Source organism: Alosa pseudoharengus, unplaced genomic scaffold (assembly GCF_046254945.1).
Source record: "Alosa pseudoharengus isolate Yale_2024_CS ecotype anadromous, Long Island Sound unplaced genomic scaffold, YU_APseudo_1.1 YU_APseudo_1.1_scf_6, whole genome shotgun sequence".
In the NCBI taxonomy this organism is placed as follows: Eukaryota; Metazoa; Chordata; class Actinopteri; order Clupeiformes; family Clupeidae; genus Alosa; species Alosa pseudoharengus.
Window position 1 is genome coordinate 28769478 of NW_027468848.1, and position 144179 is coordinate 28913656.

A 144179-nucleotide genomic window follows, 5' to 3' on the forward strand; every position below is an offset into this window, starting at 1 on the left:
TGACTCATACTGACTGAAAATTCTCTAGATCTCTTGTTTAGATCTCCCGCTATCAAACACTAAAGACTTCTCTGCACCTCCACAGGGTGAGTGTATCACATCCTCTAATCCACACTAAAAATACACATGCAGGACCAAGCTGACACATGGTTGCCACACGGGTCCAGGTGGTTCTGATTAGGGGAGCTTTGCTGCATTTAGATCATTTATTATTTCAGAGGAAGTGAAATTAAGTGAGCAGGCGACACTACTCAGACGGCTAAACACCCATTCATAATGACAGCATTCCACAGGCAGGCATGGCTGAAGGTATATTGAATAAGTCAGTTTAAATAATTTTAATTAGTTGCATACAATTTGGAAATAAATTACCTGTTGAACTTGTGCCAAAGAGTTCTGTTTCAAAATGGCTATGTAATGGCATACTTCATAAAAAACCTGAAGGGTTCAAAGTTTTTGATTTTCAATCAACCCAGAAGGTACAACCGCTGATTAGAATCTACCAAATTGACTCTCTTAATGTGTTTGAGTAAACTACCAGACCAGAAAAAAGATCTAAAGTAGGCTACAAAGCTTATTAATGTGCCACGATTCCACTGTCATAACAGAACAACCTTTCCCACACTGAACAGTAGGCCTACTGAAGACCACACATCTTTCTTAACCCCATTTTGCTTTTCTCATCCATTCATCTTACCTCTATGCTCAGCAAGCAAATCGAACGAATTCATATCATCTGAGGGCATGTTACCCACAGACAGAGCGTCAGAATAAAACGTTGACACATCTGTGCCCAGCGGCATCAAATGCCTCCCACGCGTTGTCAAAACAATCCAGCATAACACCAGGCAAACACTTCCTCCCCATGTTAGCTGGCTACTGTCACCCACACTGTGTCTGGTCTTGTCTACAAGAGACGCTGTGCCAGCAATCCAGTCTCACTCACCTGAACATTTCTCATACTGACTCACTATCAACATCCTCAACATAACGTGTCTTTGCAGGAGAATACTTTTTGTTCAGAACCATGAAACTTTGGCGAAAGTGCAGTAGACCCCTACTTTTTAAAACCAGTGTCCTTTCCAACACACCCAAAGCCATCTGTCTCGGTCAGAAGAAAATATGAACAATTATTAAAGTCTGAAACAAAGAAAATAGCTGCAGGCTGCATAGGAATTCTACTTTGAGAATTACACTGTTATAGGCTCTAACCTCCAATCTGTTTTCCCCTCATACACCACGTCGGGCTACTGTTGGACATCTATGCAGACACACATCTGTGGATAGTAAACAGTCTGCCACATGGGGGGATGTGTGCTTCCTCGGGACTCAGGACAGACAAAAGGAGAGCTATAATGAGAACTGTGGTGAAGTGGTATGATGTCATCACCTTCCACTTCTATGTTCTCACTTTAACAAACTTTACAAAGGGATGCCCCTGCCTGGAGTTTGTAGCCTATATGTGATCTGGTAGCTTCACTCTTTGGATACACAAAATAGCCTTGTGAGTGTTTATGGGATTTATTTTCTTTGAACAAATTATAAAATGTAAGTAAATTCACCAAACGCACCACACTGTGTGTTATTGAAGTCACAAACCTGGCAGGCTCAAGAGAAGACATCAGTAAATAGCACCCCTCCCTCTGCCAATGCCAATACACGGAACGTTCTAGCAAACATAATTCCTGTGGCTCTTATTTTCATATTCACTGGCAAGAGCAAACATGAGTGGGATTCCCAATCCACAAGAGCTTTGTGTGATTGTGAAATAATTTTAGGTTACATTCAAATTTACACTCAACCTTACTCAACAAAAGGGACTTCCATGCTCTGCTGAATTATCTTCCATGCTCTTTACAATCAGAAGTAACATACATTTGCATAACACTGTCATCCTCAAGGTAATATAACTGTATAACAACAATGTGAATAGCAAGACAGTAGAATTTATTCAGAAAGCTCAAAAACACTGCACAAGGGCAAGGCCCATTGAGCCATGCATCTTTGGGTGGATGTGAAACACAAGTAGGCCTACTGTAGATACATCCTTCCAAAAGTCACACATTCCATACTTATAAACTAATCTGCTGGCATGAAAACAACTTAAGTCTCAATGAACAAAAGCATTTAATTGTGTGAATGTCTTTTCTGTCAGCTGACTCCAGTCTCAGGAAACATGGATAGACATGGATAACGAGTGCATACCATTTATCAACAGCATGGCTCAGCTGTTAGGTACAGCTGTCCCTTCCCAAACCCAACAGTAGTCCTCATGATCGCTAGCACTTTTCTTTTGCCTGATGGAACTCATCCACTGCACTGAAAACACTTTCAAAGTGCACTAGATACAGACAACCAATACAAGGACCCGTGTATGTGGACAGTCATTTTAACAGTTTTGTGTGTGTGTGTGTGTGTGTGTGTGTGTGTGTGTGCGTGCGCTTGTGTGGGCCTGGTTCAGTGCACCGAGCCCATTTCTTCCAAAGAGCCTGGTGGCAAGTCACCTTGGGCAGTATGGTCGCCTGCTTACTGCTGTCTGCTCACATTTGCCAGCATTTGAACTGACAATAAACTCAAGCCACACAACAGGCAGTCTCAGAGTACAAGACACAACCTCTGCCTCCCCGGCCACCCCCTCCACACACACACACACACAATGTCAGAGGAACCCTTGGCAGGGGCTGTAACTGTTTCCAGGTGGAGGCCGGGCCGAAACCATCATTGACAGTCTATCCTAAAAGGCTGAGCACAGGAAGTCCTTCAGCGTCCGCTCCATGAAGGTGGATGAGGGACGGTGAGTGAGTTGGTCATGGCACAGCCAACCTGCCCTCCAGCCTGAGCACACCTTCAACGCAGAGAGTCATCAGTGGTGTGATGGACGGATGAGACACAAAGAAAACAGAAAGAGTGATTGACGGGGCGTAACGCAGCGAGCAGAGAGAAACAGAGAGAGTGATAGACAAGGCTTAAACAAACAGACATTTCTGGGCCTGAAGTTATCAGACATTTCCCAAGCTTGTCATTACATAAAATTATCCATTTTCAAATCTTAAAATGGTCTGAATTCCAACCCAAGAAGGCCTAAGAACTTTAAGTCCGGCATAGAAAATGTAACCAAGGGCGTTATTAATCAAAGGGATGGATTAAAAGCCACAGGTGAAAGGTGAAGATTAGGGGGGGGGGGGGGGGGGATACAAACATGCAGTTTTACAGACATGCCACAAGTACTTACACATAAAAAAAATACAAATAAAACATGACAGATGAATGGTACAATATGTTTAGAGGCACTTTCCAGAACAATGTTTATTTCATGGCAAAAACAAAGTGTACAGATTAAGGGTCCCTTTGCGATCATTCATTCATATTTTTCTCCAGAGGTTCTCTGAACACATACATACATGTATATAAAGAAATATATAATATATTTATATATAGCCTATCACAATATCCATCATCCCCTTTGCTGTAAGTGGATTAAATCAACAGAATCGTCAACCTGTCTATTGTCTCTGCTACATACAGTATATGCAAAAGCAGCTAGTAGGTAGGAGCCAAGCCTATAATACATCTATTACTGATTTAAATCAAATGAAGCAAACATAATCAAATGTAATATCAAGTGATTACATTTCAATTAACCAAAGAAATAAAAACAGTAACAAAGAGTGAGAAAAGACCGAAAAAAGTAATGCAACATGAAAATATTAGGGTATAGACTCTGCTTATAAATTCTTTATAAAAGATGCTTACAAGTCCAGAAACATTGGGATACACATCTGTAACTGAAACCATGCCGTGTGAGGCAGCTGGTTTGAAGAGGACAACCACACGACAGGTGAGAGGTTACCACGGAGATATTGGATGCTCCATTTGCAACGCTTAGCCTATTGAAATGCTATTCACAAAGCTGGGCTGAAATGCGGTTGACTCCCTTCAGTCGTCACCGTGCAGGTCATCCTATCAAAATAGAACGTCTACTGATTATCAGATTGCTGACAGGATACTTGTGTGGAGAGTTGGACACACCATAGAATTAACAATTAGAAAAATACCCATTTGAGCTGTTGTTTATTGTTGTTGTGTATGAACCAAGTTTAAGGACGAGTATACATACCATAGCAAAACATGAAAATGTAAAGGGAAACTATTAACAAAACAAACAAATAAACAAAAAGATCCAAATTTTGATTCTTGTGGTAAAACGATTCTATACGTATCCATGTTTTACGTACATAATAACCAAGCAGTCTGCGTTAGCCAAAGAATGAAATGATAGCTTGAGAGCATACTGATGACCATGTCAAGACCAACTCTACAGATTAGGATTAGAGTTTCAAAACAGATCTACATAACATGTGCATGAGGTCAGACAGGAGGGAGTTAATCATATCAGACACGTTCCTTCACCTCTTGCTACGTGGCATTAAGCTGGTACACCAATGACAAGTCTTTGATTAGTTGATTTTGGGTCAATTAAAAAACAGCAGAGGCAGTCTTGGAACAACTGGCCTACCAGAGACACACAGAATGAAATGAAAAATGTAAAAATTAAAAGAAAAGGAAATAAAAGTGTTCTGAGAGGTAGAGCATAGTGTAAGAGGCGTGTAATGATAGAGAAGAAAAACAAAAGGGCAATATTGTAACTGAAGCCATTGGGCTGACCGGCTGTTCACCACATGAACAGCAACAACACGATGACAGCTCAAGCACTGGAGAAAGGTATAAAGCCCTCAGTTATCACGTTCATCCAGAACATGGGCCCATCAGACCTGACAATGTTCCCCCTAAAACCTTATTTCATTCCTCCTCACCAATTCACTCACTCCTTCCTACTCGGTGTCTCCATCATGCTGAAGCACAGCAGAAGGCCAGGTGCCACCACACCCCAAACCCCTTCCAGTGTAGGGAGATTCAGACAGGGGGAACTCTAATTAAGAGAGGCCGTTTCAAGTGTAGAGGGTCACCTAGGGTTCCTCCCAGCAAAACATTGGATGTAGAGGGCTAAAACCTTGGTTACCACATGTCCTGGCCTTTCTGAGGCCCTACAACCATACTGAGTAACCTGGGAGATGACAGTTTGACCAAGCAACTCCTGTGCTTGGGTACCTTTCATCCACCTAGTTTAGAGTTCATCCACCTAGTTTAGTTTAATTATAGTGATGTTAAGATGGATAGAAGCCAAATTACTAGTTAGTTTTGGCTGATTGGTTCCGATTTGAATTGCCATTCAATTTGCACAATGCTACACACACAAATGCATTGCTGAATGGAACTATTCAACTTATCATTTTGAGATTTTTTTTTCCCATAATGAATTTACAGTTCACAAAGACACTTCCTTTATTGAAAGTTTTTAAATTAATTTTAATGCAGGTGAATTTCTTTCGAGTTGGGTTCATGATCAAAGTATTCCTTTAGAGGGGGCTGAAAACAGTCAGGATTACCACTGGCAATCCAACTAGATCAAGCAGGCTGTATTGTACACCCAAATCTCATCCCTACTTGTTTTTGTTGTTGTTATTTTTTTATTTTAAATCTTCTCTTACTTGGTGATGCTGCGATGTCAAACCCAAGCCTGTGGGGAACACAATTGAAGCACATGATTAGTCCCATGGACACTGTAGGGCCGAGCCTACACACGGCAAAGAGTTTACAGCTAGTTGGCTCCCAAACGTTCAGGCGTCCTGCACATTCTGATTCAACAGGAACTGGCATGCTTCTCTCTGTACCCCCACAGCCGGGGTAAAAGGAAGAGAAAGAAAAAAAAGAAAATAAATCAACTGTGATCGTTTCAGTGACATCTCATTGAGGACAGATGAGGAGGGGGACAAATGAGGGGGGGTTTGGGAGGGGGGGACTTATCTACAAAGGAGAGGGGGAGAAAACCAGAGAATGACAGCCAAGTCATCCACCCCTTCCGAATGTTTGGGGCGAGTGGCTGAGATGGGGCGGGGCGGGAAGGGGGGTGGGGAGGGGAGGACGCAAGAGCAAGAGTCTGAGTCAACTGTCCACCTCTCCCCTTCCCTCCCCTCCCCAAATAACGTCAGCCGGTTTTCCACTGTGGCCAATCCCAAGAGGGGGAAGTGGGTGGGTGGTTGGGTGGGGGCAGCAGAAGACACTACCACCCCCCCCCCCCCCGCCCCAACTTCTCATTTGGTGAAGGCGGCCACCACGGCCCAGAGCAGCTCGTTGGCGTTGGTCTTCATGCTCTCGCCCTCGGGCTCCAGGTCCAGCAGCTGCCGCACGCGCTTCATGGCCAGGTCGTACTGGTCGTCCAGGAGCGGCGCGAAGGCGTTCTCCAGCACGTCGGACGAGTGCGCCAGGAAGATGAGAGCCAGGATGCGCTTGTCCATGCGGTGCGGGTCATTCACCCACTTCTCCAGCACGGCCTCCTGCACCTTCTTGATGAGCCGCTGCTTGATGTTGCTGTTGGTGAGCGGGTGCGTGGTCATGTCGAACAGCAGGAAGTTCTGCTTCTCCGTGGTCAGCACGCCCTTCTCCACCAGGTTCTTGGCCAGACGCTCGCGCACGTTCCGCAGCTGATAGTGCAGCTTCAGCGGGTTCCAGGTTTCACCTGCCGGGAGGAAGAGAGAGAGACAAAAAGATGGAGGGAGACTAACAGACTGAAGTTTAGTGGCCCATAATTATTTCGGTCCTTAAATACTTTAAAGCTGATGCTAGCTTTTGCTAAACATAGCTTCTTGTGCTCACTCCCCGCATTCAACTTCAAATAATTGGGATAGCCATCTGCATTTCTTGACTGGACAACACCATTATATGGAAGTGTCAGTTCAGTAGTTACAAGCAAGCTTGGTTATCTAGGGGCTAGTGCTGGGCGGTATACCGGTGCACACCGTATACCGGTGTATATTTTCGTTATGATATGATTTTTTTAATATACCGCCATACCGGTGTATTTGATTACACAACGTTTGGAACGCTGTGCCGCGCGACAGTGTTTCAGAGGGGACTTTTTTCACACGCAGGCATGGTGCGACTGCAAGGCATAGTGAGGGTAAACACAAAACACCCTAAGTTTTTCCCCTGAAGTATGACCCTAAAGGCTTAATTTCTCCTTAGGTAAGGGGTTTATTTAAAGGGGTTGCACAGAATACCTTAAATTGTTTCTTTAGTTAAGGAAAAAAGTTAAGGGATACTGCATTGAAAGGGATTTACCGTCACGAAAATTCTATTGAGATTGTTCAACAGCTGTAACTAGCTGGCTAGTAGGTGATGTTGTTAGTTAGCAACCCACCGAACACAGTGAAGTTTAATGATCTTATCATTCATTTCACCTTAAGAATATTCGCTGAAATTATCCAGGTAGCAAGTAAAGCATATTATAGACATGAACTGAGCAATACTAGCTGGCTAGTTAGAAATGATCCTGACTGTCATCAAACAAACTTTTTTGTTAATGTTTTGCCTAGCGAACCGAACTGAAGCTCATGGCAGGCTGACAAGACATCCACATCCACATGAAGTTAACGTTAGCCTACCACTAACGTCATGTAAACCACACAATAACAATAAGGCATGTTTCTGATAGGTCTATTTGACAGAGTAAGCATATTAGCAGAGAGGTTTTATTTTAAATTGTATAATTTTCAAAAAAGTATAATTATTGCAAGTTGCACTACTTTTTGTATTGGTTTTATACAAGATGTTCATGAAATTAGCACAGTAAAAGTTCTGTATTTTGACTGCAATTGTCTTTGCATTCTGATTAGATTCTTCATTAGAATCATGAGTAAACAGCATCATTTTCTGGGGCCATGCAAAACTGCATTACCACTAGTGTGGAGTTTCTACATCATGACAGTAAAATAGAGCATCCTTAGTCAATGTACTGCAGCAATTCCCCTCTCAGCCTGTAGAAAATGCTGTGAACATCTGATTATGCATGAAAAAAAATACCGTCATATACCGTGAAACCGTAAGAATTTTGAAAAATACCGTGATATACATTTTTTGTCATACTGCCCAGCACTACTAGGGGCTAAGTATTTGAATAGTAGACACCACTCTGTAAAAATCTGCAAGCTACATCTTAAGTAATCTGATGAAAGTGTGAAGTAATCTGAAGTGTTTCCAGTAGCTTCAAAGCCACATGAAAAAAAATAAATACAAGTGTTTGGTCACAGGTTAGCCATATGTAAGCTCATCATATGAAGTGAACACACTGCTGACTTTGTTGGAGGCTCAAGTTCCCGTTCCTGAGTTTGCACTGGCTAATGCTTTGGGTGATCACAGGGTCTCTCCACTCCCAATACATTTACAGCCTGGGGTCTAATTCCCAGCAGATTTGCCCTTCATCCCCTGTCCTCTCTCCTTGCTTTGAAGTCACCTCTGACCCCACAGCTCCCTATGGAGAGCCACTTCCTGCTCAGCTCGTAAGCCCCGAGCGACTGGCCCTACCTCTCCAGATCAAAGGCTGGTCTGACACTAGCAAATTTCAACTTCAAGTTTACACACTCCTCAATATACTTCAGTGATAACAGGGAATAAAGCAAACCAATATGTCCCATATTATCAGTCTTTCACTATAAATTAAACATCTGATCAAATGACTTAGCAAAAATCTAAACAAGCTCTGTGTGTATAGTAGAGGCTGAAATACAAGCTTGAAGGGGAAGAGACAGAGAGGCAAGGAGAGCCAGACTGAGGAGAGAGGGAGAGAGAGAGAGAGAGAGAGAGAGAGAGAGAGAGAGAGAGAGAGAGAGAGAGATAGAGAGAGAGAGAGACACTAGAGCTGCTCTCAAAGCTAAAGAGCTAGATCTACCTCTGCACGGTTCCTGGAGGCTTGTTGTCCCTAGTGCATCTCAGGGGTTTGTGAGGTTGTATGTGCATGTCTGAATGGGTCTAGTGCTTCACTTACCACTGAGAAGCTCGATCCAGCTCTGCACAGTCTCGGGGGGCTGGGTGTCCTTAATGTGCTTCAGGGCCTCGTCCAGCAGCACGTCTCCTGTGGGGGCGTCCGACTTGCAGATGACCTGCACACAACACACAGCTCTCTTAGACCCAGTTCTCTGCTGAACTTGAGTCCTGACTGAATACTCAGCATTCACCTGTAGTTTCAACACAGAGGTAGTAACAGTGGCCAGTGTGGTAAAGAAACACATGAAAAACACTGGAGACTTACAATGCACTTGTATCTAGAGTAGACTATAGGCAAACCACCTGTCGGTATGCTACAATGAATCAGTATGGATGCATTTAAAGGAGAACTGATACTACCTAGCTTGAGTTGCTGCAGCCAACAGCTAGAGTAGCCAGGCAGCTACAGTGGTACACTCTGGGGGCATCTTTAAAATTATCTTTCCTATAGGTGTGTTTCTTGAAACTGGGGGAATTTTTGGATAATTGCACATTGACTAGAAGGGAGTAGGCCAATTTTGGGCAGCAGTATAGTTCAGATACTCACAATAAGAATGAACTGATTAGCCTGGAAAAATCCAGACTCATTCATGAAGTCAATAGAGTTTGGTGACTTAGTTTCCAACACTTTGCGACGGGAACTAACTTTGAAATCATTGGTCCAGCCTTACCAATCACACTGATCAGAGATTCCTAATGTTACATCCAACGTCGCCTAAACTTTACAAACCGACAGCATTAACAGCATTAACAGTCAGGAAACAATGTATGTAGGTCTACCTTTGCTGTAAATAAATGTCTGCATATTTCCAACTGCACTGCAAAAATTCGGTTTCGCTGATTGGCCTGAGATTTTTCTTGTCTGGGGGAAACGGTTATGAACTAAGGTGTTCCAGACTAGAGCTCCCTGAAAGATCTAGATGGGCAGGACCAGGCTATGAACTGATAAGTTACCATTTGCTTCAAACTGAGTATGAGTATTTACATTTGCATACTTGCTGATACCAAGCACCGATGCCAATATTTCTACTACAAAAATAACTATTAGGCTAGCATAAAAATGTAATGAATTGGGAGACAGGTGTACTTTTATCTACTCTGGTTGTTACAATAAGCCAAAAATGAAATAATTATTATTATTATATAATTAATAATAATGTGCATAAAACATATATTAGCAGGCTATTTCAAACCAAAAATTAAGAAAACTCTCAGTGAGAAACAAGTCTCCACACTGGCACAGTCTCCTCCTTTCACTTGAACACATTATCAATAAGACTATTTTGCACACTATCTTTCCCTAGTCACTAAATGATGGTGATGGGGCAACTAAAAAGGACAAGACATCCTAGACAATATACACTCTTATGGTGTTGCTCCATTCAGAACAACTTGGTGTAGACTGTGAGTGATCGAGCGAGAGAGAGAAACGCAGCTGAATAGCTAGAAGGTAGGAGAGGGAAGCTTGCAACCAAAGCAAAGTTAATGAAGGAGACTTATGCATAGCTTAAATTATTGGTCATTGACTAAAGCTGCAATCTCTCGCACTTAAGCCATGTCTTGAGTCTGCTTGTTGCTCTCGACCTGCAGTTGAAGTGACCTGGGTGCTGACTTCGGTCTAGAAGCATCCTATAATGATCTGACTACGGTCTGGAGCTGAGGCAGGAGAGGCTGTGTAACGAGTGTAAAGTGTAACCAAACATATCACTTTCCAAATTAGATTTATGAACTATGATAAATCTTTATCCATTTATCTACTCCATGGAGTTTGTTAATTTTCCCCAATTAGCACGGTGAAGTGCAGAGCTACACCAACACACCAGTCATGCACCAACATAAACACTCAAAGTGTATGACACTTGCATAGGTTTGGTGAGCTATTGATTCAATGGAGAACCATTTGTGTGAGGGGACTACGTTTTATGTTTTTGAGGTCAGCAGTGCAAGACTGAAATAAACTTAGCAGCAGCATATGAAAGTAAAACGGCAGTTTCTCAAGGGTAGTGGCTACACTACTATGCTTTGAGGGAAACTAAATAGTTTAAAACTAAATAGCAATAAAAGGTGCAATTAAATGATCTAAGAAAGAACGGAGTATATGAGCACAGTATTGACCCGATAACCCTAACTCACAAGGTGATATGAGCCATATTATCCATAGCACATGCAAAACAGAGAGGAATGAGCTTCCATCACATTTCATGTCAATACAGCTGAAATACTTCAAAAGACAGCTGAATAGAACAAGCCATTTTAAACTGGTCAATTTCCTTTTTTTCAAAAGCACATATTTAACAAGAGCCTCAAAAACACATAACATTCTAACATCCTGGCTAACAGCTAATAAACATCCTATAACTCACAGCTCATAAACGTTCTAGAAGTCGGGCATCTGATATTCTAGAATCACACCACAGACATTTTCTGACAGCATCCCCTTGCTCTCTGGAGCTAGCAGCTCACAGTAAGGCAGGTCTGCACAGCTGGCCAGCATTATACATGAGGGAGCCTGTGAGCAGACCATCCCTCACAGCTCAAGGGTGGCACGGCACAGAACATCCAGTACTATGGCCGAGACGCTTAAATAATGCACATACACCACGTACACACACACACACACACACACACGAGATGTGCATCCACCACAGCTAACATAAACATGCTTAGAATGAAATAAGAAACAAAAAACAAAAGCGAGTGAAAGAAAAAGGAAAGAACAAGAGCACCACAGATGGCTAATGACCACCACTTCATAAATTCAGCCCTAATGGAGAGGATAGGAGACTCGCTGGAGCCTGCCGGAGGCTACTTTACAGGGGAGGTTCACTGCTGGAGGTACTGCCTCTAAAACAGCTCTGCTTCACACTCCTAAAGGCCTACACACACGGCCGGCGACCAGACGGCGATTTATGGTAGGCAACTGGCAAAATTGAATAGAATCTATTGAAGTGAATGGGGCAACACACACGGCAAGTGGAACGACGGGGCGACCGTTGCATCGCTCTAATCGGCCCCTTTCTCTTTTTTAGGGCGATTGGTCAGTGTTTCTCCACTGAATCGATGGGTGACCGTGTCGCGTCGCCTGGGTGATTGCATCGCCAGTAGTGTGTGTAATAAAGCGACTAACAGAATCCCACCGTTGCGTTACACTATCGCATCGCCGGCTGTGTGTGACGGCCTTTAGGCTCACATCACTCAAAACTCGAAACAGAAGATGTGGACTGCGATCTTAGGGCTCACCTGACAAAGCAAGAGCAAGATGGAGCTAACCACATCCCATATGCTGGATACCCAGGGAGTGCACACACAAATGAAAATACATATCTCTACTCAAGATCATTTGTGACAAAAGCGTCTGTTCATGTGGACATTCACTGTTGTGGGACAGATGTATAGATTTCTTTGTGCATAATGGCATGGAGCAGGACTAACTGGCCTTGGAATAGCCTGCTGGGACCTTTCCACATGACCGATCCCAAGAGTGTGAAAGCTGGTTTGACCTGGAAGCTTTACCAGGATTCGACCAGCCGTTTCTGCTTGGCTTGTGCCAACCTTTTCCTTGACCTCCATCATTAGATGTTCAACAACTCCCCCTAGTGGCTCACGGTGCGCATAGATGAATTCTCCATATTTTCTAGTGGTGAGGCAGATGAACCTTCGGCCACCCAAACACATTTCAACTGCGATCTAAACACGAGTAAATATTGTCAGAAAGTACATTTTTTCAGTCGTCCTCTGCACTCCCTCATTCCAAAGCAAATATCCAAGCCTCCGCAAATACAGGAACCCGTCCACTGTCAAACAGTCTGCGCACTTTGTACCCCCTGAGCCTTGCAAATACAGTGCTCTTTGCTCCTCTGTGTACAGTCAACATTCCGCAGGAAAGAGTATCTCAGAACGTTCAGTGACACACATGTCCTCTGGTAGCCTGGATGCCAACCGAACTTAGTGCCGCCCACAACATTTGAGGTCGGGAAGTTCGGTCTGGACTTGTTCCGTTGTGGAGCAACTATGCCTGAACCAGAGCGATTCGGACCAGAAGAACGGTTTTGTTCAGAGCTGAAAATGCAACTGTGTTTGACAGAGGACAGATGTAGTTTGCTAGTGACAAAATATTAGCTTTCAGTATGGTACGATGTATTTGTAAATGACGTTTAATTACAAAGTGTTTCATTCATCCCTGTTCTCCCTAACAAAAACGCTGTTGCTAGAAGGTAGACATTTAGATTTCGCCATTGCGTCTGTTGTAGAAGATATTAACAGTGCAATAACGACCAGAAAACAATGTTAAGGCAATAGTGGAGAAGAAGGATGGTTCGGGTGTTCTTCCTACAGGATTCACCCCCATAATCCCCATAATCACATCCCAATGGAGCAGTATCAGACTCATATTCTGACTAGAATTTGAGTATGACGACATCAGGCTAGTCCTCTGGATTCTACATTCCAAAAATTAAGCCCCATTCAGATTGTAAGAGATTAGCAACAAGAGACCACTATTAATGTTACTTCACCGATTCACATGCAAACTAATAACTGTTGTCACAAAATGCCTCACAACAAAGTTGAAATAAATTCAACTTGAGTTACAGAAAGAACTAGTAAAGATTGCCGCCTTGTAAAGAAAAGAGATCTTTTTCTTAAACTCATCCAACTCATCCACTATATGACCAGAATTGAACCCCGACACACACACACACACAATCATCTTCCCTGTCCTAGTCTTCTCTACCTGTCACTTTGTCTGTTTGTTTGTATATATAAATAAATAAATAAATAAATGAACTCATCCATTCAAACTGAGAGTAAAAATTATCTGAAATGTGGTTTGTGTGAGAAAACCATTTCATTTACATTACAGTTCACAGTTACAACATCAACCATGAGTTGATCATGAAACATCAAATATCTGTGCATGCAATCTAGTAACCTTTTGATAACTGATGCTGTGATTTTCTAACCAGTATACAACTGCTAACTCTGGATCTTTCAAGAAATGAATTCTGGGCATATATTTAGATACAACACAGTGTTACATGAGATGTCAGCACTGACAAGACCAAGTCCAAAACCTGGAAGAGCGCTTTCTTTCCCCAAAGCCACACATTCCCAGATGTGCAGGAAATGACAACATTAGCAAAAGGAGAGACGCAAACACATAGCTGGGAGGGGGTTACATGCACTGGGCTTTACTGAGACAGAGGCACTGAAGGAGAGATTTGCAGGCAAGACAAGAAGAACAGCCTGGTAGGAAATATGCCCATACATGTCCAAAAAATTCAGAAAATTCCTTTATGTATTTCACACCCCTCGTCAGTCCAAAGACGGGATTTATCTGAATATTTCTCTAACTAACAATAAATTACACTTAACATAACATGAGATGAGTGTGAGAAAGTTCAATTACACTGATTTTATAAACATAACCTGATGTGAGTGTAGGTGTGCGAGTGTGAGAAGTGAATAGAGAAAAAGACAGACCGATAAGAGGAGGGAGGGAGAGGGATAGATTGGGGGGGGGGGGGGGTAGACGGTACAGCAACAGAAGCTTTGTACCTTGTGAGGCTTGTGAGTGAAACAGGGGGGTAAACAGAGATGGGTGGGGGCAAAAAAAACAAAGAAATGAATAGTCCGGCTGTGGCGTCTCACCTTGCGGGACAGCAGGCTTTTCCTCCTCATGCCACAGGCCTCCAGCTGCAGGCGGCCTCGGATCGCCAGCTCGATGAGCATGCAGCCGCGCAGGCCTGACGAGATGCAGTCGTTCCAGAACGATGTGTAGCCCTGAAGGCAACGCCAGCAGCAGCAACCACACCATGTGAAAAAGACACAAGACACACAAAAGAACAGGCGTTTGCATTGATTTCAAAAGAAAAGCATGATGGCTCAATGTTTTAGCATCTTAATGACCCTGCGACCCTATGCAAATCGTTGTGCTTCTGCTAACTTAAACTGGCACAAAAACAGACATTCTAGCATGCACACATCCAGTAATTGGTTGAAACAATGCCATGGTCATACATAGGTTTGAGCCCCTGGGAGAGCAGGGATGGACTTTCACGGCCCTGTAGGTTGCTATGGATGAGAGGGGTTTGTGCATGTAGATGAGGCTCCTCTCCGGTTTCTACAATGCGTCTAACAGGCGGATGAGGAGGGATCTAATGATGCCTCTCCTTGTAACAGATTAGTCCCTGGGGCCATAGAAGAGACATGCATCAGACAGCAGTTGTTCCCTGTTCTCTGTACAGAGTACACATACTAGCTACAATTTTACCTCTGAGCTGCCTGCTACTTTCTTGAGCTGTACATTGAACCGGACATCACAGGGTTTTACAGCCAGCTGGGGCACTTGTGTTAGGCCTCCGACTCAGACATGACTCAACTCAACTCAGAAAAAACTTGAAAGATCTTTAAGCGTGAGGTCAGACACATATGCTGCAAATGCTCTGATCCTGTCAGATCTTACGCTTTAGTTCTAGCACCGCTCGCTAAAGACCTAAACACTAAATGATGCATAAAAGTAAACTTGATAATGACACCTTTCCTTGTACACAGTGTAAGAAATACTATGATATAAATGACATAACATTTGCTGTGCAAAGGGAAAAAAAAAACAACATAAGGAGAAAAGAAAGTTTAGTATTAGGCCTATGGCGGCCTACAACGGCCCATTCAGACTCAGTACATTGAGTACAGTACATACTGTAAAACAGTGCACTGTAAAAGGAGCCCCTTCAGCAAAGCTGGGAGGCGGCTTGTGGGGAAACGCAGGCTTGGGGACGGCTCTTAATCTGTCTGCGCCGAGCTCGTCCAAATACAGCGTCATGCTCCCGGCGCGTTTTGCCTGCTAGGCCTAACCCTTTCCACCCTTCAGAGGGAGACAAGGCTGGCTTTGTAGAGCAGGGAAGGCTCCAAGAACAGAGAAAGCCCTATGCACAACACGGCCTTCATTCAAGGCCAGGGCTCAACAGCAGCACCGTGGCCTGCTCGCACATTCAGCCAAACACATGGACTGCACTCGGCGGTTTCGGGTTCGCAGCATGTTCATGAGCGATTGCCGTCGAATGTGTCACAGACACGGAAGCTCACTGTTCCTACTGGAAAGTGCCACCCACACATCCCACCGTTCTGTGCACTTCTTACACTAGGAGAGGGAAAAACTTTAATTTGCTAATTTGAAACCATTTGCGCTCGACTTGGATGCTTTTAAAGAAGTGTTTATTATGCTTATTTTACTTTGGTGGTGAATGTATATTTTCACTCAAAACTTCTACACCCCATCTCATGAACTCTAAAGGTGCTGATACATGGGGCAACTCTTTGAGCAATGTTGCTAGTCAACCACATAACCGGTTCCATGTGTTCTGACTGGATGATCATGACGATTATTCTCCAGAAAAAGACATTGTTGCCCTAATACTCATTGCTCAAAACGTTACCTTGACCAAATGGTCTCGGAGGCCAGGCGACATACTCATATGGTGTATTTAAATGATGCTGATCAGGCCTATGTCCACTCCATTTATTGGGAGTCTGTGTCTGTTTGGATAAAAGCTTTTGCTAAATACCAGGCATGTTACTTTACTCCGATTAAATTCAAATAAATCTGAGGAGCCATCTCAGCGTGGATCACCAAGATTCTTTTGGAACCCATTTGAAAAACAACTTCCTGTTTCAAAAGCTCACTAATCAATTCAACAATACAAAACAATATGCAACACATCAATAAGCTATTAAGTGAGAAACGCTGACCTGCATAAAAACACCGCAATATGACTACCTTCTCTTAATCCATCCATATCACCATTCTCTTCCATGATCATGTATACATTACCAAAACCAATCTGTAGTTTGGCATCATCTGGTTACTGGCATGGTCAGTTCAGCTGTACTGCTAGTTCAGACCACTAGCATTGATCTCAAAGAAAGGGTGCCTACTTTAATTCTCTATCTTGACCTGTATATAAAGCACAGGAGAGGACTGCTGTGCGCAGACTTTCCAGTGACAACTGTGTGTGTGTGTGTGTGTGTGTGTATTTAAGTATGTGAGTATGTGTGTGTGTGTGTGTGTGTGTTTGACAGAGCGAGACCAAGACAGAAAGTGTGTTCTCGTTTAGACCACTCTACTGACGTCATGCAGTCATCCAGACATCCCTTTTCAACCAGGGTGTTTGCTGAATAATCACACCTGACATAATTGCCCACATCATGTAGCATTAGGTCAGTGGCTACCATGTCTGCTTACACCTGCTAATCTTTGTTTACATTGAAGTCTGTTCAATCAGCAGAGGCTTTTGTCTAATGTGACTTACACCATACACACAAGACCCCTCCCCATCACAGGATCCAGAGTCCCTGCTCTTTCAGGGGTAAGTAATACAGTTGTACAGCAGTCTAATGAGGACTTCAACATTGTTGATATTAGAATATCTTTCCTTGCAGATAGAGATTTAGATTAGAATATCTTTCCTTGCAGATAGCAGATGTAGAATGCAGAAGCAGAAGCAGAACCATGTGCCAAACCCCCCTGGGGTCCCACAGAAGAAACCACTGGAAAGGCTACATCTGGCAAGGATGGGGACTCCTACTCAAACTGGGAAGCTACCCTGCAGATCTCGATGTGCTCATATTCCGAGTGTTAAATTGTGGGGGAGAAAGGATAAGATAACAAAGCTTCATCCCTCAACGGATGTTTGTTTGACAAGAGTCTGGGAGATGCCATGTTGAGAGTGGTTACATTGGGACTTATACAGAATGTTTCTGCTTTCTGAGGCGTTGTGCCCTCAATGTCTTTCCTGCTTGCATGTCCAGTCTCACATGTAATTCAGCATTCTGTTTGTGTATGTGGTCTCCTGTTTCATGCAGATCAAAATCTGTTTACTTAGGTTTCGGTGAACACTGCCATGATCTATGAGACTTCACAGCAGAAGAATCCTATTTTTAAGTTAGGAACAGTAAATCAATCTAGTGTGGAACAAACGTCGACTAGTTACAGAGTAGCAAGCTACTAATGACCATCACCGAAGAACTTATTCAGCAGCTTCTAAGCCACTTGCCTTCTCAAATGAAAAGGTTCCTTCAAAACCACTCATATGGCACTATCTTGTTTCCTCTTGAATGCGGAAACATGAAAAGACTCCTATAAGTTTGAGATAAAATCAACTATTGCAAAGGCCATGTCAAACAAAACAATAGATTAGAGAGGAGTATTTAAAGTAAACTAATTCAAGAGAAATGCAAACCTACACTCAGTACACTGGTGACCATGGGTGTGAGTCCTGCCTCTTAATAACAAAGTTAAGGTGAGATATGACACTACAGGTTACATGGTAGCTTTTGGCAGGGATTGTGTGATCAGGGTCAGATGACAATAAAGCAACTTCAAATATTAGACACAGTGACAATATGACCAAATAATGCAATGCATCAATTACTTTCGCTAAATTACACATATCTAACCTGTATTGGCTTGGAGCCTACCCAAGCGACCTGATACTAATGGCAACATGTGATATACGTTAATTCGAGTCCTGTAAATATGTCTTTGCGCATTTAATCTTATAAATTATGTAATGTCATGAACAGAATGTAGTGAGCTACAGTTTACAGTATAACTCCTAGTTTAAGTTACACAATGTACAATAACGTTACATCTTGCAAACACAGCTGAAATCGCAATATGAATGCATGTTAAATAGACTTGACATTGATCAGCATGGATTAACAGTTATTTGACGCACATTCACTTGTAATCTCTTATTTCGAGTATTGACATTGCTGTTACGAAATTTTACTATCGTTAACTTGCCACACGATAGTGAACTTTGTGTGTCTGGTTAGCTAATGATACGTTTCCCAGAGTGCTAACCAGCTAAGTTAGCGATCTTACTTGCAGGCAAAATTACATTTAGGCTGTCAAGATCACTGTTCATGTTAACTATTGGAGTTTGCCAGACATATACAGATCAGTGCTTTACTGTATGGTTACCTTTACTTAGCAATTAACAATACACGTCATGTCAGTGTGAATTTGCCAGGGTTTTGCTTAGGGGCAAAGCTTACTGAAAAGATTGTCGTCTCTGATATGGTATGTAGCATAGCATAGCCTAGCATGGCAACTGGCTAGGTAGCCTAACGGCGCTTGTTTACCATCTTGCTAGCTATCTGGCTAATGAAAGTAAGCCACTTATCATTACAGAGTCAGGAATTCTAAACCAAATATCTCGTTATCTACAAGTAATATAACGTAGTTTATGAAACCTCTCGGTCCTTCAGTCCCAGAAGCAATACTTCTTCCATAAGTGTGAGTCGAGTTTCTTTGGAATCTCCGCTGTCATCGTCGTCTTGTTCATCCCCGCGTCGAGCCTCGTAGTCCTCGTCCCCAGATCCCCTCTCCTTGTCGGCTGCAGCAGAACGCGAGGCTTCAGTCCGCCTTTGCACCAGGCCCGAGCTCCTTTGGGTCAGGGAAGTCATCATCTACCGAAGTCCTTTTAACGAGGAAGAAAATAACCCCCGAACCACGTCCTGCCTCAGATCTGGCACTTTATTAATTGGTCCAATGCATAGATATTTAACCCATATAAACTTTAATCAGCCACACGTACTCAGGTCCTTCCACCTATCCCCTCAGCAGCCAGTATTCCCGTCTTCGGTAGGTTTGTCCAATATGGCGGGGTGCGATGACGACAACAGTGGATGTGGCACCTCCACTTCTCAGGTAATATTAGTTGACATTTAGTTGGTCAACTCATTATGCAATCAATGCTAAGTCTACATGAATGCTGGATGTTTTATTTTATTTTGAAATATTATTGTTTTGCAGACTATTTGAGCTATAGGGTACTTAAAAAAACACTAGGAATTGTACTTTGGTCAGTGAAAGCTGTGTTTATGTTTATGAATACATTTGACTTACTTAGGCCTACTAGGCAAAATAAAATATTAGGCTGACATGGTAGCCCTTTGTTTTCACAATAATTGGCAAAATAAAATATTAGGCTGACATGGTAGCCCTTTGTTTTCACAGTAATTGGCAGTAGGCTTTCCAATGTAAACCTGACCTTAATTTGATAGCCTAGCCTACATTAAATCACAGTTTATGGAGTCATTGTACAGGATGGTGGCCTATTGCATGAAGCATGCCAAAAAATATGCAGAAATAGGCCTACTGGTGCATGTAATTAATATTTTTAAAATATTTTCTTTTAGATATTTTACTAAGTAGCCCTATGACTATTGAATTGAAATTCAAGACGAGCTAAAATCAGGTAAGAATTTAGTGCCCAAAAATGTTGGTGGTAATTGAAGTTGGTGGTGGTACAGCAAGGTAGCTAAGTACAGTGGGAGGGATTGTGAAAAAGTTATACATTACCGGTATTTGTTTATACAATACTATTCAAAACTTCAGAATAAACCACTTTTGTGGGCAGCCGTGGCCCACTGGTTAGCACTCTGGACTTGTAACCGGAGGGTTGCCGGTTCGAGCCCCGACCAGTGGGCCGCGGCTGAACTGCCCTTGAGCAAGGCACCCTACCCCTCACTGCTCCCTGAGCGCTGCCGTTGAAGCAGGCAGCTCACTGTGCCGGGATTAGTGTGTGCTTCACCTCACTGTGTGTTCACTGTGTGCTGTTTGTGTTTCACTAATTCACCAATTGGGTTAAATGCAGAAACCAAATTTCCCTCACGGGATAAAAAAAAGTATATACTTATACTTTTTGGTATTAAATAAGCGTAGAATGGCCTATGTTTCAGCAAATCTAAAGAGGCAGTCATGCAGCTGCCAACAATATCAGAATGACAAGGAAAAGACCTCAATCTTCCTTCTCAGATGTACCTTGAAAGCCAATAACAACAGTATGGGCATTAAGACAACAACATCACACTGTTGACTCCAAAGGTCACCTCATCCCCCCAGGACACAGTGCACGGGAAAATGCACATCAAATACTCAATAAGATTCACCACAACACAAACAGCACGGATAAATGCATGTGGCATATAAAAAAAAACACTCCCTTATACAATCCTACCTTGTGGCAACAAGGTGTCGTAATTGTTTAAAACTGACAAACCAAACAAGGCACACTAACTAACTTAACACAAACAAAAATAATGAAAACATTTCAAAGACCCAGACATTTCCCTGGGCTTGAGAGCTTCCACCAGTGTCTGAGCTTTAATGCTGGTCTCCTGTCCGCCTCTCTTCCTCAGTGTAGGAATAACCAGGAGCAGATGTCTTCAACCTCTCAGAATGTTTATGTTTATGTCATTTAGCAGATGCTTTTGTCCAAAGTGACTTACAAATATAACAATAGTTAAAATTAACAGTAAACAGTTATAGATTGGTAAGGCTACATTAAGGATAGAAATGACAACAGTAATGTCGATTCAATATCAACGATCAATAATGAAAATAAACAGAATGTGAAGGCCTAGGAGGCAGAACAGCCTCTCTACAACATCCCCTGCTTCTTCAACTGGTCTGGTCACTGGCACTTCTCCTTTTAAAGTATCTACCACTACGGATTATGTGACAACTAACCCAGACACACTATTCTACAACAGAGGAAAACTACGACCAATGTCCACCGGAAGAACTATCTGCCCCAAAACAGCTACAGTATGCGGTGTAAACCCAGGTACTCGAGTACCTGTAGGTCACCATCATCACTGTCTTGAATTTTAGAATTGGCCTCCATACAATTCATGGAAATTTTATTGAATTGTCTCCACTCCACAGGAAGTTAAATTTGAATTTGAAATGGAATGACAGGAAGTGGAATTAATTTCATGGTAATTCAATGAAATTCCACACAGTCACACAACAGAAATGATGTGTTGAATCTCACATACATTGAGTGTTGGGAAGTTTACTTTGGAAATGTAGGTTGTAAGAGACTTCAGAAGTCCAGTTGGACCATCATCATCATCATTAGTATTCTAAATTGTAACAGTGCTATGTGTGTCATTGACAGGGTAGGCTGTTGGTGGGTAGGCTACTTTTTCTGAACACTGGCCTACAATTACTTTACCATGTGTAAGCTCAGTTTCTATGCAGTTTTGCAAACATATGTTTTGGTGGTTGTGCTAAACGTTGAAACACGTCAATGATACTTTGAAAGTCTCTGGACAGTCACTGTCATGGTTTCTTTACTCAGAAACTATTGACAGATATAATAGTATGTTCAAAGAGCTATGTATCAGTGGAAGTGTCAGGCATCAGGTAAGGAAGCTTACAAGTGAAGAATAGTGGCCAGTGTGCAGGAACCCAGGATACATGTATGACAAGGGTTACAGGTCATTGGAGATTAATCTGTTAAATACTCATTTAGTATAATTGGTTGTTCATCAATCAGTGTCACTACAATTGTTTGTTTTCTATATTGCAAGTATAGTACAATATAGTCCATATTTATGCAGTAAACAGATTTGATAACCACATTTGTGACAGTCTGCATTTAAAAAGCAATTTTTCATATTTATTTATTTTGCCGATGAGCATGAAGTGAGAATAACATTTCAAGAGGCAGTCAAACATGATCTAAGTATATTTAGATGAGACATAAGGGGTGAAACAAAACATGATTTTAGTACATAAATTAAAAAAGTGACTTTAAAAATTTAAGTGACTAATTGATTTTACAGGCATTGTGAATACTGGCGTTACAGGTCAGTGAACAAAGTTGGTTTATTAAAGTGACTAATTCAGTGTCAGACAAACGATTAGCAATAGTGCAAAAGATTAAGACAAAGAGCAAGTTAGAATGACCTATCTATTATTAGTTTCATAACACTCCTGTTAATTAGATTTACTCAATCATAAATCAGTGCTGAAGGCAATACAGTAACATTTTACAGAAGGCAGCAGAACCATTGGTCTTACAGGCATCACTACTTCTACAAGCATGGCTTAAGATTGGTCGAAGGCATTCAGTGAGTAGTAAAAGGCAAACAGTAAATATTAAAAAGAGCTTTTTGGCATTGTAATGTTTAGTTGAGTAGTTTATATTTTTTACAGAGGTAAAAATATTATAAATACATGTGTGTGAAGGGCCTGTGCTGATTTGATATTTCAACAAATTCAACAAATTCACTAAAAAAAAACAGTCATATGTGTTAAGTGCATAGCCAGTCTGTAACAATTTGAGAAATTAAGACTATTGAAAATAATGTCTTCTTTTTTCAATCTAAAAAAATCTACTGACATTCAAACTGAATATTAATTGGTTCAATGAGTTCCTTCTTTGTACAATTTCAATACAACCTGACAAGCAAAATGTAAATATTCTAATGAATAAATACTCATTGGACAAACAGGAATCATTATCAACGTTTCTTTCTAAGGAATTTAGCCACTACACATACTTTCTAAAACTTGTTTTAGGTCCATGATTCACCTCTTCTCCAGTGGATGGCGCTAAAAATGAATTCAACAGACCCCAAAGAAAAACCTTACATACAGTGATATCTCAGAGGAAGATAAATGGTTGACATTGTGGACTTGTGGACAATTTCCAAAAAAAATTATAATAAAAGGTAATAGAAATTACGTTACAAGAGAATTCTCAATCAAGGTGAATATTTCAGACAAAACACTTCATGATATGGAAATGTCTCTTCATAAGGCATTCATTGTCTTCTGTCCTTAATTTAAGACACTGTATTTGGTTTCTGCTTTGCTGTTATGATGATGAGCATTACTGCATCTCACATAGATCCAAAATGATTCTTTGCATCAAGACTGCTTGAAACAAAGATGGCAAAACCTCAGTTTTTCCAATAACCAACACTGATTGCCAGTGTTTTCTGGTGTTAAAGAAATCAGATGTCAAAAATAAGTTTTTTGGAAGATCATGAGTTGTCACACAATTATTCACACAAATTGTGATGTTCCCATTAACAGTTCAAGAACAATATAACAAGTCATGTCTAAATCTTAGATGTCAATTGAACTACATTCTTTGTTGGTGAAACCAGCTATACTCAACAGCACAGTGACTTGGTAAAAAAAAAAACATGTGTTCCGAGTTCAGCTCTTTTACAGTAAGGGCACAAATAGCAGGGATTCGACACTCCCCCTTCCCTCGGGTCCCTTGGGTCAATGGTATACACTAGCATCCAAGTCACTTATAATTCTGCAGCTTCTAACAGGAAGTGGAGGCCTCCATTACCCTGTAATTAGCACCACAGCGCTCATACCCTGCGCGCGTTCACAGTGCATCCCTATACCAAACTGACGGTCTCCGTGTACTCGTCCTCCCTGTCCGCCATGTTGTCGGGGTCTGAGACGATCAGACCCTGCAGCATACCCGTGGGGATGGCCGGCTTGAAGGGCCAGTTCCGGATGGAGGCGAAGGGGAAGGACGAGGAGAGGCGCACCGAGGAGCGCAGCAGGTGTGGCGGCAGCGGAGCGACGTTGTCATAGAGGTGGTGGTGGTCGGCGTGGTAAGGCCCGCCGGCGTCGATGCCGCCGCACTGGCGCTCGAGCCGGCGCAGCAGCTCCCGCACCTCGCCCTGGAGCTCGGCCAGCCGGTTGGTGACCGCCACGGTGCCACCGCCGCAGATCTGCACCTCGGGGATCCAGCGCAGGTAGCGCTGCATCCAGACGCGCACAGCCGGCCCGTCCAGCAGCGGCAGCAGCACGCCGTGGTAATCTAGCGGCCGCCGCAGCCAGGCCTCGTAGAACTCGCTCGTGGACGCCTGCGGCGAGGCGTCCGGCGACAGCATCCAGCGGCTCAAGCGCTTGACGCGCAGCATCTTCTTCAAGCTGTCCGTCTCCTCCTTAAAGAAGCCCTTCTTTGAAGGCGTCTTGAATGCAGAACTGGGCAAGGAGAGCTGCCTCGTGTGCTGCAAGTAGGGTTACGTTTTTTTATTGTCTGTTTTTCATAAACATATTGTAATGTTTGTATGTGACAAAAAGCCAAAAACAGAAGTGGTGAAGTTGACTATAGTGTTCAAGGCTTTAAAATTATGAATCAAACATGTATTTCAACAGGGTGCAGATGCTTGAGTGCCACCCTGGGCAACTTGAGCCTTTCAGTTCTTCACTATGGATTTATATTTAGTTGTTCGTTTACCTTTGGTCGATGTGACTTCTTGGTCAACTTGTCCACCCTCAGCTTGTCAGTGTACAAAGGGTTAATGAAGAACTCCTGCGCTCTGCAGTCAAACTGCACCGACCAGTCCCATACCGTGGGACAGTTCAATGGGCCTCTTTGTGTTTGCGGCGACTCGGCCTGCCAAGACAATCAAGCCTAGGCAGTTAGCGGGAGGTACAGCGCATGTAAGAGTACACGTCAGAGGTGGTGGAGCTCATGTGGGCCGAGGCTTGCTCCACACACACCGCCACCCCCCCACCCCCCACCCCCACCCCCACCCCACACACCACACACACACACACACTCCACACACATGCACAAGACCACAGAGGAGAGCGCTCAGCCATGCTCAGCAGGGAAGCGTGACACTGAAAACAAAAGCAGCCTGCAGAATGTAAGAATGTATATATATGATGAGTGGGTGTGACAAGCCCCGACCCGGGCCGTCTGAGATGGAAACCAAAAGCAGCGCAACCACAGCATCCTCTTTCTTTGTACATGGATGACTTGCTGTGTGAATTCATTACAGTGCAAAAGATGTTTAATGCTAGCGACAGCTTTGTGTGCACATAATATTCCTTATGGGCAGAATTGTTTTTTTCCAAACTGGGGTACTTACTTTTATATTAACCTGAAATATAAACATATATGTAGTAGTGCTGCCACTAACGACTAATTTTCTAAAGACTAATCTTTTGACTAATTTTTCAATTATACCATATTAGTCAGTCTGGACTAGCCTACTATGCTTAGCTTAGCTCCCCCTCTTAGCTCTGCCTAATAATGAATTGTGCTGAAAGCAGGCAGGCACGCAGCTATGCTGCTCACTCGGATTTAAAATATTACTGCCAAAGTAGCCTGTTTAACATCCAAAGACAGTCATTGTACTGTCATTGTAATTTTCATGGTCGATTACGTTGACTAATAGTGGCAGCACTAATATGTAGTAGTAGTCAGGGTTGTGCACAATTCGAACTGCAATTCTGCTTCCTGTTTGCTACCTCAATTGAAATGCAAGTGAAATTCAAGAATTGAATTGGAATTTAAGAGCCAGTTACAATTCAATTCTGGAATTTTGCACAAGCCTGGTAGTAGTAGTAGTAGTATACAATTCAAATGCAGCAACAGATTTGGACTGTTAGAGGAGCGAAACTCCTACCGTCATCATGCTGACTTTCTGTTGGACGGAGTTGAAGAGGAACGTGGAGAAGACTGGAACATGGACGCTGTCGGACAGAACCGTCAGGTAGGTCTCAGAGAACTGGAAGGCGGGGCTGTGCTGCTGCAGGAGCTGCCACACACACTCCAGAAAGAGCAGGAACACGGGGGTCTGCAAGTGCTGTTTGAAAGCATGCACGCAAACACACACACACACACACACACACACACACACACTAAAATCTAAAAGAAACTGTACAGATATTCAGCATCAACTCAATATTTGACACAAATATCTGTTGCATCAACATCAATTATGATAGGCATTGTGAACTTCCAAACACTGCCATTTCAATATCCAATTCTTTACCCGAGTAGTTTATCAGCAGATGCATGCCCGAATAAACAAACCTCTTTATCTTTATGGTGCAGATGATTGCAGCGGTCCTGGAAGTTGTGGCCGCCAGCAACCCACTCCTTCTGGACCAGGCTCTGGAAGCCGGTGAGGGTCCTGTAGTAGGGGTCCAGCATGAGCTGAACCAGGCTGGAGATCACACAGCACAGGTCCGACCCCTCCTCCTCTAAAACAACAACGCTTACATTTATTCATTAGCTGACGCTTTTGTCCAAAGAGACTTCCAAAAAAAAAAAAGAGAACATTCAAGGTACAGTGCGAATAGGAGACAATTGTGTAACAATCTGAAATTTGAATTTGAATCAAAGTACTATCTTGCATAAGAAATAGAATGTCAGTTCAAGGGTCTAGTCAAGTGAAGAGATGTAGAGAAGAGGGATAGACTCGATAGAGAAGAAGTGCATGTTAAGTGCAAGTTAAGTGTGTCAGGTTGTTATTGTTGTTAGGAGAGTAGGTACTCTCGGCAGAGTTGGGTTTTCAAGAGGTTTTTTTTTTTAGATAGAGAGGGACACCCCTGCTCTGGTAGCGCTTTCCACCATCGGGGAACTACAGATGAGAATAGTTGGGATTGCTGTGAGCGTGCAGGTGGCAGTGCCATGCGACATTCTTTGGAGGAGCGCAGCAGTCAGATGATAGTGGTATACAGTGCCTATAAAAAGTATTCAACCCCATGCTAAAGGATCACAACCACGTCATAGCCTTATGAAAAGGGCAAACACAGTCGACTGAGTAACAGACAACAGAACGGAGTTGCCGTGACGCACCCATGATGAGGACATTCGTGTTTTCCTTCTCCAAGCATTCAACCACTTCCACAGCTTTCTGCAGACATTGCCTGCAAGGGATCACAAGAAGTTTACAGTGAATGAAATGAATGAAGAGAAGTGAAAATCTGGTTGATCTGACGTTGTTGACATGCAGTGGAATTTCAACTGACCGAATGATGTCAAGCCACCCAGCATTTTCAAGAGATGAAAACCACTTTACATCCGACATCCAGAATTCTGTTGAATTATCTGTTGAAGGAAAACATTTTGGTTTTAGATTGTGCCCATGTACAAAATATGGGATATACTTCCATGCAGCAGGGCTGTGTATGGACAAGAATCTGATGATGCAATTCCTTTCAATGAGTGTCTTTATTAAACACTTCTGTCAACACCAGCTGATTTTAGTCCAAAATGAAACCGTGATATGTTTGTTTGGAGAGTTGACATTTTGATCTGCGGTAATTATTTTAGTCTGGCACTGTTGTAGCTGCAGTAGTTCCTATGTGGTAAACCCACCACACGGAAGGCCACACATATTTGCTCACCAACAAAACAAATAAGCCTTGAAGCAGAGATCAACTAGGAACTGTTCTGGTCAAAAGCCAAAAAATGTGTAATATGGTGATCTACGATAAGGGTGACTCACCGATGAGGAAGAACTGTTTGAATTTCGTATACGAGAGCTGCACCTCCTGGAGAGAGGGGAGTGTGTCACTGAGGTCCTCCGTTTTCACAGAGTAAAGGTAATTCTGCGCCACGGCATTGAGCATTCTGAAACATACAATATCATAAAACTCAAGAGCATGCACTTGCATTGAGAAAAGACCAGCAGCACAGCTTGATTGCATTTAATATCAGTGCACAAAGCAATGAAATGCCAAGTTATTGCACTGCCCCCTGTCCCTCAAGGGTTTGAGTTCTTCCCCTCTCCAGGCTGGGTATTGCAAGTTTGAATGGCCTTAAAGAGTCACAGAGCATTACTAAAGACACAACAAATGTTCTCCTTTTCTTCAACTACTGGCTTGCAAAGTCATGTTTACTGGGGCTCTTTTAACGGAGATGAGATAGGCTCTCTGTTTTTTCCTATCTGGAGTCACAGCAGATGCCATAACACGCAGAGACAGTTTCCTACAGGAAGGAACTGGGGTTGAACAAAGCCTTTTTGGGGACTTTTTCTGCACGTCGCACACACCCTTTGGGTGCAGACCAAGATTAAGAGCCTTTAACACAGCACTTAACTGCCTTTAATTAAAACTCAATTAAACGCACAATCACAATCTCCTCAGAGGCCCTTCGATGGTACACAGATCTAAGTAAAGGCCTCATTACAGCACTCGTGTTTGCACTGCCGTGTAGCTCTGAATCTCGTCCAAACACAACCACTCAGCTTAAGTACACACACTTACACCCTTACACACACACACACACACTGCCGCTGTAGTGTCCCAAGAAGATTTGAAAGTTTCCTTACTTTTCCATATAGGCCTGGGGGATGGTGTCCTCCTGCATCAGAGGCAGAGCTGCTGTTTTGAACAAGGCACAGCCAGTATGATGGGACCAGCACCAAATCTACAACAGGAGGTCAAGAGTCAGGAACGTGAGCAGTTAAAACTAAATTCAAATCAAAACCATCTAAAACTGACTACATGATATACCAATCCCAACTTCATTTAACATGCCACACACTACCCGTCAATAGACTGTGGTCAGAGGTAGTTATTACGGAGTGTCTTCATGTTAGATATTAGAGAAAAGTAAACGTTTAAAAAAAAAAAAAATACCCAACTGGTAAACCCTTTCCATTGAATTTTCTGGCATTCTGGAAGTCCTCCTCGGTCACATTTGCAGGAACGAAAAAATACTGTGGCAATCTAGAAAATGCAAATTCATGTGTAAATGACGCTCAGAACAGGTCATGTTCTCTATGGTAATTTTCTGAAACACATTACATTAAAACTTTATTACAGTGTAGGTATGACATTAAATGCAGTTACAATTTAAGCAAAGCAAAGCAACAAGTAAATAAGCATACATTGGCATAATTTATTCCACACTTACATATTTGAATATTTTGTATATTCAGAGGGAAATGTTGGATGGATAAAAGTACCTTTGAGAGAGTTCAAATGACTGGTTTTCTGCTACCAATCTACAAACTCCTTTTGTCCTTTTCATCTCCTGGGTCCAGTCATCTATGGAGTCAAACATCACTGTTCTCCCTTTCCTCTGCATTTCTGTGAGGGAGATTTGGAGAGACCATGTTGTTTATTTTTCCCATAAGCTAGGAACAATCAGCCCACTTCTGTGATGGATACACCTTCGATAAACAATAACCTAATGCTTCCTTTGTCCATATGACACAGTCAGCTTCCTTACACAACGTGGGACTGTTTTTTCCAAGTCATGCTAGCCGGTGACATGAGACAGCTGGACAGAGGCACAGGTTCAGCAGGATCCTGATTTAACTTGACAGATAGAGTCCTGCTGTTAACGGAAGCTTTTTTTACTGTCAGATGTCCCCCCTACCCCCAACACACACAGGCTCACTTTTTTACTGTCAGATGCGACCCCCCCCCCTCCGCCCGCCCCTCTCTCTCACACACACACACACACACACAAACATTAGCACTGAATGTTGTCTTGCTAGACAAAGGGAGCTATTGAGCTCCAGCAAAGGGACTGTGACACAAGTCTCCAGTTGGAGCCATGACGCCTGTAGACACCATAGAACCCCATTTCCAGACAGCAGCTGGAACAAATTGAGCTGGCCCCAGGTCTGAGATCTCTTTACCCACTGGCTCTAACTTTATGTCAAGCCAACATCAGGCTCTAGTATTCCTTTAGATTTCAAACAGACATAGCAGACTATACGGTGCAGAGTGCAATGTGCAGAGAGACACATGTATGGAAGAACATAACTGTTTACATTTAATTTAAACACAGAACTTAAGTTAGGGTTATCTAGATTGTTAGGCTATCTTGTATTATTAAGGTCATCTAGATTTGTGTGAGACTATCTACATGTATCTACATTTCAGTAGAACTACTGAAGGTGTTTGGTGTAGTAAAACAGATTCCGGTACCTGCATTGTTGGCATTGTAAGAGAAGGCAAACACACACTTGAGAGACTTGGACTCCAGGCAGTGGTGCACAATCCCCTGGAAAATCTGCAGGATAGACGCAAGCTTAAGTGTACCCTTGACTCCAAAGAAACACTGCAACAATTTGCCACTCTTTGAGGTATGAATCATCTTCAAATTAATTTTGATGGTCTATTATAATGTAATATACAGATAATCACAAATACTGTTCCCCTAGTCATCCAGACTATGCAGTATATAGTTCCGGTCGGAGCTTTCACTCAAGTGGGGGAAAAAAATAGGAAAAGCCCTCACAGTCAGATATCAACAACAACTTCACTAGAGACAGCAATTAGCATGGTGGCAATGTCCTATCAGGCTGTTGGTAGTGTTGACAAGGTTTGAGCATTCTTTTTAGGTTGGTAGCTTGCTAGTTTTAGAACAAAACTCCATAATGCCAAACAATGTGCATTACTTTACTAGTAAAGACGGAAAAGGTTAGATATAATACCTTCCTAGCATCTTTTTCATCTGTGTAGGTTAAACAATACTGAAAAACACGAAGATCTTTGCAATGAATTATGATTTTCGAGGGACACTTGTTCTTCAACAGGGGACACGTTATCAGTTTCTTCTTGTCATCATATCCTGGAGGTTAAGTAAGAAATACAACAATTGTCAGCTTACATATGTGGGACACATATAGATTAAACTACTACTACAAAGGTCAACATGTAAAGAAGAACTTTGGTGATATACGTATTGTAAGTATGCCTTCTTGCCTCCATAAATGTTATCCACACACATCAAAGGAATGTCATTCTCCCCATACAGCTTATTCTTAAAGTGCTGGATCTGACAAAAAAAAAAAAAAACATCAGAACAAGAGAAGAGCATGATCATCATTCCTTGGTTAAAAGTACCATGTAACTGCAACTAATACAGCTATGATACACCTATAATTAATAATACATACATATATTCACACTAATAAGTAAAACTATTCACAAAATATCAGAACCAATAACTGCTCTTTGTTGTCTTTTCCGCTGCACTGTAATAGGCTTCTGCAAGATTACTGTTGTGATAAGACAAAGGTCCTACAATAATAGTGGTAGGCTTGCTAATATACAGTATTTAAATTACATAATAGTAGGGGAAAGGCTACTGTAGTCTACTTGTCTGCTACTTGAATCTTCAACCTAGTAATACCTTGTAAGTAATACACAAACTATGGCAGCTAGCTTACAACAAACCATGATGCACTTCCTGTATTTCACAGAGATATCTCTGAATCTGTTTTTAAGCATAGGCCAAACACTACCATTTGCTGCTGCTGACCGCACTGAAAATAGCACACGCATGCACTGGATGTATGTCTGCCTGAATGACTAAAAGTAAACTTCAGTGGTCCAGATAAGAATGTGGATGATAACATAACGATACTAGCACTGAGTGCACATTCCCCCTGAAACACACCACTGGAGCATTATGAAGTTCACTGCATAGCCAAAAGCTCTTCTGGGGAAAGGGTCAGACAGTCTGACAAAAAATGTTTAATGAGAGATTCTCTCTGAATAGACAGGGGGCAATCTAACTTGACAGGATGCACTTATTTAAGAGCTGGGCACCAACCCAAAAGCCTTAGAGTGGAGTTCCTCAAAAAAAAAAGGCTCTAAAGTGAGAGCACCACAGAGTCGTAGTTCCTCTTTCTGAGGTCAGCTACTGTGAGCTCCGGAGATAACCTCCTTGCAGTAAGGCAAGGCAATGAGATAGGAAGTCAGAAGCAACGAAGCAAAAACAAGCAGAGGGAGTCAGGGGAGGAGGACAGGGCTTAACAGTCAGCGTGTGAAGAGCCAGAGGGCTGCTAAGAAATTCCACCAGTGTGTGGCATGCCGGGAGTCCGTACCGTATCCTCCACTTGCACTTCATCACTGATGAAGGAGACGCGGAAGTTGGTGCAGACCAGTGTGCCGAAGACACCGCGCTGGGAGAGTTCATCCTGCGTGTACTTGAGGATGGGGCTGGCACTGCAGAACACCACCTCACCTGTAGAACACAGGGCCACTGTATCATCAACCACAAGTACATGAGATACTGATAAGAGTGACACACTAAACAACACTGTTGTGGGATCTAGTCTCCAAAGTTGACGCCAATGCCGATTCAAACAACCGCTCTTCGTTCGCCATAGCCACCTTCCTTGTTGTTCACCGTCGCAGGACTGTCGTTATCCTGTTAAGTCCGCCTTAAGACTCTCTAACAAAATAAAGCGCTGTGATTGGATGACGTCCACGGCGTCAGCCAATAGAAATCCCTATGGTTTGGTACTAGACGTACAGGCTGAGCAAATTAATTTGCCGCTGCTAGGGTGCGTCTAGATTTCTAGGCTAATAATATACTACACTTAAAAGAGATAATGGAGCTCAACAATTACCTGGCAGCAAATCAGGGTACCTCTCTTTTTTGGGAGGTTCTTTTTCTGGATTAATTTCCTGTTCAAAGGATAGAGAAGTCAAAATTAAGACAACAGCAGCAGAGATTTATGCAAATACAGCAAAACTCCTGCAAAGCATGTGCAAACATTTGTGCATACATGCAAACAACTTTTCTGAAAATGACATAAAAGTGAATAAAGAGAATCTCACACACACACATAAAAAACAACCACAAACCACTAAACTTCAAACATGAACCAGCAGTTTCAAGTTGTGTGACGAGTCTGAGACATTCAACTTCCTTCTGCTGATTTTCATGCAGCCCGTCAAAGGTATATTCTACACACAGAGACTAATGGAGCCAAATACTCAACAAAGGCAAAGCTATGAAATGAGACTGGACTAGAGTGTAGTGCCAGCACAGCATATTTGTCCCTCAATGGGTATACTGTGAGGTGGGCTAAGTCCTCTTAGTCATTTCTGTATAATTACCCCAAACATCAGACCAAAAGAACAGTTTGCATCTTATGAACTAATAAAATCACACAGTAAGTTTCCCACGGGCATTGCGACATCTACTTGCTTTCCAAAGGAATCCAAGAAAGATAGAGAGCAGGATTTAGCAAGATTTTAATCACCTCTTTCCGGTGTGCCTTAATATTAGGCACCCAGGGGGAGAGAGAAGGGAGGGAAAATATAAGAGCTGATTCATACAATTCACTGTCTTTGAAGGAGCACACCTGTGGTAGGCTTAGGCTATGTGAAATTGGGGTCATGAGCTACAATGTTACTTTAGTGTTGCTGAACTTTTGTCATGTGTACTTAAGTCAGCACTATCCAACAGTGTTTTCTGTATTCACCATCGCTTCACAAAAACTGTACGTGAAAAGATGCACTAACTCGGAGCTGGGTCTGTTATCTTTGTTAACGTTACAATCATTTCAATTTGATAGTTAACGTTACTACGTATGCTAGTGTGGTAACTTATAAGAAAACAGAGGTGCTGTTAATGCTACATTACTTGCATACTGTTTCTCAACTGCAACTGGCACTTGGGCTGATGAGGGCACGGAGTTTCACAGGTCGGTGTACAAAAATGACCGATACAAAACCGATACAAAAACTGTTCTCTGTGCTTTGTAACTTTACCGCGACCAATGGCAAACAAGGCAGAATTCCCACATGGCTATCAGCCCCCTCTACAAAGGCATGTCGACTGAATAGACTACTCCACGAAGAAGAAAGCCAATCTGTTGGCAAATTATATTTTACCATACAATCAGTATGTAGTCAAGATAGGTCCATTGTCGATTTTTTGACGTAATCTAAAATACGTATCTTTTCCAGCTAACGTAGTTTGTATGAGGCCCGCCTTAATCATGTTAAAGAGTAGCTATCTTACGTTTTAAGCGCCAAAGTGATAGAATAATTTGCATTCCTAAACAGCCTCATCAGCAACAACTGAGAATGAGACACAAAAGAAAATCACCAACCTCGGGCGTAACATATGACACAAACGACGCTTTGGGAGGTTGTTTCGCTCCGCCGCTCCCCAAATTCAACATTTCGCCAACTTCAGTCCACCTCTCTCTCCAACCAGGTGGAAATCCGGGCGAAACAGAGGATTAACCTGTTTTGACAGCTAACCGCGCCCATTCTAGACTATTGGTTAAATTTAATCAAGTCTTCTTTTTGTTGGATATCCGGTTATACTCTTCAACGCCATTGGACGACACACCAGTCGATCAAATACTAGTGAGAAAACTTCCTGATTGGGACGATAGGATGAGAAGAACCTATTTGATACATACAGTGAGTCTATGTATGATGAGAACCAAACCAACAGTTGGGACAACAAAAGAGGTTCAACTACATGGGCGTCAGTGGGAGGCCTCGGTATCTCCTAAGTTTTCAGCCAGTAAAATAATTGTATTCGAAGCGGTACCGGCAAGGACACGTTTTAACAAAAAAGTCAGGGATATTTCAAATAGGCCCTTCTACCCATAACTGGGTCAGTGGAGCTATCTACCATTAAAGGAGTACAGTCACACCGGTGTGACGGGAATGTTGGGAAATTAACATTCTAAAGAATATCTGGGTTCATTGAATTCAACATAGAATTTTAGAACCTTCAATTGTTGCGGAACTTAGAATGTTCAAAAACCTACACCTTTAAGGGTTAATGACTATGTAAGTGTGTCCATGGTATGTTAATAAAATAAAATCTGCTCACAAATGTGCTTACTTTGCCAGTTTACCCAGAGACTACAGAGATCACACAACTTCCTTTACACTGTGTATCAGGGAACAATCCCCACACTTCCTTTTCCCTTCTCATGGTGAACATTTCCAACATCCTGTGTTAGTGCAATTCCCAAAATCCCACAGGGAGGTCACAGGTCCTGTCCAGCTTCTGGAGGTCATTTGGTCCATTCAGTAGTTGTAAACTTAAAAAGACAACATATTGAACTCAAGCATCCGTCATTCTGGAAATGTCTTTATTTTTTAATTTTTTTTATTGTAATGCAGTAGCACTTTGACAGCAAGTTACAGGCATCAAAGGGGTGGTTTTACATCAAACTGCAAATTACAACACTGGTGTTACATGGTTCTCCCTCCAACTTATTTCCATTTCAAGAGATCTGAACAAACTACTTTTCAATTGAGATTGAGGGCAAGCAATTGTTCTATTAAACCAATAAAATCAAAACCAAAACCACAGTAACATAAAAACAAAGCCATAAGAACATAAAATGGGGGAAAATGACACAGCCATGCTTCAATAAAACATAAATGAACACTTTGAATATCCATTGTAAGATATAAGCTTATGCGTGATCACATATATTAGACATCATATATAGATATATATATATATGATCACATATATACAATAGAGATACATTTAGGGATAACACTATGAACACAAAAACTTAACCAGGGATCAGTGTCTTTTCAGAAATGCATCACGACTATCGTCACAGCCCCCCTGTGAACATTTAGAACACTTGTAGTCTACCATTTAGACAAAACCTCAACTTTGCACCATTGGCATGATACAGAAATGGTGTTCCGGTGACAACTTAAAAGAACAATAAAAAATAAGAATGTAAAAAATATACCATGAGCCAAATTATAATCATCATTATTATATGCCAACAGCCAACCCTCAATGTACTAGAACTAGAAAATACATGCTCATACGCATTAGCATTTTGTCCAGGTTGATCATAACATGACTACAAGACTAACATACACATCATTTCACTTTTAATTATATATATTTTTTTCTTAGAATTATAATGGGATCAGGAATGTCTCCGTTGAAATAAAACATAGGAATAAAAAGTAGGAAGCCAGTCATGAAGTAGTTCTAGTTTACATTTGGGGTAAGATGGCGTTAGCTAGATGAGTTTAGGTCCAAACCACAGTTAGATCAATCTACTGCAAGACTGTTTTATTTCAATGCCCTGTAAAGCTATGATCTGACGAGTTTGCTCAACATTAACAAGACCCGACTGCAGCAAACCAGAAAAAAGAAAATTACAACCATAGTGTGAAGTGTAGTGGAAGGAGGGGGGTCACACCATTCCTGAAGGGTCATGTCTACACCAGCACTCACTTGAAAACAAATGGCTTCTGCCCTGGCAGCTCTGCCATGTATTTTTCTATTTCTTTCTTTTTGATAACAGACTATAATCTGCAAACTGCTATTTTACTGTTTTCCACTGAAGAGCTAGTCACAGAAACTTTGTGGAATTAACATTGACATCAGAATTGAATCGGTTGTTCCCTTGGACCACTGAACTTGCCAATAGATGGTAGTGCAAATAACATAACTGGCACGCAAGCCAGGCGAACGCTAGCCTTCACGCGACACGACAGGAAAGGAAAGGACTGCCACCCTTGCAACAGACTACGGTACACAAGGAAGAGGGGGCATTATTACGGGGGGGGGGGGGGGTTCCATCGTTTTGTTTGTTTGAATTTGCTTTTTTTAGAAGCCTTCGTGGTCCTTCTTGTCCTTCTTCCCCTCTGCTTCGAAGCCGTCCGTCCCGTCGCTGTTGTCGCGTCGGCGCTTGCGGTTGTTGCGCACGTTGAAGCGGGCGTTCATCTGGGGCAGTGGGTCCATGCCCAAGACTTTGTAGATCTGGCGGAATGCAAGCAGCCTTAGGGCAAACTGGAAAAGAGGTTGAAAGCATGTTATGGACGTCATAACCGAGGACACAGATTACTCAGTGTGGACTTCTCCAACAGCCACAACATGACAAGTGTCAGGCAAAGCGTAGAGAATAAATATGTAGTCTACAGCAAAAGTAACAATTGCCTCCGTTGTCTTGACATAACAAATTTCAGTCAATAGTCTAGACAGATGAGAAATACGCTTGTTCTTGACTACCTAAAAAATTAAAAGCACCTGAAATGTACATTTTGGGCAAAGACAAAACCTTTGTGTATTTTAAAGTAAAACGCAAATTCACTGAAAGATACTTGGTGTCTATGAAACATGGGAGAAAAATGTTTTAGTCATCACAGACTGTCAGTGTATCAGCTGGGTTGCTTAATACTAAGCTTCACTAATATCCTGAAGATACCATTGGGCAGTGCCAGTTTTTTTTATTTTTTTTTTATGTGAAATCCAGTTAATAATACCTGGGCACTTGAGGTTATATCCTCTCTCTGCTGCTCCTCCATGGCTGCCAACGTGTCTGTGGGGTTCTTCTCGCATGGGTCAATCAACCCAGGACCACCTGAGCACAAAAGCACGCACACGCACACACACACACGCACACACAATGAGAGCATCCAATAACGTCATGCTTCTTAGGTTCCATACCACACTTCCCCCCCAATGAATTATCTATGACCTCAGACTGGGTGTTGGTTGCACACTGGTGTGACCAGGCCATGCCTTGCGCTGGCTGCAGTTCAGGTTTTCTTCATGCACTACCAGAATCACTTAAATCTTCCACGACAACAACAACATAAATCATGCCATTACAAGGTCATTGCAAATTCTTTCATTTAATGCCATCATATGATATGTCTATTTGAATGTCCAAGGGCATTACCATCGTTCGTTAGTAACATTCATGATCAGTTCCATGATACTGGCTGCCACGACAGCTGCTAATCAACTAACTGCTAATACATTAAATATGAACATCTTTCACCATACAACCCCCTCCAATACAAACAACAGAATAACCAACAGTATCAATGTATTCAGTCACAGTTTTTTAACATTTTGTTCTGCCTTCCAGCTAATCAGTTAGCACTGGCTAAGTGATCTGGTGAGACTGAACAGCTCAGCAAATTCTATGACAGAACAACCCTCATTCATCAAGGTTGCTTAATGGACGGATTAATATTTAAAAGAGCCCTGACAAAATTCTTGTTTAAAAAAAGATTAATTACACAACCCAAAATACATCAAATGTATTATCATGATGAACCGAGTTTCCATTTTTGACTCCAAGTCCTGGTCGACACTAGGGTGGATAAAAGCGTGTCAATCCAGCAGTCTTACCTGGGAGCAAGATGCCGGAGGAAATACATTCAAAGACTCGACGCAGGGCATCTCCGGGGCTCAAGGGGCCAGACGCGCTGCTGATGGCTTTCTCCACCAGGAGCTCCATGGCCTTCAGGGAACAGCAAGTCAGGGAGGCTAAGAACTTGATGCACTAACTGGGCTTTTCCATAGAAAAATGGAGTGTTTAATGTGCATTTTTGAGCCAGGGTTTGGCACAAGATGAGAGCCAGGGTTTGGCACATGATGAAATGTCATGTGTAATGTCTTGTGCAACATTGTGACAATTTACCTTGGTAATTTTGTTTGTTGCATAAGTTTTTGCGTATTGCACATTTTACATTAACATATCTTACATACTCTAAACAGCTGGGTTGCTGGAGGGGTCTGGGGTGGCTATTAAAGAGTTTTGTTTTTTTCCTCAGATGATACTCACCCAGCTTGGAAAGGCAGACCACGTGGGCACTCGCTGACACAGGTCCCGTAGAATGCGAATGATTATGACACAGGACTGGAGTCCGTTAGCTCTAGCCTTTGGTGTGAAAGTCACATTTGGTTAATCATTAGCACAAAGAGCAAACAGGTGTGGACGCGTACACACACACACACACACACACACACACACACACACACGTCTGCCAATGCGGTGTGCAACAGGGATCGGTTCTGGCCATGAGGTGTAACACTACTGTTCCCAATGGAAGCTTATGGATAATCTTTTTTTCAGTTTTGCTTGGTTTTTCAGTATCAAGAAGCCAATCCAGATCACTTTTTTCTTTTTAAGACAATCTTTTTTTTGGTGCAGCTGCCATTTTCAGCAGTATTTTACCTCTTCGTTAGTATGTCAGAGTTCAAAGTTTGCAAGATGCTTGAGGAAGATGCTCTCCAGGTCATCTTACAAACCTTGACCTCTGTTGTGGCAAGTACTTTCACAAACAAATACTTTCACTTATAAAATTACAAAAAAAAGAAGAAAACAAACAATTCAGATTGAAGGAAAAGCATAAGGACTGTCGAGTCAAGGACATCTGCTTGATTTAGCCTGTGTGTTGACAGGGGATAACCAACAGCACAGTAAACTAATCAGATACTCCTCTCCTCTCAATCCCTATTCTTATTAAGAAAAGAAAAAAATATATAAATATCTTTCCTTAGATCACAGAACAAACGCTCAACATGAAAGCACTTATTGATGACACTTTTATGCAAAGATACTCTGCAGCCTTATGGAATTTGCTTATGTACTAAAAATTAGAAAACCAACTTGTGATTTAGAAAAAATAGAATACAAGGATGCCAGATTATTTTTAAGAGACCAGATAACATTATTTAAATACAAAGAAAATCTAAAAAATATAAAATATATGTAGTTTTTTTTTAACTCTGGTCTTGCTTGTAGTTAGGACATCCTTGGATGTTTCTTTACGTTTCAAAATTGCTGTTTATATCATTTTAAAGTATTGTTATGGTGTTTTAAGTCATTTTCATTGAGTAAATAAACAAATATTAAATGAAAAAACACAAAATGCATCTCATAAGGCTACAACAAGAAAGTAAAATGATGTTCCGAACCTGGAACCACTTAGCGTGGCGTAGAGCAGCCAGAGCGTCAAGGCATTTTTGCCTGTCCAAGACGTCCGCTGGGTCTTTCACCATACCCGAGGTTACATCTAAAAATGGATCCAATTGTCAAATGATGCTGAGGAATGGGTGTTTGACCAGGTGTGTGAGAGGAGAAAGAGACAGAAAGAAAAGAAAGAAAGACAGACAGAGAGTGACAGAGAGAGAGAGACAGACAGAGAGAGAGAGAGAAAGAGAGAGAGAGAGAAAGAGAAAGAGAAAGAGAGAGAGAGAGAAAGAGAAAGATAGAGAGACTGACGAGAACAAGAAAGAACACATTGCCACACATACCAAGTGTTCCCCAGGTAACTGTTGTCTTGGTTACGGCATAAGAATGGAATGTGAGCATAGCCTGACACTCAAAGAGGGATGCGGAGGAGGTGGTTTTGTACGAGGGTGCAAGCTTTTCACGGCTTAAAAATAGTCTCAGCTCAAACCGCGTATTGATTTGGGTCGGGGAGGATGCCAAGAACAGAGCAAGAATGTACAGCTGAATACAAGAAACGCCCTGATGTAAGTAGACAGGCCCTTGGTATATACTAGAGATGGCAACTAAATTAAAACCATCCATCAAGGCAGCCTGTGTCTAATTATACTGTCCTGTGCATCAAGATTGCAATATATTAGGGCCTTGGTGTTATAACTACACAACTGATGAACTGCTTATTTCAACGAGAATTAAGTCTATGGCATGGTGCCCTTAATTGTGTGGCAGATAAGGGTTTTCTAAATGTCTATGTGGTTATTAAGAAATGACCATGGGACAGAACTCAGACAACTTAAAACCATGTGAGGAGGACCAGAGGCAAGGCAATGGGAAGTGCTTGGTGGTAACCCTCTAGAGCAGCATGGCAATGGCAGGTGTGGCAAAGTGTTTGAGGTGAGGGAGGGGTGGGATAAAAAGAGCCTGGTCAAAAATCCTTCCGGAGTCGTAGACGTAGCCTCAGATGGGACACAGGTTACTGAAAAATGTCATAAAAAGGAGGGAGGCTTTGGGCTGGACTTGTGAAGCTTTGGATACATGGAGGCAGCAGTGCGTGCTGGAGAGAAAAAATAAACATGGAAGCTCCCAGCAAAGAGGGGTTAGGACATAACTGCATGCATACCTGGTCAGCAGTGGGTCTTAAAAAAATAACCAAAAAAAAACAAAAAAAGACCAAACCCAGTCACTGTATACCGAAAGGCTGTCCACCCAGGTCCAACCAAAGATTCCCCTCATAGCTGCTCTCTAAGTCAGACTGATACTCCCCCAAGGATCCAAAAAAAATAATAACGTAAAATCTGAAAAGACGTAGAAGATATGGAACATAAAACAAGGGCCCATATAAATACAAAATGCTGTTACATATATAAAGGCTTTCAGGTTAACGCCTTTATTTATCATTTTTGGTAAGAGATGTAAGGGCCTTTTGCTTGTTATATAGACAAATGTTTGATATTCATTAAAGAGAATGAAGAGAGGGGAACAAAAAGAGACGGTTTCTCTTTAAAAGCAGTCTGGTGGAGGTCAGACCAGCACATAGACTGATGCACTTAGGGGAGCTCTTTCAATTCTACAAAGGGGTAGTCGGGGAGGAGGGGGTACCTCAGAATGGTGAAGTTCTCACCGCCAGACAAAAATATGATTTGTTTCCTGTGGGGACGGACATGACCAACTCTTCCCAGCGCTGCACATATCCTGATTGTGCAAACGTCCCAAATTCACTGCCCAAACCCTCAGGTTTTACTTTTTTTTTTTTTTTTTCTGTGTGCAACTTAAAATACATGAGTACACAGAATTACTTTCCAAGAGAATTGCAAAGGTATATTCACAGACATAACATCTAAAATTTAATGGAGGTAAATAAAAGGGAAAAAGGTGCGTGAAGGGGGGAGGTTCTTGGTTGTGCAAACTATCCCCTGGAACACAGGAAACAAAAACCAATCTTATCCATGACTAAAAACTAGACTGACACAATGCAAAAACACTTATCATGCGTTTGTGTGTGTGTGTGTGTGTGTGTGTGTGTGTGTGTACATATGTGTATGCGTGTGTTCAGGAGAGCTTCAAGAGCACTGGAGAAGTGTTACAAAGAGCGGGGAGGGGGCTTTCCCTGAGCAACACTGCTGACGGGAGACAGGAGAGCCTTTGCAAACCCATGGTAGTGCCCAGCTCAACATGAGTACAGGGCAGGAGCATCCGTGTACCGTAATCTGAGGCTAAACTTATCAATTAAGGACAAATTGTCATTCAATGTAGTGTATCTAAGAGAACAGAAAGGAATAACTACATGTATAATATGTTGTGTATATTTATGAATAGATACATATATCTAAGAATATTAATAACTCCTCTGCCTTCAAAATGGGTGCCTTGGACACAGAAGGGTTTTTCTGCTATTATGTGGATGGCATCTGAATATGATTAAGCAAATAATATATATATATTTTTTTTTTTTTTGTTTGTTTTTTTTACAGAGGATAGCTGGTTCAGCAATGTAGAAAGCATCAACAAAAATTTACAGAGGAAGATCTGAATGATGAAAACCTAATATTATATATTTAAAAACAATATCCCAAGGCTTTTGAAGGCAAATAAAGCAACAGATGTCTTTCAGAGACTCAAGCCTCTCATGAATAAGCCTGGGCACATACCAGGACCGGTTTGAAGGCTAAGGAATTTTGGAGATCAAAAGGACTCCTATTCCTGGCATCACTACAATAGCTTTCTGACTCCTTGTTGCCAGCAGACATGCTCAGTTGCGGACAAAATGAAAGGAATAAAAGAAAAAAAAAAAGAAACAGTAAAATTAATCTCATAGATGGGCGAAAAGAAAGAGGGGCGACAGCCTTCCCAACCTCCGTCCCGGGCGTTCTCCTCTCGGATGATGGGCGACGTCAGGGTGATGGTCACCTGCATCTTGGGCTCGGCGCCGGAGGTGAGGATGATGGCCGCCTCCTGGATAGAGCCCTTCACCTCGTACTTCTCAGGTGTCACCAACTGCAGAGGAGCACAAGTGCACGCTTGATATGGAGCAATGACACTAGTACACCACAGGTTTGAGATGGAGGAATAAGGCTAATACACTGAAGATTTATTATGCCGTTGCAACTATGGAGTTCTACTGATTAAAAGTCTCTAATGAACAATTCTTGGTTTCTGATGTAAACATTAAACCTCACCACTCCACTGCAGTCAACTACTCACAGACCTGTGTACCACAAGGACATGTCATGTCCACTTTGGTGGAGAACACAGTAACTTTTCAAAGCTGTTTGCAGTATTAAAGTTATGGGTGTACTGTGTGCAGTCATAATGCAGAGGTACTGTGCTGATGATTTCCTACCGCACTGAGCATTCTTCACACTCCTCCTGTTTTATCTCTTAATTTACAGCCTTTACTCGCAGTTCAATTTCTCCTTCTCTCTAAACACGTTTTCCCCTCTGTATAAATCCTGCTTCTGCCGGTATGTTTCTTGCCTGCTTTTGACATTGTTGATGCATGATCTTGTCCTATTGGCATTACTCAGTTCCTTCTGGACACTATTCCAATTAAATGCTCAAAACATCCAGAATTTCATTTGTATTTACATGTAAGAAAACCATTTCTAATTAATGAAATGAGATAAAAACCACGATTAAATGGTTTTCTATTAAATTTAAGAACACTTTAATCTCAGCCCAGAAGGCCTATTTTGTCAGGCAGGATCATTCACCAGATGAACACTACAAAACAGTTGCTTTGTTTAGTGATAAGTGAGTTTGCTGTGCTCTTTGAAGTTGATCATTAAGTCTAATATAGCCACGAACTGCAACCGCTACGCGGTCGAGACCGAACGCACACGCCACGCATCTGGTGTGAATGAGGGGTAAGCCAGAGGAGAGAGCAGCCAGAGCCTGACTGATGGCTTTAAACACCCGGCCTGCTTTTAAATTCACAACTTGGGCCTGAGTGTTTGGACACTAATGAAAAGGTTCTCTGCCGTCGCTGCCAAGTTATTGTGAAGTAAGCTCCAGCGCGCACGCTCCCGCTCCCCCCCCCGCCCCCACACACACACACTTTCAAGACAGCACAGAGACATTAAGTAGGGACAGCCTGCGGAAAAAACACTGCAACTAAGCCTTCAAAATACTGAAGGCTGTTGCCTGAGCCCTCCTACTGGGAGAGCATGTGATGGTGGATACCGTGAGCTGCTTGGGAAGGTGCTCCACGATGCGGGTCAGCAGGTTCTTGGTGGGCTTCTCGGAGCAGAGGAGAACCAGGTTCACATTCTTATCTCCACGCAGGAGCAGGCCTTTGGCCAACACGCCAACTCTCATTACACCCTTAAGAGCTCTGCAACACAAACACACACACACACACCGGACAATGCAGCAAAGTTATTACACTAAATAATCAACATTTATTAAATGATCATTTTGATGATTAGATGCTACTGCTATAAATTCGACACAGTACATGGATATGTTTTTTTTATAGAAATTAAAAACTCCACACCTTTACAATTTCTTTAATTCGCTCCGAAATGTCTATTTCTCTATTTCTATTCCTCATTTCTATTCTCACTCCAGACCTTGTTACTATAAACCCATCTATTCTCTCAGCAGATAAAAGGGTCAGCATTTTGTGCCGTAGTGGCGTACCGGTCCTTGGGGATCTCCTTCTTCTCTTTCTCTTTCTCCTTCTCCTTCTCCTTGTCCTTGTCCTCCTCTTTGCCCTTGTCTTGGTCCGTGATGATGTCGGACACAAGCTTGAGAGCCCGCTCAGTGATGGACACAATCTTCTGGATGGCCTGCAGCTCTTCCTCGGAGGGGTAGATGGCCGCGTGTTTGGTCATGACGTAACGGTCATCCGAGGTGTCGGGCCGGCGAAGGGGCTGGAGAGGGAGAGAGGAGGTCAAGATGCTCAGACCTAAATAGTTGTGTTTTTAGAGTTGGGCCATTTGAACAAATGAACATTCCTGACTTTAGATTTTAGATAAATGACACTGCATTGCAACATTTGCAATGCACTCTTCGAACAATTCATTTTGTTTAATTAAACACTCATGAAAGATGAAGGGGCTCATGATATTTCAAGTTTGACTGAAAACCCTCTGAGAAAGACCTATGGACCTAATTCAATCTATCTATCTCACTCACACACACACACTTCTTGAATATAAAAAGGCAGTGTGATGCCATGTCTCACCACTGGGCCCTGTGGCTGAGGGATGGGCATGCCGGGTCGCACGCCCAGGAGGCCCGGTGGGCCAGGCGGGCCCTGGGGGTAGCCTCCGTCGGGCATCCGGCGCCGGTCGTCCCAGTGGTGCTGCTCCTCTTCCATGCGTCGCCAGTACATATCCTCCTCGTACCGCCTGCGACAGAACAACGGGACCGGCTTTTAATGTTCACTCAATAAACACACACTGATTTAACTACCTCATTATTTTGCAAGCCATGAGAGTACATCACATCCAAATGAACTCCTGAGGACTTCATGCCTCACTGCATGGTGAAGTGCCTTTGAAGGGTGGACACTTTTCTGTCAATTGTATTTGATGCAAGTGAATTAAATTACTAGTCACAGATGTATTAATCTACACATCCACTAATTGCCCATAATATAGAGACCTGTGGAGTAGTTTTAACTACTCTCTTGAATACAGTGCTTTCTCCATCAAGCCCTTCAGTGCACACAGCCTGGAACTATAGAGGGAAGGTCCCAATTTCCACAAACGTTTTTAATTTGACTCTGGCCCCTGGATCCCACTTGTAACGTATGTTTTTCTCTTGCAAGACAAATAGTCCTCTTTTGTTTTCTACAAAGCAATTTTCCGTCCCATCTACTACTCCCCTGTTTACATGGTATACAGAACTTTTATTTTAGAAACAGAAACCGAAAATCCAGTTTTCCATGGTTTGGGACACTCTGATTGCCTACCATTTCACCCACCCAACCCCTTAAGCTCACACCCACCCCCATACAAAACACAGACCACAACACACACACACATAAACCAACACTAAACACATAACAATATCACACACACACAAACACACCCACCCACCCCATACATTTCCATTACACACACACACACATACACACAAACCCACCCACACCTCATCTCCATCCTCCAGCGCTCCTCCTCCTCTCTCCTCCTCCAGTACTCCTCCTTCTGCAGCTGCTTCCTCATCTTCTCCTCCTGGATTTTGCGTGCTCGGATACTGGGCTTCACCTCCACTTGGAGATCTGGATTGACCTTTTTCTGTTGGATAACGAAGCGGCAGCGATAAAGCTTAACGCCATGTTCAGACCATAACAATTCAAAAGAAGTTCTAAGTTACAATGGCCTGACCAAATGAAGGACGAATGAATCCACTAACCTTGTACTGAAGACGATGTCTTCGACCCTTTAAATGCATCTCCTTGGCGTTTGGATCGTTGAAACTACATTCACACAGCTTGCAATGAAAGCGAATCACCCTGCCTTCATCGTTACGTACCTAAGAGGGAGAAATGAATCAACTTGTTTATTACATAACAATGCACAATGTGCAAACAGCCATCTATTAATAGGCTTGCAACATATGGCCTGTCAAACGCATTGTAAGACCAAAAATAAGAAAGGTCACCTCTTCAACATAGTCGTGTCCGACTGGTTGGACATCGCTCTGCAGGGCAGCCAGGGCGGACTGTGCCGACAGCGAATCAGAGGACTCTATCTTCATGTCCGGAGACTGTGCAGCCAATGAGGCTGGGGCAGGTTTTGCAGTCTCTGCTTTGGAGTCATCGGCCTTGACACCTGTGGTCTGTAACTTACTTCCTCCTGCAACAGGAGAAAGAGATGTCACGTTACCTCTGCCAAGACGACTATTATCATTTATTCAACAAGCTCAAGTTTCTTATGCAAGTTTTATTCAGATAAAAGCAAAAGCCAAGTTCCAGTATGCAGAAAGCGGAAATATTGGGCAATGCCTTGTTCCAATTGTGATCTATATAAATACAAAGGTGAGTACAAGAGGACCGATATGAACAAATATAGTGGAACAAACTTCACTGGAAATTCAAATAAATGAATACCAAAAAACAGAGAAACATGGAGAAAACAGGAACACAGAGAAGAGAAGGGTAGAGAGTACACTACTATAAGCCAAGTGGATATAATTTGCCCTTCATCCATGGTGTTCCACCCCCATTGCTTTTGTTAGGAGTAAGAAAGCAGCCTTTGTAAATGTTCTCCTGTAATTAACATCAATGAGATTCCAGCAAGTATAAAAAGCTGGTCTGCCAATACTGAGCACCAAAAAAGAAGCCTTTGTTGTGTATTGAAAAAAGAAATAGCAAGTTTCAACCGAGTCTATCCAATTAGATCGCAAATGATTTACTGTTACTGTTTGAGTGATTCAATGTTGGCTCTGTTTAACAGTTTCGAGTTTAACTCCTCCAGCCAGACACCCATGGAGCTTATAGCTCTTTGGGCTGGGGGGGGGGGGGGTGGTCTGATGGCGCTACAAAACAAACATGCCATTCTAGCGTGGGACAGCAGGAGGGGCAACTAAGTCTCAGGCATGGAGGGACAGAGTAGGGCCATGGTAGTTGGACTAACACGGCCTGGAAAACAGGCCTCCCCTCCCTCTGTGTCGGAGAGGAGGAGCTGGCAGACACAGCCCAGAGCGCTGGCGCACACACAGAAGGCAAAGCTGGACACCATGCAAAGTGAGAGGGGGGTGGGGGGGGGCAGGCAGTGCCTTTCAAGTACAAAAATAAAAGGGAGAGAAAATTTGCAGGAATGCTGCTAAAGGGTGCCATGAACACGGTAGCATGAGCACGCCATCTTGGCCTAATCTGAGCCATCAAATCACATGAGCATAGAACGGATATCAAATGTGCAAAAGAGAACAGAGATTGCCTACGATTTTTCACAAACATCAACTTGTGATTTCAAATGGAAGAGAAAAGGCATATCATTTGCCCTCACGCTTACCAACGAAGTTGATCTTGGGAGTGTTGGCCTTCTTGACCACGCTGCCGTTGGTGGGCAGGCCACTGACCGCTGGGCTCTTGCCCTGCACCGCGGCGGCCGCCGTGCTGCCGCTGTTCACCATGCTGATGGGCTTCAGGTAGGACGAGTTGGCGGCGCCCGCCGCAGACGCTGGAGCGGGAGATTGCACGCTGGTACCCATGGCGCCGCCTCCGCCCGCACCGGAGCCGCCCGCCGACGCCGAGCCGCCCGCCGAGGCCTTGCTGGGCGCCGCTGTAGTGGCGCTGGAGGTCTGGGTGACCACGCTGGGCTCTGTGGAGGGGATGGGCTTGCCCAGTTTGGTGTGTAGCTTGACGACCTGAAGTAAAGACAAACACAAGAACAAAAAATATAGCAAAACGTAATGCACAATGTAATAACAAAAGTTATGTAAAATAGTTATGCAAAGGTCGGGTACAGATAGCCAGCCTCTACAAAAGGATTGGCTCCCCTCCAGCATTTTCATATGTTTGGTGCCTATTTGGTCATACGTCAGGTTACAAGGAAGTTCAGCAATCTGCAGTGGAGTGGCTATTCCTGGGTCAGTGAGACTGGCGGGGAAACAGGACGGTTCAGTGGTAATGGGCTGGAAAGATTGAGAAGCTTGGCCTCATGTGACTCTTGGGCAAGCTTCATCATGTTTACATGTAGACAAAGACGGTTACACTCTCTTGAAGACGGCTGCTAAGAAAATGACTCGCCAGAAACTAACTCCTAAAGATCGCCATCAGGAGAGTCAAGCATTTACTAGCTTCTAGATCAAGTTGCAGTTACTGTTTATAGTAGCAAGTTAAAAAAACTGGAAATTTTTTTTTTCTATTTTTGAGCCTGTACCACCCAAAATTCTCCTGACAGGAAGCACTATGCCTTTGGGAGGGCAATCATTTGGAGGACGGGGAGAGAGAAGAATGTTTTAAACTTTTTTTGGAGACAGAGGGAACTTTAGAATCAACCGGAAAAAAATAAGAACAAGGTTACACAGACATTATTTTTTAGTACAAAATATAGGTATTTTTATTAAGAATGTTTGGCATCTTTTAAAAAAAGAAAAAAGGAGATGCTTTGTCAATTATATCAATGAGAGAGGGATCAGAGAGGGCTGCCTAACTCTACAGAGCCACAGATTCTGAGAATCTAGAGAAAGTTTGGTCATACTGTTTTGTTAGAAGAATAAAATCTATTTTGTGCAGTCTAGTCACGGCTCATCAGAGCAAAAGCACGCATCAACATGCTGCTGACTACAGTCCCTGCACTGCACACGTGACGCCAGCCAACCTGGCACGGGGGAGGGGCGGTGGAGTGTAGGGTGCCAGACGGTACTGCGGTACCTTCTGGTGCTTGGCACCGCGGATGTGCGCGGCGTAGGCGTCGGCGCCGGTGCAGGAGACGTCACAGAGCTCGCAGCGCAGCTGGTTCTGTGTGCCGCGGGCCGAGCTGCCGGTGCCGCCCGCTCCGCTGCTGCTGCTGCTCTGGGAGACCTTGAGGGCTGCCTCCTTCTTCTTGTGCTTCTGGCCCTCCAGGTGCTCCTTATAGGTCTGCAGGAGAGATGGAGGACAGGTGGAGGTGGGTAAAAGGAAGAGTATTATGGACTATTAACTCGATAGGTGCACAGTGGCATGGAGGACGTATTACTTGACCAGACATCAATGGTGACAAGGACATAAAACAGTGATAAACACAGGCTAGAGACAGACCATCAGACTATCCCCTAACCTACTTGTGTGTACATTTCTCAACAAATAATTTACTGTTACGGACACCATTTCAACACCATCGCAACACTCGCACAGGAAGTGGTCAGGGGAGGCGTTTGCGTTTGCCTCACCTGCGGGCCGGCGCAACTGATCTTGCAAACGTCGCAGTAGTGGATCTGTGGCGGCTTGGGCGGCTGCTTGGGCTTCAGCTGCTTGTTCTGGAAGGGCGTCTTCTTGGTGAAGGTGCTGCCGGTCCAGGCGGCCGTCGCCGCGGCAGCCGCCACCGCCTGCTTCTGCTGCTGTTGCTGCTGCTGCTGCTGGTAGTAAGAGGAGGCGGCGGAGTACACGGCCGCCTCATAACCCGAGTATGACGTACCTGAGGAGGGGAAGGACCGTTACCTCTCCATTACCCAGCATAACCAGCTCAACCGGCTCTCTAATGCATCGCCATCAAAGCACAGTAGAACAGAACAGCCCAAAAATTCACAAAAATGGGCATAGTCTTGCACAACAAATTCCATTTCCAAACAACCACACAGTGTGCAATGCAATTCACACAAATTTGCAGTTTCCTCCTTGTGCATTTTCAGTAGATTAACATTTCCCCTACAGCTGGCTAAAATCCACATCAAAGGAATGCAATTTTCTGAATCAATAGCAGATCTGATCTCCTCAGCTGAACTGTGGCTGATAGCTGGTAGGTGCTAACTGCAAACCGCATGCCCTGGCATGCCAAAGAGGGTGGAGGTCGTTTATTTACTCACCTGAATAGGTGACTGCATTAGTACTGTAGGTGGGACTCTGGGAGTAGGACGGGACAACGGAGGCGGCGGCGACCGGCTGCACCGCCGAGGATACTGGGTAGATGGAGAAGGTGGAGGTGGCGGGGCTGGGGGTGGCTGGCTTGATGGCGGTCACCTGACGCGTCTGCTGGGTCTGGGTGTAGGGGGTGACTCCCTGCGTGTAACCGGTTTTGGGAGCTGGAGGAGGAGGAGAAGTAGGAAGAGGGGTGGTGGGTGGTTGTCACAGTAAACAGGAGAACGGTTATTGATTTTTCTCCTCCCTCACTGCTTTTTTCTAAGTAACAGTGCAGTGGTTCACCACCCAAGGACAGGGAGGGCATTAAATTACACTCAGAGGGAAACATTCAGCTGCCAGTGCTAGTGAAGATTTATACTAAGGACCGGAGCTCACGGGATCCTGTGGAACCAGTGAGGGATACGGGCTCAGTGCAAGCATTTACAAGAGCACTTTTTAAGAAATTAGGGTAACTACGTCGCAACACAAACAAAATACACTGTTGGACGTACCTGTCTGGTAGTAGGACTCGGCCACGCTGGGCTGTGGCTGGGCGGCAGCTGCCACTGCGGCGGTGGCTGTGGGCTGCTGGTAGTACTGCTTACTGTCGTAAGCCATGGTTGGAGCCGTGGAGCGCACATACGAATATGTGTCCTGGAACAGACATAGCACCACAATGCAGCAAAACAGAACAAGGTGTGTGTGTGTGAGTGTGTTGGGGGTGGGGGTTTGTAGACATAAGTCAGAAACTACTAAAGGGCCTATAGTCTTGAAAAAAAGCACAAATCAAATTAATATCACCAATTACTAGGTAAAACTAATAAGATAAACAATTCCAATTCTGTTTGCATGCAGGGGAATAAATAGTAGAAGTTCCTGTTGGACAGGGCTTCAAACACAGCCATCTGGAGACCAAGTGCAGCCCAGGGAGGGGAAAAAAAAATCTACAGAAATTAGAGCAGTGTAGTGAGCCTGCACGAACACATTCCTCTCACAAAAGCACTGACTGTGCATCTGGCCGCCTCTGTGACAGCTGAAGATACATAAGGGGGAGAGAGGGGGAGAGAGAGAGAGAGAGAGAGAGAGAAAGCAAGAAAGAGATTGAGAGAGATGGAGAGAGGGAGTGTGAAAGAGAGCGAGAGAGCGAGAGAGAGAGAGAGAGAGAGAGAGAGAGAGAGAGAGATGGAGAGAGGGAGTGTGAAAGAGAGCGAGAGAGAGCAATTGAGAGCGAGCGAGAGAGAGAGATAGGGAGAGATGAGAGATAGGGAGGGATGGAGAGAGATGAGAGGGAGTGTGAAAGAGAGAGCAAGAGAGGTATGAAGTGTGTGAGCATGTGGGGGTGGAAGGCTCGTTTCCCTGACAACAGCAATTGCAGTAGCACCCCTGCAGCTGCGCTGTGCTCCCGTAGCGGCCCTCTCTTACCTGGTAGTTCTGGGACGTGACCGGGGGAGGGGGCGGTGGGACCTCGGGCTGCCGCTGGGCAGCGTAGGCGTAATCGGTGGCCGCGTGCGCCGGCTGATACCCACCATACGCCGCTGCCGTAGCCGCGGCGGCTACGGCAACGGGCGCAGGTCTGGCTACGGCAACTGTGGCGGCCGTTGGGGCATATGCTGCCGCCACCGTGTGGGCCGCCACTGGTGCTTGGTGCACAGTATAGCTGGCCACTGTGGTGGGGTGGGTGTAGGCAACCCCAGCGGCCGGCTGCTGACTGGAATGGGGGAGGGGAGGGGTGGGGTGGGGTCAAGCATCAGAGAGGGGGGGGAGACAAACACGGGGGAAGGGCACCAGTTAAGCAAGGCTTCATCTTATATTACAGAAAACTAAATCTAAAGTCATGATCTAACACACCAAGAAGCAGGTCTAGACTTCGACTAATATAATTAAACACACACACTAGGCCATTTAGCCATTGCTGTAAGGTGGATCATGTCTAGAGGAGAGATTTTTAAAATGCTCTTATTTGGTATGTGCTCGTAACATCATACACATGCTGGTAAGATGTCTTATGGTTGGTAGAAGTGAAGAAATATAGTTTTTTTCAGAGACAACAGAGGCCAACCGCAAGAGTATTCCTTGTGTTTTTAGCGTTTAAAATCTCGTTAATAATCCCGTCAGGGCTTTTCAATTTTGGGGTTTAACTGAGAGATAATCTACAGACATGATTTGACTATGGTCAAAGTAAATATATAATATAATTAATTATATATATATATATATATATATATATATATATAAAAATGTAAATATAAATAAAATGGATTATAATAGTCAGGTAATGAGCCCAACATGTGGAAAGAAACCCTGAAGACCTCTACTTAGATTTGGCTAACTGGAAATAGGCTAATTGTGGCAAATAGCAAGGCACCTCACTGGCAGGGCAGGAGGAGGGGTAAAAAACAGCCTAATCAGACACAGGCAGCCAGCTGCCTCAGGTGTTGACAGGCTGAGACCGATCCGGCCCAGCAGTGCAGAAGCATGTGGTGGGAACCCTCTAAATAAAAAGAGGAGATCAATAGGGCACGAGATGCTCGGTTAGTGGTGCTGTCTTCTTCAAAATCAGACTCCCACAGTGACGAGATGGAGGGGTACCCACTTTCATGGCCCGTTGGCCTGCAGTTAAAAGAATTAGAGAATGGTCTCATATCTGGAACTGCTTGGGAGGAACCGACGATGGGTTTTTGGATGAGCAAGCTTAGCACTTTTCACTGGTTATAGGAGTGAGGCTGCTGGATTAAATAGCTTCTGAGATGCTCCCATTGCAAACACACACACACACACACACTCACTCATGTCGCCAGGGCAAACCTAGGTCTACCTTATCAGTTTGATCTTTGTTTTCTGTAAATACAGTAATTATTTAGTCTAATAGTTAGTGGTTATAAAGTCAGCAAGGTCTTCAAAAATGCTCATTTATTAGCCATTCAACTAATCAACTAGAATTTCAGCTTTGGTGCCCATTAAGGTTTGTAAATTTAACATAATCCCATGTGCTAGACACTATGTGTGTGAATTATTACCTCATTTATACCAATTTGACACCCGTGTCCCTAAATTCTAGGTTGCTTTTCCATTCCAATGTTTACTTATCCTGAGTAGTGCTTATTATCCAACCCTTTTTTGTCAGCAAGATCTGAATGCAACTGCTAACTACTTGCTGCCTACACCTGACAATCCTATTCAATAATACGTTTCAAGTTCCAAGTATGGGACAAATCCTTTGTCATGTGGAGGAGAAGCGTTATTGATCTACACATGAGACTTCTTGTATTAAATAACCAGGGGCCATCAATAATACACTGAGCGTGCACAAAAGGCATGCATTACTGCCCTCTGACTGAGGATGACTTTATGATTTGATAAGCCACCGCCCATCCCCATGCTGCTGCTGCTCAGAAAATAAAAATATTTTCTGAGAACCTAAGATCTGGAGAAGAAACTGACGCCTTTACCTTTTAAGCATATAGCAAAGCTTTTGCACAAAAGCTTAGCACACACTTTGAAATACCAGCAAATGCATTTTGTCACAGTGACTACCACAACATTCCCTCCTCTTGATGTCAACGGTGACCCTAGTACACGGTCTTTTAATCTCAAGTAAAAAGAGTGGACACTGTTGATGCCACTCAAACACCATTTTCTGCTCTGACAAAACATGGCTAAGCACTTTGGCACCAGCAGTTGAGCTATAACCACAATGGTTGGGAGGAAAATATGGGATTCAATGTATTTTGGCAAAAATTTAAAAAATCTGAAGGCTATACAGTCTCTATAAATGGAATTACTGTTTTTCTGACTTCATTTCAAACTTGATCATTTCTGGAAGGACTCATTCAAACCTGTATAGAGCAAATGGTGTGCACTCTAACAAATAGAGAACAAAGCAGTCCGTGACTAATTTTATTCAGTTTACAGCTTTTAGTTTCTACACACACCTGAGCATAACCTGTCCAGACCACACTATATCCAGGTCAAACAGTGTGGGACAAATCCTGCTATTGTTTTCAGCTGAAATTGCTAATACCTTTCTATCTAGAATCTTCACAACATGCCTAGAACATGCCATTGTAACACCACCGCTGAAAAAACAACAATATATTTGCCTGTGAAATTTATAACCAACTTTGAACCTACCATTCCTACGTGAAATACTGGAAAAGGTTGTATACATTTAACATTATGCTCTCAATAGAGCCCATAAATTAGCAATACAACAGTTCTTATCACTTATATGCTGATAAGATGCCATTGCACCTTATTACCGGAATGTTTTTTATTTAAAAATAATAATAATAATAATAATAATAATAATGTAAGCACCCTTCACATACAACATATCACTCCTACGCTGAAGATATAGATTTATTTTATTATTATTATTATTATTATTATAGCAGTCTCTTTTTTCATTATATTAGCCTTATCTTTTTTGTTTGGGCATGTCATATGATTGTTGTGTAATTCTGTTACTGCTTTGAAGCAGCTTGTCATATGAAATGCGCTCTACAAATAAACACGACTGACCAGATCATCCAAAATGCATATCTATACACATCTCTGCAAGAAACAATATAGCAGCACAAACTTGTTCCCATATTTTTGAGTTGCAACAAAAATGATTTGCCTATATATAAGGCAAATGAGAGAGAGAGAGAGAGAAAGAGAGAGAGAGAAAGAGAGAGAGAGCGAGAGAGATGTGTTGTGCATTTGCGTACACAACATAACAGAACTGGATACCATTGATTAAGTTTCCTATGGTCAGCTGGACCCGTGCACATGAAATTGCATCCTACACTTGCACCTGATGCAGTTCCTTGTATACTTCATGAAAATAGAGTTCTCATTTGTGACCATATCGAGACAGATGAGGCAAGGTGACTGCAGCTACAAAACCTTGTTAACTAAGCTAGGCTTTGGCAGGAGGATGGGTCCTGTCACTGAATTGAGTCCACAGAACCTATATCTTCCTATATAGCCTAGACAGGGAAAACTGGGGGTGTTTATGCTCAAATTATAGGTTTGTGTATGTGCAAAATTTTACACTTATCATGTCTGAATAAAAGACCCTGGATTGTTGTTACTGTCTAGGCAGCTAAAAAAAACATAAAAAAAAAAAAGGTCATGCAAAATATGCCATGGGCAATTTCAATCAAAATTCTTTCCACCGTTGGACAAAGAAGTTTAATAAGCTTAGAGACTAGAGTTTAGAGACGGAAAGGAAAAGTAGACAATTCCGTCTCAACACAGAAACTCCTGCAAAACAATACTGTCATTAAAATGTTTGACAAGTAAATCAACATTTCCTGGGATAATTTCGTTCGGTGATGAAAAACCAGCTGGTTTGGTCTAACTATTATATACCGTAAATATAATTACCGTTAATTAAGTTACTTTTATGTTTCGGCCGATCTATATGGCTAATCAACACAAACCGTAATCTCTTACTCGGGCCAAAAAGAATAACACCGAGCTGTCAGTGAAAAAAACACTTATTTAACGTTACCCTAATCATTATGACACCTAGCTGCTAACGCGCTGCATCGACACCATTTACATGGGCAGCTGATAAACGCTGATAGCACGGTTAGCTGCTAAACACAACGCGACCTCATGCCAACATTAGCGCGAGAGCTATATATTTCTGCACTGATGACAGGAATCAATGGTTCTTTCATGCTCGATGAGTGTACACTCGGAAAATGCAGCAGGCTGGCTAGCCATCTTGCATGAGCTCAAGTTCCTCGCAAGCAAGCAGCTTCCAACTGCAAACCCACTCCCCCTCCACCCCCTCCCCCAATCATGAACAATACAGTGAGACAGGATAGGACAACGTTTACCAATGTTGTCAACGGATGCGGATTAGGACTCACTGAACACCATCGGTAATTTAACTGATAAAATTGGGGATTACATTCACCTCCTAACCATTAGTTTAGTTCGGGACACTTACCTGTACTGCGCAGCAGCACCATGGGTAAATCCAAAATAGTTGCCGGTAGCCATTTTGGCATCTTCACCTAGCCGGCCGGGCACTGCGGAGGGACAGATACATCGAGGGTGAGCGCTAAGCTAATGTTGGTTAGCCTGTTAGCCCATATTATCGTGAAGACCCCGCATTATGCGAGGGGATCACACAGGCGTCCAAACGGACATGTGTGGACGCATTTACCAAACGCAAATCATCCAAAAACATTCTACGTCGTGTTTAGAACGTTTCAGTGCATATTTACTGACCACTTAATATGCATTTTATCACATTTTACTCACCATAGGTGAAGGAGACTACTGGACATATGGGAATCATTGGGTTCCTGTTCTCTGACGAACTCTCTCTCGTCACCCTTCGGTTTTATGCGAGGAGGTTGTACCCGGAAATCCATTTTGAAGGACATGCGCTCTGCTGATTTGTGAAGTCGGGAACTGTAGTTCGGAATGGTTGCTGTCCCTCAAGGTCGAAAACAAGCTTCAGTTAAGAAAATTAAGATGATTATCGCAGGCTTGCTCTGCCAACGTGTGTGCGTGTTATCGTCCGCTTTAACATAATCTCCTCTCTACAGTTAACTTACAGCACGTTTATGTTTGTAAAGCCATTGTTGTAGCAAAAGTCTCTTCTGTAGCCTACATTTAATTGAATTTCCCAGACATACATGTTTAATATTAACAATTCTCACATACGCAAACTTTTAATGAGCACCGTAAACAATTAGAGGAAATTAGAGAAATCAGGCCGCAAGCTGGAGCAGTTTGCATGTTTTAATAAACTTCAATACCCACAATGCAAAAGGCAACAAATTCTCTGGCGACAGCAGTCGCTTTCCTCCAGTTACTTCCTGTGCGCTTCAGTCAATCTATTGAGTCATAGCAAATCCATCCATGTAAGTTGAGTTTTTCCATTTTCTTTTATTTAATGCACTGTGTTCAAATCCCAGGGGTGAAAAACAAATACACGGCTAAAAAAAAGAAAACGTCAAAAGATGAAATACCTCTCGGGCCCTGTCTGGTTTTAATCTATGACTGCACCTAGCTTGATGCTGCTAGCCAGCCAGCCAGCCAACAATCTCGCAGGAGTTGGTTGAAAGGAAAGCATGGCTGCTAGCTAGCAATGTATTTCAATTGTACTGCAGTTAGAGAAGCCCAAGTAGCAATGATAAAAAATAATGTTAATATTTCACATAGTAATTATAAAAGTTCACAGTGTAAAAGATGTACATGACTATGAAGGAAATGTTAATAATGTTGCAAATAATAGCTGCTGAGTTAGCTTAGATAGCAGAGTCATGTATTCTTAACTAAACTTACTCGCAGTTAGGCTATCAGCAGGCATCCATTTTTATTTAAGAAGGCTTTTGATGAGCGCAGGCCCAAAATAAGGCAATTGCGTTCTGGTAGACATTTAAGGCAACCATTATTCTCTATCTACTAACATGAAGTTTAGTCAACATGACTTGTTAATTTATTGAATTGTGGACAGGTGTATTTAGCAGCAAAGCAGGACTGATACGCATAGCTGAGAGACCAACCATGTTTTGCCTTTCTCACTGTAACAGAATAATACCAACGTGAATGTTATGTACTATATATGTCAAATATTGTATAAAAGAAGGCAGAATGATGAGTGTCTAGGTCTTTTAATCAGCTCATGAGATATGATGTTTCACCATTGGGTGGCAGTGTTAGTCAAGTATTTGTGTTTCCTTCTGAACAGCATGCCCAAGTCAAAGGAGGTGCTGTCCACCACATCAGGAAGCGATTCAGACAGTGAAGTGGAGAAAAAGGTATTATTCTTGGGAGTTACATGCACAGTTCATATGCCTCAGTGGCTTGGCGAGGAATGTTTTAATTATTGCTTTTTATATGGTAAAAAAATGGTACTTGAAAAGTGCAATTCTGGTTTACTTTTTCTGGGTCATATAGAAATATGCATAATTCTCTGCAAAACCATCACAAGAGTAATGGAGTGTTTTTTTTAATGGCACTGTTTCTGAGCATTAAAACACACCCATGTTTTGGAAAAACAGGACCTGTTTAATCGTCTGGGAAGAGATTTTGCAATTGAAGAATTGACAGTTCATTTGTTGCAACTTGCAACCTGCACATGGTTGAAAACCCGTTGGGTGTTTATGTAACTCTGAAAGAGATAGCATCTAAAGGCAGCAAGCAAATGTGTTTACGTACTTGCACAACATTTACTGTGACAACCGCAATCACTTTTTCCGTTATTATTTTCTTCCATCAGGACGCAAGAGACAATATCCTCATTGAGAGCTTTAACACGCAACATGTCGTTATGTGCCGTTCAATAAAACAAGCATACAGGCGTAGCGCCTGTTGTCTACACATGTTTGCACCAGGACTATAAATCTCAGAATAGTTTCTTAGTCAAATTCTGAGAATCGCACACAGACTGGTGCGTATGGCCACCTTACTGAGGCGGCAGCCAGCCGAAAATGGATCCAAGGCAGGCACTTATTCATATTTTCCATGTTGCATGAGCTCTCTGGGAAGTTTTACCACCCACTGAGAGATGCCTGAGAGGCTGAGCCCATCTCCCCTCAACCCTGTGTGCTCTCCACAGGCAAAGAGAAAGAAGCCAAGTGTCCCTGAGAAACCTGCGAAGAAGCAGAAGAGTGGAGGAGAGACCTCCAAGGCCGGCGGCTCCTCAAGGGCTGATGGAAATAAAGACGACAACTTATTCCAGGTGCAATGCCTTTATTTATTTATTTATTTATATATTACCAGGTAAAGGTACACATTGGGGGAACTCCAGCGATTCCATTGTTTTTCACCTGTTTTGAAGTAAACAGAACTCTTTGAGGTTATAGATATAAAATAGGCACCTCAGAGATGCTTCACTCTTAACACTAAATTGTGGAATGAATCCATACCTTTATAGCCAGTTGATGTGTTTGCCCAGCATTATTTTTGCATTAAGTGTGTGTATGTGTGTGTTTTCTTGTATCTGTTTCAGATTGGAAAGATGAGGTATGTCAGTGTCAGAGATTTTAAAGGCAAAGTCCTGATTGACGTTCGAGAGTACTGGATGGACCAAGCAGGTGAAATGAAACCTGGCAAAAAAGGTAGGTCAACTCCCTACTCCCTGGCATTCCATTCTTATCATCAAAGATGGATTTGGACATAAAGAGTCTACAGTGCATTCACTGGTTTAACTTTTAAATTAAAATGTATTGAATCTTATTTAGCAACAAAGTCATTCTACCATAAGACTACCTTTGAAATGGCCAACCCTCTTCCAAAATGTGTTTTGATCAATTATGAAATTGTATTAATGCAGCATAGCAATCATTTGATATCACACCAGTAGCTATCAAAATGGCCTTTTAAGATGTGTGGACACTATTGGGTCTGTATCTCAACCCAATGGTTCCCGAGTTGAATCATCCACTGGTATGATGAATTGCTCTCACTCTGATTTTTTGTTTTGTCTAAGAGTTTTTTTCGTCCCGCTAAAGAAGCAAACATGCTATGCTTAGGCTTCCAGCCGTTGACCCACCACCTCATTCAGCTCAGTGCAAAATTTCCATGATGATCGTGTTTGGTCCCTGTTTCCTTTATTTATGTCCCTGCAGTTCTGTTTGTTCCAACAAGTATGTTAAATTACCTTTAGGTATTTCCTTGAACCCAGAGCAGTGGAACCAGCTGAAGGAACAAATGTCTGACATCGATGATGCAATCAGAAGATTATAATGAGCTGTGTAACTGTGCAGAAAAGGTTGAACAAGTTTTTAAGAGGTTGCCTCCCAACTTTTGTAGGCACTTTGGTAATGGACCATTCTTACTTGTGCTGTAAGTTTGCACTAGCTTGTTGGAGTTAAATTTGTTTTCGTTTGTGATGTGACCTATTGGGTGTAAACCAGTGAAAAAACCTGTTCATTATGTCATGTACCTACGCTTGTCCCTCAAGAGTGTGTGTGCGTGTGTGTGTGTGTGTGCGCGCTTTTGTGTGTTTGATCTGGATGTGGGGTTGTTTCTATTTCTTTTTTTTCTGATTATTATTTGATTTTGACTTGGACGATGGTGGATTCCTTTGTGTTCAGCTCCATAGTAATAAATGCCGTTTTGTGTGGCGGCTCCGTGAACGCTCTCACGGCTTCATCTCATTTCCTGCGTGTGTCTCTGACATTATCCTGTTTTGTGCCTAAAGTGTGCTGTCCGCAATTCAGAATCATTAAGTAAATCGGTGGTCTGATAGGGGTTTAATTCTCGACACTGAAAACCCTGGAGGCAGAGGGGGCATGGGGGCAGTTCCCGAAGAAACCACAGGCTTGCTGTTTAATTAAGAGTCTGATCTGGACCTGCACATTTAGGAAATAATAGGCTGATTGAAGTAGAATAGACCTGATTAAAGGATAGAACTTGTACCACGTGATACTCTATTGTGTGTGGCCTTGTTTGTGTCATTTGTACACTTATTTTTTTTGTAATGTATTGAATCTTTTTAATTTTTTACTTTAGGTTTATTCATATAATGGTGGGCGATATTAAAGGACTTTCCCTTGACGTGCAAGAGATTTAGACCAGACCTCAACAACAGCTCTGCCTGTCGAGACCAGACTAGCCATCTCGCAGCCAATTGCATTTGCTGTCAAAATTGAATCATGTTTTTTGCCGTAGCGCCTACACGTCCAGCACCAGTTGTGACTGAGTGGTTTTGTGCGACGTGCAAAACCAGACATCTGTGGTGTGTCTAGAACAGTTCCTTTGCCTTTGCCTGTAGTAGTGAAAAATCAAAACGACACCATTTGTTACAGACGTCAAAACATTTTGTGTAGGTCTTTAGTGATGCAGTAGATGAGTACCAAGGACATGTTAATTAAACCTTACATGTCTGACATTAAGAATGTTTAAAGTACTCTGCAAATGATAGAAATGAAAGCCTTTTTGAACATATTGCATTATTGCAGCTGTATCAAATCTATTTTATGCAGTTGTCCTTCCGGTACCATGCAAATATGCACATCTTATTTTATATTGAAGTATAAATTATTAATACTTACCAATCACCAACTAGGCAGCTTAAATCAAACCTTGTTACTATGGAGATGTGTAGTTGCTATGGATGTCTGCAAAAGGCAATTTACTGAGTGATGATCATGTGCTCTACTTTTATGGTCTCAAAGAAGCAATTGCCAAATATACCCTGCTTGTCTCGTCTAAAGTGGTGATTTATATGTGAAGTTTGAAATCCCTACATACAGTGAAGCAAAGTTTTACTTGAGTTATTTGGTTGGCTTGATTTCATGAGTGTTGGCCTCGTGTGTGACCCTTTTTAGGTTAATTATTGTAAGACTAGAGTTTGATATGTTCAATACTTCTGTGTAGAGCATGAAGGCATCATAAGCCAGAAAATAACCAAAATGTGCATCACAAGATGGCGCTAATCGCTTATTTTTGTCTGTTGAATGTCAAAACATGTTTAATAGGAGCAACTACAATACCAAGACTAAAACAATTAAAGTCCATCAGATTATAACATGCACCCAAATACAAGCACATGCCTGTTACCTACACCTTAATAAAAAAAAAATTATACTATAAAAACAAATCAGCATGGACTGCATACAATTAGGTTACGTTTACCACTAGTCCCTAATCTCTTACGTTTCCCTATGTGCCTTGTCCTTTACAATCGAGAGCTTAGATTTTAAGATTCTCTCAAGACACAATGAAGAGCCAAGTCCCTTTGTTCTTATAATCTTGTCCTGTTTTCTCTATTTTGGTTGTTATAGCCATGTAGTTGTGTGTGGGCATGTGTTGCTTAATGGAATGGTATCCATTTCCTCTTGAAATACCCTGGTATAAACATCTATGCAAATATGCAAGGGTATGCTGTATGTTCTCTGACAGAAGTGTCTGTGAAGCCATTCCAAGGGGGTGGGGTGGAAGGAAGGGTCTGGCCCTCAAAATGATGGACGTTATGATGTGTGAAATCTGCCGTCTGTACATATCGTAATGAAAAGGAGATGTCCCGTGTTCTGCACGCAAACGCTTCCCTCTCACATCCGTCTCTTTGGAAAGGGATACTCCCTCACTGCTGGAAGTGGTTTGGAGTGTCTATGAGACCTGCACCTGGATGAGAGACAGGACCAGTCTGAACTATCCTCCGCCTCCTCAGGAAACCGAGCACAACCAAACACTTTGATGGTTTTATGATGGATTGGGGGATGCAGGGAGCATCCTGAATAAACGGTGGGTGGGAGATGAGGGTGGAAAGACAAGGACAAAAAAACAAAAAAAAAATACAATAAAAGTGAGCAAACTTAGGGCGTTCTCCAATAGTCAAAGCCACCAATGCCTTCTGAAGCCCAAACCTCCAACATCTGCTTCCATTTGGAGTGTCTGAAACACGCCTCGTGCTCAAACGTCAACGTCTGTGGTTCTCCCTTAGAGCCGCGCTTGTCACTAGAACCTCTGGTGTTTTCGTTGCAGCAGCAGCAGCCTGGTGCGGTTCCGCCGAGTCCGGTTTCTGTTTATTTCTGCAAAGTGGGAACATTAAGAGGAATGCAGCTCATCCTTACGCCGCTCTCACGTCAAACTGTCTCCGGCTTTGACGAAGAAGAGGAGGTGTGAGAGAGGAGAACTAAGGGGGGGAAAAGCAAAAGCTGCACTGCTTTGATGGATGTCTGTGCGCAGTTGTTTTACTCCATGGTGGCTAATAGAAAGGATCCTGTTTCCTGGAAGGAATTTGGTCCTCCGTTGAGATGTGAAATACATATTGATTATGGGGTGCCTCGAGTTTCCTGTCCGTGACGGGGATGGTATTGGCTGAGAGCGTATATTGGTTAGGGTCTGGCCAATTTGTCTACACTCATATTATCTTTACAGTGGACAAATGATATCCAGAAGTGAGCAATCTAGGACCCACCTCCCACAGTTCACGCCAAATGAATTCATTCATCTTAAAACACACAAGGGAAGTGAGGTTGCTTAGACTACAACTGCATGATCCAATTACGAGTTAGGGGGATGGATTGAGTGGAACACCAAAATTCCACACAAATGGTTCCTCAGGTCTACTTGAGTGTAAAGCAGATTGAGTAACAGGACGCATATTTTTAAAATGACTGTGGGGTTGCGCTAGAAAATTAGTCATTTAGAAGGGAGATGTGACGCCAACCAAATGCAAGGCATTTCAAATAAATGCCAGGTTGGTGACCACCACAGCTGTGGATGGCAAGCTAGCAGACGGGGCTTGAAGATGTACTCTGGATGCTTGTCAGGTCAGATAAGCCTAACGGCCAGATCAAAACTGGCCCTCATCCACTATTGATGACCATCCTCCCCAAATACTGTCAAACACTCAGCCGAGGCCTTCTGATGAGATGCTGTTTGAGATTGCCTAACGACCTCACTACAAAGGGCCCTACAGACAGAACTCAGGAAGCATATGGAAGATTCTGTTTGATCAAACCTGGAGCTTCCCTCTGATCCAAACCAATGTTGAAATAGGAATCTGAAGTGAAACCATGACCTGTTAAAGGGGGGGGGGGGGGAGTGTCTGTGTCTGCATTGCTTCAAGTCTGGTATCCTTATTTGTCCGAGTCCTCGGCGGTGCCAGAGGCTTCCACTGGGTGAATGAGTGTGGAATGCCTAGTGACAGGAAGCCCTGACCAGGTATACATGTAACACCACTGTGTGGAATTCTTTCCATATCCAGTGCTGTGAGCTGTTTCTCTGACAAGATGTTGTGTCACTTTGATTTAGGTACTCCACTGCATGCTTCTCTATCAACACTGCCATGTGGGACAAAGGTTCATAACTTCTGCTGTTCTTATTATGGTTTGCAAATGAAATAACATTTCTGTATTTAAAGCACATGCTGGGTTTTTTTTGCCCTGGAGTTACATGCACAAGCACACACACACACACACACACACACACACACACACACACACACACACACACACGTATATATCCATACACATACAAACACAGAGCGACATGTCAGTGTTGCTGCACTGCTGCTCTGCGTTACACAGGGCCCCGAGTCGAAACAGCACATGTGGTGATTCTCACGTTGGGGGATTTTCGCAGTCGGCATGGCGCTGTGCCGCAGGCGAGGTGAGTGCTGTGAATCTCTCCCCTCTCTCCCGCTCGCTCTCTCACTCACTCTCTCTCTCTCTCCCTCTCTCTGCCCGCAGCTGTTTGCGTTGGCCGGGGATGGCTATGGAATGCAGTGGCTTGTTGATAGCTACTCCCCCCCCCCCCCCCCCCTCAGCTGGGGCAGGGCTGCCTCGTCGCACTCGCTGCGCAGCCCCGCCGAGCTGAGACTCCTCAGGGTCATCTGGAGGTGCCCTCAACCTGCCTCCAAAACACACCCCCACCGAACGCACCCCTCCCCACCTCAACCCTCACCACCCTCCCCCGACTGTCCGCGGTGGGGCTGTAAATCTGCCCAAACAAGCCCCCTCTTGCCGTACGCCGCATGAACAGTGATCATTCACGCCGATAGTGGACGGCTTGTTCGGCACCACACCTCCACGTCCCCGCGCCACTCACCCCTTCACCCCGTCTCGACGAGCCGGCCGAGAGGCGTTCTCTCAGACCTCGCTACGCACTCAGGCATTTAGAAGTGTTCGTCTGCCTCAGGGGCTGGAGATGGATTTGGGGTGGGGGGGGGGGGGTTGGTATGGGGGATAGGTAGGGGTGGGTGGCAAAGTTGTGGGGGTGGGGGGGTTATCAACTAACGAGCCAAGGTTTTCCTCAGAGTCCAGCTCAGTGGATTTCACAGTGGGACAGTGTGTGTGTACTGGCTAAGCCACCACGCCGGGGGTTATGCTGTGCTGTGCTGCGTCGTGGGCCTCGCATATCTCAATGTCTCTCCCCAGATGATGAGGCATCTGAAGTGAGCCATTATGCAACCAGCCCCAACAGTGCCGTCGGAGTCGGAACGACTCGCAGAGCAGAACACAGTTGCCTCCGTGCCGCGGATCCCCCCAGGATGCAATTAAAGGAGTCATGCTTGTAAATATTTATAATTCTTTGCCACTGTGGTCCAAAGTGAAAAAGGTAATTCCTGATACAAGTCTCGGCTCTGGCTCGGGAGCGCTTCGGTGCCAGAGATTTGCAGTCAAGCGGTCATTAATCAGCTGGATAACGCCACAGTTTTTCATATTTAATCATGTCCTCTGTCATCACACTGTATTTAACAGTGGAAGATTGCATTATGGAGCAATTGTTGGCGCTAAATATTTTAGAGCACATAAACAGAACGGAGCATTGACCCTCCCCCCCTGCTGTGACTACGAAAATAAATTATATCACGTCTTTTGTTTAATCACCATGTAATAGCGGGAAATGAATTCTCCCTCGCATGCGTCTTGTCCTCCACTGGACTCCATGTCGTGTCTGGGGGAAAATCCACCGTGGTTCATGGAAAAACAGAAAGTTTGGAATGAGGCGGTCATTAAATATTCATGGTCGTGTTACCTCTGTTTTGGCTGTTAGAGGTTATGTCAAATCTGTGAGAGCGTGAGGGTTTTCCACTCTGCCCGCTCTATTCTCCCCAGTTCAGGAGACTGCAGCTGCCCCTTAGCTCAACACAATCTACGGAAATTCTTGGGACATTGTGAATACAAACCCAAAGTTGTTATGTGGTCCATTCTGACCGTGGGTCCTGTATTTTGTTCTCAGTCACCTAAACATCAAGGCCTTTCTAACATTCTTTTTTTTTTGTTGAGAAAATAGTTTGTCAAAAGTAAATTGGAAGAATTTTCCACTGTGTCTTCAGTGATGAGAAACAAACCCTTTTGAAGTATTTTATTGACAACCACCTCACAGCACACCCGCAGTCTCCTCATGCAACATGTGCACTGAAGGCAGACAAGGGCACACAATGGCATGCTAAGATACAACATTTAAACAAACCAAGATTTGTGAACTTTAAAAAAAAAAGATCTCTGACGTACAACTGTCTGCCACACACACGCAAAGTCAACATGTAGTGTTTCTCTTCGGTAGGGGAAAAAAAGGCTCGAGACAGGGCTGAGTAGAGGATGTTTGAACAGTGATGGCTCTGTTGCTTTGTAGCAGGACTAGGCACTATCTGTTCCCCAAACCCTCCTCCTCAGAGACAATGGTGGGAAAATCTGGGATGTGTCTGTGCTCCATCTGTCTGTCTGTCTGTCTGTCTGTCTGTTTGTCTGTCACGTCACTTAGAAAGTGTTTCCAAAGCGTTTGAATCACTCAATTTTTTTAAGCTTTGTAGGAGTTCTTAAATCTGTAAAACTTTGTCAAATCTGTTAAGCTCAACCTATTTAAAAAAATTTGGACGAGTTCATTCAGTGACCGTGCAGTTTACTTTCCCAGATGACTTCTCCTGGTTCTTGTCATCTGATTGCACTTAGGTCATGGTTTCTGGGAGTTGAGGGCTGTAATGGCCTTGTACGAACCTGCAGAGAAATGCAGCCTGTCCAATGGCTGAACGAACGGCGCAAGCAAGCGGTGTGCAATGATGGCTATACTTGTACCCCCACGCTGGGCGATTGAACCATTTGCTGAGAGATTGCCCAAGGCAAGCATCCTCGACACTAATTAAGTCACAAGCCCTATTTAATGTTTCTCTCTTTTTTTTTCGCGAGACTTCACATTTCCATTTCCTTTAAAATGTTTAATAAATGGAATATTTTGGACTAAAACGCACCCCTAATGACGTGGAGGGATTTTTAATGTGCTCCCACGGGGACTCGAGCCTGTGTCTGCACTCGGGAGGTGAAGGGAGGTTTAGTGGAATGTCTGCAGCACAATTTGGAGTAATAACGTGGGTTTGTATTATTATTTTGTTCCGAAAATCATTACTTTTACGGTGTCACATTCTTCGTTTTATTTGGCAAATGGCGAGCTTATAGAATAACTCCTGAGGAATTTTCCTTTGTGCAAATCAATACAGTCCTGTCACATCTATGGTTACAATTAAGTCATCACTGTTTGATGGCACTGTGGAACAGGGACCAGCACTGTAAGTGTTTTATAGGAAATATCAAACGCTGGATCAGCCTGGCCACTTTTAAACCATGTCCATAAATGAAACAGTGACAGGGGTATTTTCCTTCAGCTGCCTGCCGAAGCTCCATCCATCATATCAAGGGCAGCAGACAAGAGTATAGGGCTTTTATGAATGTCAGAAAGGTGTGGAAATGGCACTTTAAGATAAGGGCTTGTGTGTGTGTGTGTGTGTGTGTGTATGTGCTAGTGTTGCCTTGACTCCCAGGCCTAGGGCATTATAACCCCCCACCCCCACCCACCCCCAATGTGGACTCTGGGTCCTATTAACCTGTCCCCGAGAGTTTGTTTTTACATGCCTGTGTGTGTGTGCTGCCATGGCCCCCTTTTTAAAAGCTGGGAGGAATGTTGCCAAATGAGTTACACCACGAAGGAGATTGCTCCAGGAGGAAGAGGAAAGACACAACAGGGGGTGTCTGCCGTACAACAAGGCAAAACACCCAACTCTGTTAGGGGCACGTCCAAATATGCACTCTGTAAGTGTTAAATATTTGCAAAGCATGAAACCTGACTCTTTAAAACATTGCTGGCTCTGACCCCCCCCCCCACACACACCCTCCCTAACACACACAGACACACACTCATTCCTACCCCCAGTACCTGTCACTGATGCTTGCATTCCTCTCGCAACAGGACACAACGGTTATGTTTTTTTTTTTTTTTAAGAGAGGTATATGTGGACCCTGGGCGGTTTCACATTCTGTGCTGCTAGTTTCTGGTCTGGGCCACAGATACAACAAGCCAGTGTCAGTTAGCGGGAAAAGTCCATCACCAACTGATTTTCAGCTGAACAGTTCTGTGTTTGCAAACTTAAACAGAGCACTGAGTGATTTTGCACCAACGTTTAAAAAAATTCCAAACATTGTCCCAAATCAGCCAGTCAGCAGAGTCCCAGTGGATGCCCCTGTCAAGCGTCTCTGAAGCTTTTGCCGGTGGATCTCCATATATGTATGTAGCACTGGATCAATGTAAAAAGCTATATTGTGCTTGGTAGTAACTCAATGTAAATTATTCCCCTCCCAAGGTTCAGGTCATATATTATTATTTTTTGTTTTGTTTTTATTTCATAAACATTATTAATTAGTGCTTTATTCAATTGTATACCACAAATGCACCATAGGCCACTTCTACAGTGACAGACAAAGTTCAGTGACTTCAAAAATGATCTTTTGACATTTCCCTGAGCCAAGAAAAGTTAGGAAATGTAAAACAGACAAATGTCTGCATAAACCATGCAAGCTTTCTAGTATCAGTCTCTTGCTGGTCACTTGCATTGCTAAAGCCAAGCACTCTGTGAATTTCAAAGGCCAATCATTACGTCTCGGAGGAAATTGTTCCAGGGAGGATGTTATGACAGCCCTAACATGTTTGTTGCAGACCCAAGAGTTGAGATGACATGGAGGAGATAGAGAGCTGTTGCGTTTAACTTCAGGATTCCCACAGGACAGATTAGGTCTTAATCTTATCATCACTTTGGCATGTGTTCTTCCTCTGGACTTTCACTGTTGTTTTGTGTTTTTTTCCCCTCTTCTGTTGGCAGTTCCCCACACATCCACAGGTATAATTGAAAGACAGGTTCTTTCACCATGATTCTTGCTAAGCATTGTGTATGCATTATGTTCTATACAGTACATTGTATAGCCTTTGGTGGAACTGCACAGAAAAATAAAGTTTGATGTGTCTATGTCAAAGTTCAGCTAAATTGATCTAAATACCCCCAGAGTGTAGCACTGTAGCTGTCTGGCTGCTCTAGCTGCTGGCTGCAGCAACTCGAGCTAGGTAGCAACGACTTTTTTTTTCAGTACTCTGTGACCTTGAGAAACAGATTTATGTGAAAAATTGCCGTAATTATCCTTTAAGTCAAAACTTCAAAACAATCTTCACACATACACCATCTTTTGCCTCTGTCAGTGAATGTCCTCTGTGCCAGGCTTTTTATACCAACATTTTTGTATTCCCACCAATTTTGATCCAAGCTTTGCATATGACATATAACAGTACAGCTACAAACAACTCAAATATATATGTGAAAGAAATGTTTACAGAGGAACTGAGCAGGCGAGAGTAAGTGTGATGGGGGGAGGTTATCTGAATAATTTATCATATTTTGTGTTGTGCCTGTGTTCATTTGACATGATATGGACTGTAGATGACAGCTGTTGATTGATTAATTATTGATGGTATCGTGCATAATGTATTTTACCCAGCATATCTATTAAAACAACATCTTTGCATCCATTTTTATAAACTCTAAAGCTTTTATGTTTTGTTTGATGATATCATCTGTACATGTTGTGAGTATGAACAGTTTTGTTTTGATATCATCTGTACATGTTGTCAGTATGAACAGTTTACTGGTTGGTAATGTGAAAACTATCTCTTGAGACGTCTTTCACTTTTATGTTACTTGTACATGTTGTGTACATTTTGTCCTCACTCTCGTTTCCCTTTTTCATCTGATTTCATTTAAGTCCTCAACGAAGCAGTTGATAAGAGCTGACACCCTTTGACCTTGTCTGTTAAAAGCATAGAACACAGCTGTTACGCCTTTGATTTGCCTCTTGAGTTTCAAAACAAGAGGAGGTGAACCTGAAGAGGAAACTCTGAAGGACCGATTGGGTTCACGCTATCTGACAGAAATCACATGACAGGCCTGTAAGGGTTATCTGAGAACAGACTGAAGACTCATAACCCCCTAAATGTACAATGCTGAATACGCTCTGATCAAAGAAATAAAAAAATCAAACACGTTTTGTACTCTTTAAGCACTTTATTCCATTCATACTTGAAGACTTTCTTTGATTCTTTTTACTACCCGCATACTCAGTGAATCAGTGAATCTAAAAAACAAGCTATCGTGTATGCACCCTTAGTGAAGTCAGATCCATTAGGCTGTTGACTCAAGAGACAACAATGTTGTTCCATCATGGCAACATACTGTTTGTTTCGCCCTCATGTGAAAACTATCCTACCAGCTTCTGTTGAAACATCTGTAACACCTTTAGTCCAACCAAGCAGACACACAACCCAATGACTTTGTTTCCACATGCAGTGTTGCTGTAATTCAATATTATTTTGTCACACTGCAGTGTCAGTTCCATGATGGGTTTTGGGTGAACAAAATTGTAAAATGCTATTGTAGAAATGCACGATAACCAGCATTCTACAACATGTCTGTGACAGTTTAAACTTTTATGTAGCATTGTGATAGCCAAAACACATTTCACAATAGTGCAGTTAGTTTGAGTGCCATTGCCTCCTGCTTGTACCTGGGCTCTATTGTAAATGACTGATGGATGCTGTTGAGTCAAGTATATTAGTTCATGTAAATTCGGGGGCGGGTCTGTTGGTAAATTATACTTGCTGTGGGGTGTAGTGGTGTACTTCTTTTGAGCACAGACTGAGAACATGATTAATGATAAAAATGTAATCACCTCGTCTTCTCGTCTTTTTAATACTGAGGAGTTATCTCTTTTGTCTGAATGTGCCATTTTAAAAGCACATTGCAGTACACAGTTCAGTGAAGTCTAGACACACACCACAGACACTCAAACACTGCAGCCATGATATATCTTTGGCTTCAAGAGGATTTGTTTTAATAGATGTCCAGGAAGCCACTTTACTTACACATTTGAATGAAGTGCCAGGACGTCGCCTCCTTGGTAGTGGCCTTTCCAGTAACCTTTCAATAGGGTTGGTGTTTGTTGACATTTCCCAGACTTTCTCTCCCCAGACCACACTTGTGTACATGGTGGCCAGTGTGTGTCCAGAGAAGAGTCTGGCAACGTTTTAGGTGGTAAATGAGGTCTTCTGAGGTCAAAGAGTGCTTAATGAAACAGCAGACTCCCCCATATCCATTGAGTACCCAGTCCCAACTTCAGACTAGTCAGAGGGACTAAGGTACTGCAAATAATTCAGTGGTGATCTCCAGTGTTGTGCCTGAATGTGTTCATTGAACGTGAACTGAACGTACTGTATTACTGCCTGATGAACGTTACTGTGAACTCGTTCATGCAGGTCACCATTTCTCAAACTATGGGCCGCGGTCTACAGAGTGAAATTATTCCCGGGGCATCTTCTGATAATTTGCTGCGCAATTGGTCAAGGAACCGCGGACAGAAAAAAAAACAAACGTTTCTGCAATTAGTAGGAAATACTTGTTAATTTGGTGTCATCAAACATAGAGGCATATAATTATGTGGTGGTATGAGTGTTTATTCAATGCATGCGTGTGCAAGTTGGTAGCAAAGCTAAGCTTCAACCTATTGGAAGGCTATTTAATTATAAAACGACATTTAATAGAAGGACGTGGATTTATGCAACTTCCATAAAAAACAGAGCACAGACTATATAAAACACTGTCTAGCATTAAGTATTAAAGTCAGCCAAAAGCTATTAATTAGTCTTAGTTAAAGATAGTTAAAGATCTCCTGATCAGTGATTTATGCATGATCTGATCCACCATTTACCATTCACAAAAGCTGGTGTTGTGTTTCCTGAATCCTTACATTCAGGTATTCAAATGAAATGTAATTAAATAGCATATAAATATTCTATCAGTGTATGATGTGTGCATGAGGGAAACATCCCAAAACAACGGCACCCATATAATTGCTGTTGTTTTGAGAAGTATTTCTCATGCAAGCATCATGCAACAATGCAAAAACAATGAAACTTTTGTAGGCTTAATTTTATTTTACATTAGTAAAGCAGTACTCTGATGTGCATGTTTTCACAAACTTTTGTGCACTTTCAACATTGACTGTTTTGAAGTACATGTATAGCAATATAGTATAAAAATAATAATAATTGTGATATTATGATAATTTGATGGGGGGTGGGAGGAGGGTGTGGGTTCATGTAGGTGGGCCCTATGACCCCAAAGTATGCCTTGACTGGGCCTCAGGTCAAAGAAGTTTGAGAAAGGCGGATGTAGACGACAAAGCAGCAAGGAGGCGTCGTATGATCATTTAAACAAGTTTTATGACAAGGTCGGTGAGGATGGGAAAAATCGTACATTTCTGTGCAAACTTTGCCCGCACTTCAGTCACATCCACAGCAAACCTGAAATGGCACATTAAACTGAAGCACCTGGCTAGCCTTTCAAGGTATGTGCAAGCCAATAAAAAATCAAAAGACTGTCAAGACAGATCCTCAACCCAAATTAACTGCATTCTATATGGGCTGTGGCAATAATTTTGAAAAATAATAGCTCGCAGCAACATATGAAAAAAAAGAACTATGAACTAGTTCATTTTTGGAAAGTGTGAACTTAGTTAAAAATTTTGAATTATGTACTATGAACTGAACTAGTTCATTTTAAAATTTGTGAACTGAACTTTGAACTAGTTCACGTAGAAAGTGAACTTTCCCAACACTGGTGATCTCTTTGATTACATACTATTCTCCACTTCATATCAAGAGAGCTTTCCATAAAATAGAGGCTGTCTGAAATAATTGCATTTGGTACCCCATTGTTTTCCACTCTTCACTTGATGCATTTAATCATAACCTCTCACTAAATTCTCAGTGGCAAAGGGGATCTTTTAATAAAGCCATGAAAGCTTCTTAAGGGAGTAATGCACATTACCTGCACCCCTACTCAAGATAAACCCAGCGTACTGGAGATTGGAGTGAAGTGAGAGGCAGCCAAAAGTCCAGATTATATTTCACTTTCTCTTTTTAATTAAGTGGCTCCCACTGGAGTTGCTAGGCGTCAGGGGCAAATGTGTTAACATTAAACAAAACGGCCATTGGAAAGGAGAGTTAAGGGCCCATCCAACTGCAGAGATGCTGAACAAGGCGAAAAGGAGTAAGCCAGGAGTCAAACTACGAAAGCGAGACAGCAGAACAAAGGATGACATTACTTGAAGAGTGACTCAATTGTGACCATAATAAAGACATTGGAGGGCTGACAGATGAATAACGCTTAGTGTGTTCGGATGATTTATTGAGGCCTCATATCCTCGTTCAGACTGGACTTTGGCATAGAGTGGGGGCCTAATAGTGTCAGCTGAAGTTAGTGTTTGAGGTGTATTCCAGGAACGTCACTGTTCAAAATACACACAAGCTAGCATTAGTTCTGCTAAAACCACCTCTTCTTTCTTTTTGTGAATTACTTGTTGAAAGTACTCAGTTCCTTTCAGGATACCTGTGAAAACCTTCTGCATTATCTCACTTTTCAACCTATTTATTATTTTATTTAAAAAAATAACACATCCATCTGAATTCTTACGAAATGACCATGAAATTACTGGACAGAACAAACCAACAGCAACAAGCATATCATTTTTAAAGCATCCATTTAATGTAATGTTTCAAATACAATCGTATTTATAGGCTAACAAATGGTGCTTAAATGAATTCCCCACCCAGAAATCATTTCAAGGCTTTGTTGAGACTTAGCAATTATCTCATTAGACCTTATGGTACTTGTCAACATATTAAACTGAAGGTGGATTTCCAGTCAGTGGAATGGCATGTTGTGACAACAAACAGAGCAGCGACAAAATAGATTCCAAATTGCAGTTTGCTGCTGGCTTTGAATGAAGTATGAAATGTCAAATGTCAGTGACAGAGCAAGATGTACATTCTAAATGACTGGTTCACATCATATCTGATCTTGACATAATGTGGAGAGGCACTTTGTTCCATGCGCCACGTGATATGAACTAGCACGCATGTTTTTGCTGCATTTATGTGTCATTCATTTTAAGAGAACTCAATTTAACTACTCGAGTAGTTTATTTCTTTCTCAACGATTTTGCCAACACATTAATGCTCGGGGAATTGTGCCAATCACTTGTTTTCACACAGCAAGTCGCTGGCCTGATCAGGCAGTATCCAGCACGTGTGGCTGTGGCAGGCTGGAAATCGAAGAAACGCTGTGTTCTCCAGCACACAGTATGGTGCGCAGCCTTCTGCATTTCCAGGAACTCTCAAAGGGGAACTGCTAGTGCAAGGCGGTGGGGAGCCCTTATAGCTTCACCCCTGCAGAGTGCACCTCCCGTGACCTGACCCTAACGGGGTGCAACAAGGTACACATCCACCAATCCACACTTACAGACAGAGGGTGCTGCTAGAGATGTGAGGTCCTATGAAAGACCACAATATTGGCCTCAATAATAATAATAATATTGATCATTATGTTCTGTCAGGGCCTTCTGTCAGTGCAATCCCCTTGGAATCGCCCTAACTTTCCCCTGCCTCACAGCACCCCTGCTTAAGGGTATGTTCCATGTTCCCTCAACAAGTGGAGGTTATCAAACTAGACTGGTTTCTATGTGTTGCGAGATGCTGTGGCTACCTGTGCCAACAGCGCCTCACCCAGTCACTCCCTTCAGATAACGCGGCCTTTTTTATTTTGTTTCCAAGTTGAGTTTGGAGTCCAAGTTGTCTGGTTTGTTGTGTTTCCGTGGCAGAACTGGCAGAGTAAGGCACTGTCCATCACAAGGTCATGTGTTTGTTTCCGATGGGAGTACAGATACTGATAACTGTATGACTTACCTGCTATGCGACTTGATAAAGTTAATTGCTGAATTAATCATTGTAAATGTCTTATTTACTTGTGAATGAACTCGTTAAACCCTCGGCTGAACTAGGAGGGACTCAAAGCGTGAGTGTCATGTGAAAAAAGAAAAACAGTACAATATACGCAAACATGCCTGTTACCCAAACACTATCCGCTCATCTGTGTCAAGCAAGTTATGATGAGTCTCAACCACAGCGGGCCTTTGGTTCAAACAAGAGCTCCTCCGTGCACGCAAACAAGCGCTAATTGTGTACTTCCTTGGTATATTCCAAAACATTTATTGCAAAAACAAACAGTTTCGAGCTGGGCCCTGTGCACAGTATCTGCAGTGCAGCAAGCTCCGGGAATGTGTCTGATAAGTGGCCTCCCGCTCCACCTCGGCCCCCCCTATCCCCCCCCCCCAACCCCCCACCCGTCCTCCTCTCCCCCCACCCCGCTCCCTGCTCCCCGGCTCCACGGTGTACCAGCATCCCCCCTCACCGAAGAGAAGGAGCATGTCGAGTGATTGGAAGCAGGTACCATCATCAAGCAGTCAGGGGAGCAGGAGAGCAGAACGAGTTTGTGGTGCGACACTACAGGAATGTTCCGGACTCTTTTTTTTTTTTCTCCCCCCACCGAGATAGGGAGGCAGAAAAAGGTATCTCATTTGTGGTTTATCTGAAAAACATCGTTCTACTATGAATCTAATTAAACATCTCAGCTTGGCAATTCAGCTTCTGAGTGAGCCCATCCGGATCCTTGATGGCTGGATGAGATCCAGGCAATAGCTGTTGTATCGCTAGACCCACAGTACTGTTGCGTGGTTCTAATCACATAGTAAAAACAGATGTGCCGTATTGTTGAGGTTTTTACATTTAATTAGAAGTGATATTTCATCTTGTACTTGCTGGTAATAACAGGAGTTGTCCAAAGAAATTGCTCTTGTTCTGAGTGATTTATATGTCCTGTAATAGCTTTGATTCCCAGAAGAGTATAATGTGAAGAGGATGTCTCATAAGTTCCCTTTTCTAATGATTTGTGCACAGTTGCCTGCAGAGTGCATGCCAAGCTCTGGGTACAACAGCTTTGCTGTCGTAATTAAATAGTCCCCTATCAAGTTTAATGAAGCCACAAGACAATGTAGAAGAGATTGTTGTTTTTTATCAATGTTTTTAGAGCTGGAAAGGGGAAATTTCCCCACTTTTTATGGCACAATTAGTCCACTGAAGGAAACCGTGGGAATACTTTGAGAGAATAAAGACAGTTTACTGTGTTATCAGTGGGCTTCACAACAAGCGTTGCATCTTTGAAAAAAGAAAAAAAAGAAACCTCCACTAAGGACAATAAATATCAACCGCTGGGGTTCAGTTTTAGGTGATGAAATGATTGGGCCAACTTTCCTGATTAAAGAAACATGTCTTTACAGGTCAGTTTTCAATTATCCAGTGTCACTTTGCGGTTCAAAAAAACCTTTTGTGGGTTCAATTTGCCCTACATCTTCTCCTCAAGGTGTTGAAAACAATTCCTCCGACACACCACAGAGGATTAAGGGGGATGAGTATTACACAGTGGAATCTGTGTCCATGGGCAAATGGCATATTCATTTATACTGCAGAGGAAAGGCTGCGAGGGCCTGTGATTCTCCAGAGTCCTCCACAAACCAGATTGTCTCATTTAGCCTTTAGTGCGAGTGACGCACCATAGGGCAGCGAACATCTTGCCCTGATTATGATTATTGTTATTATTTCCTCTCAAAGAGCCTTTAATACAAGTCAGATGAGCCCCCAAACAGGTACTGCTATCAATTGGGATTTTTTATTTATTTTGTTTACTTTATTTCCCCGGTGATCTCACAAACTCCTGGCTCTGGGCAGATAGACGTTGTCTGCGCTTAGCAATTCAGCACCTGTATTGGAGCTTGATCTCATTCAAATGCCATGCGATACCAAACAATTATGCCAAGTAACTAGCTAACTGCCCGACTTTCTCACCCCTCCCTGCGTTTGAGCGTGTCTCAGTGAGCCCTTGTTGCCAGAGGGGCCGCTGACACACACACACACACAAAACATGCCCTGGTTTCTGTTCACAGCCATCACTCTGGTGGTGTCTAACATGGGAGCTGTCACACACACTCACACACAGACATACAGACTGTGTTTGATGCTTGGGCCACAGCCACTGTCCCTGAGACACATTTCGGGCCCTGCTATTGTTGCGTGGTCGGAGCTCCCTGGCCGCACTTCTCTTGAAAGACCCCGTGCAGTAGTTCCAGATGTGAAAGGTGATTGTGCAATCCAGTGGAGGGCTAACCAAGAGCACCCAGAGAGAGAGGATGAGCCCGGCGCAGACTTGGCTGTGAACTGGCCTGGCACGTGTATCCCTCCACCACCCCAGTGCATTTCTGAGGGGGTTGATGTATGGCGAGCGCAGGATATTTCTATTACGTCTCTATGTAAATGTTCAAAAGGAAATGAAAAAATGCTGGAATTTACACACATCTGGTCCCGGCCTGCGTGATGAGGTAAAGCAGGGCCGCGGCCAACATCCACTTAGCTAATGTTAAGTGCCGCGGATACGAGCTGCAATGCAACACCCATAATGGCATACAAAACCAACAAAAGACGAGGGGATGTCGTAAGCACGATATTGGAACAACCCTGTGTTTCACATCAAGCAGTGTCAAGTTTTACACAAATTTTGAGTGCGCATGGCGCATTGGATGGCAGTCAGGCAACAATCTGAGCAATGACAACGAAGCTCAATATCCACCCCCACCCCTCCTCCCCCCTCAAAATGATCCAGGGTATCATTCAGACTGAGCAGGCTGTGAAAGCAAACATCGCCCCTTGCTGCCTATGTTGCTGTAAACATGGACCGTTTCTAACTAATCATTGCGGATGCAAAGTTCTCCCACGTGAAGGTAATCAGGATAATAAAGAGCTTTAGTCTGGGGGCCATTTTAAATGCAAACCTTGAGCATCTGGAACTTATCTGGGATTGAGATAATCCTTGTTCGATGTGTCCCAGGTCCACCTGCGGTCTGAGGTGGCTAAGAAACAGCGTCCAGCAGAGTCATCTGAACAAAGAGTTCTAAACTCCAAACCTCTGTGTCATGTTTGTCATGACTGTTTCTCATGACGTCCTTTTTTGTGGGACCCAGTAGATGTTCCATAACACAGCGTTCAATCATCCTCCCTGTGGTTTTACAAGAACAAAGTTTACCAAACAAGGGCATATGTTTTGATGCGAGGCCTGAATCACACGTGGGAACATCAGATATCAGTGATAATTGTGGAAAATGGAACGGCTTAATAAGTGGTGATATTTATCTCTCTTCCTCAAATGTCAAAGGTAAGCACCTGTCTTGTTGCTTGTCTAGTCTAACAGTCTCCTGTGAAAAAGTTCCAGTTCTACAAAGAAAACATCCAAAATAGACATACTGTAACAAATGAAAGTATGTAATTGAATCAAATTTATTTTGGGATGCGGATAGGAAGAGGTTTGTGTGCACCCCACTGATTTAGCCAACTGAGGGGGATGAAGCCATTTTGATTTATAGCAAGAGTTCCGCTTACTGTCCAAAATTACTGGAACTAACCCTCACAAATTCAAAGAATGTCCACAACCTTAAAACATTACTGGGCCTTGCGTGTCAGCTCACAGCTAATTGCCTTCCTTGTTGTCAAAGGAACCAGTCAACAATGATCCACTCAGCATTCTACCATACAGTTGCCGTAACCTTGGGAACCATTAGAGGAAAAGAGAGCCAATCACCCACTGCTGGCATATGCAAGTGGTTCTGTTTAAATTGTGATTGCACAGAACAACCTGTGCTCCGTAACCAAAACGTTGACTAGCATGTGAAAAATGATAGGAATTTTAGCCTGCGTTTACATGTTGGCTGGAAAAAAGTAGCATCACTTTTCCATCACTAAAATAACTGGCCAGTGGGGTGAAAAAAGAATCCAGCAAGAGCCTTGCACTGTATACCTTGCACGTCTATTAATGTCAGGATGAGAAAGTCAAGAGACATCCATTTTGTTGTACAGACTGAATATATGCTTGAAAAATAAGCAGGGAATCATATGAAGTGTTTTTTGTATTACTTCTGATCTTGTTCCTCATATGACACTGCTAAACTGATCTGAAATAAGCTACAGGTGTGCCCTGCCTGCTTAATTCCAGCCATCATATTTGCTGCTCAGAAAACTTTCCACTTGTTCAGTGGAAAATGGAGACGCTTTTACCCATGGTGTGACTTTTTGAAGAACATTGTTTCTCCATTTTGAAAGATGTGTTTGATTATGACAACAGACTCCAATGGACACCACTGGCACGGCAGTCATCAAAAGCTCAGTTATTGGAAAAGACAGAATTACCCTGCCTGGGCTAAATTCACTTGCAGATCAAAGCTTTTGGGTTAATGGAAGTTTTGACCAAAGGGATTCAACGATAAAATGCACAATGTTTTGTTATGGAGGGCGATGAATAATTCAATAGTCTTCAACAGAGAAAAACAAAACACTGTAGTCACACCCGTCCGACACACGCACACACACATATTTTTGTCTTTGTACTCACATGGTATCCTGAAATAAAATCAAGATAATCTTTCCAGAGGGTATAATTGTGTATATTAAAATCAACAACCAATTTGATAAAAGAAAACCATAGCCTACTGATCGAAAACTATAAGATGTAGTAACAACAAGGCAGATGTGGAATGTGCCAAGAATAACTCCATTCACTATGGGAGCTTGTGGACGGTGCAGTCTGTAGTCATTAAACTGTTGAATAATACATTCGCCTATTTCAACGGGCTGTTCGTGCACCAGAAAGTTTTCATACGGTAACGATTACGTTTCAAACACGACTGTCGTGTTCACTGTGTGTAAGCATGGTGTATTTCATAACCCCATGATGCTGTATGAATCTCATTTCAGGTGGACCCGCTCTGCTTCTCGTAATCACTCTACCTTTTTCCTGGAACAGAGGAAGACGCTCGCTGCAGGGAGGAACTCGGCTCAAGATACACGTTCCTGTATCTCAACTAGTGTTCCAGTTAACTCTACTTCCATTCCTGTAGCTCATCTAAATAGAGTAAGCTACTAACAACGCTCTGGTGTTTACTGAGAGTAAAAATACTGTCCAGCGGCATCTAGGAAACACATTGTAAGGGGAGAAGTGTACAGAGAAGATGTCTGTAAGGGCAGCATGGGTCCTGGCCTGGCTTCAGCTGCTACCAGTGCTATGGTCCAGCTGCGTTATTCCTCTAGGTGAGCTGTGGCTACCTGAAGTCTGTCTTCCTGCTTTCCTCGGCTGACGGACCGACTGCGTGTCCATGTGAGAAGGCTGACTGCTGCCTTTAATTAAATATGAGCGCTGACGGCCTGGCTTTGCTCCAGCTACCTGCTGAAGTGCTCCTGTATTTCATCCACTTGTTATTGCCGCGTGACGGGCCGGCGGATCCGTTCTGCCGCACGCACGCAGCACCGCCAGCTGTCTCGGGGGGCCAAACATCTGGGCGTTATTTTAGCTCTCCAGTCTCCACGGCGATACGTTGCAATGCCACGCCTGGGTGTTTACTGATGGTACTGAGAGGGAGAGTAAAAGCATAAATCATTCTGAATTTGTTCGCATCTTGTGTGTGGTTAAGAAATGAAAAACTTAAATTTTAAGCTCATGTTACAAATTATTACACCTTGATTACAACATGTAGATTAGACATCTACAAAAGGTTCTCTTATCAGCCATTCTGTGCATCATGCTCTTTCTGTCTCTCTGTTTGTCTAACAAATCAAAACAATTCGCTCAGATGAGACTTTCTGCATGTCATGCATTTTACACCACATACAGTCATTAAAGCTATTTATAGCCTATGGTTAACCTGTAAATTATACAAAAACTCTCTCTCTCAATTTATCTCAGATTGCTAAATCTACATATCTGTCTGTCTGTATGTCAGTCTGTCTGTCTGTAATCAATCATCTGTGTCTGTGTGCTTGTTTGGGTAACTGTTTCATGCTTTGCTGAGATGAGGCTTCTTGAGAGGGCATGCCCTCTAAACAACGCCACATTTTGTTGTTAAATCTATTTATACCCTGTGGTTAACCAATCAAATATGTAAAAAATTTAGCTATCTATCAATTTGTCAGTTATCTGGTCTAAGTCTCCCTCCCTCCCTGTTTCTCAGTAGATCATCTTTATTGTCTCTTTTCTTGTATGTGAATGAGGCAACTGATGTCATTAATGCAAGAAAAACCTTACAGGTTTTCAGCGTAAGGGTTAATCACAACAAGGGCTTACCCGATAGCTACTAATGGTACCAGTATCCATAGCTTAATAATATGTCATCAACCAAATAATATGTAAATGTGAGTCATCCTGCCAGTGCACGCCTGCTGTGCAAATAAATCGTGTCATGTAATGGGATATCTCATAATAAAACCCAAATGACAAGGTGCTCGTAAAGCCAGGGTCCCACCGGGCCTTCCCATACAAACTCTCCACTGCTACAGAATGAACTCAGACTTAATCAAAATATGATACAAGCTGGGGTGTGATGATTCTGATCTCCACCGCTAGCAGTTGGAGACAGTGCAGGGCCATGAATGACTGGGGGCGATACAGGGGAAAGAAAGACATACTTTTCCATTGCCGTAACTCAGTCTGTGTGGGGAAGTCTGCCTTATAGAGCTGACAAGTTAAATGGTAATTTATTTGCATAGTCCGCCCACACAGGGTTGTCAGAGTTTTGTAACATTTCAACAACTTATTAGATGCCATTCAACAATTAAGTGGTTTTGTCTGTAGATGTTTATTATTACTGATTATACTCATATCTACATGTTCTGGGAAAAATGTGATTGAATTTACATTTGAACAATTTGAACAGCACATACAAATGTTTAACAATGCAGGCCTTGCATAGCCTGGCTAAAACTGCTTAATAATCAAGTAAAAAACCAACAGCAAAGAAAATATCTCTTTTAGTGAGGCATTTTGTCAACAATATACTTTAACCAACAAGCTGCTATTTCAGTGTCTACTGTACTAAAACTATAGATTCTGCATTCCTGTGAAAATTCAAAGAATTCAGGTTTTTGTAGCATTCCTGCTAATGAGGAAGTAGGCTAATATAGGTCTATCATGTAACACGTATGGGTAAATGTGCTTCATGTGATACTGTTAGTTAGATGACATTTGCCAAAATGTCTACAATCCAGACTCACAGCTTTGACTGACTTTAAACAGACTTCACTTGTAGCAGCACTTTAAAAATCTTTGTCATGCACAGACCTTTTGGAGGGGCAGGTGCTCGAGCTAAGTTATGGAAGCATAGCCTACTTTACATTTGTATTTATTTCAATACCTATTCACTCAGATGTATATCACTTAAAATATTTCAACAACATTTTGTTAAAATATTTCAACAAAAATCAATTCATAGAGTGAAGATGGTCTTTAGTATTCACTATTTCACATTTACAGGGCCCCATTGGGCAGTTGTCATGGGCTTTACCAGTATTCATTCAAAATCTATATTATTTAGGCAAAAAATTGAAGAAAAGATTGCTGAATTCAGAAAATAAAAAAACAACCAATTTACTCTCCAAGATACAAAACAGGCTTATGTTCAATTCCAGAAAATCAAAGATTGGTCGCACTCGCACAAAAAAATCATATTATCTCGCAGGTTTATTTTCACTATAGCAACAGGGTAAGTATGTTATGTTCAATTCCACCAATTAGGTTAAGTATGAGGCAAAGGGAGCAGGGATCAATCTCCTTCTTCCCAAGAGGATCTTCTAAGCCTGGTCATGGAAGATTCTGATGACCTCTCTTGCCCTGTGTCAAGCAGGTGAAGGTCAAAGAGCTGATTCTGATGACCTCTCTTGATCTGTGGCAAGCAGGTGAAGGTCAGAGCAGTTTTAGAATTATGTTTTTACAGAAGCTCTTGGTACTACCACAAACATAGCCTACTGTAGATGAGCTGGACCCCCAATGTCATTCTCTAAGGATTTCTTGCAGGTCTCTTAAGGAAAGCTGGAGTGGAAGAACTTTAGCTCTCTCTTCAGCTGCTCCTCATCGTCCTCATAGAAATAAGTTGGAATCACAAATAGAAATGTGGACAACTTCCTCTGCTTCTCCAGTTGGCACGGCCTGTAAAGGAACGGAATAACAGAACAATTCTGTCAGTGAGACTTCTAGTGTTGTTAAGCTCCTCAGTCATAGTAACTACAAATTGGTAGTGTACTTATCCTGAAGTATGCCTGCACACACTCAAAGTCATCACTCACTTGAGACGCTGCTGGGCAGTGTTGGAAATGCACTGGCACTTACACTTTCCGTTTCCTCTAACCCAAACCCTGACCAGGCGCTCTTTCCCTTCTCTGATGCACTTCCAAATATGTCCTCAAACTTCTCCATAGACCTCAATGTTTGCAATGTGTGATGCCAGTTGTCAATTACCTTGTAGGCAGTGGTCTGGTCCAGATTTTCTTCCTGCTGAGAGCCTGATGCTGGAGTTGTGACATGGAACACTGAGGTGGTGATTTTCAGGCAGCGAATAAATATGAAGTTTATTGGATTTAGCAGGAGCTTTGTAACAACTGCAAACCCACAGCTTCACCAACAGCTTCTTGAGCTTCACAACACGCTCTCTGCCAGTTCACCCAGGCTGCAACCTCTCCACAACGTCACAAAAAAATTTGTTAGGCTTTGAAGTTTCCACAAGGACCAGTTTAAGATTCTCAGTGTACGTGTTCTGGCATCAAGACCTTTACACATGCCACTCATGTTAGCTGCTCCATCAGAGCCTTGACCAGCACATATTCTTCAGCTGTAGATCATTCTTCTGTAGAAGAAAGACCACAGCAGGTCCAGCTCCTGGCCCGAAGGAACCTGTTTACAACCTGTAGACTTGTTTTGGTGTGAAACATCAGGGATTTCATCCAACAGGATGAAGAACATTTTAGCCTCTTTTATTTTACAATCTCCATCCTGGTAAGGAACAACATGTGAAATGTTTTACATCCCTTAAAGAGTTTAGTGTGCGTCCATTTTTAAAGTGAGGTGAAAATGTCTGCATTGTAATCCTATATCCTGGCTTTGTACGTCCCTTTGACAAAATGAGACAAAACTCATTTTGACAAAATGAGAACTATAGACCAATCGTAGACTTCCAATTAAGAAGGCTTTACAAGCCAACATTCAACTCACTGTTGAGAAAGAAAGTTTCTCAATATCAATTTATCTATGTTAACAAAGCTGTAGACTGATGCCTGCAGTTTCGAATACAGTAGAGAGACTGGCATAACAATACCAGCCTCTATTATAAATGAGCAAGAGTTTTCACTATTCAACAATGTAGCCTCATGGATAAGGTAATGTCGGGAAATTTGCCACCGTGTGACACTGTAATGAGGGAAAAAAATGAAGCTGTAGTTCACACTTTCAACTATAGCATCATCCCCTCTCATCAGTGATTGGGCAGGTAAACTGCTGACCCATGGAAATGTTAGTGAATTATGGCAGTGGTTCTAAAACTGTGGTACGGGTACCACTGGTGGTACACAGACTCTCTCTTGTAGACCTATTCTGGGAGTGTCTAAGATGTTTTTTCATAAAGACAAAATAATCACTTCGAATTATATCAAAATATGTATAATAAAATATACTTAATCACATTTTCAGTGAAGTTAAATTTAAAATAGTTGTTGTCTTTATTGGAAGAAAAATGAAGGAAAAAATATATGTAGGGGAGAGCCGGGACGATTGAAACACGGGACGAATGAAACATTCCAGTTTTCTCCGAGTGTAATGATGATAGACAGATGTCCTTCGGTCAAAACATAGAGCATGTTAACCTCCTTCTATCAGCCAAATATCTTCCTGCTATGTCATTGTATTACGGAGTTACAGGCGATAAATGAGTTTTGATGCGCAAAAGTAAACTTCATTAGCGGTTACATTTTTTCGATTATTAATGAGTGTTTTTCATTTAAAGGTTTGACTTAATGCTTATTCAGTAGACCATTAAGTGTTCTCCACAATCCCAGACTTTCATATCGCATGCTTGTTTACATGGAAAGCAAAACAAGCTATAGTGACATATGTCTGTGTCGGGACGATTCGTCCCGACCAGGCTGTAACTCCATGTATTTTAATTAAATGCACAAATATATGTGTTTAAACAATCATTTATGGAGGTGAGACATGGAAAAACCATTTTAGGAAGATGAAAATACATTTCGGCCCACCAGGTAGGGGGTCGGGCGTGGTCAGGCCACCATGCTTCAAAACTTGCCATTAGATTTTCGACTCAAAGGATTTTGTGAAGTAGTCACTGCATGGAGTAAACAAATTAAGAAAGAATGATGAAAAAAGCCAATGAACAACATTGTTACAACAATGAGAACACCATGGGGGACGAGGAACTCTGCTAGTCATTACTGAGATGCTACAACAGTAAGTTATAGCTAACAACATTTAGTACGACTGCTGTTGCTAGACAGCTTCTAAATAATGTTGGAATCACACTTTTAATATGTAGTCATAAATACATTCCCAGGTAAAAAAGTAGTATACTTTAGTGTGTTAGAAATATGATTAAAGTACATGAAGTATAAAGCAAGTATGCTTACACTTTTTGTACTTTATGTAAAGTATGTTTAATGTGTACTTTTAGAAAGTATACTTCAAAGTAGATGTTATTAAGTTCAACTTCAGTGTACTAAAATTAAATATACTTATTGTTTTTGTAATGTACTTTTTAAAAGTGTATTTTAAATGGTAAAGAAGTTTATTTAGTTTAAGTGTATTAAATTGCTAATACTTAGAGTTGTAATATAGTGTACTTATGGAAAGTATATTTTTTGGTTGGTCTAATACATTGTTTGTATAGTTTCATAGTCATAGTATTAAGTTCAACTTCAGTGTACTAAAATTAAATATACTTATTGTGCAATATTCAAAGTGTTTTTGTAATGTACTTTTTAAAAGTGTACTTTGTTGTTAGTGTATTTTAAATGGTAAAGAAGTTTATTTAGTTTAAGTGTATTAAATTGCTAATACTTTCTTCTCTCTCCTTCCTTTTACAGTCGAATGGTTACTGACTACAACGGCTCAGGGTCAAAGGTCATACAGAATCGATTAATCTGCGTTATTTTTTTTAATCAGTTATTTTTTCTCAAATTAATTAATCGAAATTAATCAGTTATTTTGACAGCCCTATAAAATACTAATGTGTGTAGCTTTTAGGCCTGATATGTCAGCCGCATGGATGGCAATGTGCAATAACCTAGCCTAGACACACTGATCTACAGGGTTGGGTCAGATTACTTTGAAATGTAATCCATTACTGACTACAAATTACATGGCAATTTTTGTAATCAGTAACGTAATCAGGATTACCAAAAACATGTAACGTAATCTGATTACTTTAGGATTACTTTTAGATTACTTTATAAGTAAAAGACACCACCACTGAATTGATGAAATAATTCTCATTCTAGTTTTCTGTTTATTATTTCATTACATCTAAGAAATCTCTTTGCTCTGAGTAAAGCATTCCTGTGTGAATTAACTGATCTTTTCTTCCAAAAATCTTGATGTAGCCCCTTGTTTTAGTGTTACCATTTACTTTGAGGTCACCAGGTCCTATTGTCTGAAAAACACCCAAAACTAATACATTTCTATAGCTATTCTCCACTTTGGGGGTGGTATTTTGGTGGTTGAAATTTTCCCCATCCCAAAATTGATCACTTAGTCATCATGGATGTGATCATGGATCACTATTCTCCAAACATGCACAACTCAGCTTAACCTTTATAAGGGCACACCTGGACAATGAATTCAGCTTTCGCTGGATTTTTTTGACCCAGGACATGGCCTGAGATTGAATGACACCATGTCCATTTCAATTGTGGGGGTGAGAAAATTATTCCTTTGGGATGTTTTTCAACAAGGGGGACCTGGTGACTTTCTCAAAGTAAACGGTAACACTAAGGCTACATTAAGATTAGGAGGAAAAGAACAGGCAGTGTGCCAAGAGACCTGCCCCAATAGTAAATAAGTTAGTAAGTAAGTATAGATACTCTTTTGATCCCTTGAGGGAAATTTGGTCTCCCAATCCGCGAATTAGTGAAGCACAGTGAACACACAGTGAGGTGAAGCACACACCAACCCGGAGCAGTGAGCTGTCTGCTACAACGGCGCTCGGGGATCAATGAGGGGTTAGGTGCCTTACTCAAGGGCACTTCAGCCGTGGATGTGGGCATGGGAGAGCAGTGCTCAACCACTTCCCCCGCCCACATTTTTTCTACTGGTCGGGGATCGAACCGGCAACCCCGAAGCTTGTCGAATTAAAAGATAACTAGGCTATCATCAAAAAGTTGCATTGCTTGCATGATAAAATGTAATCAGGTAATCCCCAACAATGTAACTGTAATCTGATTACACAATTTTTTTATTGTAATCTGGGCTGATTATAGTTACTTGATTTTTGTAATCTGATTACGTAATCCAGATTACATGTAATCCGTTACTACCCAACCCTGCTGATCTATCAGTTTTGGTCATAGACTATGACCAAAACTGATAGATCAGTGTGTCTAGGCTAGGTTATTGCACATTGCCATCCATGCGGCTGACATATCAGGCCTAAATAACCAGTGTTGGGAGTAATGCGTTACAAAGTAACGCGTTACTGTAATTCCACTACTTTTAGTGGTAACGAGCATGTAACGAAGTATTTTTGTAAATCCAGTAACGCAATTACAATTACTGAAATGTCAAAGAGTTCGTTACTTGCGTTACTCTGTTGATCTTGAATGAAGGACTGCAGACAAGATGCACATTTGCTGCTTTGTCTCCCGACCTTAGCTGTGTTTCCAGCGATTGTGTTTCATGTTTAGATTGCAGATGCATTCTTTACAGTTAATAGGAGCCTCCTCACATTCCTCCTTATTTCGGATTTATGCTAAAACACACAAGAGTGCATTACGCTACAATTTAAATGGGCATCTTAAAAGCCTTTTCCCTTTCGTTTCCATCTCGTAAGCTCCACTACAGTAAACGCGCATTGTTGTATATCTCCGCTCTTTTTCGCCTATTGCGCAAAAGCCTCGTTATATCAATTTCTCATTCTTACAAAATAGCCACGCCACAACACCAATAGGCTACGGTAGCCTATATATAGCCTTGGCACAAGCAAGCACACGTTTAACTCGAGAGGAAAATGCAGATTTCACTTACCAGATAAAGAAACCTTTAAATAGCCTATACGTAACAGCGACTTGAGTTATTTGCACAGTAGGCTATACCGGAATTGACGTCCATGGTGTTATGGATTCATTTGTCTGCGACGGAACATGCAACTTCTCTCTGGAACACCTTATGAGATGAACAGTAAACTTCTGCATAGTGCGCGACAATCCCAAACTCTCGGATGCATTAGAACTTATTTCGGTAGGTCAGCACTTTTCCCAGCGCAGGCTTTTCCCAAACTGGTGGTGCTTAAAATGCTATATAATACAACTGTGTTCAAAGCAGGATGAGGATAACCTAAGGTTATGTGTGTGTGAGCAGACAATAACTGCTTTGAAAATAGGCCATTTAACATTGTTTCACATTACATCCCACTGAACGAATTCCATGTAGCCTACAGAAGGATTGCAATAATAATGATAATAATAACTTATTACTATATTGCAGAATTCAGTGTCAGTGCACCACCAAGCATACTAGTAGAAGTCAAGCAGTCAGTGTACTGTACATATCTATCAAACCACCTAGATAGTGAGGGTGGCGCAAAACAAGGTCAGGGAGGCCATGCATTGTAGAATGTTTTGTGGTCGGAAAAAGTTTGAGAACTCATGCACAAGGCTATTGATTTGAAGGGCCGTTGAAACTACAGTAAATATGTCCAAAAATTAGGTTTATTGTGTGTGTGACTGTTCAGTACTGTTCATATTGACATTTTAAAAGCAGACTTAAAAGTAACTCAAAAGTTACTTTCTCTAGTAACTAATTACTTTTGATATACAGTAATTGGTAACGTAATTTAATTACTTTTGAAAGAAGTAACTAGTAACTGTAACTAATTACTAATTTTCAGTAACTTGCCCAACACTGTAAATAACTGATTAATTTCGATTCAGTTCTATATATACAGTCTATGGTTTTGGTCATCAAATAATATTTTTTCTTTTGTTGATTTTGTGTCTTAGCAAGGTAGTAGCCTATACGTTTGTGATGTAGTAGAGGTTGTGAGAGGATGAATGTGGCATTTTGTTAAATTTATAGGCAACACAGTTAAATGTATAGGCAGTCCAGTTGACCAATAACATGGTTGTTTGAATTTGAAATGGAGTGGGCGGATCTGTGCAGCTTTCGAGCAAAACGTGGTGTGAGCAAACATTAACGTTATTTTATACAGTCTATGCTTGTAACTTTATTTGCAAGACAGATGGACTGTAGAGACCAGAAAATGCATACGTTTACGGTCCGTATAAGGTTACAGGTTTGTCCAAATTAAAGATACCATAAATTCTAGTCATGCCAGAGACGTTGGTCGTACAGAGCCAGAAGGACTCCTCATATGAGATAATAAGGGCTGAAGCCAGTTGGATCGAAAGTGCCAAGTTATTCGTTATCAGGTGAGTCCCAAAGCATATTGTTAAATGATTCTGATGTAACTTACTCTTTATGACCTTCGGTAGTCTTTGAAGAAGTTAAATGGATGGCTTAGCAATCTTTCAAGAGTTTGTTTTTATCCTTGCTAGCTAGCAATGCCAGATCACGTTAGCTAATTTAGCTAGCACTAACGTTAACGTCATAAACGTCGACCAGATCCCTATCAAGAAGAAAACTAAAGTTACATTAGCCTGCTTTGTGTTTGTGGGATTATTGACAAGCGTTGGCTAGCACTAACGTTAGACAAACTATGATGGAAGAAAGTGTGTTCTTTATTAAGCAACGTTTGCCTAAAGTTCACCAATGTTCTTTAATATTATAGTGTGGGCTAAGTTAACTCACAGAAAGGAGGATGGTGCTAGGCTAGTCACACTTCACATTCATTAGGCATGCTAATGACATTGTAGCTGTTTTTTTCTTTAATTGTGGAGACATCTTTTAAAATGAGTCTACAGGACAAATTACATGCATTTTATGAAGTAGAACGTATTTTTCCACCATTGATATTAGAGGGGGAATTAAACCTGGTGTTCTACTAAGTTAGTGCTATGAAGCTTAGGCTACATGATTGATATTATGCCTTGGTTTATGCGATAGATTTTGATTTTTTTTAATTATTTGTGTTTGACAGAGCATTCAAGTTCATTTCATGGTAGTGTTTGTAATTTACCTAGTTTTAATCTGTAGCCTAACTATGTTTTTACAGGTGTTCCTGGACAGTTTTGAAACCGAGATGTCTGAACGCCTCAAATAATCAGCAGTAAAGGTAAATATTCTTCATCCAGGACCTTGTCCCATTACTCTTAAAGCATAACTCAAGCCAAAATGCAACCTAGGGTCTTTTTGTGAATGTACCGTTTGAAAGCATAATTAAGTCAGAAGCGCCACCATTAAGCTTGACTGTATTGTCGTTTCTGGGTCAAATGCCATTTTGAATGGGAGTCGTAGGGGCAGAACTATTTTGATACATGATGATTTTGATTCATGCATCAAAATAATAGGCTAGTGCCCCTACGACTCCCATTTAAAATGCCATTTGACCCGAAAACGATAATACGGTTGTATTGGAAACAAAGGAATCTAAGGTAATCAAATGCAGAAAACAGGGTGGTTGCACTCATATCGGTGCCAAAGTGCACAATGCTTTAAGGAAAGACTACCTGGCCAGGTCTACCCATACCAGGATGGCAAACAGATGGTGTCAATACCAATTTGACCCATAAAAAGTAAATGGCAAATAAATACAGATAATCTGTATTAATCTCATCATTGCCAATGGATTTCTGTGTAAAATATCGTTTATCTTGTAAAATGTTGTCCATCTTTCTGTTCACAGACAACAGAGACAAATTCTCTAATACCAAGGTCAATGCATTTGACTGCTGTCCAGCCCCGGGTTGCCACCGAAAACTTTATGCATCTTGGACTGGAAGATGGTGTGCTAGTAAGGAAGCTAGCTACCACAGCCTTTGCCACCACCATCTCAGTGTTGGGAGGGAAGTTCACTCACTGCACAACTCTACCAGCTGTACCTTTCCTCCTCAGCCATGATCCGTAACCACCATGGTTTTCTTTCTGGGCCAGAAGACTTTGCAAACAAATAAGCAATAAATGATCATGCATTACAAATTTAGCCATGTTAGACTGTTAAGTTGTTGGCTTGTAGGCTGGGTGTCCGGTAAACAATTTCAAGCTTAGAGGGCAAATTCTCTCACCTAGGAGGGTAAGCAACTTTTGTTTTTCATGAAATCTGCATTTTGAATTGATGGTCTACCAATGAGGCTGTAGAGTATCGCGACACAATAGTGGCAAAAAGCACTTGCGCGATGAAACATGCATTTGGGTGTATTATATTATATATTATTTCACATAAGTAGATATTAAATGTGTGCGCACAAATTCTCTCTGCGCGTACGCACTCAGAGGAAACTGCTCCCCAAGCATGGAAGAAAATGCTGCGAGCGAGGAGGAATCTGACCAGCGCTCCAAACAGCCACTCGAAAAATCTATGCATGTGAAATAATATAATACGCCCAAATACATGTTTTATCGCGTTACCACATCCAACTTGAAAAGATATGCTCAAGAGATCCATAACTTTCAGAAAAATGTTTTACTTTTGTTATGGATGAATATTATGTTTTGTTTTCATTCATGTCAATAAAATGTTTTTCTCATAATCAAAGTGTAATTTGTCATGTAACAGAATAGGTAGGAGAGTACTAATAGTACAATTTTAAATCACACTAATATTATACTTAAATTGTATGCCTTTATAATGCTTAAAGTATCTTAAGACTATACTTTTATTAACATAACTGCAAACTTTCAAGGCACTTATTGTAGTCAGGAAGTACATTTGAAGTTAATTTAAAATATTACAGAAGCATGCCAAATGAATAGAAATGAGGATGATAAGAGTGTATTCAAAATACACTACCACACTATTATTAGTTATACTGTAATGCCTTTTAAGTACATTTCCAATACACTTGGGATGTTACAAAATTGTACTGCGTCATAAAATCTCTTTTTGTATAATGTACTTAAGAACACTTGAAAGAAGTTGTTCCATTTTAGCACAGTAATTACACTCAAAGTATAGTCAAGTTGGTATTAAGTTGAACTTAATACATAATTCAATACACTTAATTACACTTGGATTTGACGAAAAAAGTACAAACGGTACTTAGTACACTTTCAAAAAGTATACTTTTTTTTTTTACCTGGGTTGATAAGCCACCTTGCAAACTTCCATCAAATTTAGTGTTAGGTAATATTATTATCAGGACGTGTGTTAGCATAACCAATCTTGTTAAGTTGCTTAATGAAATCAATAATTTCCAGTTAGCTAACTCAACTACATCATAGGCTATGTGGGTGACATACCTTGAAATATCTTGTCAACTTCTGGTGTTTTTTTCTTGCTCCCATAATCCCCATAATGCATTGCTTTTCATTAGCTTGTTCTGTAGGCTAAATGAAAACATATGGCCCTATTTTACCTCTGGCGCATGGCGGAAAACAGGTTTTTTTCTTGGCGCAACGTTTAAATTCTTATTTTGCATGTCTCTTTTTTTGAGCAACGCGCCAAGGGGTGTGGCAGCTAACGACCTGAGGAGGGATCTGGCACATTGTCTAAAAATCGCTATCGTACACTTAAAACGCATTACGCCACTGACCAAGAGAATCCTGGTCAGAAGTCCATGGTGAGTTGTTTATATGTTATTTTAAGGGCCATTATCAACAGTGATATGGGTGGGTGCGCACCATGCTTCTCATCCACAAACGCACATCCATGCAAAACATTAGAAATGACACGATTACAATGGAATAAATATACGGAGTGTCTATTTACACCCCTGGTACGAATAGCCTTGGCCACTCAGCTGAGCTATTCACACCCTGTGACATAACAGCTAAAAGACGTTGCTCACGTACACAAAAAACATGGCGGACATTCGTTTTTTCGTCAGCAGAAAGTGAAGAATTCTGAAAGGTTTCGGCACTGATATCTGTTCAGATTAAGTTTTAGATTGAAAAGTTGTGTTTTATTTTCATAATCTTGGTTCAGTGAACACATACAACCGTCAGTTTGTTAGTAAACAGAAATTTCGTGAATATGAATATGTTCAGGCCTATAAACTGTAAGTTATAAGTTTACCTGCAAACACAATTGCTTGTGGAAGAAGATAGTGAAGCGGTCACAGACATGGGTTAGCATGTGGGAGACCGGGGTTTGATTCCTGCGTGATGCGTTTTGGCAGAGTGAGTGTGCATGTGTACCAACGTCTCTGGAGAGAAGGCGCACAATTTGAACAAGAAATCGGTTCTCAAACGGAAGTTTTGATTGCAACAATTAGATAGTTCATACACCAGGGTGTAAATAGCATACAGTACTACTATATACACCAGGGTACGAATAGCTTCCACTTCTAACTATACATTGATGCAGAAAAGCATACTTTGTCTATTACACAGCTGAGCATGTTGCTTGTTTTTTTTATTATTATTACATTGTGTGATCAATATGCCAGAATAAATGCACAGGGGTGCAAATAGCATACACTGATATTTGTACCAGACGGGGTATTAATAGAACACATTGCTGTGTGCACCGGGGTACGAATAGCATACATTGATATTTGTACCAGACGGGGTACTAATAGGACACATTGCTGTGTGCACCTGGGTACGAATAGAATTCACTTCTAATTGCACCAGGGTATGAATAGCATACACTGCTAATTGTACCAGGGGTACAAATAGCCTTACCCATAAATATAATTAGAATAAAGATATTACGAAATGCATCTTATTCAGTCATTCGAACATTATTGGGGTAAGTGTTGCTTTTTCCAAGGCTATGTTTTTCGACGTTAATCCATTGTCAGTCAATAGTGAAAGTAACTAACTGTGTATTTACTGTTTTGTCATTGACTGACACGGTGAAGTTAGTTTCACTTTACCAATAAGTGCAAATGTGTGTAGGCTATACTATGCTAGGTTTTAGTAAAGCATGGTTTAGTGCAGTGGTTTTCAAAGTGGGGGCCGGGGCCCCCTGGGGGGCCGCGAGGGGGTGCCAGGGGGGCCTCAGCAAGTTGGAAGGAAAAATAAAAGAAACAAATAAATACATTTGAAAAATAATATACTAATAATAACTAATAATAATTACTATGAGGGTTGTTATACAATGCCATTATAATAACTTGTCGCATATCTGAACATTATATTTTCCATGATAATGATTGGGAGTAATAGTAAAGTGATAGCTCTCTAGCACAAAGCCCCAAATGCAATTTTTACACACTGCTCCATCGCGAAGTGCTTGTGGCTAAAATAATTATTAGGATTAGCTTAATGTATTTTTACATTTGCTGTAGTATTGTCGATGGGTTTAATAACACATCAAGAGGGTCCTTGGCCAGAACCTAGTGGTATTTGGGGGGCCTTGTCGTGGAAAAGTTTGGGAACCCCTGGTTTAGTGGAATAACTGTTCCATATGGTCTTGCATGCAAGTTCCAAGAGATTCTGACCCGTAACTCATTTTTTACACAGGTTTTACAGGTTATAGTAATGTTGTGAAATAAGCCATTACTTCAATCCCTTGTGTTTCCTTACTCTCTGACGACATATAGTGATACTTTTTGGAATGGATACAATTTATTTTCCATTATTTCCAACATTCCTTTAAAGGGAATGACAGATTCTCATTGGTTTAAATGATGTTACATCCAAAACACACCCATGACTGATTAAAAAACCTAGGACGCCTTGTTGCACCATCCGCCTGATGTTTCATAACGTAAGCACTGTGGACTGGACTTTTTTTTTTAAGTATATTTTTTGGGCTTTTTCCCTTTATTCCGACAGTACAGTGAAGATAGACAGGAAGTGAGTGGGAGAGAGAGAGATGGGGTGGGATCGGGACATGACCGCAGGTCGGATTCGAACCTGGGTCCCCGTGGGCACTTGGACCCATACATGGTTGCGCCACAGCACCCCCCATCCCACTAAAATTTAACAAGCTGTTAAATGTGACCTTGCGTTTTAGACTGTCACTGTGACGTAATCCAACATAACATAACAGAAAGTTGGTTACAGAAAATAACTGCACTACTTCAAGTGTCAAAACTGCAGTTTTGGAGGAATTATTTGCAGTTTTTATGCAGAAAATGCAACATTTTCTACATGAAAAAACTGCATTGCACTTAATAGTAGTTTACTTTACTGCAGAAATGCAATATTTTGTACATTGAGAGAAAGTGCACTGCACTGTAAGAAAAAAAATGTAAGGTTTTGGTTTCAGAAAATAACCAATACTTATATTTTGTCTAAATATGACAGACATTCAGTATATTGAATTCATTTCTGTACTTTAAAATCACCCTATGAAAACTAGACAAAGTGTTCATAAGGATGTCAGAATATATTGATGTTTCAGTATTACCGGTACAATATGTTTTGTGATACACAATTGATTCTTAATATTGTATTGGCATGCAAAGATCGGTGGTATTTTGTGTTGTCCTAATGACTAGCTTGCTTGCATTAAAAAAGTAAATTTATTAAACTTTGATTTTATGCACATGATATATACTAACAATATATTGTTGTTTCATGATACATAGGCTTGTATCGCCAGATTCAAAGTCAGTCTTCACTGATTCAACTAGACGAAAATAGCCTTTTTTTTCTTGACCAGAATAAATGTAAGAGTTTGTTTGTAAATGGCGAAATGTGAGTAAATTCATTTAAGACTAAATTAATTCAAGACTAAGTGTTAAATGGCTGTCGATGAACATGGCTCTCTCAGCCACATCCTACCCCTTTACATCTGGCACATCAGATGCAGACTTTTTTGGGCAATTGGTCCATCTCACCATGCTTGAGTATTACTTTTTTTCAAGAGTATGCTTCCACATGCTTAGTTATATGCCAATCATCTACGCTTTCACACTCTTTATGTGAGAAAAATGCCTTGAATCAACAGTAGGTGATTCATTTTTGGAAATATTTGGTTGACAAGGCCTTCACTGCAGTACATTAGAATAGCCTACAGCTCTCATTGCACCTGATGGAAAATGAGAAAGAATCTGAGGGATAGTATTAGCATATCAGCATAACATCCTTCATGAATGTTTAACAATGATAAATTAAATGTTTGTTAATTGTTGTTTAATACTTGCACATACATTGTTAGACTATTGTATAATAATAGTAAGTCGTATAATACAAAAAGAGGAAATATATACAGTATATACTCAGTGAAGTGAAGTCAAACAGCCAAATTGATGAATCTCAACTAAAAAAAATTTGACATTTTATAAATACTTTGTATACCTCTCTGTGGGAAGCCTATCCAAATTAAGTGGTAGCAGTTAAGTTAGCCACATTGCCTTGCTCTCTTCTGCCAGTGACCTGACATCACCAGATAATGCTATCTGCTTATCCTTTGTTTTGACCAACACAATGCAATCACATGGAGAGAAGTGCCATGGAAACTGCCGCATGAAAGTGATCTGTGTCTAAAAACTGCCTGGGTTAGAGTGATAGTGACATAGCAACCAAGTTGTTGGTCATCAGTCAGTTGGTAAGGACAACAAACTGCTGATGTCTTTTCTTGCTCATTTTCAGATGCATAATGTGATGGATGCAGATCCATCAAATTGACCAGTGAAAAAGTACTTTTCCATGTGCCCTTTAACTGTAACAGAATATGTGGAATAGCAGTTGCTTAAACTTGAAACAACCTCTTTTCTGGTAACAGTTAACAAATTACTAAGCTGCCAATATATTTCATATGGCTGCCTTTACGGTAGGAAATGCAGCATTTTCTTTTTCCTGACAATTTAATGAAAGCACTTCAGAAGTTGAGTCATTGGCAATTTTAATCAGAGCAAATGTAGTAGAAAGGCTCACTCAGCTCGCTCAAGATTTTTTTTTATGACCATGACGACTGAGAAAATGTGTTTTAGGCCGATGAACTGCTTGAGTGACTGAGGCGCTTTTTTTGTCGTTTTTTTATTTTGTTTTTGTTTTTTTCCCTCCACAAGTGTTGACGGGGGAGTTTTCAGCAGCACTCTGTGAGCTCAGGGTTGTGAAAACAACCAGCTCGTCACTGCCGCACTTCCAGGAGGAAGCGCGATGGAGGTGGAACTGATGGATTGATGGATGAAATATTGTGAAACAAATGAAGACAGAGGAAGCATGGTTGCCTGAGATCGAGCCTCCAGCTCACTGGTCTCAGGGTGTTGTGCCGGTTACAGTGCTTCCTACTTTAATGGCGACGATGGGGACCTCCGATGCACTGTGCACTGAGTGGCCCCCACAGATGTGCACTTGTTTGCTGCCTCCTCCAATCAAGAATTGATGTTGATAAGAACTGAGAGCAGAGGCCCCTTCCGTCCCCTTCAGCCCCTTGCTTGGTCTTCCTTGATCTTAAGTGTGAGGAAATGAGCTGTGTTTGTTTTGACATTATGGAAGTGAGAAGAACATGTGGGAACACTGGTCTCTCCGTGAACTTGGATACACAAAAAAAAAAAAAATATATATATATATATATAGTATATATGAAGAGTTCAGATGCAAAAGCCTCTAAACGCCGCCTCTGTCAAAAATGAGATAAAGATGGTGACTGAATGCTCTCCACATATAGCATACATTAATTAAATAATTTTACAAAATACCACTTTCTTCCTGGTCTGAAATATCGATTTGTAGGCAAAAACCTAGAAGCCTGATAAACAATGATAATCATTTAAAAGAAAAGTGGTCAGACAGAGGGTTTTGCATCTGAACTCTTCATTTCTCTCCTCATTTGTTTGATTATTGTTTTAAAATGAAGATCAGGGCATTAATCCAACAGTTTGGTGTCACAAGGTGGTATGTTGATATGATGTAGGTTGCCTTTAGTGCCTGTGATGTTATAATAATGAGGCATTCCAGCATATTCATTTCAGTGAAATCATCTGAGAGATCCTGTAGAATTTTTCATTCATCTGAATTGATGAGTGTTAATTTAGATAAAACGTGTTTTAAAGTGAGTGACCTCCACCATCAGAAGATCTTGGAGAGTATTGCTTTTGTAAAACGATCCCGTCTTTAACCCATGCCGTGTCAGCGGGCGGTAGTGAGGGCAGCGCTGTTGGCTGGGGTCGGGGCTGCTTGACAAAGGGATGGGTTGTCATCACCGGCCTCCTCAAGCCGGCTGCCTGACCTTTAACTCTCGCATGTTCTCAGGCGCTCACATATGCTCCGTAATTAGATCCGCATTGGCCGACCCATGACCGGTGTCAAGCCACGCCACGGCAAACCCAGCAGCCAGACAGAGGGAGAGCCGGGGTGAGTCAGACTGACAGACAGCGCACGTGGTGACAGAGGCGGGTTCAGGGGAGGACGGCATGCGCATCATTCGTCTCCCCTTGTCTCAATCTCTCCGTCGATGACGCCATGGGGCCTAGGTCTAGGTCAGGCCGAGGCCCTTCTGCACTCATTACTCTGTTTGTTTTGGATGTTCACCAGCGTTTTGTTGGCCTCCGTGCTGGCCATATGGTAACGTTAACTACATCACTGTGAATTTGGGGCAATAGCTGTCACGAGGCATCATATTTCCACCATAACGAATGCTGTCAGATAATTCATCGGTTTCAGAGCGTGTTGCATGTTAAGTTTACGACGCAAGTGAGGCAGCACAAACATCACAATGACTGTGCCACGTCAACCAGTCATGGAACTGACCTCACCTAAGGTTTTGTTAAACTAAAGCCGTTTTGTTATGGAAACTCAGAGTCAGTCGAACGAACAAACAAACAAATCAAACAGCAATGTGCACAAATCAAAGACAAGAACATCTGACCATCAGTACATAGAATTGCCTCCTCTGAAACTCATGCAATAGAATGGCCAACTCTGGACATGGCAGAGAGATCATTACAGAGTCGCAGGTAACTCAGTTAGGAAACGCTCACACAACAGATTCATCTCTGCCACTCTTCATTACCCCGAGATATGTTATGGTTAAGGGCACAAACATTGTCTCAGGGCAAGTTCACTTTATAAAAAGGGCTTTCATAAGGTTGGCAGCATTCTTTTCCCCCTTATGAGGACACATTCACTAAGCTCTCCTCACCACTAAATGCAGCCTACCTCTAATATAGACCTTTTAGGAGCTAATTAAGGCCCTCTGCAAAAGGTTCACACACTAATGACTTTAATCTGCGCTTGGATACAGCGCTACTACCTTTCTCAAGCAGTGCAGTTTTAATAACCTTGACCATATGGATCCATGGTATACATCGGATGTAGTGCCACTGGTTTGAAGGAGTAAACTTTGAAATGTAACAACAAAAGTACTTAGCCCATGCACTGAGGATATTTATGCCCAAAGCCATTTGCAAATGATGCATTTGTTTGGCTTCTGAAATTAGAAAAGGATAGAACTGATGAAAGCACAAGTCCCTTATGTGTGCAGACAAAAGGGGTGTTGAAGGAAGCCAGACTTTTGCTAGATTATTTGAATATCTCTCCTTGGGGTGCTGTTTATTGTAATTAGCCACTGATGTTGTTGACACGCATTTAGATGGTAAGACCTGACTGATGATGGTGCTTGTGCATCAGGTTTGCATTGTTTAAGTGGGACTGTTTCTAATTAGTTGGAACATACACTCACACACAAAAACACACGTTACTGGAGGACTTTGGTACATAGCCGTATAAAAATATGGATTCAATAAATCTACTGATATATTAACATAAGCAGATTCAGAACACTGTTGGAAGAAGCTTCGGCAAAATTTTCTTTCATAACAAGAAAAAGCAGAATGACCATATGTCTCTGAGTGTCCCTGCATGTGTATAATAAGTGTGTGTGTGTGTGTGTGAATCTGAAAGTGAGCATCTGTGTGCAGTAGTGACGGCTCCATAAAAAACAATGAGAGACCAGTGGAAAAGAAAATGAGAGAATGATGAGTCCTCGTCCTCTCTTCTTCCTCTGCAAGGCACACTCTCCTGGAGTAAGCAGCACTGTGTAATTATACAATCAATTAGTTTCCATTTCACTTTAAATCTTTGTAGGCCTATCGCAAACTTGCTTAGAGTATAGTATGATAAATGAATGATTATTGTAATTATTGATCACCTTTATGTAGATACATTTAGTCTTCCTTGGAGCAAAATTGTGCTCCAACATTTATTTGATGCTAATTGGAGGGATTTGTTGCTAAATGTATATTAATTAGACTAGACTGAATAGCCACTTGAAGCTGAGAATGTGAAGTGAATGTTTCAGATTAAAGTCCAGTAAAACCGTAGCCTATGTTTCCATTGAACATTGCCAGTCAGTTGTACTTACACCCAGCAACAAGTGAAAACCACACTGTCAAAACTTTTCCACTCTTCATTGTTCCCTTTCCATACTGCCTGCAGTGTGTATCGGAAAAGGCGTGGCTCAATCAATCATGAAGCTCACCCTGTAGATAAATGGATCCATCACAAAGGTCCAGTATATTCATTTGCTGAAGTATGTTTTGATTTGTGCTTGTCGAAACAGATGAAGCATGATTAGATTCCCTGCTCGTTCCAATTTTTTCCTGGTGAGCATTATTTTATTTTTTTTGGTACCCCATTCTAATAGCCACGTGTTTGGGAGGAGATTTAGGATCTGTTACTGACGTACAGTATTCTTTGGAAAATCAGCCAGCGGCGAGTCGCGGCGGAATAATTCCCATGATTTATTGTGACATGATGAGGGCAGGGATGTGATGCATATTTTCACTCCTGTTTTCCTTGCGCTCGCACATCTGTACAAATGTCACATCTGGGGCAGGAAATTCGTCTGGCCAGCGCACGCAGGTGCAAAGACGTGCTATTCAAAGAAACTCTCCGTCGCGTCCCACAAATTCCGTTCCCCGCGCCCCGGCACGAGATCAAAGGACGTGGGCCCTCATTGTCGGCGAGAGGAGGAGGGGGCGTCAGCGGGAGAGATGACCAGTAAATGCCTGGTACAGCTCACGGTTTATTTAGCCATCACCAGGCCCCATTTGCTTTATTCCCGGCGCTGACCGCAGGGTAACAGACAAGAGGCCCTTCTGAGAAGTATACGTTCCACCTTCATGCAACAAGTACAAAGGCTGCGGTCATTCGTGGTGCTTATACTCAGTGTCGGTGGCAGTTCCTGAAGACATACATTGTTTTGAAGAACCTGACCGGACACAATGTTTTCATGAGTCAAAATGCATTAGGTATGCTTTGTTAGGTCTTCCCTTGTGGTGCACGGACTCTGGTGCCTGCATCTAGTTTACTTTACCTCCTGATGTGGTGCAGCAACAGGGCGTCCATGGCAGTCGGACGTAAATCTTAAATCATGTTTGAGTAAATCTTAAATCATGGTTTGAATAATGGAAAACAGTCAGGCAATGTCGTCGAGGGGTGGTGGGCTCTGGAAGATGTCACTCTCAAACAGGACAAACAGATTCCAACTGTCCGCCCCCGTCACACATTGTGAATGGTTAGTTTACTATCAGTCGACCCAGTGTTTCTCACAGAGCGTGCTCTCTTTTAAAAGCTACACGCTAAACATCTTCAACATGTTTGCAATACTTCTCTTTGAATGAATACACACAAACACACACACACTCACATTCTCTCTCACTCTCTCTATCTCTCTCTCTCTCTCTCTCTCTCTCTCTCTCTCTCTCTCTCACACACACACACACACACACACACACACACACAGTCACATGCACACTTACACATATGCACACCGACTTTGAAATATTGCATGCTAAAAGATACTGGTTAATGTGATCTGAATGTGTTCATGGGCCTTTTTTGATGTGTTTGTCTTTTATATCTCAGTGGAATCCAGATGTAGTGATGTTATTTTGGAATATCATTTGTCATTGGCTGAAGGGCCATGTGCAAGGAGCTGTGGAAAAATACTCACTGGGACATCTGCAAACTCGTAATCTGTTTCTTTCAGCTCTCAGTTGTTCGCAAATCGTTGATTTGTCACAGGGGAAATTGAAAATGACAGGCTACAGAAAATCTCAAGAGTTTGTTATCCTTTTATAATTCTCCATAGTTTGTCATCATCTACACCGTCATCTATGTCTGTTTTATAATAAGGAGAAGGCCCATTAGTTATTGGACATTCAATCAGTTTGTCTGTCAAACATTTTCCTATTTGCTGAAAAAAAAAAATCAATCCACACTCTTCTTCCATTACAGATAGAGATGTCCTAAAAGTTAACCTAAAAGTTCTGTATTTACACATGTAATAAAATACACATAGGCCTATGTGTTTTTTCCGGATATACTGTATGCAACCCCACAGCTTTGGTCCTTCATTTGTTTCCACTGTCATACGTTTCATATTTCATACTAGTAGTGACAACCTAAATCTCCCATTGTTAATTCAACTCTTCTAGATCTCTCACACAAAGTATATTACTAGGCTTTTTGCTTTGTCCAAACTAAGCCTCATCTGACGAAATGTTAATGCAACAGAGAGTTAATGGACTAGCCTACTCAACTAGTACAAGTTCCAAATAGTAGAAATGTCAGTATTCACCACATTTACTATGACCGCCGCTAGCAAAGCTAGCGAAGCGGTCATATAGGGATTGTCAAAGTTTTTTTTTTTTTTCGTCATCTACTTCCTGAAATTTTGGTCAACGATATGGGCACCGAAACACCGGGGCACATAAAAATTTGGTGGGTATGTAGCCCCACTAGACTTTTACGGAAAAAATTTCGTTTGGTCCCCGGGGGCCACTCCCCCTCCGCGCTGGGCCCCCCGAAACCCAAAAAATTCAGTTTTTCCTAAATAACTACCTGAACCGTGGCACCGAGGATGAAGACATTTTTATGGTATGTTGGTCTCAAGGGCCCACATCAACCTAGCCCATAATCACTCATTTGTGATTTGCACCCCCCGGTAAAAATTTAAAATGCAATATCATTCTGCTTTAATCGCCCCTCTCTTCAGTAAAGACGTTCAGAACTGCACCAAATTGTATGTGTATGATTAACCTGACATTCTCTGGGGGTATGCCAAGTTTCGTATAATTTCATCCATGGGGGGGGGTCTAAAAAATTAAGTTATGTGTACATTTAGTGACTGTAAACTCATTGGCCTGTAGATGGTGGTGCACACATATACACGTGCACACACACACACAGGCACCCAGGCACCCACATACTATCGGTATTAGAACGGCCGATACATAATTACAAATTCAGTAGGATTAAAAGAAAGCCAAAATAAATATTCATCATCATCATCATCATGGCTGCATTTCCAGTATTGGCGATAAGTAGTCGTTTGTCCACTAGATGGCGCATCGTTGCAGTGAGACGTAATTTTGTTGGAAGTTAATCTAAAGTGGGTTGGAAAGACACTACGCTTCCTACAAGGACAAGACTGTAGGCTACAGTAGTTTACCGCAGAGAACATCTAAGGGTAGGATGATTTCTGCATGACATGTAATTCCCATTTCCTCTTGAAGCCGAAATAAATCTGAGAATGTTTATCGGACATGCTTGTTTTTTACTGCAGGTAGGCTACGTTAATCCTATCAATAGCAGAACGTAGGTAAAATAATGTTACCGTTAGCATGGTTGGGTGATGGAGGCCAATTTGATTATTGATGTATTTGTAGAAAACCATAAATGCGTTTATAGGCTACCAAGCAAATCGATAACAGCACTAATTGTATCTTTCGACTGTCATCTCATTTGCTTATGACCATAACCTAGGCTACTAACAGGAGCTAAGTGAGTTAGCCACAACACGTTCGCTACGTGATGGTTTTTTAATGGAAAATATATAGGCTACCTGAAAGATAACCTGTCTATGATGCATCCTAAACACCGGGCTGGGACATTTCTGCTCAAGGTCTCAAAAAGCATCTGAGTCAACGTTCATTCCCAAACACCCATATAGGCTACTTCAATCCTCTATTGTCAAAGGTGATTCAAGTAAGGAAGAGCATGGCTCAAAGTAAAGTAACTGAAACTACATAAATTCGTCAAAGTGAATAATTTAATGTAGATGTATTAACGCACCCGTGATGATCTACATCTCCATTTAAACCAGATGTTTTAGAGCGCACGTTGAGATGTATTCAGGGCAGGGCTGTACCTACACATATTTGTTGCACGTGCTACAAAAATCATTCTTTGCGATGGATGATTTAGTACCAACGTTACACCGGTCAGATACAGTTTTGCGTATGGCTATTCCGTGAGACTGAGGCGCGTTTGTTCGAAGTGCGTGTTTAGGGTGTGAGAGGGGAGTCGATCTGCTTTGATTCCAGCTTGGTAGCTGTAGTCTATGCGATTAAAAAACACGTGTGTGTGAAGTATCCAAACAATGATAACGTTTTCATTATGGCTGCTTTAGCCACAGACCTTGAGCTACTGTACAGTGGGTTGGGTTCCATTTAGAAGTGTCCACTTCATTCGCCCTTTCCGTGATTCACACAGCTACGTGAAATGTATTACTACTGATATGCAAAACTATTAACTTTTCGCCAAGAGGTGGCAGCTTGATACTGTAAGGTGTAAACCATTGGTTCCAATAGAGATTTTATTTGGGTCTCCAGCATAGCCTAGTGACAATTTGTGTTGTGTAATAGGCCTAGCATAGGGCCTCCCTTATATAGCATATAGTTTGTTAACAGTCACGGTTTTGTCATAACTCCCTCTATGCATTTTTGCATTTAGAATAGCTCTAAAACCGGGGGGCGAACACGTCGCAGGGGGGGGCGCCAGTGCGTGGATATCTCAATCGCAAAATTAAACAATATTTCTATCGGGCGCCTACCATGGACTAGGCTGGGTGAAAATCAAAAGATTGCGTCAAAATATTGAGCTTAAACATGGACCTCATAGTTGCAAAATGCAAGGGAACATGAATCAGCATATTATTTGCACAAACAATAACGGACAGTAGCTCTTCAACTTTGCCCATTAAAATGTGTATGAACAGTCTCGCAACACATTTCATGAAGGCCCTTTTGGTCAGTTATTTGCACCACTGGGTAAAACGGCATTTTGTTTTAGACTACTAGTATTTAATTTGTGCATTGACAATAAAGCTGAATATCATTTGAACAAGATGACTAAACTTATGCATATGTAGAAGAAGAAGCATTCACAAAAATCCATGACATGACCTCTCTTCTTGATAGCTGTTGAAAACTGCATGGAACTGACAGGGATTGTTTTGTTTAATAATAAATAAATAAATACATTATGCTGCTACCTTCTGCTTTTCCCAAATACAATGTAGCCTACAGGTGTACCTTTCATCAGTCCAGTTGCAATGGATGGACTGTAATGAACTGCCCTACTTGTGATTGTTTAGAGATTTTAAAGGTTTTATAACAATGCTACAGATTTTTTGGCCCAGAAACAAATCTATTCACCTTTGCAGCGCCAGTAGGCTACTTTGTGTGCGGAATGTGTGCAAACACACATTCCAAACAAGCATACACAAAAGTTTCAAGAGTGGGGGATGGAGTAGAAGATGGAGACAAATTCATTAATATGATTTATTTTCGCGGAATGGATGTGCAGGACTGAGCGGCGGTCATATTTTGTACCGCTATGCGGTACATCTAGTTAAATGTAGAGGTGAGAACAGTTCCTATTGTGTCTGGCATTTATAATGGTTATCACATTGCCACTTCTATAATCAGTGACCTCTGAAAAGTGGTCTTTGAATGTAGGTCTGTTGTGTTTGTATGGTCAACACACTTTAAACCACCTCATATGCATAACAATGCAGTTAAATAAAAAAAATAGTGTACATTCTTAGAAGGGCGTCACAATCAAACATCCAACAAAGCCACGGTCCAACAGACTGGCCTATTTGTTTGTCAGTCAGCCAGTCATGACAATCCCTATTTCCAAGTGTAAGCTTCATGAGGTTTACAACATGTCATTTCTCCTGCGCTTTTGTTCAGTTCTAACTGCTGAACTGACAGCAGGTCATTCTTCTGGGGTTTCCTCTAACGATACGGCGAGTGCCGGTGGTCAGAGAGGAGACAGCACATCACGTTTTTTTTTTCTCGCTCTCTGCTTCGCCGTGTTTGAGTTTGGAAGAATTTGTGTAAATATTTAACTGATAGTATGAGGTCAATGTGGTATAGACAGAAGATATGTGAATCCATTTACGCAATTTGTGGTCAGCGTTAGCCCGCTGGCTCAGTGAGCATTTCCATGTAAAATACCCCTCCTGTGGAGTCTCAGTGCCAGTTGCAAGGCATGCAATTACATTTTTATATATCTCTCTTGACAGGTTATTCCACTGGCTGCCCCCTCCCCTTACTTATGATGGGCAGATTCACACAATAAACATGTGTCATGTGAAATGTTTTCCAGCCTGTCAGATTTCATTTAACTGTAACCAATAGCACTTGGATCAGCAATAACAGTTTGAGCTTGTGTGTGTGTGTGTGTGTGTGTGTGTGTGTGTGTGTGTGTGTGTGTGTGTGTGTGAACCATGACACAAGTTTATATATTTTATGAAGAGCTTCTCACAGCTATCTTAGCTTACTTGGGGATGGATGTTTCCCATGTACCTATTTAAAGGAGCTTACTTTACTAGGACACCATCTGATTGTGTCCCGGGTGGGAACATGATGGTAACAACCTCTCTCAGTCTCTGCACAGGTAGAATTAGCCTGTTGGATTAAAGAATGGCCTCTGCAGAGGAATGCACCCTTGTCTGCGCCTTCAAGACAACGTAGATGTGCCTGGCGCCCTGTGATGTCTAATCCTGAAGAACAGTGGGATACTTTACAGATACCAGCCCTTGTGTCTGCGTCTTGTTTCTGAATTCCAAGATTCCTCTTGATATGAGGGGATTTGACTTTAGCGTGCAGCGCGCAATGAAAAGGCAGGAAACATCTGGAGCACACATCTCGGTGGAAATTGGTTGATGGACAGGTTTTCCTCTGGAAAATGCACCTGCTATGGTTGAGCTGGAATTTTAGGTCTTGACTCGGGGAGCCCTTGCATGTACAGCGCCGTCCATTTATGGGCGTATGAAAAACCCTTTCATCTTCCCCCTCCCCAGACCCACCCAGTGCCGTATGGGTGTGTGTGCATGAGTGTGTGTGTGTGTGTGGGTGTATGAGTGTGTTTGAGAGAGAGAGAGATTGTATGCGTGTGTGTGCGTGCGTGCATGTGTGACAGTAAGAGAGAGTGTGTGGGTTGTGTGTGTGTCCATGAGACATACATAGAATGCTACTGATTTTGCTTTATTTTCCAAAAGGCCAGGGCCCCTAAAAAGGTGAACAAATGTATAGTTTTTGAAGTCTTTGAGTCTGGCTATGCTATTATGCTTCTACTTCATACTTGGCTATATTTCTCACTTAGCTGGGTCAACATATCTTCTTGTGTTTCTTCTGAAGTTAAGCTTCATTACTGCAGTGGGAAAAGTTTTTTTTTCTCTTTTTATGAACAGTTATATTCCGTGCCTGAAATGTTTTGCTATTCAACAAAGTTCTCTGCCATATTTAAGACTGACATCACTGCTTTGATACTCCTAATATTAGCTTAAAGTACATTTTTGTCCTACATAGTCTGAAGATGATTCGTTACTTACCTTATAGCATAGAAAATCCTCTCACTACGCAGACTAAATACTTTACATGCTTTATCATATTAATAGCAGTAATTAGAGTGTGTTTCAGTCATGAATGGGTAGGTCGCCATTTCCTTCTGCATCACAGGGAAGGCGGCTCACGAGGATCTTTGTATTTGAAGTGGGCCAAGCAGTGTGATTGTTTAAACGAATGAGGTGAAAACCGTAGGAAATGGAGCGGCTCTGGGGCCTAATGGTGTGTGGATGATTGGAGTCAAGCCAAGATGTTTCAGATGGGATCACAGGCGCAGAATTCCATCATAATGTGAAAAGCGTGAGGACTAAACGGCGTCCAAGGGTCCTCTCATGGGTTTAACGCTAACCTCAATCACTCTGTGCCCACAGTATACTCACTCTAGTTTCTTTTTAAAATATTTGACTGTGACAGGGCTCATATGAGCACTAAATGATCATTTTTCATTGAGTATGTACTCACACACCAAGTAGGCCTAGGCAAGTGTAGTTAGTGTACTTAAGCATTTTGAGCTGAACTGAATACTGCTTGGGGCGATCAGGCTGAAAGACATGTTGCCAAAATGTACTCTGCCACTTCCTACATCCTTCCCCAGCATACGCAAGTCATGGTATGGATTTTCTCCAGTTTATAGTAAATGTAATATTACTATTCCAACAAACATCTCCATGTGTAATTGGCAAATGTACTGAGCACTGTTAACGAGTAACTGACAATATTCCAAACTGAAAAAGATAGTTTGAACATAGCCATATGTCATTTCTTGTTCAGCGGTCAAGTCTGGTTTGTGCTTTATTGACTAATCTATGTGCATTTGCAAATGTTCAGGGCATCCATCCTCAGTGGAAGGACACGCTGAGTGTTTGAGCTGGCTTCGCTATGCTGTTGTGCCAATCTCTTATATTAATCACTCCGCCTCCGATATGACTGCAGGGGGTGTAGGGAGCTGTGGTTTTTGGAAGTGGTGCCTTTCCTTTTCCTGTGAATTAGGTGTTGCTGCTGTTGATAACTATGTGCTGACACCAGAGGCGGGTGGCAAAAGCCTTGTTTGCTTTGTTTAGCATCCAAAATCAATCGGCTTCTTTCAGTTGACCAATAGTAAAACATAGATTTCAGCGTTTCTTACATAACGGCTCATTTGGACTTTGTTGTTGCAAGAATAGAGGATGCCTGAGCATGTGTGTGTGTGTGCGCGCGCGCGCGCGTGTGTGTGTGCGTGTGTGTGTGTGTGTGTGTGTATGAGTATACATGTGTCTGTGTGTGTGTGTACACATGCATGTGTGTGTGTGCGTGTGTGCATGCATGCATGTATGTGTGTGTGTGTCCACTTACTGAGCAGCTCCTGTCCTTTTCAGCTCTAAAGGACAGTAATTACAGGAGATGAAATGTGCAGATAAATGGAGCCAGTTGTGAACCTTGATACTATGAAAAATAGGAGTTCCTATGGCAACCAATAGTGAAAAGGGATAAAAAATCAGTCCGGTGGATTTTTACACACACACACACACGCACACACACACACACACACACACACACACACACACACTGAGCAGAGCCGAGCTGAGAAGAGGGAGGAAGAGATGGCAAGCCAATAAAACTCAATACATGGAAAACACATCAAATGACACCATTGCTTTTGGACCGGAGATGAACATCTTATGCCAGTTAGTTTGTTTCTTGACATTCCTGGGTAATTCCTGGGTATGGTCAGTTTGACGCAGAGAATGACTTAGTTTTGACAGTGATATTATGTATGAATTTGAAAATACACAAGACCATCACAAGACTGGCATTGTTTTGGTTTTTTCGCACATGTGTCATCTTACAACGCATCACATGTCCATGAGAAAGATTTTTTTTATATTCTCCTCTGTCTCTGTTTGAGAAGTAATATACTTGAGTCCTGTTCTACATGTTGGGATGAGCAGGCAGCTGTTTTGAAATCTACTTGTGTACACAATCAACAGTCCATCTCCAATCAGAAGCACTTACTGCTATATTTCAACTTTATTTTCTTCTGTATGCTGGACTTGCCTTGTGTTTTCTGAAGGTCATGACCTCATCTATCAATAATCGATGCAGCTATGATGTCACCTACCTAACTGGAGTTTACATGGGTTCTTTTCCAGTAAAATTGTTTTGCTCTTTCTTTATAGCTCTTTCTTGATTTATAATAGTGCATCAATCAATCAACATTTGGTGCTTCATCAGATTTGCAACTCTGGTTGCGTCTGTGTTGTCTTAGGCCTGTACATATAACGATGCCTTAGTGATGAGAGTTTATACAAGGTGACTAATTTGTGACTGGCATTACTATTTGGAGTGAATACTGGCATACTGAATGTCAAATGTCTGACATACTCTGACATTTCTTCCTCATTTTAATTTCCTGAAGTGTAGTCAATATCACAACCACTCAAACATCACTCCAACAGTTAACTGTTACATAATGCAGAACAGTGATGACTCAGAACCCACATACACTCTGTCCTGTGTATGGGTTGTGACATTTCATGGTGATTCCTGTCCTTTATGCAGCCAATGTTAGCATTTGCTTCTCACAGGTAGAAAGAAATGGGCTAACACATCAATAACAATCACCCCCACTTTCCCCTACATGTGCAGAGGTCCTCAACAATCGCCAACCTTTAAGGAGAATGAGATCAATCCAGTTGAGCATGGAAAGTGTATTACTGATCAGTGTCTTATTCAAAGACTCATGAGTTGGCTTACAGCCATAGTTAGTTTCAGATTTACCTCACTGAATATAATTAATCTCGCTGAAGAAACATGCTGCAAATAAACTACTTTACCGGGTTCCATTAGTGCATTCTTGGAAAGATTCAGCCTCCATGAAGTTCTGAAGGCAGACTGAATGACAGGTGTTTGTTTGTCTTGCATGGCCGAAGAGAAAACTATAAACATTTATGGATCTTTATGTGAAATCGATAACATTTTATTAGGGCAGAATCAGTGATACAATCTTGCCTAGAACAATGTTCTGGTGATTAAACATGGGCAATCATAATGTCTTTTTCTTTCTTTTCACAAACACACACATACACTGGAACATCATCTATGCGTCATGGATATGTCCGCTAACATGTATGTCTGTAATCAGCATTTCTCCATTTCAATTTCCTGACACAAAAGTCAGTAACTGTTTCAACACACTCACAAAATAGAGAAAAAGTAATTTCCAGTTAAAGAAATTTGATGAGGATGCGTTCATCCTAAAATATTAATCACAATCTGTTAGAAAATAATCAACTGCTAGAACCAGTAGAACTCCGTAGTTTAGTTTTAGGAACTTGTGGATTTGTCGCTTTTGTCTCATTTACTTTCAACAAAGCACAGTAAAAAAAAGGACATTTATGGACATGAGATAAAGCAAGCCCACATTATCACTTTGAGTGTGAAATGTTGCCGAGCAATAACAGAGATACAGTAAAAGTTTCACGTGGTCGTAACCTCCACATAACCACGGCAATCTTTTGAAAGCTTCATCTTAATGGGAAGCAGTGCAGCTTAATGGAGGTAATTTGGAACAAGTCGGACAAAGAGTGAACAGAAACATACGAGAAATGGCAGACCAGAGCCCGCAGCAGACCCCAGCAGAATGTTTAACATCACCTAGGAGGCGAACGGAGGCCGGACAAAAGATTAAAGAGAGGCTGCTCGACACCAAATTGCTGTGACTGAGAAAGTCATTTAAACGGCCTAATATGGCAGATTAAAGGCTTTGAAATTACTCAGAGAGTAGTCTGCAACTCAAGGACTAGATTTGGAAGGGCATGTCTGGCATGCAAGGCTTTGGATACTGTATGTGATAAAGGCCATTCACATCCACACTCACACACACACACGCACACACACACACACACACACACACACACACTTCTCCAGACGCTGCGCTTGGTGAATTAGAACCACATTGCGAGTAAAAAGTGCCTCTCTCGGCAGGGCCCTCGCTCGCACGGATCCGGCTCCGCACAGACGTTAAACATGACACGGTGTCCCTGTTGCACTTTGCTGCTGGGCGTGCACAGTTGTCTTGAATTTGGAAATGTCCAGGGATCTCACGAAATGGCTCCTCCCTTTGGCATTGATGTATGTGTGGGGTGGGGTGATATGTGTGTGTGAGTGTGTGTGTGTGTGTGTGTGTGTGTGTGTGGTGCTGATGGTGATGTGGAGAGTGATGGCTATTGATATGTCGCACAAGACGACAAGACGAGCTCTACAGTATTAATGTGCACGCGAGGAATGACTAATGTCTCATGTAAAGGATGAAAGACTGTCCGTGCACAAACACACACTTGTGCCTGTTGGAACTGCTCAGAAGAAAACCAGTTCAGTCCTGAGGACACGTCTGTCATAGCAGAGACTTTTGCATCAGAGAGACCTTCTGCTGGTTTCTGAAATGAGTAATTAATGTAAACTAATCCAAGGCCATACAAAAAGAAACAACTTTTTATATACTCAAAACCAGAACCACATGAACACAGGAGCGGGTGCCACATGGAATCGAAATGGGCAATTTCAACAACGGACAAGCCATGGAAACCTTCCTTGCACTGCATTAGGGCGAACTCAAAAACATGCAAAAACACTACCTGTATCATGTCATGGAGGCTGGACTCATTGGCCTGGCCTGTGCTTCCCAGGGCAGGATGTGGCTTGTCTGGGCGGAGGGCTAAACATTTGTCTCCTGTTTATGTTGCAGTCTTTTTTAAGGCAGTCCTAATGGCTCAGTTGGTCACTGGCCTAATGTCAATTATCATTTTCAATTTGGGTTCCTGGTTTTGTTGCTGCGCTGTAACTTTGGCGTCTCGTTCAAATCAACCTGATGAGAACTGGCAGAGCAGCGAGAGATCATTTATGGAGCTGCACAGTGCTGCATTTTAAAAATTACATCCTAATTAGAGATGGAATATATTGTATTTTCTGTCTGGGCAGGAGACAGTGGTAGCTACAAAATATTATTTATCTGTCAGTGTTATAGGGGCAGGATATGTTTTTTTGCATCCTTTTAACAAGGGAAACCCTTTTACCCTCCTCTTCCCCTGTCTATTTGATATTTTATTTGCTCTCTATACCTGCTTGAAGTAAACAAATGGTATTCACAGCTTACTTTAACAACACATCTGATGTAGCTAATCAAAAACATTTTAGTCACTGTGAAGATTTGTCTTGTATTGTTGGTTAACTGTGACTGACCATTTATGGGTTGGTCTGTTTGTGTATACTGATATCCTTGATTGCTTTGGTCTGATTAGGATTCATTTTGTGGAGGTTGGATTCTTGTGGACGTGTGCTTGTTGGCTTGTGGACGTGTGCTTGTGATGGTAACTTAAGCCATGTTTAATGATTCTGCAAACCTTGTTTATTTTTGGGAGGCAGTGTTTAACAGATTGGCCGGAGGTGGTTATTGGAACAGCCATATTACTGTTTTATTTTAATCAAAATAGAAATGGAACCATTTCCAGACTACTATGGACTACTAGAGCATGCAACAAAATAGATTTGATAAATCCTGTACAAGTAAAGCGAAATGTGTTATGTGAAATGTCACCAGGTTTGGTATTTAGCATCCCAAGAATGGGTCTTGCAGTGACCAAGGCCCACATACTGTATTATTGGTGAAACGCACGCTGAATGAAAGCAACGGGGAGCATTTAAAAATACTTCAAAGGTAGAGCCAGTGGCCCTGTTTACATTTGGTTTCCCACTTGGTGAGTGGAGAACAAGAGGACACATCACTGTTTACATAACCAAGATGTACTGCCAGAGATGTTGATTACTCCTCTCCTACGTCACTTTCACTAGAAGTCTCCTTGTTTGTGATGCATCAGGACATAATAGCATTTACACAACATAAATATGTGGTCAAATGCATCCCAAACCACTTCAGCAAGTGGTTTGAGTGATCGGATGAGAATGCATCTTGGTGGTCTGCAATTATTTATGCACATATTTAGCATTGTCCCCTGTGTTTTAATTGCCCAAGATGCATTACAAACAGGGTCAAGGAACATGTTAAAATCAAGAAGTAATGTATTAAAAAGTGTGTTCAATATGTCATTAACAACTGAATAATATGTTCTTACATGAAAACATAAGTTTTCACAACATGTTTCTATTGACTTACACCCAAACTGAGTAGAATGTGCATTTTTCCCATGGCAAGTGGACCTCAAACCATGATCCTTTTAAAGAGACGTGCATTAATAGTTTGTGTGTCTACTTGGTATGCCCCCCTGAAGTCAATAGTCTGTGGTCACTTAAAACAACGTTCAAATGAAAGTGAACAAGAATGACGCAAATTCAAGTATGTCAATTATTTAAAAAAGGCTCAACAGCTCCTGCTTGTCCCAACAACAAAGCCTACAGAAAGAATGTACATGCAACCCATGTAACCATGCAGACAAGGGGACGTGTCCTAAGACCCTCTGCAGATTGTTTTGATGACACTTTTGGTGGGTTGTGGTTTCATGGGCCAAAGATGAATGGTGCATTTCAACATACAAAGTGACACTGTACTTATGGTAGTAGGGATTACTACAGTGATTTATGACACCAAGCTCATAGGCAACAGAACCAAATCCTACCACATCAAGATGTTATAATTTACTCCTGCAATGGCTTATGACTTTTAAAAGCCTTGCATGAATGGTGCTCATGACCTGCTAACAGACAAATGGGTGAGAGGCAACAGAGCACTTCTTCTGTGATCCAACAATGTACTTTATTTGTGCAGAGCATTGTCCCCAACTGACATCAAAGGCCGATCAAATGCACAATTTACACCATGTGACTCAGATGTGTTGCTCAAGGTTTTCCCTTCCCAAAGAATTGAAGTTTGGGTTGTTGGCATAACAAATTAACAAGAAATACCACAGCACAATACACAATTCAAGATTTATTTACACAACCATATGTACAGGAAATATACATGTGACGTGAAGGATAATATTAACAAAAGAGTATTTACACCAACTGAAAAATAAACACAACCTAAAAGGACTGTAAAAAAGAAAGCAAGAACAGTGCAATGGAAGTATAATTCCACCCCTGCTTCCTACCTATTAACTCACTGTGTCCCTAAACCATGTAAAACTCTAGCCTAATTATAAGGGTTACATGTAAAACATAGACTGCACACACAGAAACAAATGCACAGACACAAATACACACACACACACGCACGCACACACGCACACATACACTCACAGTCCCCTATTTTGATTGGACATAAATGAAAAACTAATTTAAACTGAAAACAAAGTGCCTTTTGACCTAATATTATGGAATAGCTGAGAACGTGAACTGAACGTACTTCATTACTGCCTGACAGTGTTGGGAGTAATGCGTTACAAAAGTAATGTAATTACTGTAATGTATTGCTGTTTGCGGTAACGCGGTAATGTAAGGCATTACCAAAAAAAAATTGGGTAATATTTACTCGGTACAAACTTCAGTAACGCGCGTTACAATGCATTTTAACCCAAAATTAAGCGCTTGTTTTGTTTTGATACGTATTCGCAAACACCACCGCGAGAACAACAGACGAGAAAAAATCCGCGCAAAATAGTAGAACGTATCTCCTGATACTGGTTGAAGATGACTGTGTCTGCAGCAGACTCAAAGTCGGACTCTATTTGCGGGATGGACATAATAGTCAGGGGGCCTATGTGGTTTCTGTGGGATTGAAATGTTAATTTTTGGAGAGTGGTTGGACTGTCTTTAGAGGTCATTGAACATGGAGAAAAATGATGTCTCCATTTTTTTTTACCTGTTTTAACCCTATTTTTGTGAAATTGTATATTTCACTATAATTAACACCATAAATATTGCCTAAATCACTGGCTATGTTGAATAAAGTTCACAAAACAGTTATTTTATTATTTTCAACAGTATGATTGTATGTAAGTATTATGATTGTATGTCAAACAATTAGAGATAAGATCAATAACCAATCAGTTTCACCAAATACACAAACTCCATTGCTGAAAGATAGCAAAATCACTGAATCACAGATGAGACCTCAAACAATATTTAATTAATTTACATATACACAACATATTAGATCTCACCTCCACAATGTCACCTCCACAACTAGTCTACTAAACCCTATTTGTACTCACCTTCTTAAGACTGGTCTCCCCTTCCTGGATAATGTTTTGCTCTAGATTATAAATAATTCTGTCAGGGCATATACCGCAGTCGTTTAAGACATCTGTTATTAAGCTCTCCCTCAAAAAACCTAGCCTTGTATCTATACTGGTCCTCCTGGACCTCAGCGCTGCCTTTGACAGCATAGACCATGACATACTACTTAGGCTTGAAAATTTGATAGGCATCAAAGACTCAGCACTCGCTTGGTTTAGATCATCCCTTCCTAACCATCAACAATTTGTACAGGTCCATAATAAACCATCTACCCAGATTATGGTAAAATATGGAGTGCCTCAAGGCTCAGTACTGGGGCCCCTGTTGTTTAGCAGATGATACATAACTATACCTCTCCATAAAACCTGATGAATTAACCCCGTTAGCCAAACTTGACACATGTATAAGAGCTATAAAGACATGGATGACAAATAATTTCCTGCTTTTGAACTCAGATAAAACAGAAGTCATGGTTTTAGGTTCAAAAAGATGAGGGATATCCTATCCACATCACAGGCTACATATAGTGATCTTCCACTGACCTCATCCACAAGTGTTAAAAACCTGGGAGTTATAATTGACCAGGACCTAGCACTAAGTAATCACATAAAATAGATCACCAAAACTTAATTTTACCATTTAAGGAAAATTTCAAAGATAAGGAAGTCCTTCTCCTTACCAGATGCCAAGAAATTAATGTTTTGTCATCTCAAGGATAGACTATTGCAATGTTATTGCAATGCTATTATGCTGGCTGTAATAATACCTGTCTAAAGAGCTAACCGTTTATTCAAAATGCAGCTGCTCACACACACAAAAAATATGAACATATTTTCCCCATCCTAGCATCTTTACACTGGCTACCTGTTAAAAGTCATTGACTTCAAAATATTACTTATAGTTCTTGGTTGGTTGCCTGCATTGAAAGAGGACACCTCATGAAGACACTCTTTTGTCTGCTTCTGACAGAAGAAGCACTTATCTATGCTGGAAGCAGCTGCTGCTGAACAAGTGTACAAAGTCCCTCTAGATGGACTTTATGCAGTTGCAGGTGTTGCTGCAGGTTCAGAAGATGGTCTACCACGTCTTTTCTGAAGACACCGAGTCCTGCCTGCTTCACATGATTTCTATATAGTATATATACTTTTTTGATCCCGTGAGGGAAATTTGGTCTCTGCATTTAACCCAATCTGTGAATTACTATACTCTCTCATGGACACTAGTGATGGTTCATTCACCAGTCCACACATATCTGCCACTGGATACATAGCCCAAAATCTGTTTCTTTTAGAATATGTGTGCCATCACCTGACTAACAGAAAGACCTCAGAATATAACCTAACTAGACTGTGCCACCATGGACTATGAAAATGTGCTTGCTCAAATGTAGAAGGCTAGAAGGTCACTAATATCACCAACCATGAAGAACAGAGCACTATGTGCTTCAGGTTATTCAATATTCTAAATTCTATCACTGCCAGCTATCAGCCAACTGTCAATGGTAGTCAGGGATGGATTACTGCATGGGCCTACCGGGCCCAAGCCCAGGGGAGACAAGGAGTCAGGGGGCCCAAGCCATTGCATGGAATCATTGCCTCAGTATCAACACATCATATCAACATATAGGCTATGAATCTGATTTAATTAAAGTATTGGCCATCCCCAAAATGCACCAGAATATAGGAAATCACATCAAATACATTTTTAAAAATGTCCCCCGCAACAATTAGTGGATGGCCCTTAATACATCTGGGCCCAGGGGCCTGAAAGTTCATAATCCATCCATGCTGGTAGTGTCTCTCTTTCTCTTTCTCTCTCTTACACACACACACACACACCTGTCTGTCTATCTGATCCTTTACCCTTTCTTTTCATCACACTTACATAAGCTACGGAAGGCCTTACAGACTTCAGCTGGTACTATGTAAAAGTCTATTAAGTCTATTAAACTTGATTTAACAGAAATCTCTGCACTTTGTGCTCTGAATGGGTGTAGACAAGAACTGACAGAGCAGGCTAGGCCTACACTCAAGCACACTAATAGGCATGAATTGATTGTATTGATATTGAAGTATTATTTTTTTAGCGGACAATTTCGAGAATTTTAGGCACAATTTCTTGTTAAAGAGATCAATCATCAGCCTAAAAATGTTTTATAATGTTGTATTGTTTATGTGGCCCACTTTTGCACACCTTGTAGGCACCAAACCCTATGCTATAATACCAGCAATGTGAGGTTTATGGACAAAACACCATATTTGACCTTTTCTGAATTTGACCTTTGATTTGGGTCCTTCAAAACCTTCAAAAAAAATGTTTTTTTTTACTCTTAAGAACCCCTAGAACAAAGATATAATACTCTCCAAAAATTAACATGTGAATTCCACAAGCCCCCAAATTAGACACATAGGCCTACGCTCATTATTTTTAGCTTGTCAGAGACAAGGATATGAGGAACATAATAGTTAGTGCACTTTGTGTGCGAAACCAAAAGATCTCACTATGCCTCGCGAAATAGCACATGTCATTTAATGAAACATCTAAAGTGGTGCCACGCTAATCTTTTTTATTCTTGATAAAACACAAACTATGTTCTTCTAGTGCATGACAGCTTTGAGCTGTGAACTTGAATTAAAGAGAATAAAGGGATAGAAATGCAGAAAAAGATTGTGTAGCCTGGCAGTGCCACCGCTCCCACCACGCGCATCACGCACTTTGCGTAGGGCACCAAAGGACAGAGGGGGCACCCAAATGTAACCAATGAATAGTAGCTTTACTGCAAACTGCGTTTCACTCTTCATCAATAACATTTACAATGTCAGAATGCACTAACACCATGGTACATACTTTTTGGGTTTTCTCAATCTCCACCACGTAGTACTAGTAGAATGGAATTGGTGGGTCTTCAATAATTCATTTCCCAAGCATTTAGGCTAATTGAAGCACATGATATGCCAAGTCGACAAAAAATCCATTCAGATAGCTAGGTGGATACCAGGCTCATAATTCACTTTTATTTGCAAAACGAAATGTGAAGCAACATGACATTGCATACTTTCCAGAGCAATGAAGGCTGCTTAAAACAACTTAACATTGTGCATATTATTGTTAATATTGTGCTATCAATGTAACTCAACAAACAAGGCTTGTAAACAAGAGCTGGCAAAAGGGCATTATGAGAACGTAAAGATCAATGCTCTTAAAGTGACCGTGCACCATTTATAAGAAAACAGCATTTCTTCAGAAATTAATGTTAAAAAAACACACAGTAATGGTCTGTATAATAGGCCTTTTATTTTACTTTAGGTGTTTGAGTTACCATTTAAATGTCACTCACTCAAAGCCACTCACTTAGGGCACCAAAATGGCCAGTAGGCCACCATCTTGACATGTCTTTATTAAGCTTTGATTTACAATAGGCTCTCTATTGAGCAGGCCTAGGCCTTAAAGTTACAGTATTTATATCACAATTTACCAGACTTTGACCTTTTGTCGGTTTTTAACAAAATTCTGACTATGATTGTTCCTTGTTTTGCATCATGAGCACTGCGCCTATTGCATTCTTACTGTATGTTGTTAGCCTTAAGCCTAGCTCAGTCATTATGCTATACCACATCTCCCTCCATTGGAAGAGCAATGAGCTGCATTGAGCGTAATAAACTGCATTTAGAATGGCAAATCCATATTTCTAGATATTTTGGTGAAAGTAACTTAAAAGTAATGCAATAGTAGTGTAATGCCTTACAATTCAGAGACAGTAATATTATAATGTAACAAATTACTTTGAAATGACAGTAATAAGTAATGCATAGTACATTACGATTTTGAAGTAACACTGCTGCCTGATGAACGTTACTGTGAACTCGTTCATTCTGGTGTCTGTGAACGGCATGCTCTTTTAGTTTAACTTCGTTCAATAGGGTGCCAGATTTCTACAGAGCCTTCCACACGAAAACCTGGCTAAAACACACGTAAAAAGGCCTTAATATGGCAGCATGCAGGTCACCATATCTCAAACTATGGGCCGCGGTACGTGGACAATGCTGGTCTGCAGAGTGAAATTATTCCCGGGGCATCGTCTGATAATTTGCTGCAGCAATTGGTCAAGGAACCGCGGACAGAAAAAGAAAACAAACGTTTCTGCAATTAGTAGGAAATACTTGTTAATTTGGTGTAATCAAACATAGAGGCATATAATTAGAAGTGGTATGAGTGTTTATTCAATGCATGCGTGTGCACGTTGGTAGCAAAGCTAAGCTTTAACCTATTGGAAGGCTATTTAATTATGAAACGACATTTAATAGAACGACGTGGATTTATGCAACTTCCATAAAAAACAGAGCACAGACTATATAAAAAACACTGTCTAGCATTAAGTATTAAAGTCAGCCAAAAGCCATTAATTAGTCTTAGTTAAAGATAGTTAAAGATCTCCTGATCAGTGATTTACACATGATCTGATCCACCATTTACCATTCACAAAAGCTGGTGTTGTGTTTCCTGAATCCATTCAGGTATTCAAATGAAATGTAATTAAATAGCATATCAGTGTATGATGCGTGCATGAGGGAAACATCCCAAAACAACGGCACCCATATAATTGCTGTTGTTTTGAGAAGTATTTCTCATGCAAGCATCATGCAACAATGCAAAAACAATGAAACTATTGTAGGCTTAATTATATTTTACATTAGTAAAGCAGTACTCTGATGTGCATGTTTTCACAAACGTTTGTGAACAATCTTAGCACTTTAAACATTGACTGTTTTGAAGTGCATGTATAGCAATATAGTATAAAAATAATAATAATTGTGATATCATTATCATAATTTGATGGGGGGTGGGAGGAGGGGGTGGGTTCATGTAGGTGGGCCCTATGACCCCAAAGTATGCCTTGACTGGGCCTCAGGTCAAAGAAGTTTGAGAAAGGCTGATGTAGACAACAAAGCAGCAAGGAGGCGTCATATGATCATTTAAACAAGTTTTCAAAGTCAAAGTCAAAGTCAAAGTCAGCTTTATTGTCAATTTCTTCACATGTTCCAGACATACAAAGAGATCGAAATTACGTGTTATGACAAGGTCGGTGCGGATGGGAAAAATCGTAAATTTCTGTGCAAACTTTGCCCGCACTTCAGTCACATCCACAGCAAACCTGAAACGGCACATTGATCTGAAGCACCTGGCTAGCCTTTCAAGGTATGTGCAAGCCAATAAAAAATCAAAAGACTGTCAAGACAGGTCCTCAACCCAAATTAACTGCATTCTATATGGGCTGTGGCAATAATTTTGAATATATAATACGTATAATAGCTCGCAGCAACATATGAAAAAAAAAAGAACTATGAACTAGTTCATTTTTGGAAAGTGTGAACTTAGTTCAAAATTGTGAATTATAAACTATGAACTGAACTAGTTAATTTTAAAATGTGTGAACTGAACTTTGAACTAGTTCACGTAGAAAGTGAACTTTCCCAACACTGAATAGCTGAATGTACACTGCTGGTAAAATTGTGACTAAAGTTCATCCATTTTATCTGTGTTTAAGCGCCATTGATTTCAAAAGATATAAATGGTGCAATACTTCCTTTAGAGCTATTCCTCCTTGTAAAAACTACTACACATATGTCAGTATAGAGACAAGCTTTGGTCTGACATCTGATGACTTGATGTAGTTTTGTTCTCAAAAACTTCATTATTTTAGCCTGGAAATAGCCACTCTTGATTGGGAAACGTTTGCAACACTTGCATCGCAACAGGCACTAACTTTGGTAAGGCTGGACCAATGATTTCAATCACATTGATCAGAGATTCCTAATGTTACTTCCTACTTCGCCTAACTTTACAAACTGACAATAAACAGCATCAACAGTCAGGAAACAATGTATGTGGGTCTATATAATCTCAATATAATCGTTCTCAACCACTCCCTCTGTTCACTGATTGGACAGGTAAAGATTGGCTGGAGAAAACCTGTGAATATGCCGCAAACCCAGACGACATACTGAAGAAAAATGAAAATTGAGCGGAAGTACGTGGAAGGGCGGAGCCAGGCTATCATTCTTTACCACCATAGTTACTAATAGAATATCAGAAACATTTTACCTCAGTATCTATAAAGCATTAATTTCCCAACTATTAGCCGCAGCTTATACATTGATTTTGCAAAATTTCTTCAGCTATGAGATACTGTATATACTGCACTTATACTTGAAATGATGCCTACACAACTTACACTATGAAAGCCTGTATGCATGGCACCATAAAGAGCATTTGGCAGCCAAGCAGCATTTTACATGAGGCAAAAATGTCATTAGTGCCATTATCACATAGTAAAAGAAGAATTAATACACATTCTCATTATGTCAAGCTTTGAGTGTATAATCTCAAATTATGAATATTACTACTATGATATAACCACAATTTCTTGTACTTGTCGCCTATCTATGGTACCTGAAGCACTGTCTAGGCCATTATGTTGTTTTTCATCTGAAACACTGTCTAGGTCTTTATGTTGTTTTTCATCCTGCTTCTGTATTGGCCGACTTTTTGTAATTTTGTCAGAGTGTGGCCGAGTAGCTACCCATGTTCAAATGAATTGCGATGTGTCTGTTTTGCACCGCAGCTGCTGTTGATAAGACCATTTTACAGGCCTTGGGATTGAAGCCTGCTATAACAGCAAGCAATCAATTTCTCTCTGGTTTTGACTGGATCGCCTCAGGATCCCCTGACCACGCAGATAGCCAGCTGTGGTAAGGAGTGGACCGGTGCCAGGCCTGGTGATAACCACTGCTGCTGCCCTTTTGTTCCTCTGCACATTTACCAAGCCGAATAATAAAGGGGATGAAGCAACGGGACACAGTCGTCCACAGTGAGGCGGAGATAAAGCCCTGCTTGTGGCCATTGTCTCCAGGAATGTCCCACACTGAGAATATTACCTTGTGTCCCTGGCTTCCACCGTTCTCCCTTCCCATAAGGCCTCTCTTCCCACCAGGGAGAACTTTGAATTAGACTAGTTGTGGGTCGTCTCAGTGTCTGTAACACTGATAAATAAAGTCCTCTGTGCCACTCTGCTAAACCCACCAACCCTACCCACATGTTTTTGGTAAGGGTATAGATGACCCATAGGCAGTGTTTTTTGCCACTGCTCTTAAGGACGAAATAACAGTTGATTTGAAGACATTTGAAGGAAAAACAAGTCCCAGCTGAAACGGCGAGCCCTGAAAAAGGCTCTGTAAAAGTGCAAGAATTCATCAGAGAAGAAATAAATCTGCTGCTCAGAAGTCCAGCTATGGCCGAAAGCCGCAAAGGGGTTTTACTGCACTCGACTGGCTTTGCATGCAATTACGGGCGGGCCGAAGTTGTGCTAACATGCTATCCCGCTATAAATATGAATAATTGAGAGAAATGAAGGGTACAGACATAATTGAATTGAAACATCTTGGACACTCCCACACCGCTTTCATGCAGTTTTAATAAAATCCAAACCATGGCCATGACAGGAATGTGTCAGGTAAACCTTCCACACTGGCTTAATCTCAGGACTTCAATCTACAAAATACTGCCTGGCAATAAAACAGGGCGGATCACACACATTCTTAGAGACTGAGTGCTTTTGTGGATTTACATCCCATAATGCCGTTTTAACGTCAGACATTATTTTCTTTAGATGTCGAAGCGAGGTCTGTTCCCTCAGGCTTCACTCAGAAGTATTTCAGAGGCAAGAAGGAGCTCTCCTCAATGAAAAACTTTGCCTCAAAAGATCTGAGGAAAATACAATTTGACATCAGAGTTGTTGTACCCACGAGATGTCTGATGGCATGGCTAGCTGGTTCCTTAGAATTAAGATCATATTTTAAAGGAATATTTCAAAGTTCAAAAAAAAGGGAGAAAGAAACAGCCGAAGGACTTCAGTGTGCAGACACACGAATTGCATGTCTGGGAGGAACATTCGTGCAGGAATCAAATCATATTAGGATGAATATAATTCTTGTGTTTTCAATTACTTGTCAGAAGCCCTTTCCTTGAGAAAGTAAACAATTCCAATCTTGGTGTAAAAAAAACAGACTGGTGGTGTGTCCCGCTAATATGTTATGTCACTGCTGTTTGATCACAGGTTTGTTCATTCATAAAGTAATACAAGAAATGTAAATGCATTGTAATTTGCCAAGGAAAAGTGGCCGTGGGTAATTCATCAAAGAACTGTGGCTTGGTTTCATACATTTCATCACGACTGGTATAACTAACCTATTAAGACTTTCTTTCAGTTTGTAAATGTCTTTAGAGTGAAGGCTTTTAGAGACAGATACAATTTTGTATGGAGTGAACGTTGTTTTTTCTTTAAGTATCATTCTCAGATAGGACAAAATGTTGAATGTATTCTATAAAAAGGCCCTTTGTGACATGGAATGTAAATAGCCTATTTTGGGGATCTGGACAGTGCTTTAAGTGTCGGTTTGAGGTTTTAGATCAGCATCCCCAGTGAAAGTAAATTGCAAATTGGGAAAATTGGCTGGAAACCAGTGAAAGTGGAAGAGTCTTAGCTGTCAGGGGATGCTTTAAATAAAACAGGAGAAACCTCATGGTGATTCATTCACATAACAGATCGTCAGATTAGAGCATTTGACCATGTAGTTTGGGTTAAGTATTTATAACGGAGTAAAAAGCTCTCATCTGTGCATTCCACGGACTCTTGTGAGTCCACACATTCTTCAGTGTAGTTTTTCTGGTCTCCCTTAGTACGCCTCCCAGAAGTCTATTACAACCGTTGGCCACTGGCGTCCAGACACCGGGCGGCAGGGGGACTTTTCTTGTCGAACTCGCTGGCAGATTTCAATAATTTCAACAATTAATTCTATAATAAATATTGTTGCTTTGCAGCGTAATTCCAAAAACGACTTGCAGTCACGATCGTTGGGGTTCGGTGACTCCCCCCCTTCTCTCCCTCACCCATAGCCTTAGAAGGCTAATTCTTAAAACTACAAACAGGTCTCGCGTGGCCTGTATTTCTCAAAGCCTATCCAGTTACTAAATTCTGTGCTGGGAGCGCCTACTGGGAATGGGAAAGGGCAACACAGCTGAGAGGCTCAGTGGTTTGACAGCCCTCCAGATCTTTTCACAGTCTTCGGGCAGCAGGCCAAATTCAAGTACAACTGTTTCCTTTGGTAATGTATCGAGGGCCAAAGGTTTTTTTTCTTCTTTTTGGTGAAAAAAAAAAACATTTTTCAGCCCCAGAATGCGAATGCATATCCATCCAAAGGGTGAATGAAAGAATCATTAATATGAATTACAATCACATCACTGCCATCTTGATATATTTGCACAAGAAAAAAGCAGGGAAACTACGGCGAGAAAAGAAGCATTTCTTGGCAAGGTAAGCTGACACTGAACAAATGTTTTTGCACAGATGTCTGGCTATATCTCTTTAAGTTTAACTATATCCCATTTTTCTTTGTTTCTGAATGAGGGACGATGGCACATTCAGATACACTAAAACTAATCTAAAAACACGTGACACGTGCTTCCTGACTGGTGAACTTTGTCACATGTTACTTCAATTAAGACATCCAGTCTCCAATGACAAGAATGCTCACAGCTTATTAGTGCTGTCAACTGAAGCTTGTACAAAGCTGCAGCCACCTTTCTGTTGGGTGCTAAGATGTGGTTTATTGCCTAATGTGACAAAAACTGTTAGGAGATCAATGACTAAAGGGAGTTCAGATGGACTGCACAGTGCAGCATACAACAGCCCAGTCGTGAACCACCTAGCATCACATGACCAAGAGAACCTCGCCAATCTACCACCTACTGATTGTTTTAAGGGCTTCAAACAGTTAAAGTGAAATTGCCTTGTTGAAAACCAAAGGGAAATAAGGGTGAGGAATTCGAGAGAAACTCATTTGCCTTTTCCTCCTCAGTAACACAGTGGGCATAGCAAGGGTTCAGCAGGAAAGCGAAAATTGATCATAGTCGAACTTGGCCTGATAAGCCAGGAAGTGCTGATTTGAGAAGGAAGGAAACCTAAGATTGCTCCCGAACCAATGACAAGAAACGCGGTCTGCCACTTTCAGATGAGAGTTTGGGGCGAGATCATCTGAACGATAAAATGATCTCTGACGTCACCGGGGCCACACAGGTTGAGAACTTTTGCAGAATGTGACAATGGGACAGAAAATGAGTTTTTTTAATTAGACCGACTCTTTTTCTGAGTTGTTAGTCTGTTTCAGTCCATTATATTTGGTATACAACTGATTGCAATCTGAACTCTCAAGTAAATAAAATCGTCCCACGCATTTCAGGAATTTCACACAACATCCAGGCTGGATGGCATGCCGTGCTGTTCTTGAGATTCCATCGCATCACAATAACTAACACCTTCATGTTTCTGTAAGCCCAGCAAGCGCTGAGAGGCGTATGTAGTATCTTTTGCGAAAAGTTAAGAATTTATATTACTTTTTACAGGTCATTACACTTCCCTGTGCATATATTAAAAAAATGGAATTTTCTTTTTAAAGTACCACGAAGACTTCTGTATCAGCAATATAAGTTGCACTGTGATGAATATGCAAGAACATCGTCAAACATTTACGAGGGGGCTTAGTAGAAGACTTTAATATCATTGTCGATGTTGATGTATCAATGTGCAGCTTAACATATGTTTTTGGAGCTGGTTTGGTCATTGCTCCAATATGTTTATTATTCATACCATCAGGGTACTTCATGTATTAAACTAGCTGGTTCCCTGAGGTAAAAATGAAATATAGATTAAATATATAGATTAGGAAGTGGATATTAAAAATAAGCAAAAAAGATCTGGCAAAAGGCACTCCAACTATCACTCCCCGCCTCCCCCCCCCCCCCCCCCACACACACACACAAACATACACACACACACACACACACACACACACACACGCACATATACTCCCATGCATACCTAGACACACACACACACACACACACACACACACACACATACAAGCTCTAACGCTTGCTTACATGAACGTAACCTAAAACCCAGACGGCACATCGTCTTGTGTGACAGAACTTGTTGAACAATTTCCCATTACCATGCTGATTACCACATTTTTAAAGCCCATACTACCACCATCAGTTTAGATTTCTGTTGAGTAATATCACACATGCAGGTTTCAATAAACCTGTTCACAGTATATTACAAAACTAATAATCTAATCAGTTAATAAGTCTTCTATCATATATTAGGTCCTATAATATAAGTTACTCTCCTAATAATAACTATTTTAATTCCTAAAGAGCAAGTTGGCCTGCAATGTACAAAACTCGATAGTCTGCAACCAATCTCTAGTAATTAAATTAGCACACAAATCACTACAAATACTTAGAGAATTACTGTTTGCTTGAATATCCATCAGACTTTAGGGTTTTCAGGCATAGCAATAGCCATTCAGTCAGATGGTCACTGCTGTCTCTTCATGTAGTAAAGGTGTTACTTCTTCACAATTTATAAGAGTTTGGAAAGAAGCAAGTATTCAACTAAAACTGCAGCCAGTCGGTTATGGCCTAATATCCTGGTGTATTTAAAGGCATTGCATACAGATGTTTTGTCAGTGCATTTACAGTTTATTTATTTTATTGTTTTCATGTGGCATATGGATTTAGTTAAAGTGACCCACAAGTGATTCTCAATACAAGCCACTGGCTAACTGTAACAAGAGATAATGCTATGTGAACTAATGGTCTATAAGCCAACTCTTGCCCTCAGAATTGCCCGGGCCACAGGCTTTGCATGGTCTCTCAAGATTGTTAACCATCTTCATGTGGCTTGCAGAATAGTTTTGGGGCCAAATGCAAGATTGATCATTCCATTGCTGGGGGCATAAAAACATTAGCCTTCGAGCCATCTCACACGTCACACGTGAATCTTTAAACAGGCTGCTATGACCAGAGGTGCTGTACAAAAGAGGTTGAATACCAGGCCTGTACCACTTGTGCTACTGAGGACAGGGGGTGATAGCCAGGCAGTGTTGAACTCACAGGACCACTGGAAGACAGTATTCATTATTTCCAGGGGATATATGAGTTTATAATCATGCCATTTGGTTTAAATGATGCCCCATGCCCTTCAGAACATTGCTTCTTTCTAGGAATACATGTTTTATCCATTGGTATTGATTCTGTGTTGATGTACTACTTGCTAGACACCTAAATCATTAGAAAATAACTTGAGACTGTTTTAATGACAGGTAACCTACAGGGGGTAAGTCATAAAGTGTAATGTAATAGGGTTTGCTGCCAAGCATCCTGCCATGCGTCCATGTCTGCTGGAAAGTGAAAAAAAAAAACAGAAGAGGTAAAGCCCTTGTTTGCAGGAGATTACCGATGGATCATCCAAAGATTCCCAAAGACAGCAACCTCACTGCAATTGCTTCAAGGGACGGACGCTGGCAGGAGTGCAAACATGCCAGCGGTCTGGACCTCAAACTGCAAGGATTTATACTCCTGATGGAAGCACTGACAAAAATCTCCTGCTGTGTCTCATGCTGACTTCTCACTTCCCTTTCAGCTTTATACTGATGCCTGCTTGGGCAGCCCTGGCACTGGTTTAGCATGGCCAGGAGCATGAAATGGCTTATACTTGTAGAAGCTTAGATGGCAGAGACTGGATGCATTTCCTAATGCTACGCTGTCGTGAATACTCTCAATGGTAAGCTTGGATGCTGTAGAACAATAATGGATGGCCCAACTTGCCAACATAACGTATGTTTTTTTAAGTATTGATCAAGAGTGTGGACTAGAATTTTTTTTGAGAAGAAGGGTCTTTACACAAACTGAATTTACTGAATCCACTGTTATCTCCTGTCTCACCATGTGGTTGTCAGACAACCACATGATGTTCATGTTAACTTTGTACATTTCTTTACATTTGTACAACGATTACTTAATTTTGGAGTTCATAGCCCTTCATCATGTTTTGTATGCTATTAAGATCTGTTTTAGCACCATTTCTGATCCAAAATGAGTTTTCTGTAAGAACATGGAGTTCTGACAGCATGGGAGATGGTCCTCAGATGCCAGATGCCACTCCGTCTTTTTGGATCTCATAGCAGCACATTGTTAACTAATTAAATAATCACACACTTTCCTGTCTCAGATTCTGTCCAGAACCACCCTATTTGGCTCTGCCAGTGTGCCTTCAGGGATTTCAGACTCAATTCCTGTGAAGCATCTTTGAACCCTGGCCAGTCCATTCAACAAATACCCAACCAGGATTGTGAAATCATGAAATGTTGTTTTGAGCTGAAGTTCAGGAGAAGCAATGCACAGATAATTTCTAAGATAAGTTATACATTTCCTTTAGGAGGTGGAATCTCCTCATAGCCCCTTGTACAGTACTATGTTCTTTGCTCTGCATCCAAGTCTCTCCTCTGTCAGTTACCTCAGCAAACATGAGCTCTTTCATGGACCCAACCTATGAGATTGATGAACTTGTAAACTGCTGATGGTATTCTTAGGCAACTAGAAAAAAAGGATTTAGGACTAAGTAGAATAAATTGCAAATTTTACAGACTAACATGATGTCAATGATAAAAGAGCTTAGACTTGACTGAAGATATTGTGTTATTCATTGCAAAGATCCACTACATTTGAGCTCACATTTGAATCCCCTGACCAAATGAGAAATGTATGATGAAGGTCCCCACAGGAGCATACTACTTTTCAATACAAGCTCAGGAATGCCAAAAATGTGAGTTTTGGCAGCCGGACAGCACGAAGCATATTTAACAAACGCAGTGTGGGGATCCCTTTATGCTGTGAGCAATTCAGCACACTTGAGACTTTTTTCTCACTCTTACCCCCCCCCCCCCCCCCCACACACACACATACTCACACACACACACACACACACACACACACACACACACACACACCACTACCCCACATCCCCCAGTGTTAGCTTGCACTGTATTTGTGTGTCTGACGAGGTTTCGCAGAGATTTTATCCTTGGTTCTAGAGCGAAGAGGTGTTACATTTCGTATGGTGATCATTTTGTTGCATAAATCATCACAGAGTGGGGTGGTCCAGGGAGAGAGCGCTTATTTTTACTTTGGCAGATGCTCATGTGGTTAGACTTGAGCGATAGCGGAGAAATTTTTATCACGGTTATGGTTTCCAGCTTCAACAGGAGAATAGCCATGGATGGATTGTCTCTTTTTAAAAAGGGACTGAAGCAATAAAATCAACTTAATAGAGGAATGAGAGGTTTGTTTTATTACGCAGCTGTTCTTATTGTGTTGCTCTGTCTTAATGAGAACCAGGGAATGAACAGTGACAAAGCACTGATTGCATTAACAGTTTGTCAATCAGGAAACATTTTATTGGACAGCATCAGTGTATTTCAAAGGCTGGGGTTTCCTAAACCAGATTAAGATTCATCATCAAAGCAACAGCAGGAATAATGGCACTGCTGTCATTTAAGGAAGTGATAACACCACATGCCTCACTGGCTGTCACTGAGTAACCTCACAGAATTAGTTTTGAAAAAAAAACGTTTTTTTTGGAAGCCTGTCTCTCATTCCATTCATAACACAACTTGTCATTCTCTGCTGTCAAATTTGAAATCACTCTCACCTTGGGGCCAGCACTTAGGTACTGAGTATTGGGTGTGGAACATGCTGAGGAAATAAAAAATATTTAAGAGTTTAAGGAATTTGCACATATCTACGGGGGGCCGTGCAAAACCACAGTAAAATTTGAAAAACAGTTGTGCTAATAGCAATAAGATATGGACAATTGCGTGTTCCACGTCCAAGTGGGAATAAAAAAGAACGCAGGACGCAAAACAGGAAGCAACATGGTGTTGGTGTTGGCACATCTGCGGTGCTTAAGTTCTTGAAACTTAATTTTTTCTTTTTTGTATGTGGATGTGAACACTGGCATCCACAGTGAGGTTTCACAGATGTTCTGAGTTTCTCCCCCCATGTGTGACAATAAGTAAGCATATAATATGTTTCATTAAATCTGAGATGTGGCTGTTTATGAAACGATTACTCACAGCTACATCTACGCCAGGCAATAGCTGAATACACTAAAATTTTATGACTTACAGAATAAAAAAAATAAAAAAATAAATAAATAAATCTTACAATCTCCACTATGTGTTCAATGCATTTGTTGGTAGAGTCAGTCTTCAGTGGTCTATTACATTGCTATTTGAAGGCCTTTCAAACAGATTCTACAGCTATAAAAGTAAATGTAGCAGACACGTCTTTAAACGAATAAGGTAGGGGAATGTCCTCTGTTAAAGCCACATGGTGGAGTTTGTGGCCAAGACTTAAAATATTGCAGGTCACCACTCGGCCAGGACTTTTTCCCCCCGAAGCATTGCTGTTCAGAGCCGATGCCCACTCAACAGGTTCAACCTCATAGTATGCAGGCTTTTGATTAAAAAGCATTCATGGAATTTTTCCACTTGGTCTCCATTGCCAGATGTCAACGAAAGGGATGACTGTGAATCAAGTGTGATTTTATGGGCTTTGAAATCTTTCAGAGCTCATTGCCTGAGTGCATTCTCAGATGTTAAGCCATTGTGCTTTGACTGGACTTGAGCAATTGTGTCTGGGGATGATAAACGGTTTAATTACGAAGGGCTTGCAGGTGGAGAGGGCTAAATTCATGTGGCTTTGTGGTATTCTCCATTTAAGTGAAGCCTAAGCTAGGCTAGTTGTCATTTTGTAGCATAAAAGAAAGGATATGCTATCCTGTCATATACTAGAAACATTCCCATTTCCAGTCTACTCAAACTGCACATTCCCAGGCAAAAAGATGTTTAATTCCTCCTGCCAACATTTATAAATACAAAATAGGACAAATACCCTTAAGAAGAATTTGCCTCTTCAGTCAAGCACCATTTATCAGTTTCAGAGACACAAGCAAAAGAGGTTAAATACATCTTATCTGTGTTTTGGGACTGTTTATCAAAATGTCTCATGAAGGCCCAAGGAAGGAACAATCTTCAGTCAATGAGTGGCTTGGGAGAAGTCCAAGGGGTAATCAGATTGCCAAGCGATAAAGAGAGGATTTTCTTCCTGAGGCGAATTAGAAACTGTGATTATGCAGACTTCCTCTCATCTAGAGCATTCATTTCATTCAGTTACTCATTAAATATGTTACACACAATTTTCAAAATCAACTAGAGATTATACGTAATGAGAAAATGGATGTGTAATAACAATGTAAATCAAGTATAGATTGAATTAAAAGAGCAAATAAGATCAGTCAGGCCTTGATAACAGGAAGTATGCAAGTTAAATTATAGATATTTCGGTTACACTTTACTTGACAGTGTCGACATAAGAGGGACATGACACTGTCATGAACATGTCATAAACAAGTCATAAACGTTTATGACATAACGCTTCTGTTATTAAGTGACATTCTGTTTTTGTCATAACAAGTTAGGGTTAGGATTAGGGTTAGGTTTAGAGTTGGGGTTAGGGTTGGTGTTAGGATTAGGGTTAGAGGTAAGAATTAGGGTTAGGGCAGGGGTCGGCAACCTTTTTTGCCTGGAGAGCCACTTTTACCACTTTTAATCTCAGAAGAGCCACATAAAGACGATTACAAGAAAAAGTTTGGATATTTAACGTAGTTACTTTCATTCAACAGAGGATTTTTAAATAGCCTACATTTTCTACTAGTTTTAATGTTCAAGTAGCCTAACTTGAAATGTAAAGTGGAATGACAGAAGTATCCCATGTAGGCTAAACACCACTCTCTATTTTTCCAGTGTCCTTGGGTATGCAAAGTAACATCATAGTTAACAATTTTTCAATTTTCATTGACATGTCATTGGCGAAATTGAACATTAGGCCTACCAGAGATTAGATTTGGTGATGGCCTTGGAGTCTGGCTGGCTCATAGCCTATTCAGTGAGGTGAAGTTTCATGCAAGAATTGAGGCTGTCACCATTTAAGGGCAACTCCACGCAAAACTGTCATATCCATAACGCCAACTAAATACCATAGCATTGTGTTGCCGTTATGGATGTGACAGTTTTGCGCGGAATTGACCCTAAACGGGAGTGCAGGTTTGTCTTTATATTTTTCATATGTAAGAAAGATTTCTCACATGCAAGTGGAACCGAACAAGGTTAACACAGCCATACTAACTCGTTGCAGTGTGCGATATATAACGGGCAGTTGATTTCGCGTTTACAGAATCAATCTTCGGATGGAAATTTTCCCATTTCAGCCTTGTGTTTGCGCTCGCAAGCTGTGGTCGCTGACGTTTCCTTTTTGACATTTTCCTAATCTAGCCTAGGCTACAGCAAGCGCAGACATCTACAATAACAATTAAAGTGTTCTCGTTGACTGAAATGGAGGGAAATCGGTGATTTTGTTTGATATTGACATGGCAACGAACCGCGAATGTAACAATATTGTGCAGCTACGGTTACGGAGCCAAGTGAGGTGGAAGGTTATATAGGCTAAATTACTCCGATAGACTTACAATATTACATTTTGAAAATGAACGGACTAAAATAAAATACATTTTAATTAAATACTCATTAATTAATTTCAAAAGCGGAGCCGCATCAGAGGGATCAAAGCCGCTGGTTGCCGACCCCTGGGTTAGGGTTAGGTTTTAGGTAGGCCTACAGTGTCATGTCACTCTTATGTCGATACTGTCAAGTAAAGTGTTACCGATATTTCAATAGCAGTTTTATTGCTGAGTAGTTACATTGCTGAGCTTTGGGTTACGCAGAAAGTGTAGGCCTAGTGCAAAAATTGTCTATTTAGCCACTAGAGCCGTGGCCTACTGGTTAGAGCTTCGGACTTGTAACCGGAGGGTTGCCGGTTCGAACCCCGACCAGGCACGGCTGAAGTGCCCTTGAGCAAGGCACCTAACCCCTCACTGCTCCCCGAGCGCCGCTGTTGTTGGCCTAGTGGACTAGTTGGATTAGTGTGTGCTTTACTTCACTGTGTGCTGAGTGTGTTTCACTAATTCACGGATTGGGATAAATGCAGAGACCAAGTTTCCCTCACGGGATCAAAAGAGTATATACTTATATAGAGAGAGTCCTCACAATTCACAGTTCACTCATTTGTTTATATCTGGGAGCATAGTCTCTGGCAAATGTCAGATATCTGCGTCAATCACATCTTAAATTACTTCTCACATGTCTGTTTTCTAGCTAATATTGTCAGCACAACTTTTCCATGATAACAATAGTTTTTTCTCTCTGTTTGTTTACAGCTCCAGTTAAGTGAATGCTTTGCATTGCCGGTAGAGCTTCAGACTGGCTTCGGCCTAAACCGACTGCACATATGGAGTCTACATCCTTAATCAATTGGCCCAGGTCTTAGTCATGAATGTCCGTTGCTTAGCCGTACACCTACATGTGTGTGAATGATATTCACCAAGTTCAAATTTACCACAAATAGGCTACACTTATTTCCCAGGAAGAACTGTAATTTGTGTCATAAGTTTCTTGTTTAAGACAGACACCTGTGGTTAGCCATGGTAGGAGATTTAGATCTGGATAGAAAAAATCCAAAATACAATACAATACTGACTGATGAATGTTCATTCCTTCATTCACTCGTCCATTCATTCCTTCATTCACTCGTTCATTCATTCATCCTGCCATTCATGTATTTATTTTCTTGAAATGCCATAGACAAACATTGTTTAAAGATGAACATTTGCTGCTGCAGTCCCTGCCCTTCTCGTGTATGAGGGCAGCGTAGTTGAATCACTGTTTGTGTTGGACGGATCACCTGTGTTCACATGGCAACATTGCAGTCTGGAATCATTTGCCCACCGCAACTTATAAGTCTATGAGGAATTTCCTGCAGTTGCCCATTGTCAACAGCAAACTCTCCATGTACTCATGCATAAAAAAACTCTCAATTCAGAGGTGAGGATACTTAAATTAAGAAACATTTACTGGGGAGCGATTCACACTCAATGGGGAAGAGTATCAAAACTGAGACGGAGACCTCTAATGCAACATATGTTCCCATATCCAATATCATGAGTTGCTGGTAAAATGACCATTGGCAACAGTAACAACAAATTGCGACAACACTGTGAGACTCTCGAACACAGGGAAATGTATTTTCTTTTATTTTTATTTGTCAATATATGTTTTGATAAATCTAAATAAGTCACATTTCAAGCTGAAATGTTTAAAAAGCCATAAACATGTATTATTAGCTGAACCACGTTTTCATGAAAAAAGCTAAGTTTAGATTTTTTTTTTTGTCAAAAGGGTACAGTATTTCACACACAAAAACAAATTAACGTTAAAAATCAACACTAGGAAAAAAATGAACTTCTAAAAAAGTATCAATAAATAACAATTATATAACATTATGAGCAGATACATTTACTTACATCAGCATGTGTTTTTCTCCCCCCCAACTCCCCCCCCCCAAGCCTGACCAACCAATTCTGTTATGGGCTAACTCAATGTGTCACATTCAACAAGCATCTGGAGAGTAGACAAATACCCAATATATAAATACAGTATGAAATTAATCTGATGATGTATTTGGAGGTCCTCCTTGAGTTGTCAGATACAATGAATCTAAAGATAAATCTATTTCAATATTTTACATGTGCAATAAAAATTTCACTTATAAAAAGTCACTTTTGAAGCACTATTGATGGAATATTAAAGGAATTTTTAATAAAACATGGTCCTTGATTGATCTTAATGCTATTACCACATTCTAGCTTTGTCCACCAATCACAATAGCTATTAGTAGTAAGATTAACATATATACTAATACATTTACAACAGTGTGAGTATGCTCTTCATCCTTAGACTGGTGTGGAGTGAGTGATAATGACATAATTTAAAGTTTCATTAAAAAATAGTTTAGCACTGAGTGCTTAGGAATGGCAATGCCAATAACCAAAACATAATCCTTAAAACCATGACGGTCTCAACCATATGGAGTCCTTGGGAACACTCACTTGGCTGATATTAGAACCAATATTTTCACTCCAAAGTATTTCTGCAAATGATTATTATTTTTTGCCATAGGCAGACTTCATGGGGATTTATTGTAAATATAAGTTATCCAAAATTGATTACTATGCTTCATTTGGGGTTTCTGAAAATAGGATTGGGGCATTTCACGATTTCAAGACATGTAACATGACACTGTTAACATTCAATGTGATCATAATTATTTACAATAGATTGATAATAATACAGCTCTATTTTTCAAATGGTTTATTTAGTTTAATACTAAATACATTACTTATCTAATTTACATAAACTCTCTATAGAACACCTCCCACAAAAATGTATTAGACTATCAGCTATTAGTGGACTCTAACAGAGGTTGGATCTCTTCAGAAGTAAAATACGCCATGCTACATTTTACATTGTCTCCTTGTGTTCTTCAATCCAGTGATGACAGAAAAAGCAGTGGGGATCATAGCACACTACCTAATCATCATGTTTAAACATTTATGTTTATTACTTGATTAGCCTCATAGCAAACATATGGAGTGTACTGTGCGTTGCAATCTTCAAATGTATGTACGATGTTATTTCCTATGGTTCCCCTGGTCTGGTTTGCCTTGACTTGAAGTTGAGCCGACTCATTTCACTACTGATGCATAACGATGAACAACTGAGTAACAAGACTGCCAGATGTCAGTAGAGAAAGCGGCCTATAACCAACTTCAACCAATGATAGTCTATTATCACCCTACTCTTTTAAAACACTGCCCTGGGTTTTTATGTATCTTTCCAGAACAATTCCTAAACAAATACAGTATACAGTTTGGCTTTGTGTTTCTTTACATAATCCAGACAACTGCCTTCATATACAGTGCTAGAATATGCATTGCTCTGTGGATAACCTTAGCACTGTTTATAATGTAACCATGCACTTTTTTGAAATTTGTCACACTCAAACTGATCTGGATTGCAGCAATATGTACAGAGACCTTACATGCTGACAAGCTCTAGGAAATATTCGGATCCACAGAAAACACAGAAGCCTCACATAAATAATGTGACAACGAGTGTGCTTGAAACTCCCACTGCTTTTGCACAAAGAGACAATCAAGGTCCGTCCTGACAGTGATATGAGTGTCCATTACTCAAAGCGTTACGGCTGTGACCCAAAGAGACCTCAGATCCTTGGAGCTGATTGCTATTGTGAAATCCCCTTTTTTCTGTTGATTTAATCAGGTCAAGACATGGGGCGAATTTTAGAACAGGCTTCTGAAAAACTGCCTGTAAATTTCTGGTTTTCATCGAAAGACAGCCACAATAATTGAAACCAGTTGTAAGCGAAGTCTTCTCACACATGGGTTTCCTTTCTATATACTGTGTTGAAGTATTGGCGGTGCTTCAATAAGACCATAGTTTGTGCCATTGTTGTGCCATTGGTCACTGTCACATGGCTCACAACATGAAATACAAAATAGGAGTTCTGCGCACTGTTTATAATAAGCTTAATTACAGGTATATTTCTTGTAGTGGAATATCTAGATGTATGGAACTTCATTCTTTGCAAAATTTGCAAGAGCAAATGTTTGCTTTCAGTTAGAATGTCTGGCACACCTTTCTCCATGTAATGAACAGTCCCATCATGGCCACTGCCTATATGAAGCAAAAACACTTGGAGAGATGTGATCAGTGTGGATACAAATCAATCTGCTGTGTTAGTGCACCAGATTAATACACAACTGAAGCGAAAACAGGTACTCCTGAGATTCAGAACAATCTAGCAGGGGTGGTGATGTCTCCACTATTTTTTTTTCTTTTTCAATAGAGATGAGATACCTTTCAAATGGCACTCTGTGATTAAGACAACTTTCCTGAGTTTACGAAAGTAAAAACAAAACAAAAAAAAACCACCACTTACACACACTCACTCTCTCTGTCACAAACACACGCATGCACTCAAGAAAAGAAACATAAGATAATATCAACAACATTTGAAGCATGTCTTTAAATAGCATGACTCCTTTTGACAGCTTTCTCACTGAGTCTTTGGTCACGTTCTAAGACACACTTTCCTGGAGTCAGAGATGGGCGCTGTGGCAATGGGAGGCAAGGTGATGGGAGTGCTTGGGGGGGGTGGGGGGTTTGGGTAGTGGAGGTGAAAGGATTTGGAGGAGGGGGGGGGGGGGTGAGTGAGATGTCTCTCTACGCCGTAGAGAAGTTTGACCTGATGGAATCCTCTCGAAGCTGCCGGTGCTTTCCAGCATTGCACTCCTCACGTTGCGTCCGTCGCTCGATGGTTATCCTGTAATTCTTCCTGTGGGACAACAAACAGCGCCCAGATTGTTTGAGATACAGCCGTCACTGGATATATACATGAAAATCTCCCTTTGTTTGCGTGACCGTAACTCAATTCTGCTATTTGCTTGAAAACACTAGTTTAATCCGATTTCTTCTAAACATTTACGCAGTGGGACCACCTGTTAGAAAAGCCGGCAGTCACACTCAGGCCATGTCCATATGTCCGAGGATTTTCTTTTAAAAAACCCACTGTTACTGAAAATGGATATTTTTTAAAATTCGAAAACTCACCCAAACTGTTTCACTGTTTGCGTGTGGACAGGGAAGAGTTGCAGGGAAGGAGTTTTTGGATTCTGACATTTCTTTAAAATGTTGTCAGGTTTCCGATTGGCCAATATTGGCATCTGTTTGATTGACGTATTCTTGACCACTTTCAACAGCTGTTTTTGCTTATCCGTGTGGATGGAATTATTTTGCAATACGAAGGAGAAAAAAAACCCCGGCTATGTGTGGACATGGCCTCAATTGGACTCCTTTGCAACTGCACAATCCTTTGCAACTGTAATCTACAACCAGCAAAATACTATGTTGGCAGAGTATCTTGCAACATCAAAATGACAGTGGCGTCTAGAATCTCTTGGCTATGAAATGGAAACCAACATTTAGTCTATTCACACAACAGTAAAGTGGAAAAATAGGGGAGATTTCCTGGTTTTCATCTCACCTGAAGAAATAGAATGCCATCAGTAAAGCTGTGCCAAGAAGTGCGCCGACTATGATACCAGTTACTGCCGATACCCCTAGTCCACCTGCTTAGGAGAGAAAATGAAAGCTATTAGTAAGGAAAAATGAACCACCTTTGTAATTCTTGGAATATGATGGTGGCCATTGTCAGGCATAAATGTGAGTAGCAGAGATAATTTACATGATGACATGTCGGCATGACCGGTGTCTGTCTGGGTGGTAAGAGTCCGGTGCTTTCCATGCAAGTGGAACTTGTCACTGGCGGGCAGTAGTGGATGGAAGCTTCTGTCGATCCCATAGTAGTTCAACACTGTCTGTTTGAGGGACAAGCAAGCAGAGTGAAAGGTTAGCATGGCATAAAGTCCATCTTCACCTTCCTGAGTAAAATTGAATCATGACCAAAACAAAGGTTATAGACATCAATATTTCAGGAAAAGACATGTATACATTTGGAGGGTCAAAAGAGTGGGTAGGGTGCTGAAAAGTAAAAGTGGTCACTTTGAAGAGACGGGTGTATATGTTTCTTCCCGGCATTCTTACCTCATAGGTTCCTGCTTCATAATCAGTCATTGACATGACTGAGAAATCTCCTTCTCTGTCACCATTGAAGTCTATAGACACCTGGCCAGTAATGCCTGTGCAAAAGGAATGTGCAGGGAGAGAAAATTAATTAGCTACAAGACCTGGACATTCCAAGAAAAACACGAACAAGAGTCGACAAATTCCGGACAGCCAATACAACAGGAAATCTCATCCGCCTCCCGCCGTTTGTGTTGGCTTCGTCTCCTAAAACTGTAATTTCATCCCTCCGTCTGTGTTCCCGAATTCTTGACATTTTTAAAATATTATTTCTTTTAACGAGAAAACATGACCCTGTTCCTGACTATTCCAGCAGAACAAAACATTGTTATTTCATGTTTAGTTCTGGCAGTATGGCCTGCAACTCTTTCCAGCAGACTTATGCAGAGAACATCCATTTTCTAACAGAAGTTTAATGAATGAAGTTAAAAAATGATACAGTCAAAATACACTCAGGGTGTGCTACTCTAAATGATTATGGGGGAAAAGGAGGCTTGTTAGAACTTGTTAGAAGATAAAGGGCTTTATAACTCACATTTGACAGCAAAAGGAAACATCGAAGGGGTGAAAACACAGTCAAGTAATAAGCATTTTCAAATGTTGCTTCATTGTGATTGAATGTGGATTTAAAAGGCAATCCACAGTGGACAAATCACCACTCAGAACATTAGGCAACCAAGTGAAATACGACTCGTCCTGAAGACATGAGTAATTAATTGTGATAGTGAAAGGTGTTCTCAGTTTACTCTCCCAGTTATTCAAAAGGGCCTTAAGAATTCCAGGACTGGAGTTCGCCGACAATATTGGTCCAAATAATGAGATGAATTGGCCAGATGTTCTTCAGAGAAACCTCGGAGATGCTAGACCCAGGGCCAAATTTGTCAGCCCTGCCTTTAGATCATATTCCAGCAGACTTTGACCGAGTGTAAAACGATCCACTTCTTCAGTAGACACAAATACGATTAGACATGTGGAGAGAGGAGGCGAGACTCGTAGCGTGCGGTGTACGGCTGCTGCTGCGGGGTCCACAGTCAAGTCTGTCTGTCGCAGAAAAGTCACTAGGAAAGCAGATTCCTCCCAGAGACAAAGGCCTGGTTCTTTACTGTCCTGCCCAAAAAGGATTTTCCAAACTCTTTTGCCAGTAAGTACAGTGTTTTGTGTGTGTGTGTGTGTGTGTGTGTGTGTGTGTGTGTGTGTGTGTGTGTGTGTGTGTGTGTGTGTGTGTGTGTGTGCGTGCGTGTGTGTATGTATGTGTGTGTGTGTGTGTGTGTGTGTGTGTGATATTGAGTTTAAAAGTCTTCAAAAAAACTTTTGAAGTTTATGATACCTGATTATAATTGATATACACAAAATTGTCTCATAGTTATTTTTTTTTTAAACAGAAAAATCTAAAAGACAAATCCTGGTGGGAGACTGAAAGAAGTGGACAACAAAAGCTTAAATCTCCTGGTGTCACACTCGAAGAGAGCTGAGACAAAAGGCCCTGAGCATGTGAGCTAGCTCTGCTTCTGAAATCTCACAGTTATTATATAGACACAGTTTCCATGTCCAATCACGAGTCCTAAGATTACTTTCCAGCAGCCACAGCAGATAAACTCGACCTTACTATCTCAGCAAAGGTATGTTTTGGTGTTTTTTGATGGTTTGTTGGTTTAATAATAATAATAATAATAATAATAATAATAATAATAATAATAATAATAATGAATTGGTTTTATATAGCGCCTTATATATTGTTTAATATATGTCTGTCACCAAGATTACGCAAAAAAATGCATCTATCTCCATGAAACTTGGTGGAGGGTGTGGAGGGTGCAAGAACCCACAGAATTTAGGTTCAGTGGATCACCATCAAGGGGCATATCATTGCAAGACAGAGCATACTGACCATATTGGTGGAGGTTTGCACTCTCCCAGTGCTAGTTAGTTATACTGAATATTACCAAAGGTGATGGCTATGCTTCAAGATCTGGGACAATGTCCTTACCTTCAAATGTTCTGTTCCACATGTGGCGTGTGATCTGGCCACCATCTTTCTTGCTGTAGCCACTCTTCTTGGCCTCGTGCAGTGCAATGGCATAAAGCAGCAGAGCATCATGGAAGCCCTCCATGAACATATTGACCTGCGCAAGGGTCAAAGGACAAATTACAGCCACTCACTTTCGTCACGTCCTGGCAGTCCCCATCTTTGCATTGTTGTGTATTTGGATAATATGATTTGTCAGTGTGTGTGTGTGTGTGTGTGTGTGTGTGGGGGGGGGGGGGGGGGGGGGGTGCTACAAAAACAGCTACAAACAATAGTCAACAAGAGAAACAAAAAAAAACCATACGGGCCTACGGGCCTGGACACAGAAGAGCTAACACTAATAGATGGTAATGTTGTGATAGGAATTAATGGACCATTCCTGTCTTAGAGTGTTCGTCATGCACTGCCCAAGCAAAATAATTGTAAAACCCAGTGCTTTGTGGGAGTGCTTCTTAGGGGTTTCAATAACTGGATGGGCGAGATCTCTGTATATTTACAGTTACCTTCTACAGCCTATTAGGAATAGAACAGCAGGAAAAGCTGATATAGTAATATGACTGTTTATATACATTTTTTTGGTGGTATGAACTGCACAGAAATCACCGGGTACTGCAATAATAATACAAACCCAGCGGTGTTTTCTTATGGAGAGACCGTTTGCAATTTGGCAACACAGTCTACCGGAGTGAACATTCCTCCTTCCAACTATGTAGCGCATTTTTAAAACGGAAAAATTTAACCCCAAAGACCAACAGGGCCAACACCAATACCACTGGATGTTTTTGGTCTACTGGAGCAGACTGTGCAAGGTTTACAAGCACTAACTACAATCCATCTCTGGGTCATTTCAAGGACATAATAGGAAAGTTACAGGTAGGTGGTATACACTGTGCCCTCAGCCACAAAGTGCGAGATTGATTCTGACACTGCTAACAATACACGTCACATGATAACCTGCAAGGCTAATTTCACATGAGAACTCCATGTAAAAGCCTGGCTGGGGCCATTACAGGATGGTCTTTTGGCTCCAGTGAATTCTTGGGGACATTAATGTGTCTGCAGGAGAATGGATGCAGTCAAGGTTACAAATTCTCCCAGACTATTCATGGAAGACACAATGCTTGCCAACACAGAAAGGAAATAACTTTTATTCTTGTTACAGCTCAAGAGCTGGGAATCCTTGGGGCCAAAGGTGGGGTGATATAGATTACGGGGAGATGCGTCATGTTCAAACAGCTCGACACTGGTAGCTGAAGTGTCAGACCGGAGAATCCAGCCGCAAGGACCACACAGGGTGCTTCCCCTCCATGTGTCATGACAAAGGGATGTGGAATTAAAGGGTGATGTAAGATCTGGAACAAGAGCTCGGATGAGAACGGAGAATTTACGCACCCCCTCGGTTACCTCAGTTTTGCCGTCCTCCTAGTTACAACCTTGGCGGGGGTTAGGTGGGCATCTTTTTTTTAAGTAAGTAGGATACTGAACTATTTCAACTTAAGTAGTGAAGTCTGAAACAATTACATCTGCACCACTGCATCTGCTCTGGTCCCAAATTCAGTCCCTTATTGGGTTGAATGCAGATAGTGAGCAGGACATTAAGAAGGAGGTGGAGTGGAGCGTGGAGAGGAGAGACCAGTCTTTTAAGGGAAAAGTTGGGTCAGTAAAATAATTCAATGGGCATTCACAGCTGCCAACAAACCTTAGCCAATTCTGGAGGCAAAGTGCCAGAGATTGTGATCTGGTGAGGCTCATGTGGATGCGTTCTGATAGTTGTGACTGTGTCCCTTTTTCCCTCCCCCCGTCACCTTAAAGTGAATGGACTGGAACGGACATTGGGTAATGACACGGTACGCACTGTAGCCATTGTTGTCTGGCCTAAGCGCATCAGTCACGGACGGTGTGAGAGCGTCTGGGGGGAGACGCTGCAGATCCGCTGAGCTCCTCCCTGCTCGTTTGCAGGCAGGCCGTTTCCAGCAGCACTCAGAGCGATAATGATCTCTCCACACAAGAGAAGACAAGACATGGGTGGCCTTGGACATATCTGCTATCTTGGAGAGGCTGATGATGAAGTGTTGATCTCCAAAGTCTAACATTGTTTCTTTTTTTATTTGGCCTTACATTTGTGATTTACGAATGAGTTTGATTAGACATTCCAATAGGGTAAAGGTGGGGCTTTGTTTGAAACTTTTGTTTGATTTAAAGTTTGACGTCAGTGGCTTTTAAAGTGTCATTCCAGGTCCTTGCTCAACATTTCTTATGTCTTCAACATAAACTTTTATTAAACTTTATTATACTTATGCTACATCAACAAAACAACATCTACTTTTATTACTTTCAATCTCAACTGTAATACCACCCGGTATTTTTCATGTAGAATGCCATGTCAAGTTGGCCACAAAAATGAAACGTACATTTTTATGGATTTAACTAGCGCTAATGTAAAAAAAAGTGGGGTCTATGCATACATGGAGAGAGCAAATCCTCTCATTGAATTGATTCCAAGGCCAAGGGTGTCTGAAATGACAAGCCTTGTGTTAATAAGTGCAATTACCGGAGCTTAAGGCAACCTGGAGGCCATGTCAAGCTGCTACTT

At 41.6% G+C, this 144179-nt stretch overlaps 5 protein-coding genes across 7 annotated transcripts in view; 1 reads left to right on the plus strand and 4 right to left on the minus strand.

Annotated features, from left to right (window-relative positions):
* Nucleotides 1–5505: 5505 nt before the first annotated feature.
* golph3a (golgi phosphoprotein 3a) lies at nt 5506–19537 on the minus strand. The gene is made up of 4 exons (XM_076271016.1): nt 19138–19537; nt 14530–14661; nt 8882–8996; nt 5506–6577 (listed from the first exon to the last, which is right to left on the minus strand). The coding sequence occupies exons 1-4, from the start codon at nt 19351–19353 to the stop codon at nt 6153–6155; spliced, it is 888 nt and encodes a 295-aa protein (XP_076127131.1). The 5' UTR covers nt 19354–19537; the 3' UTR covers nt 5506–6152.
* Nucleotides 19538–22329: 2792 nt separating this feature from the next.
* Nucleotides 22330–34473, minus strand: mtmr12 (myotubularin related protein 12). The gene is made up of 16 exons (XM_076269788.1): nt 34330–34473; nt 32836–32893; nt 32308–32447; nt 31181–31253; nt 30910–31046; nt 30401–30485; nt 29428–29551; nt 29104–29188; nt 28789–28886; nt 27964–28088; nt 27485–27563; nt 27312–27382; nt 26544–26713; nt 26134–26313; nt 24954–25112; nt 22330–24723 (listed from the first exon to the last, which is right to left on the minus strand). Exons 1-16 carry the CDS (start codon nt 34399–34401, stop codon nt 24100–24102), a joined length of 2280 nt encoding a protein of 759 aa, XP_076125903.1. The 5' UTR covers nt 34402–34473; the 3' UTR covers nt 22330–24099.
* An 844-nt stretch (nt 34474–35317) lies between these two features.
* On the minus strand, nt 35318–56830 carry zfr (zinc finger RNA binding protein). 3 transcript variants are annotated; one of them, XM_076270571.1, is made up of 20 exons: nt 56726–56830; nt 56409–56490; nt 51884–52169; nt 50974–51115; nt 50428–50643; nt 49795–50039; nt 49298–49504; nt 47934–48288; nt 46582–46775; nt 46333–46452; nt 46069–46214; nt 45158–45323; nt 44611–44843; nt 44152–44302; nt 42825–42966; nt 39939–40036; nt 38803–38898; nt 38367–38478; nt 37490–37587; nt 35318–37016 (listed from the first exon to the last, which is right to left on the minus strand). In XM_076270571.1, the coding sequence occupies exons 1-20, from the start codon at nt 56760–56762 to the stop codon at nt 36834–36836; spliced, it is 3309 nt and encodes a 1102-aa protein (XP_076126686.1). In that variant the 5' UTR covers nt 56763–56830; the 3' UTR covers nt 35318–36833. The 3 variants fall into 3 exon arrangements, with proteins under 3 accessions (XP_076126686.1, XP_076126685.1, XP_076126687.1); XM_076270570.1 differs by having other exon boundaries at nt 46063–46214; XM_076270572.1 differs by lacking the exons at nt 35318–37016; nt 37490–37587; nt 38367–38478; nt 39939–40036 and having other exon boundaries at nt 38802–38898; nt 46063–46214.
* Nucleotides 56831–57247: 417 nt separating this feature from the next.
* sub1b (SUB1 regulator of transcription b) lies at nt 57248–60576 on the plus strand. The gene is made up of 5 exons (XM_076270467.1): nt 57248–57333; nt 58164–58233; nt 59034–59156; nt 59427–59535; nt 60084–60576. The coding sequence occupies exons 2-5, from the start codon at nt 58165–58167 to the stop codon at nt 60161–60163; spliced, it is 381 nt and encodes a 126-aa protein (XP_076126582.1). The 5' UTR covers nt 57248–57333; nt 58164; the 3' UTR covers nt 60164–60576.
* A 74490-nt stretch (nt 60577–135066) lies between these two features.
* The window catches only part of npr3 (natriuretic peptide receptor 3), an 18463-nt gene continuing 9350 nt past the window's right edge, over nt 135067–144179 (minus strand). Inside the window, 6 exon segments of the mRNA XM_076271064.1 lie at nt 135067–138253; nt 138962–139046; nt 139171–139202; nt 139204–139295; nt 139522–139616; nt 141548–141683. Of these exon segments, the coding sequence (XP_076127179.1) occupies nt 138142–138253; nt 138962–139046; nt 139171–139202; nt 139204–139295; nt 139522–139616; nt 141548–141683 (552 nt within the window). The 3' untranslated portion in view covers nt 135067–138141.

Coding starts and splice junctions, on each gene's coding strand:
- golph3a (XM_076271016.1), bottom strand. CDS start 19,353: ATGATGACTTCCCTGACCCAAAGGAGCTCGGGCCTGGTGCAAAGGCGG. Junction 14,662..19,137: donor TGGGACTGAAGGACCGAGAG/GTTTCATAAACT, acceptor CGTTGCCTTCAG/GGCTACACATCGTTCTGGAA. Junction 6,578..8,881: donor CTGGATCGAGCTTCTCAGTG/GTAAGTGAAGCA, acceptor TCCTCCCGGCAG/GTGAAACCTGGAACCCGCTG.
- mtmr12 (XM_076269788.1), bottom strand. CDS start 34,401: ATGTTGAATTTGGGGAGCGGCGGAGCGAAACAACCTCCCAAAGCGTCG. Junction 31,254..32,307: donor AAGTGCAAGTGGAGGATACG/GTACGGACTCCC, acceptor TTTTTTTGTCAG/ATCCAGCACTTTAAGAATAA. Junction 30,486..30,909: donor ATGAAAAAGATGCTAGGAAG/GTATTATATCTA, acceptor TCTATCCTGCAG/ATTTTCCAGGGGATTGTGCA.
- zfr (XM_076270570.1), bottom strand. CDS start 56,762: ATGATTCCCATATGTCCAGTAGTCTCCTTCACCTATG. Junction 45,324..46,062: donor AGGATGGAGATGAGGTGTGG/GTGGGTTTGTGT, acceptor GTTCTGTCGCAG/GCGGTACGAGGAGGATATGT. Junction 37,017..37,489: donor ATATAACCTCAAGTGCCCAG/GTATTATTAACT, acceptor CCTCTTTTCCAG/TTTGCCCTAAGGCTGCTTGC.
- sub1b (XM_076270467.1), top strand. CDS start 58,165: ATGCCCAAGTCAAAGGAGGTGCTGTCCACCACATCAGGAAGCGATTCA. Junction 58,234..59,033: donor ACAGTGAAGTGGAGAAAAAG/GTATTATTCTTG, acceptor TGCTCTCCACAG/GCAAAGAGAAAGAAGCCAAG. Junction 59,157..59,426: donor AAGACGACAACTTATTCCAG/GTGCAATGCCTT, acceptor TATCTGTTTCAG/ATTGGAAAGATGAGGTATGT.